The following is a 144179-nucleotide window of genomic DNA, read 5'->3' as shown; positions in this document are numbered from 1 at the left end:
ACGATTTTTTAAAATATCTCTTAATTTAATACTTAAAAATTTTTTTAATTATTTATTTAATTTAAATGCCAAGGCAATGGCCAAATGGCAAATGATGCAAAATAAAAAGAGTGAAAAGTACATATAAGAAAATAAACATGTTTACATAGATATTTTAACAATATTTGAATTATGGTTCAATAAGCAAAAAGCTTATTTTTATTTTACTTTGTCAAGATAATTAAGAAATTTTGTATTTTAAAGAGATAATCTGGATCCAAGAAAATTATTTTAAAGACAGCTAGTTGTTTTATTTCAACAATTTTTTGCCTTGAATTTTATCATCTTGACTTAAGAACATGTAGTACAGTCTGATGTCGATAATTCAGCCTGGACCAGTAACAACAAATGCCAATTTAATAATATTATATTATATCGGTTTGTTTGCTTGAAACACATGTAAAATGCACTAAAGGAGGTTATCAGACTACACAGAAAAAAAGATTTCTTGACTGGAGAATAAAATTCTTGGCTCAAGTAAATTTTCGGGTGCCCGAAGGAAGACCGAAGTTGTCTTGGCCGAAGTAAAAATTTTTCTTGAAATTCTATTCTTGGTGGAAGTAATTTTTCTTAATTCAAATTATTATAAATACTTGATACCATAAATTTTTATATTGGATCAAGATTTTTAGATACTTTAGGGAAGCAGCGCCACCTACTTCAGCTGAGAAAAAAATTTTCTCACCTTGAGAAAATTTTTCTCTTGAATATTTGATACCCATTTTAGATTATTTTAGCACGCAATTGTACATATTGAATGAAAGAAAATGGTTCAATATTATTTGATCTTTCCATTTGACAAGTTTGTCAATAAAAATATTAATGAAAATTTATTATCGAGATATTTAATTTTTTGGAGCAAGAGAAAAATTTTCTCAAGACAAGAAAATTTACTTCTGTTAAGAACTTAATTTTTTGGAGCAAGAGAAAAATTTTCTCAAAACAAGAAAATTTTCTTGATTCAAATAAATTATCTTGGATAAAGATACGTATTTCTTGAAGCAAGAGAATTAATTTTGTTGGGATAAGTAAAATTTCTTGTGTCAAAAAAAAATTTTTTCGCCCAAGAAAATAATTAGCAAGAAAAATATTTTCTTGGTCCAAGTGAACCATTCTTTCTCATTTTGTTCTTAAGCGCTCAAAACTATACATTACGTTTTTGAGCTCTTCAAGCTCAAAAATATTATTTTTGTATCAATTTGAGCTCTTCGAGCTCAAAACTCTAATAGCAGTTTAATAAAACACAATTTTTTGAATTTTCAAACGGCAATAACTTTTGAATGATTGAACCAATTTTCACGCGGTTAGCGGCATTCGACGCAGTTTTTGAAGCTCCATGAAAAATTTTCAAGTTCAAATCGATCGAGCCAGGAATTTTAAAGTAACTCCGAAAAAACACTTTTCTTGGTTTTCTTTCGACAACGATAACTCACGAACGAATCAACTGGTTTTGACCGGGCTTGCGGCGATTGACGTGGTTTTTTGATTTTAAGAGCTGATTAGATTTTGGAATTGATCGGTGAAGCCATTTAAAAGTAATTCCAAAAAAACCTCATTTCAAAAAATTTTTTTTTGTAGTTTTTTTTTAGATTTCTCAAAATCTACTGCTTTGAATCGGTCTAAATGGTATTCAAAATCTAAGTTTGGTCAAGCTCTTTCGAATGGCACCAACCGCGATGAAATCGGTCAAAAGTCGTTCAAAAGTTATGAGAGGTTTACATACGGCCATACACACACACACACACACACACACACACACACATACATACATACAGACACACGGACATCACCGCGGAAACATTCGGGGAGGCTTCCTAGGACCTCGAAACGTCAACATCCGTTGAAAACTCAATTTTCGAAAAACGGGGTAAAACCAATAACTTCTCGATTTTTGAAAATTTTCAATTTTCCTAGCGGGAAGTTAAAAATTAAACTAGATAATTTACTTTCGGCACTCTCTTACGGTCTACATCAAAATATAGCAAATGAAATTTTTTGTTGATAATTAGTTTTCTACCGTAGTCTAGCTGCATTTTAATAATTCTGTCTTATAAGTAATCTAAACTAAAATAAAGAATAACCAAAAAATTAAATCAATCTCTCCGATTATATTGGTTGTACATTTATTAGTAATTTCTTTATAGTAAAGTTTATTTAGTTGAATATGTGATAGGTCCTGAGATAAGGGAGTTTTATGCGCGAACACTACCTATTTATTTATCATTTAATTATTTTTTTTCAATGATTAAATTTAAAAATAAAAGAATCAATTTACGAAGGAATATTATTTACGTACTCCTGCCAAGTTTAATGATTTTTTATTCAATAATTACGTGGTCAAAAAGCGTCCTAGTATCTTGTTAAAAATTAAAATATTCTCTGTGCTACATGTTCTTAATAGAACAATGATAACAATCAAAGGTTTGAAGAATGTAATTAGCTAATTACAATCAATAAAAATGAGGTGAATGAGCATAAACAAGAATTTGTATGTTAAAAGTCAGACTTAAGTTTAGATTTAAAGCACTGCAGATAAAACCAATTTTAATGATTTAAATTATAATCAGTGATACCGAGTATCAAGTTCTCTTTAATAACAGCCGAGACCAGTGATTGCAGTTTCAATCGTCTTAGCGAAACGAATGGAAATTTTGAAAAAACGTTTTTAGAGATAATAGATAATTTAATAAACTATTTCACCACAAAGCGGTTTTTTCAAAAATTTAATTCGTTTCGTCAAATCAATCGAAACTGCAATTGCTCTGCTGTTAGGAGTGCGACAGAGATAGTTCCGTTAAACTCCGTGAGAGCAAAGCGAGAAAAAGATGGTCTCGCCTGTTAAGCTCAATTATTAAAAGCTAAGTAAATAAATTTTTAATAAAAAAATACTTTTTTTTTCGTTATTCTAACATTTTTTTAAATTAGTAATGTAATCTGTACATTAAAAATTTCTCAAAATTGTTAGCCTTTAAAGTTGAAAAATTTTTATTTTGTAAGACTTTATGATAATTTAAAAAATTGGTTGTTTTAAAAATTTTGTAAAATTTATTGCTTAAGAAATTTAGAATTTTTTGTAACGACTTAAAAGTCAAAAATGATTTTTTTAACAGTTAATCTTTTCTTTTTAGTAGACCGTTGAAACTTTTATTGAAATGATTCTATAAAATTAATAAGATTTTATAAAATTAAATAAAAAATACTTTTTGTGCTTATGATTATAATAATAAAACGTATCTATACAATTATTTAAAAATTTATACGACAAATAATTTATTAAATAATCATAATAATAAAAATTAGGAAAACGGTTGACCCTGAAGGCCATCCCTGCAACTTCCCGCTAATTCCATACTTAGGAGCTTAAAATTGCACCAATGGCGTTTTTGAGCTCTTCGAGCTCAAAAATACAATTTATGGGTTATTTTGAGCTCTCCGAGCTCAAAGAGATTGCTTTCCTATGCTTTAAAGCTCTTCGAGCTCAAAAGTCTGATAGAGATTTGATAAGACACCATTTTTTGAATTTTTAAACCGCAATAACTTTTGAATGAATAAACCGATTTTTACGCGGTTGGAAGCATTCGACGCAGTTTTTCAAGCCTCACAAAGAATCTTAAATTTTGAATTAATCGCGCTAGGAATTTTGGAGTTATTCCGAAAAAACACTTTTTTCGGTTTTCTTTCGTTCACGATATCTCTCGAACGAATCAACCGATTTTGACCGGACTGGTGGCGATCGACGTGGTTTTTCAAGGTTAAGAGCTGATTAGTTTTTGGAATTGAACCTTTAAGCCGTTTAAAAGTTATTCCAAAAAAACCACATTTGAAAAAAAATTTTTTTTTCAGTTTTTTGAAGATTTCTCAAAATCTATTGATCTGAATCGGTCCAAATAGTTCTCAAAATCTAAGTTTGGTCAAGTTCTTTCGAATGGCACCAACCGCGATGAAATCGGTCAAGCCGTTCAAAAGTTATAAGCGGTTCACATACTTTCACACACACACACACACACACACACACATACATACAGACGCCGTGACAACCTCGCGGGGATAGTCAGGGAAGCTTCCTGTGACCTTCAAACGTCGAGATCTGATGAAAACTCGATTTTTGCAAAACGGGGTGAAAACAATAACTTCCCGATTTTTGAAAATCTTCGATTTTCTTAGCGGGAAGTTAAAAATTAAATAGTCTTCAAATCGGATCGGGTACTTTAGCTAAAATAATAACAAACTCTTTATCAAATAATAATAATAATAATAATAATAATAATAATAATAATAATAACAATAATAATATAAAATAAATTTTATTAAATGTTATAAAATTCACTAGGTATGTAATGGAAAATTCCGATATTTAAATCATTAAAAATAAATCAATTAAAAAAATGAACTGAATAAATTTTCTCAATGGATCTTTATCATTTTATCACTATACATACCTGACAGATTGACACTCGACGTCGATACTGCATAAAGTTTTATCACACGTGATCTTAACATTACGGTTTAATGAATGATGATGTGATGATGATGATGTTAAATAAAATTAAAAGAGAAAGAAGTTAGTCTTAACATTATGTATTTCAAATATTAAACTTGTGACACGTTAGAATAAGAAGTTAAAATAGAATGAGAAAAATCTAGAACAGAGAAAATCGTCATTTCATGGATGCTTCATATTAGGCGGTGAAACGGCTGATCATTCATAATGATAAGATTAAATCTCATGTATTCGTGTTGTTCTTAGCATTTCTTCCTTTATTTATATACTTATTCATTATAAATGTAAATGTGTTAATCAAAATTTAATTTTAATTATTATTAATGGTGATATGTTTTTCAGCTAAAAAATTACCACCAGATGTTAATGCAAATGGAGTATTCGCCTGTAATGAATTGGATTTAAAAGAAGTTCAAGTTTATGGATTTGATTATGATTATACTTTAGCGTGTTATAAGCCGTCGATGGATTATTTATTGTATAATTTAGGTCGTGATATGTTGATTAAAAAACACAAGGTAATTTAATATTTATCTACCCAAAAAATAAAAATTAATTTGAATTAAGTCAAATTTTCCTGAACCAAAAAAAATTTACTAGTTTAAGAATTTTTCTACTCTGAATCAAAAAGATCAAGTTCTTCAAAATTTTTATTTTTTTAATTTTTTTAATTTGTTTTATAAGCCACATAAACTACTAAGATCATAAAATCATACACGGAAAAAAGTAAACTGTAATAAGGTAAAAGCCCCAATTATTGACGCTATAAGAGACAAAGTTATGATTTCATTTTTTAAGCAATCAAATATAAATATCGATGAATTTTGTTTGTGGTAATGTCTTCAGTAATGTTTTAACTAATCAATTTCTTTTTTAAAATGATAATCAGTGATATTTACTAATTAATTTTAAATAATTAATCATATGATCTGGATACACCAATTATTGACGGGTTAAAAACTGATTGATCTAATTATTGACGTACCGTAATCCAAATTATTGACGCCCCTACTGCACATGCGTCGAATCATTTGGTTATATTGTTATTTATCAAAATCTTGATATAAAGTAATCAATATTATTAAAGTTAATTAATAATAATTTCTATGAATGAATAATTATTATGAAAAATATAACAATTTATTTAAAAACTTATTTAACACTAAACCACGCCGAGTTATTTGACAGTTAAGAGCCTTGAATATAATCACGTATATAACGTATTTTATACTTAAAAAAAAGGCGTCATAGCGCTGTCGACTGGCTGTCAATATGGGATTCACCATAAAAATTATGAACTAGTTATTGACTCCCATTATTTAAATATCATAAAGCATACAATTAATTTCGATTATTTAATTTTATGAATATTTCATATATTGTTAATTAAAAAAAAAATAGATCATATAATTACATGAAAAAATTAATTTAAACTCGGCAATTAAAAAAAAATGCTTTTCTAACCAAAGTTGTTAAGAAAATAGACGCTCGTAAGCTGATTTGATGAACTGGTGCTAACTTTATTTTTTTTTAATGATCAATATTTAATATTTTGAACTGAATGTGATTTTTTTCAATTTTTAATTAATTAAAATTTAATAAAAATTTATTTGATCGTTATTCTTATTACAGATAATTTAATATATTTAAAAATAATTTAGGGTGTCAATATTTAGACCCCCGTCAATAATTGGGGCTTTAACCTTATTCACTCGGATTCCGGTTAATTTTATAGTTTCAAACAGTAAAGCGGACATCGGGGTGCCAAAAATATAAATATTACTGAACTTAATGTAGAAAATATAAAAGCCACCGTTTATAATTTAATATCTAAAATAAGTGATTAGTAGCTGTCACTATAGTAAATAACGACTCTTTCATCTTAAAAAATTACTGTTTCAAACAGTAAAAATTGCCATTTCAATATATAGTCGATATTATGAGGAGAAGGGGAACTCAGATGAAAGAGAAGGGGGTCTCACTTTGGGAGAATTTAACATTTGAAACAGTAAAAATTATACTTTTAAAATATACATTTTACCAGTCCAAGCAAGTCAATAATTACAGTTTGATTTTTAGCGTTGCGTTTAAAATTTACCAGATTTATAAGAAATTTACTAACTTTATTTTATACTTTTTACATATCATAAGATCATTTTTTAGGTACGAAATGATAAATATCAAAGTCTGAATTCTTAATTATTATACTTTAACATTTTAGACATTTACATAGCGAATATTATACTGTTTGAAATAGTATTTTCTTCCATGTAAAGAGTAAATTGTAACTTTTAAATGGTAAATATTATAAAGTGAATAGTAAAATCACGATTTTACTGTTTGAAATGATAATTTTTAGCAGTTGATCATTACTTATTATAAATCGACTGTTATTTATTACAGTTTACTTTTTTCCGTGTAACAAGAGCCGGGCCCAATAGGCTACTGGACACTCTTCTTCAAAATTATTTATTTGATTCAAGTTAATTTTTTTTTCTTTGTAATAAATTCATAATTTTATCTACAAAGGTAGTTCTATCTTTTAAATATAAAAAAAATTTTCAATAATAATAATAATATCAATAATAATAATTAAAAAAATAAATGAATAATCGTGCTAAAAATTACACCGATAAACAAAAAAAAAGTAGTTTGTACATTTGACTAGACCCATTCTAACGTTATCTATATATTTCGATGTGTTAATCCAAATTTCAGGTTAGTTTGGCTCGTAAATCCTTAAAATTTTAAGCAAATTGCAAAAAACCACTAAAAAGCGCGAAAAAATGGTTATACAAGTGAAAAAATTTATTTTTAACTAAATTATATATTAGGGTGTGCCAAAATTCAATTTCCGTGAAGAAACTTTTTAAAATTGGAATTTTGAGTTCCGCTTTTAACAGAAGCTGTGTTTAGGGATTTCCTGAGACAATTTGGGGTGAGACGATTTATTTGATTTTTATAGAATTTTTAACAGGAGCTTTATTTGGGCATTTCCGCTGTAGAAGTGCCCAAAAAGCTGAAAGTGTTCAAACAAAGCTCCTGTTAAAAATTCTATGAAAATCAAATAAATCGTCTTAACCCAAAATGTCTCAGGAAATCCCTAAACACAGCTCCTGTTAAAAGCGGAACTCAAAATTCCAATTTTAAAAAGTTTCTTCACGGAAATTGAATTTTGGCACACCCTATAATATATGTTTCTTATGTATTTCGATGAGCTAAATCCAAATTTAAAGTTTACTAAAGCTCCTTTAGCTAGAAATTCCCCGTTTAATCCTTATGAGATTTATTTTTGATTTTATTTAAAATTTATTTCTTCAATTTCATTTTCCTAGTTACTAACAATCCGTTCTGTCCCAAAAAAAAAATTTTTTTTTATTTAAAAAAAAAATAACAAAGTAAAGTTGCCGTAACTTGGATTTGAATACCGCCCAAAAAATTAAATCTTGGATGTAAATGTCTTTATAGCGTAAATTTAGCCGAAATTAAAATACTTTCTTTGAACTTTCGATATTTTCGTTAATAATTAAATTTAAATTCATTTTAAAATTAGCAACTATTTTAATAATTTATCTTTTATTGTGGAAAGTTTTGATAACACAATTTAATTTTTAGCTAAGAAAATAAATATTTTATAATAGCTTAAATAGAATATAGAAAAAAAATTTATTAATAAAAATGAAAAAATTGGGTGAATATAATTTCTAATAACATTATTTTATTTTATTTATGATGCAGTATCCAGAAAAAATTGCTCAATTAGAATATAAAGATGATTTCGCAGTCCGTGGTCTTCATTATGATATTGAAAAAGGTTTACTCTTGAAACTCGATAGTTTTCTGCAGATCCAACTTGGCACTGTTTATCGTGGACTTCATCCGGTTCCTGATGATGAGGTTCTCAGAATTTATAAAAACCGGATCATACCGATTGCTTACGTCGAGTCGCAACATAAACACTCTCAGGTGAGTATCAATCACACTACTTGTATTGAGACCTTATTGCCGTTTTTTCTATATGAGAGGAAGAATGAAACGCAAGAAATTCTTTAAGCGCAATAAAACTTTATAAAAACTCAAAGTTAAACAATTAGTGAGACTATAAATATTTAATTCGGATTAATAAAAGGTATCAATTATTAATATAAATATTCATATCACAGTTTGTTAATAATTAAAAATTGTGTAACAAATTTTTAAAAACTTACTAACAAATATTTGATATCCGTTTTACCCGAAGAGTTTATTGTGTTCCATTTATCCAAAGCATACTTATTACACTTATGAGTAATTTACTAACTTCCTGTATGTTTACTTGCATGTAATTGTTTATTCGTGCGATCGATTGTTATCAATAATGGAAAACAAGAAGAAGGTAAATTTTAATTTCTCTATCTAATTCACTAATTAATTAAAGTAATCTATAATAAATCAGTCACTTTTTAGGGGATTTTAAACATATGCTAAAAGAATTTAGTGCGGAATACTAAACTGATTTAGTAACAAAATTTTTAGTCATTATTTGGGAGAAAAAATATTTTCTACCCATTAATATTATTTGTTTCAGTTTAATAAATCATTTTTTTATTCTAAATAAATTATATTAATATAAATAAAGCCTTATTACATGGAAATAAATATTTTTTTCCACCAAATAATATTTAGTAGTAGGTACTAAATATTTCTTTGGTAATTATTGTCGGTAAATGGCTATGCTTTTATTCCAATGTGATACATGATCTATTTACTGACTTAGATTATTTAATTCAGCTCGATTTTGGGAGATTTATCTTCCCTTTGAAAACACACATCCTCCCAAATGGCTTATATGTAATTTCTCAGTGAAGTTTAGTTAAAATTTTTTAATTAGTCTATTATTGATATGTTAAAAACTAGTTTAATTTTAAATTTTATAAATGTCTCAAATAAAAAATTATAATTTAATGAGATTCTTTTCTTTATAATACCTTATATTTTTACTTAAAATTATTTATTTTAATTTATTTTGAGTAAAAAAGTAAGGTTGTACGCTAAAAATAGTTAAAAAATAAATTTCTTTAATACCAATAAACGATTTATTGCGTAGCAATAAATCATTTGTTAAATGCTACTAAATATTACTTTGGTGAAAATAAATGGGCTTTAATAAATTATTTAGTAATTATTACTAAATATTTGGTAATAAAAACTTTGTTCCTAAATCTTATCAAATGGAACTAAATCGTTCTATCATAAGGGCGCTTAAACTGATAGAAGGATTACTTAACTGATTTAGTACGAAGCACTTAACTGATTTAGTAAGAAAATTTTTAGTCCTTTATTTGGGAGAGAAAAATATTTTTTACTCATCAATATTATTAGTTTCAGTTTAATAAATCATTTTTTTATTCTAAATAAATTATATTAATATAAATAAAGCCTTATTACATGGAAATAAATATTTGTTTCCACCAAATAATATTTAGTAGTAGGTACTAAATATTTCTTTGGTAATTATTGTCGGTAAATGGCTATGCTTTTATTCCAATGTGATACATTATCTATTAACTGACTTAGATTATTTTATTCAGCTCGATTTTGGGAGATTTATCTTCCCTTTGAAAACACACATCCTCCCAAATGGCTTATATGTAATTTCTCAGTGGAGTTTAGTTAAAATTTTTCAATTAGTCTATTATTGATATGTTAAAAACTTGTTTAATTTTAAATTTTATAAATGTCTCAAATAAAAAATTATAATTTAATGAAATTCTTTTCTTTATAATATCTTATATTTTTACTTAAAATTATTTTTTTAATTATTTTGAGTAAAAAAGTAAGGTTGTACGCTAAAATTAATTAAAAAATAAATTTCTTTAATACCAATAAACGATTTATTGCGTAGCAATAAATCATTTGTTAAATACTACTAAATATTTATTTGGTGGAAATAAATGGGCTTTAATAAATTATTTAATAATTATTACTAAATATTTGGTAATTGAAGGTTTGTTACTAAACCATTTAGTAACGATTACTAAATTTTATTAAATAGAACTAAATCCTTCTATTAGTGACTCAGAAAAAGTCACTTAAAAATCACCGGTTTGGCATAGAGTACCTGATTTATTATATTTAGAACTAACAATTTAGTTAATTACAAATTTACTATATAAAAATAATAAATATACCAACAAATTTTTATATTTTACTTAGGATGGACCAAATCGACAAAAAATGGTACAATTAGCCGATTTATTTTCTGTCCCAGAAATGGGATTATTATGCAACGTTACGGAGTATTTTCTGCAAAACCAAATAGATTATCATCCAGAAATACTTTTCCGAGATGTAAAAGTAACTATCACCAAATCAATCAACTATTATTACAAATATAATATTAAATATAATGCCAGAACTATGAAAGTTGATAGTTTTGTTTAATTTAACAGAATTCTGTACAAAGTTGTCATCCGATTATGCATCAATTAGTCGCTAATAATGTTTCGGACTACCTTGAGCCAAACAAAGATCTCACGAAATTTTTTGTTCGACTCAAAGCAGCGAATAAAAAAATGTTTTTAGTAACAAACAGTCCGTTTCATTTTGTGTAAGTAAAAAATAATTTTTCTCCATAAGATTTTTTTAATTATTTAAAAGTTTATAATTGCACGCCAGTGGACGTATGTGGCAGGAAAATTGCTCGAAAAAATAATCCTAACCGGAATAATTTTTTTTTCATCATCTAAACGAACATATTAAGGACTTTCTCAATTAATATGACCGTTCAATTCACTGTCGTTTAATTATTATTTATAAAAAACTAAGATACGACTGTGTATTTGTATATCTATACACAGAAAAAAAGGTTTACTTGAGCCAAGAAAATATTTCTTTTCCTAATTATTTTCTTGAGCGAAAAAAAAAAAACATTTTTTTTGACACAAGAAATTTCACTTATTCCAACAAAATTAATTCTCTTGCTTTAAGAAATACGTATCTTGATCCAAGAAAATTTATTTAAGTCAAGAAAATCTTGTTGTTTTGAGAAAATTCAGCCTCTTGCTCCAAAAAATTAAATATAAAGATAGAAGTAAATTTTGATTATTATTTTTATTGATCAACAGACTCGATAGAGTCTGGCGCCAAGTTCCGTTCTCAAGCCAGACTACCGAGTGTGTATATACTGTAAGCAGAACGGTTTTTTGAGGTTACAAATATTTTTTCAAATTTATTTTGATTTTTTTTTTATATGATATTTTATAATAGTAGTTCATGCTTTTTATTACGCGTATTACTTGATTATTATCAATTATCTTTATAATCCACTTTTATAATTTAGATGAAAAATATGAAAATATATCATGTAAGCAAACTATTCGTAACGTGATTGGTCGAATATATCATAAGCATGAAAATATATGCAAACTCTATAGTCAGGTGCGCGCTTGCGCGCGCAAATTTAAATTCTAGTTTCTATTTAAAATTATTAAAAATAATCAGCACAAACTATAGCGACCCAGATTTTTAGATTTTAACTTTTTTCTTATGTAAAGAGCGGACGGCCAGAGACTAAATAATATAAGGATGCATGCTAATCTTATAATAGATGGGAAACTACAGTGAAAAAAAGATATTTTACAGCTTTCAATTACACACGCCAGGCGGCGCATGAATAACTTTTACATGAACTATAGCTTAAAGGGGATAGTTTGCCACCGGAAATGTATTAAATTAAAATTGTCAATTTTTATTATAATTACAAAAAATACTGAAATCCGAACAAAAACAGTTTCACTGTAAAAAAATCACGCCAAGTCCACGTTCATAAGACTATTAAGGAAAAAAAGTTTTATTTCTTTACAAAAAGATATAAAATAAAAAATTAAAAAATCCAAGTAACCGATATGCTTGTATATGATTTTCGGAAATTAAAAAAAATTTTGTTGTAAATTTAAAAATTAAAAGAAACAATTTTAAAACGTACTTGGTGTGCGTCATTGTGTACTTCAATTTTTTTTAAAAGTCCTAGTAGATAGATTTTAGGGATTTCATAAAAAGTGAAATTTTTCGTAACCATGCACACTAAATACGTTCCAAAATTGTTTCTTTTAATTTTTAAATTTACAACAAAATTTTTTTTAACTTCCGAAAATCATATACAACCATATCGGTTACTTGGATTTTTTAATTTTTTATTTTATATCTTTTTGTAAAGAAATAAAATTTTTTTTTCTTAATAGTCTTATGAACGTGGACTTGGCGTGATTTTTTTACAGTGAAACTGTTTTTGTTCGGATTAACATGTCAATTGGGAAGATCAAATAATATTTCATCATTTTTTTTTATTCAATATGTATAATTGCACGCTAAAATAATATAAAATAGGTATCAAACATTCAAGAGAAAAATTTTCTCAAGGTGAGAAAATTTTTTTCTTAGCAGAAGTAGGTGGCGCTGCTTCCCTAAAGTATCTAAAAATCTTGATCAAATATAAAAATTTATTGTATCAAGTATTTATGATAATTTGAATTAAGAAAAAATGACTTCCACCAAGAATAGAATTTAAAGAAAAATTTTTACTTCGGCCAACACAATTTTAGTCTTCCTTCAGGCACCCAAAAATTTTTTTGAGCCAAGAATTTTGCTCTCCAGTCAAGAAATTTTTTTTTCTGTGTATATAAATTTTGTTATAGTATTTTTTTTCCTCACCTTAGAATTTTTGCACCACTAAACCATAGCAGAGTTTTCTGTTTTTTATTATTTTATTTTAATCAATTTTATTGTGGAAAATAAGATTATGAGGCGTGCAATTTTGTATTTTCCAAAATTTTCTTTTTATTTTCTGTTCTTCAGGAATAAAGGCATGAAATTCTTAGTTGGGGATGATTGGAAATATTATTTTGATGTCGTAATAGTACAAGCTAGAAAGCCAAGATTTTTTACGGACGAATCTAGACCTTTGAGAGTTTACGATGAAATCCAACAAACGCAGCTTTGGGACCGAGTGACGAAGCTTGAAAAAGGGACTATATATCTCGAAGTAAAGTTAAAAAACTTTTTGCAATAATTATTTTGAGTTTATAAATTAAATTAAATTTTAAATTAAATTTTTAAGGGAACTGTTAAACAATTGCAAGATATGACAGGATGGAGAGGTCATCAGGTTCTTTATTTTGGAGATCATCCTTACAGCGATTTGGCGGATGTCACCTTGGAGCATGGCTGGAGAACAGGGGCAATCATACAAGAATTAACAGTACGTCTTTTATTATTATTATTATTGTTATTATGATTATGATTAGTGTTTGCTTGAGGAAATATAAGCTGTTATATATGTATAACGAGAATTATTAGGTGAAAGTGAGCATTAACGTCTAGTAAAAACATCTAGCTTCTATTAAAATATATATACGAATAAAGGCGGGGCATGTGCAGAATCTGGGTCACTAGATCAAACTGTACCAAAACATTCCATGTCGTGGGAAGTTTTTTCTTAATTCACGTAAAGAACTTTCATTTACATACAATGTGTCATTTTGCAGCAGCTCTTTTTATTAAGCTTTATAATATTAACTTTATTCACGTTTTAATTAAGAGTTTTTTCATTTTTGTCAATTATACTATTATACTGAAAGAAAAAATTTATTTTTTAAAAAATGAGCTATGTTATAATTTTAAAAAATTTTATTTCTGCTGAAGAAAAAAAAATAATTTTAGATAAAGTGATAACGAACTACAAAAATAAAAAAATGTTTATCAATTATAAATTTTTTTACTAATTTAATAAACTTGCTTAGAATTATGATTTTTGCCTGAAGAATATTCTTCGAATAAAATTACACTGATAGAAGGATTTGTTTATATTTAATAAGCATCATTAACTGTTAATAAATGATTTTTTAACATCATAGGATTTAATAAATATTTATTAACAGTTAATAAGTAATTTATTAAGTACAATTTATTAACTGTTAATGAATATTTATTAATGGTTAATGAATATTTGTTAATTTTAACAAATATTTATTTAAAATAAAAAGCAAAAATAGCATTTTTTTTTTACAATTTTTATAACTTTATAGCTGCAATACATGATAATAATTAAATTCGCTAAATAAATTAACGTTTTTAATATTTAAAAATATAAAAGATAATTATGAGCTGTGCTAGAATTTGGTATTTTACAAAAAAAGTTATTATAATGTAATATAATTAATGCAAATAATTTATAAAGATGATTTTTGTTTATAAGCAATCTTAATATCATATGACATTGCAAGCGAAACAAGTTCACTCAACAAAATATTTATTAACTGTTAATAAATGATTTTTTAACATCATAGGATTTAATAAATATTTATTAACAGTTATTAAATTATTTATTAAATGTTAATAAATATTTGTTAACAGTTAACAAATATTTATTAATAGTTAATGAGTAATTTATTAGGAACAATTTATTAACTGTTAATAAATATTTATTTAAAATAAAAAGCAAAAATAGCAATTTTCTTTTGACACTTTTTATAACTCTATAGTTGGAATACATGACAATTTAATTCACTAAATAATTGAACGTTTTTAATATTTAAAAATATAAAAGATAATTATGAGCTGGGATAGAATTTGCTATTTTACAATAAACGTTATTATAATGTAATATAATTAATGCAAGTAATTTATAAAGATGATTTTCGTTTATAAGCAATCTTTATATCATATGATATTGCAAGCGAAACAAATTCACTCAACAAAATATTTATTAACTGTTAATAAATATTTGTTAACTATTAATAAATACTTATTAACTATTAATAAATGTACTTTCCTCCAAAATAAATATTTATTGAATGTTAAAAAATATTTATTAACTGTTAATAAATTAAATAATTGTCTTCAAATAAATTAAATTATTAATAGTTAATAAATCCTTCCATCAGTGTAACTTTCAAACCATTATTATTATTATTTATTTTCTTAAGTACAGCTTTTACAAAAAAACTTTAATACTGTCCCATCCCATGCTACATTCAATTAACAATTATAAGTAAAACTTTAATAATTTGCTTCATTTTGGTTATTTGTAATTGCACTGTCTACCTGGACTCTTCTTCCCCATTCTTTGGCTTAGCTTCTGAAGTTCCGAATTTTATTCGGTCCAATACTTTTTCAAAGTACATGCACTTTGTACTTCCTTGATTGGCGGGCCTCTCAAAATGTCTTTAATAGCATACTCAAGGTCCACCTCAAACTTTCCGTCAACCAGCTGTCTCATATGCTACGCAACTTTGCTGTCACAAGCATTCATGGCCTCTCTGCATATAAATAGGTGCGGCAATGTCTCTGCTTCCCCTTTGCAAAGCCTACACGACCAGTCCTTGGAGAATCCTTTTTTCAAGTGCCTGCTGATGTTTCCGCACCTTAGCTTCGTCCAGATCTCCTTCATCCATGGTTTTATGCTCTGGTCCCTCCAGTATGGCTCGCTGCCTTCACAGGTTTTGATAAACTTGTAATGAGGGCTAAAGGTCGATGAACTGATCTTGCTGTAGTTATTATTCTCCTGCTTGTTTCTCATTATCAGCAGCCCTTCCTCCAGTCTCTGCTGCACTTCCTCTACCTCAGCTTCTTGCCATATCAGTCTCGGAATATCCTGACATTCCATCTCAGTGATGATGTACATCTCTTTGGACTGCAAGCAGAGACCAGAGGCCCATTCACTTACTTTCCAGCTCTCTTTGATCTCCTTTCTAACTTCTATCAGTTGCCCGCCGCTTGGTCTTCCGCTTGCTCCCAACTTTTTGACTGCTGCCTTAGACCACCAATTAAAATTCTTATTAAGCCTACCTTTAACACTCTCTTCTTGCTTCTCTGTCACCTATGTTTCCTGCAAGATGACAGTGTCCGACTTCTCGATGAATTCTCTTGCACTGATTGTTTTCCCTGCTCCTGCTATATTCCATAGGGTGATATTCGTATGGTCTTTACAGCGCTTAGTTGGTGACACGAAAGGGCACTAAGTCTCCTTCCACGTCATCCCACCTCCACCAGGCCTCGTCTATAGAGAGCTTCATTTACCTGCTGCAAACGTTCTTTCCTGCTTTTTGTTGCTCTTTTGCAAGGTTTTTTAACCATTTCTGCGTCTCAACCTGCCTAAGGTCATCATTAATCCAAATGTTGGAGCCTTTCAACTTGCTCTTTTGAGCCATTATTGCCTTTTTGGTGTTCAACAGGTCAAGAGTAATGAGGTAGCCTCTCTTGATTTGTCTAATCCTTCTTATTCCAGGCTCCACCATGAACATTTCTTTGATTTTTCTTCCTGCAGTCTCTGGTGATGCCCAGTCACCATCAAGGTCACCACTGATTACAATATTCTTCCTCCTATATCTTCTTTCTTGTATCTCATGTCTCAGCTCGCCTTGGCTCATCCTACCCGGCCTACTGATAGTTCCTGCAGTGGGAGCTACACTTGCATCTTCGACCGAGTGCTGCATATTACCTGTTGCAACTATCGAGCTACCTTTGTTGGCTGTCTGAGGTTCTTCCGTGCTTCTTGAGACGGAGTGTCTACTATCATACCTGTTTGAGCTTCCAGATCTCTTTCTCATGCTGTTAGCTTCTTGACTCTGTACCTTGGAGTCTGCCTGCCTCCCTGTGAGTTCGTTGAAGAGCCTCTGCCCATCGGGATTTAACTGCACAGGGTTGTTATCGTGTCTCTGGCTTACCTGTGCCTGCGTTTTATTTTTCTTGTTCTGCTTTTGGACTAATGCTGCCATAGCTGTGCGTAGCTCCGCGATTTCCTGCTGGAGCAAGCTGATAGCCTTTTCCTGCTTAACTCTGTTAAGTATATTTATCAACCCACAGGAACATTCACACACGTGAGGAGAGTTAAAAGTCTCTCCGGCCGAGATGATCGTAGCGTTTGCATCCTCTTCTATTTCCTCCTCATCGTATTCTTCTGAGTCTGTGCCAACATCCACCTGGTTGTCCTTTTTTCGTACTTTTTTTGATTAGCGAGGCGTACTTGTGGCTTTTGGAGCCACCTGAACATCACCTGTCGCCTCCGCTCCAGTAAGTTGCTGTAGTGAGCGACTGCGAGTCATGATTCCGTCATTGCTCATAGTCATATCCCTGTTGGGTGCAAGAAAGCTGAATATCGGTTGTGTGTTGTTATTGTTACTCCGTTGGAACCGTTCAGCGTTTGTTTTCCTGCCTCTTCGCTTTTGCACTTGTTCACCTGGATCTTCTGCTTGTCGATTCTTCGTCTTCGCGATTGCGGCCAGTGTTGCCCTCTGTGATTTAATTCTCATAGTTGCAGGCGGGCTCTTGAGAAAGGTAGCGTCCTTCCTTGGAGCTCGAAATCTCACTTAAATCTAACCTCAAAGATATTCTTAGATAATTATATGTTCAGGGAACTCCTGCCTCGATTTGCGCACTTTTCTATTTGCTATCTGTGATCAGGGCTTTTTTTAGCTTTCTAATTATTATTGTTTTGCGTCACTTTTATTTTTTAGATCTATGCTTTCAGTAAAAAACGTCACACCTGCCTATACACGCGTCCGTACACCTTCACGCCCCCTACCCGAATCTGTAACTTTCGAACCATTAAATTGGCATTTTAAACGCTCGGATAAATCTATAAAAAGTAATGATCCAATTTTTTATAAATTAATCATAAATTCGCGGCAAATCAATTACAACATTCAAAAAAACATTTTTTTTTGTTTTTACCGAAAGGATACACTTAATATATGAACATGAATACCTTTCCTTGAAATTCCGACATGAGACCAGCTACAATATCTAGATTCGTAATTAAGCCTACATCAAATTATATTATAAAGAAAAATGATCATTAAAAATTTTTTTAATGATGATTTAATTATAGTTACAACTTGTTTTATTTTAATAAAAAAAATTATCGTTATTATTATTATTTATTTATTTCAGCCTTGAGGGCCTAGAAATAGGACTGAGTACATATAACTTTACATAAACTTAATTCTATTAAAGTACATTTACTTACTTTAATTATTTTAACTTAATATAATGTGTAGAATTCTTTCTGTTACTTCTCTACATAAAGATATATTTTTCGTGATACATTTTGCACTTTATCGGTTCTTTCTATCTTGTTTTCTATTTTATAACTTTTTGGTATTTACACTGCCTGCCTTTATTTTATCCACATAATTAAAACATTGCAAAGTTGCTTCTTTTCTTTGTTATCCTTCCACTTTCTCCTTCACTTCCTTGGCTTACTTCCATATGTCACGTTTCTTCTTTTCTATTTCTTTCAACGAGATAGCTGCTTCTTTAAAAAAAATTATAGTTGCAACTTGTTTTATTTTAATAAAAAAAAAACAAATTTATTTTTCAGTATGAAATTGAAAATTTGAACAAGCCAGAGTTCAAAGAAAATGCAAATTGGCTTCAAATGCTAACAACGCTTATTGAAGAACATCAAGATTACGATGGAGAAGAAGTCCAAGAACAATTAGCAGAATGGATGCGTGAAAGAGACCAACTGCGTAACGCCATAAAACGTGTATTTAATAAACAATTCGGATCTGTATTTAGAACTTATCACAATCCGACGTATTTTTCACGAAGGCTCTTCCGATTTGCAGACATTTATATGAGTTCTATTACAAACTTACTTTATTACTCAAATACTCATACATTTTATCCACGACGTGGTGTAATGCCTCATGAATACATCAGTTATTTTGTGTAAAATTTTATTTTATTTGCAAATTATTTTTTTTTTTCGTTTCTAGTGACTTCGATTTAGTATTATCAATTATTTAGAATTATGAATGAAAATAAATTTAGCAGATATTTAATAATTTTTTTTAACAAAAAAATTATGGCAAAAAAAATTAACATGTAGGAATTTTAAAAAATTAAAAATGCAATTTTTTAAAAATAATTTTTTTGTTAAAAAAAATTAAAAAATTCTTTAGTGACTGCTAATTTTAATGTCATCAATTATAAGCTTAAAAGAAGAAATAACTGCCATTTTTTAGCTCTTTTTAATTGAAAAAAAAAAAAAAAAAAAAAAAAAAATAGTATTTTTAGTTGAGATTGTGTAAATATTTAAAATACATACTGTTGCATATTAAAGTTGTATTATTGATATAATAAGTGTATCATTGTTATTTAAATATTCAATTGACAACTATCGCGCAATTAAAATTTAAAGAGCTGCTTTATACAATATTATTAGATGCTATACTAGGATATTATTTACACAATAATAATTGTTATGATTATATGATTGTACTTTGTATTGAATGGTATAATTAAAATATCATTTAAAAAAATATAATATTCATTTTTTATTATTACTCATTCTAATTTAGTCCCAATTTATTATTAAATGTTAATATTTTACTAATTTGTAAAGAAAATTTTTTTTAATCAATACTAATTTTTAATTAGTTTTTTTTTATTATACTAAATAATTTATATTTAAATATACAAACAATAATGTTTCTAAGGTTGAAATAATATAAAAGTCTTTTTAATAGACAACTTGATGTAGACATTTTGTACTTGTCCCACCAGTCACCAATGCCTGTCCCACCAGTCACAATAAAAACAAATTTTTGATGTGAAACATCTATAGGCGGAGGGTAAACCTGATTTTTGGCGTGGCGATACAGGCCGTGGCGACGCTTCGCCACTCTATATTATGATGAAATATATATACTATACGTAGTCTATAGATAATAGCGTGTTAGACATGGCGCCGTGATGCCATGCGCAAGTGACTGTGCGCAATCTCTCTCGCCACACTGAGCTCACATACCTATAGTATATATAGTGTTACTAGAATTTAAATTGGCGCACGCAAGCCTATTGGCGCGCGCCTGACTATAGAGTTTGCATATATTTTCATGCTTATGATATATTTGACCAATCACGTTACAAATAGTTTGCTTACATGATATATTTTCATATTTTTCATCTAAATTATAAGAGTGGACTAGAATTTAATTTACGCGCGCAAGCGCGCGCCTCATATTTATTGTCATGATATATTTGTGTGTCGTTTATGTATATTATATTCACTTTCAACCAATCAGAATGAGAATAAATATTTTCAACCAATCACATCACGAATAGATTGGTTTCACATACATTTCATCTCAATTTTATTATGGGAATTTTATTATGGGACTAGAATTGGATTTGCGCGCGCAAGCGCGCGCCTCATATTTATTGTTATGATATATTTATGTGTCGTTTATGTATATTATATTCACTTTCAACCAATCAGAATGAGAATAAATATTTTCAACCAATCACATCACGAATAGATTGGTTTCACATACATTTCATCTCAATTTTATTATGGGATTTACTAAGTTACATAAGTGAAAGTAACCTGAATTTTACGTAAGAAATAATTTTTTTAACGAACGAATATGTCTGATAGCGATAATTCAGAAAGTGAATTGGCCAAACTTAGATTTTGAATACAATTTGGACCGATTCAGACCGATAGAGTTCGATAAATCTCAAAAAAACTGTAAAAAAAATTTTTTTTTCAAAGTGGTTTTTTTAGATAACTTTTAAACGGCTTTATCGATCATCTCCAAAAACTAATCAGCTCTTAACCTCGGAAAACCACGTTGATTGCCGCTAATCCGGTCAAAATCGGTTCATTCGTTCGAGAGATATCGTGCAGGAAAGAAAACTGAAAAAAAATGTTTTTTCGGAATTACTCCGAAATTCCTTGTTCGATCATTTCAAACTTTAAGATTCTTTATGAGGCTTAAAAATCTGCGTTGAATGCTATCAACCGCGTGGAAATCGGTTCATTCATTCGAAAGTTATTGCGATTTGAAAATTCAAAAAATAGTGTTTCATCAAACTTATATCAGACTTTTGAACTCGAAGAGCTCAAATGCATGGAAAAGCTATCTCTTTGAGCTCGGAGAGCTCAAAACAACACATAAATTGTATTTTTGAGCTCTAAGAGCTCAAAAACGGCCTAAGTGCAATTTTAAGCGTCCAGGTATGGAATTAGCGGGAAGTTTCAGGGATGGCCTTCAGGGTCAACCGTTTTCCTAATTTTTTTATCATGCCATATTTAGCTCCTGTCATAATCTGTACTTTTGTGTCTATTACTTGTACAAAATAATTTCGATGTTTCACATCTGCCAGGTGTCCCATGACGGCTCACAATTTTTTTTTTTTTAATTGTTTCTACGTAGGTAATCAGTCTAATTCTTCATAATATTGAAAGTTTGTAGGATAAATTTTGTATTGAGAGGGAAGTATTTTTTAAAAGTTTAGTGGTCGAACCGAAATTGGACTTTAAGTATACCTTTGGCAAGAGAGACGGATTTTTCTTAGTCCCACCAGTCACACTCAGTCAAATGATAATTACGAGAAACTTAAAAAGTAATCGAGATTTTTGACAAAAGGATATTGTTAATTAGTTAATTTGTTAATTAGTTATTCTTCTATATTATAAGTAAAATTTTAGTATAGTATAAGTTTCAGTCACATAATTAAAGCTTATAATTGATGCAATTCCAGAATCAAATGTCCCACCAGTCACTATAGAATGCCCTTTAAATTATAATTTTTTATTTTTCAACCCTGGATAGAAATAAAAACTTGAAATAGTTGACAATTTTTACACTTTATAAGAAAAGAAATTCCAAAGTATTAAAAAAAAATAAAAATTTTGTTACTTTCAATACTTTTTAATTCATTTTTATAATTTAAGAAATTTAAAAATTTTTAGGAACATTTTTAAATTAAAAAAAAAATATTCTAAAAAATATTTAAATTTATCTGTAGAGTAGAAAACTACTTATTGTTTATTAATTCTAATATAAATTTTATATTATTTTTCTCATTTATAATAAAAACAATAGACAATAGCTTCTTTCAATAACCAAAAAATATTTTCATTTCGGAAAGATGGATAAGGAATGTAATAACGAATGGGATCTTATAAAAGATAAAATTTCACTCCCAATATTTATCGTAATTACAGCGACTATTTTATTGATAAGTATTAAACATGCTAAATCAGTTGTGCGTAATTAAAGCGTAAGAAAATGAACGAAGATGAAAATGTAAGTTACAAAAAATATTTTTATTTACGAAATTTTATTTAAGTCATCACCCCAATTTTCCCGCAAAAAATGAAAAATATTTTTTAACGGCAATTGAAAATTTTTTTCATATACTTTGAATGCAATTAAAAAAAAGAAGACAATATATTAGGGTCCCAAAAACTCAGCATTTTCTTAAGTACCCTATTTTCCCCCTCCTTCCTTTGTATTATGACTGTTTAATACAATTTAATGTGACAAGATCGGGAATTTGATTTTAAAGCCATAATAGAGCATACTCTTCGTGCATTTACGCTTAAGGACGTTCATGCGCAAATATAGTAGATAAAAATTAATATTTTTAAGTTTTGACAAGTTTACTCGTGTACATATCTTCCCTAAAAAATTAAAAACTCTTTATCGATAATTTAAAAAAGTTATTAACGATTAAAATATGAAGTTTTAACATAGAGCTATATGAGAAAACACCCTTTTTTTATATTTAAATTATAATACTTATATTATTAAAGTAGATACCGTAATAAATAATTCTTTAAAATATTATCCTTACAATGCAGTTTAATTAATTGCATTCAAAACAATGGTGTTATCGACCGTTTAAATTAATTATTTATTATTTTACTTGGTATAATTAAAATTATTTTAGTAGATTTTTTACCTTACTGAAAACAACCACCTTTATACAGCTGATTGCATCGTTAGAAATTACTGAATTGTCTAATTTAATAAACAATAAATATGGACGTTAAATCAACGACTAATTTATATTTACTGATTTTTTAAAAAAGTTTGGAAAATCCAAAAGTGCACGCCTCATAACGCTCATTCATTTTTTAAGAAAACAATTAATTGTGTAATTGATTAAAAAAAAAAAAAAAAAAAAAAAATTATAATTAAGTAATTTCTTACAGAGTATTTTTTATTTTTTTTTTAAACATCGGCGCCCTTTTTTCTTGTCATATGCGCACGCAGTCTAAAAAAATCTAGCTTGATCAAGTGGCGCCATAGTTTTCACGTGACAAATAAGAAAAGTTCGTTTGGCTTTGTACGGTTGTATCGTAGTGAATTTTAATAAAAATTCAATTAAAAAAAAAATTAGGAAAACGGTTGACCCTGAAGGCCATCCCTGCAACTTCCCGCTAATTCCATACTTAGGCGCTTAAAATTGCACCAATGGCGTTTTTGAGCTCTTCGAGCTCAAAAATACAATTTATGGGTTATTTTGAGCTCTCCAAGCTCAAAGAGATTGCTTTCCTATGCTTTTGAGCTCTTCGAGCTCAAAAGTCTGATAGAGATTTGATAAGACACTATTTTTTGAATTTTTAAACCGCAATAACTTTTGAATGAATAAACCGATTTTCACGCAGTTGGCAGCATTCGACGCAGTTTTTCAAGCCTCACAAAGAATCTCAAATTTTGAATTGATCGCGCTAGGAATTTCGGAGTTATTCCAAAAACACTTTTTTCGGTTTTCTTTCGTTCACGATATCTCTCGAACGAATCAACTGATTTTGACCAGACTGGTGGCGATCGACGTGGTTTTTTGAGGTTAAGAGCTGATTAGTTTTTGGAATTGAACCATCAAGCCGTTTAAAAGTTATTCCAATAAAACCACATTTGAAAAAAATTTTTTTTTCAGTTTTTTGAAGATTTCTCAAAATCTATTGATCTGAACCGGTCCAAATAGTTTTCAAAATCTAAGTTTGGTCAAGCCCTTTCGAATGGCACCAACCGCGATGAAATCGGTCAAGCCGTTCAGAAGTTATAAGCGGTTCACATACTTTCACACACACACACACACACACACACACACACACACACATACATACAGACGCCGTGACAACCTCGCGGGGATAGTCAGGGAAGCTTCCTGTGACCTTCAAACGTCGAGATCTGATGAAAACTCGGTTTTTGCAAAACGGGGTGAAAACAATAACTTCCCGATTTTTGAAAATCTTCGATTTTCGTAGCGGGAAGTTAAAAATACGTAAACTAGGCCACTGATATGAAATACGGACCCAGTTCATCGAATTCTTAAACTAATAAAAAAGGTCCAGTCTTAAAATATCAATTTATTCGGGAGTAATCGTTGGTACATCCAAAATGCGGTGACATCCAGACGTCCACGTAAAAGTTTTTTCAAAACGTTTTTTTTTTTTTAAAATAGCAACTTAAAATGATTTTAGAAAGTAAAAGATGGTTTAATTTAAGTGTTTTTTCGGTGTACATCTACTTATATCATTGTATAAGTGTAGTATGCTTGTGATAGAGTCATTTAAAGATCACAAAATTGCTTGAACTTGACGAGTCGAGTATAAAGCACAACCTCACGCGCTTCGCGCTATGAGGCGTGCAATAGATCCCTAAAAAATATATTAGGTAAATAAAAAGAAAATTATAAATCATTATAAGATTATTGATATACTTTAAAATTTTTCTCAAGACCCCAATAAATTTCATTTAAAGTTAGTACTCATTTGACTTTAGCGTAGCGCATTAATTTAATGTTCCTAACAATATTATTAGCAAAATAATTTATTTTGTCCAAGGAAAAAAAAGTTAAATGGATGTCCGAGGAAGAAGAAGAAGAAGAAACTATGCCCGTCAGATCTTACAGTGATCAAAAGCGGAAATCTTCAATAGCTTTCAAGGAAATATTTTCAACAACTGATGAGCAATTGCGGGAAAAATTTGTCGATTTTGACGGACTTGACAGCGAAGTTGATACAGAAGAAAAATCTAGAGAAGAAATAGCTGTTAATTTATCAAAAAGTATAGAACAGCTCTCGAAGATAAGACTTGATCCTGAGAACTTGAAATCTAAGAGAGCCGTATCGTCTTCTGTGTCAATTCCACCGATAACTAAGAAGAAATCTTTCTCTTATTCTCACGAACCGTCTATTCAATCTTTACTTGAAATAACAAAAAGTTCTGAATTGATTAAAAATCGCGAGCGGGGAACTACGAGAAGAAGTTCTATTAATTTTAACGTCGGAACATTGGGAATTTTTTCGGCGAAAGAAATACGTCCGAGAGTTTCAGAAAATATTCCAGTAAGAAGTATGACCTTAGATGTTTTAATTAAAGATCAATTTGACGAGAAAATTGCAAATAATTTTGCGGATATTATTGAGCGGATGATTGATAAATTAGAAGTTATAAAGCATACTATTCCTGTACCTGTAATTGACTGGGATGAAAGCTTCAAAAGCTTGGAAGAATGTTACGGAGATATTAAGAGTGAAGAATGTGCACTTGTAAGTGAGAATGGAGAAGAAGATAATTTTTTTGGAAAATTTGGAGCGGAAAAATTACAACGAGACAGGTTGAATTTCTTTTGTAGTTACTGTACTGAAGTAAGTTAGTTAGTACCAAAGATACCATAAGTATCGTTAAAAGAGTTTATATATCGTTGCAAAGATCATTAGTTGACAAGATAGTAAGGTCATTTCTTAATTATTGACATTTTTTAAGATATAAGCTCATCCTGATGTTACGCTCATCGAGACCTTTCATTTGAGTACCCACATCAATTTTTCATATATTTTATATATTTATATATTTCACAAATACCAGATAAATAAAATATATAAAAAATGCCATGTGGATACTCTAATGAAAGCTCTAGATGAATGTAACATCGAGATTAGCTTATTTCTTTGAAAATGTCAATAATTAAGTAATGACCTTGTATCTTGTGAACTATTGACATTTTTTAAGATATAAGCTCATGCTGATGTTATGCTCATCGAGACCTTTCATTTGAATACCCACATAGCATTCATTTGAGTACGCACTCGATTTTGTTCATATATTTTATATATATATATATATATATATATATATATATATATATATATATATATATATATATATATGATGTTTCTCATATTTGTGGAATATATATAAAATATATAAAAAATACATGGGGGTACTTAAATGAAAAGTCTTGATAAGTATAACTTCAGGATGAGCTTATATAAGTAAAAATATCATCAGTAGACAATATACAATGTCATTCACTTATACTATTGACATTTTTTAAGATATAAGCTCATCCTGATGTTATGCTCATCGAGACCTTTCATTTGAATACCCACATGGCATTTTTTATATATTTTATATATATGGTATTTGTGAAATATATAAATATATAAAATATATGAAAAATTGATGTGGGTACTCAAATGAAAGGACTTGATAAGTGCGACTCCAGGATGAGCTTATATCGTTAAAAATATCATCAGTAGACAAAATACAATGTAATATTTTAATTATTGACATTTTTTAAGATATAAGCTCCTGATGCTATGCTCATCGAAACCTTTCATTTGAGTACCCACATCAATTTTTCATATATTTTATATATTTATATATTTCACAAATACCATATATATAAAATATATAAAAAATTCCATGTGGGTATTCAAATGAAAGGTCTCGATGATTGTAACTCCAGGATGAGCTTATATTGTTCAAAATTTCATTAGTAGACAAAATACAACGTCATTTCTTAATTATTGACATTTTCCGATGTTACGCTCAAAGTATGAACATTTTTTCAGGACTTATATTTCAAACGTGTTGAAGAAATTGACGGAAGAATTGAGAACGCAAAATACTTATGATTGTTTAAAAAAAGAAATCGATGATATCGTAAAAATTTCTGAAGATCAGCATAATTTAGAAGTATACTACGAAATTTGGAGTGAACAATTACAACAATTAAATGAATTGATAGAGATTGAAAAAGTTAATAATCAATTACAAATAAAAACTGCGCTTTCAGATACTGAACAAATTTCTGGAAAAATTCAAAATATAATTAATAATAGCGCTTTAAAATTAAGTAACTACTTTATAATTATCCTTTTATTTATTTATTTATTTATTTATTATTTTAAATAATTTTGTTAATTTTTCTATTTTATAGATTTCGTAGAAAAGTGGGAAGAGTCTCGATTGATGCAGCAAAAATTATTGCTTGAAATGAAAGAACAAAGCTTGAATGACAAATTAAGTGACTACACGAAGAAAGAAAAGGTCGATGAAATTATTTCCGGTGAACTGATAACTTTTTGCCAACACGAAATATCGCTGATGGAAAAGCAGATGGAAGATTGGAGGGATAAGTACAATACTGAGATAGACGAGTATCAACAAGAGATTGATGAAGAAAAGGGAAAAATTAATAATATTAAAGAAATTTTAGAAGAGAAAATCAAATTACGCGATGAACAACAAGTGGTTATCAATGAGTGTGAAGTGGAGCAGGAGAAGAAGATAGAATCAGAAGAATATTGGGCGGCTATTCATCGTGCGGCGACTATAATTCAAGGAGCTTGGCGGGGCATTATGGTCAGAAAACAATTAGGACATTTTAAAAATTTGTGGAAGGTTTTGAAAAAACGTAAAAAATTAGCTTTGAAAAGAAAGAAGAAAAGTAAAAAGTTAAAAAAGAAGAAATTATTGAAATCTTAAAATTGACTTATTGTAAAAATTATCAATGTAAATAATTTTTTTTTTTTAATTTTAAAGAGGCCTTTAAAAAAATATCTTTATTAGTTAGCAATTATAATTATAATTTTGGAAAAAAAATTCAAAATAATCCTTTTATTTTTATATAACTCTGAAATTTTTTTGCAGAATTTTTATAAAATTTATTTATATCTCTTAAATAAATTAGGAAAACGGTTTGTCCTAAAGGCCATCCATGAGACTTCCCGCTGATTCCGTTAATACCTGGCAGCTTTTTTTGAGCTCTTCGAGCTAAATGATACAATCTGTGTGTTGTTTTGAGCTTTCCGAGCTCAAAAAGATACCTTTTCTATGCTTTTGAGCTCTTTGAGCTCAAAAGTCTGATAGAAGTTTCATAGAACACTATTTTTTGAATGTTCATACCGCAATAACTTTTGAATGAATGAACCGATTTTTACGCGGTTGGTGGCATTCTACGCAGTTTTTTAAGCCTCATAAAGAATTTTTAAGTTTCAATTGGTCAAACTAGAAATTTCGGAGTAACTCTGAAAAAACACTTTTTTCGGTTTTCTTTCGTTCACGATATCTCTCGAACGAATCAACCGATTTTGACCGGATTGGCGGCGATCGACGTGGTTATTCAAGGTTGAGAGCTGATTAGTTTTTGGAATCGATCGGTTGAGCCGTTTAAAAGTTATCCCAAAAAAACCACTTCAGAAAAAATTTTTTTTCCTATTTTTTTTTAGATTTCTCCAAATTTCTCAAAATCTATCGGTCCAAATCGGTTCAAATTAACAGGAAATCTAGGTTTGGCGAAGCCCTTTCGAATGGCACCAACCGGGATGAAATCAGTTCAACCGTTCAAAAGTTATAAGAGATTTACATACTTACACACACACACACACACACACACACACATACAGACATAGTGACACCCTCACGGAAATAGTCAGGAAAGCTTCCTAGGACCTCAAAACGTCGAGATCTGATGAAAACTCGATTTTCGAAAAACGGGCTAAAACCAATAACTTCCCGATTTTTGAAAATTTTCAATTTTCTTAGCCGGAAGTTAAAAAATTTTAAGGCATTCCGTGCAAAATGGAAAAATGGCTAAAATTTCTCTAATTTAGTCCTAATTTATTATTAAAAGTTTATACATTACTAATTTGTAAAGAAAAATTTTTTTTAATAATAAGAAAATCGATTTTTCTCTCCCAGTAACTTTTCAGCCGTACTAACTTGTATCCCAGTCAAATGTTGTTTTAATAGTTTTAACAACAAATTCATTTAATGTTTGTTATTAACTAACATATTTATTATTATAGTTTTAAGAACAAATTTTTTTATGTTCGTTATTAATTAACACCTAAGTTTGTCAAGATCGTGTTGTCAGCATGCTAAATCCTTTATTTGTGTTTTTTAATTAGTTTTTTTTAATTATCCTAAATAATTTATAGTTAAATACATAAACAATAATGTTTCTAAGGTTGAAATAATATAAAAGTCTTTTTAATAAACAACTTTATGTAGACATTTTGTACTTGTCCCACCAGTCACAAATGCCTGTCCCACCAGTCACAATAAAAAAAATTTTTTTAATTGTTTCTACGTAGGTAATCAGTCTAATTCTTCATAATATTGAATGTTTGTAGGATAAATTTTGTATTGAGAGGGAAGTATTTTTTAAAAGTTTAGTGATCGAACTGAAATTGGACTTTAAGTATACCTTTGGTAAGAGAGAAGGATTTTTCTTAGTCCCACCAGTCACACTCAGTCAAATGATAATTACGAGAAACTTAAAAAGTAATGGAGGTTTTTGACAAAGGGATGTTGTTAATTAGTTATTCTTCTGTATTATAAGATAAATTTTACTATAGTATACACTTCAGTTACATAATTATAGCTTATAATTAATAGAATTCTAGAGTAAAATGTCCCACCAGTCACTATGGAATGCCTCTTTACAGAAATTACAAGTAAATAATTATTTAGTAATGTTTGATGTTTTAAATATATCATAATTTTTTCTTAGAAAATTTTAATTTATTTTTATCAAGAAAAGATATGAAAAATTGAACAATATAATATTTTTTGAACATATTATCGATACTTGTATATACTAAATTTTCATTTACGACATTAATTTACAAATAACAACAATGAAGCGACAAATACTGTAACGTATAAATTGTTATAATAATTATAAAATACACTGGAATAATAATAATAATAATAATAATAATAACAATAATCCGAATAATAATAATAATAACAATAATCCAAGATCATAGACAAAAGAGATTACAATTACTAATAACTCATTTTTATTTTTTCTGTGAAAACTAATTAGAAATTCTAACAAAAATTCATTAATTATGATTATAAAAAATGTATGAATAAAAATTTTAATCGAAAATTAATTATAATTGAAAATTATTATTAAATAATTAATTAAATTTTTCAATAGTATAACTGTATAGTTTAAAAATCATAAACAGCTACATTAATTCATTTTAACTTTATACTTTGATCGAGCATAAAGCTCAAGTTAAGTATAACTCATCTCGATAAGTGTAACTCCAGGATGAGCTAATATCGTTTAAAATATCATTAGTGAACAAAATACAACGTCATTTCTTTATAATTGACATTTTTTTATGTTAGCTCATCCTGATGTTACACTCATCAAGAGCTTTCATTTGAGTACCCACATGGCATTTTTGATATATTTTATATATATGGTATTTGTGAAATATATAAATATATAAAATATATGAAAATAATCGTGTTTGTATTCAAATGATAAGTCTTTTTAAGTGTAACTCCAGGATGAGCTTATATTGTTAAAAATATCATCAGTGGACAAAATACAACGGCATTTCTTAATTATTGACATTTTTGAAGATATAAACTCATCCTGATGTTACACTCATCAATACCTTCCATTTGAGTACGCACACGATATTTTTCATATATTTTATATTTTTCATATATTTTATATATGATATTTCTCATATTTATGAAATATATAAAATATATGAAAAAAATCGTGTGGGTATTCAAATGAAAGGTCTTTTTAAGCATAACTCCAGGATGAGCTTATATCGTTCAAAATATTATTAGTAGACAAAATACAATGTCATTTCTTAATTATTGACATTTTTGAAGATATAAGCTCATACTGATGTTACACTCATCGTGACCTTTCATTTGAGTACCCACATGCATTTTGATATATTTTTCATATATACATATATATATATATATATATATATATATATATATATATATATATATATATATACTGCTATATATATATATATATAAATATATGAAAAATTGATGTGGGTACTCAAATGAAAGGTCTCGATGAGCGTAACATCGGAATGGGCTTATATCTTCAAAAATGTCAATAGTTCACGAGATACAACGTCATTTCTTAATTATTGACATTTTTTTATACAAGCTCATCCTGATATTACACTCATCAAGACCTTTCATTTAAGTACCCACATGCATTTTGATATATTTTTCATACATACATACATATATAAAATATATAAATATATGAAAAATTGATGTGGGTACTCAAATGAAAGGTCTCGATGAGCGTAACACCAGGATGAGCTTATATCGTTCAAAATATCATTAGTAGACAAAATACAACGTAATTTCTTAATTGTTAACATTTTTTACGATATAAGCTCATCCTGATTACGCTCAAAATATCCAAATTTTTTCAGGACTTATTTTCCAAACATGTTAAAGAATTTTTTTATTACAAAATAACTCATTCTTTTCTAATAAATTTTTTCTCAGTGTACTTATGAATTTTCAATTTATTAATCAAAGAACATTATAAAAAAAAAATACTTAAAAAAATGAGTAATATTACTGATAGTTAGATTTTTCAAGATAAAAGCTTTCCTTCCCAAATTTATTAACAGAAGAAATTTTAATCCCCAATAATAAAGCAGCCTTCCTCATAGCCTCTTCAAGCAAAGGATCAATTCCATCCGGCAATGGCTGTCTCATAACATCCTTATTACTTACAAAACTATTGCAAAATTCCGTAGCGATTTTTTTGTACTCTTCATTTTTAGTTTCAAGTTTCAATTTTTCAATGCCTAAACAATTACACCACATATCTTTTTCTATCTTCAAACTTTTCCGCTGTAATTTATCAGCAATGCCTATTTCTTTCATTATTTCTTCATTGTGTGGGCTCATTTCCAATGCGAGGTTTAATTTTTCTAACGCTTCTTCGTACTGGCCCATCTTAATAAGCGCGCGTCCATGATGAAAATAAGTCTTGGCTGTTTTATTAGTCACATTATTACAAGCGATACAAGCTTTGCGTGGCATATCCTCTTTATTGTAGCAAAGCGCTAAATTTTGGTAAGAACGCGACCGCAATAAATTGCAACGCTCTTCTTCTTCGTCATCATTGAACTTGCACTCTTCCAAGCGGTCAATTACGCGTATGTAATCACGAATCGCTTTTTTAGTCTGTTTATTTTTGTAATTATCAGCACCGACTGCTAATAAATTTTCGACGAATTTTTCTATTTTACAAAATATTTTACGCTCTTCTGGTTCAAGTGACTCGTAATCCGCGGCGGCAATTGTCTCAGCGTGGTTCAATAAGTGGACTATGAACATTACTTCGGAATTGCCGGGGATGTTGGGCCAACATCCTATTTCGCCGTAAGCTAAAGTTGGGTCGATTAAAAAAATTGAGACTTCGTTTTTTTGCATACTTTGAAGAGAAAAATCTAAGCCCGATATTAATTCTCCGCGACTCAAGCGATAGCGATCGACACTGTGACGTTGGTAGCTTGAATCGAATGGATTGTCCTGACCTTCTAAATATCCGGAATATTTTATCGTTACTTGAGCGTTAGAGGGAACTATTTCTCCGACACCCTTTTGAAGGACTAATTTTTTTATCTGCAAGGAAATTGTTTTTTTTGTTATACAATAACTCGCGTTACTAATGCCAGAAGGGCGCATATCAATATCTACGCCCTTCTGGCTCTGCAAAGCCAGAAGGGCGTGTAGAAAAATTTAATTTTTTTTCCTCCAATCGACCTAAAAATGTTTATAACATTTAGATCTGTAAAAAAAGGGAATAAAAAAAATTTTTTTTATATACTCCCTATTGGCTCTAAGACAAAAAAATTTTAAAGCCATAAAAGCGTATAATTTTTTTTAATCATAATTAATAATTAGCCTTAAAAAAAAAAATTTATAACATCGGTAAAAATAATAACTTTTTAACTCATTTTATTCAAAAAGAATATCGATTTGAATTTTAAAAAAACCAAAATAACAGTAACATTCTATTTGAAGAAAAATGTATTTGACTCAATTACAAAATTTTAATTTCTATTGACAATAATCATGTCTCCACTGATAAAGTGTAATGAATTATGTTCAATTTTCCAAATTACAAAATCATATATATATATATATATATATATATATATATATATATATATATATATATATATATATATATATATATATATATATATGATTATTCCAAGAAAATACCATCGATATTATAAAAATCTGTGCTTTGATGATGGTAAAAACTGATGAATTTGTTTTAAGATTAAGGTATTTTTTCAAAGTTTAGATTTACAAGCAATAAGGTAAAAGCCCCAATTATTGACGCTATAAGAGACAAAGTTATGATTTCATTTTTTTTAAGCAATCAAATATAAATATCGATGAATTTTGTTTGCGGTAATGTCTTCAGTAATGTTTTAACTAATCAATTTCTTTTTTTAAAATGATAATCAGTGATATTTACTAATTAATTTGAAATAATTAAATATATGATCTGGATACACCAATTATTGACGGGTTAAAAAACTGATTGATCTAATTATTGACGTACCGTAACCCCAATTATTGACGCCCCTACTGCACATGCGTCGAATCATTTGGTTATATTGTTATTTATCAAAATCTTGATATAAAGTAATCAATATTATTAAAGTTAATTAATAATAATTTCTATGAATGAATAATTATTATGAAAAATATAACAATTTATTTAAAAACTTATTTAACACTAAAACACGCCGAGTTATTTGACAGTTAAAAGCCTTGAATATAATCGCGTATATAACGTAGATAGATAAGGGTTTTATTTGTATCACAATTATGTGTTTTACAAAGTTTTTAACAATAATGTTAAATTAAATAATTTTTAGAATATAAATTATTTTATATTTTGATTCTTAAACATATTTTTCCTTATAAGCTACAACTTTAAGACCACTTTATATTATTATTATTATTACTATTTCCATCTTTGGTATTAGTCTTTGTTAACAAATCATATTTTTTAAAATGATTTTTCTGCCTGACCAGCATTTTTGTTAATTTCCCCCCCCCCCTTTTTTTTTGCTTTCTTTCACTATTTATCCCCACTGCTCTCTTTTATTTTTATATTCCAAACTGACTCTCACACTCACCGATCTCATCCCCTCCTTTTAGCTTCTTTTCCATCTCTCTTATTACACTACATAGCTTTTTACATATTTTTCCCTTCAGTGCCCGTACTATTTTTTCCCTCACACTATCTCCCTCGCTCATTTCTATCCATCCCTCTAATTCATTTTTTACTTCCGCGCTTAAACTGTCCTTCATCACTTCACAACTCATTATATGCTCGATGGTTTCATTTTCTTTTTTACACATTCTGCATTTTCATTCTTCCATACCAGCTTTCCCTGCTCTTGTCAGGTTTCCGCACCTGAACCTTGCCCATACTTCTTTCATTCCCCCGCTGATTTCTTTTTCATTCCAATATTCACTTCCCTCTTCCAGTAAAATTTCCTTGTACAATTCATTATATCTTGATTTGTTGATTTTTTCTACTTCTACTTCTCTCAGCTTTGCTCTATAACATTCTAGTCCAGTCTTGATTTTTTCTTCTATCTCTTCTGTCTCCTTTCTGTCGTATATCATTTTTATTATTTCTTCGCACTCCATTTCCTCTGCCAAACTATTATTTATGTCGTTCCACTGTAGCTCATCATTGTTTTCTCTTCGTCTTTGCCATTCTTCATACGCCGCCTCCGCATAGTCCATCACATTGTCTTTTTTCCACACTAATCTTTCCTCCTCTAATTTTCTCAGCCCCTTACACTTGTCTTTATTCTCTTCCACTCCCACATTAAAATTATTTTTTCTCTTCAGCTCCAATACTATTGGTAAATGATCTGATTCTATTCTCTTCAATATTTTCAAGCTTTTAACCCCGTCATCCCCGCGATCTAGTGTTAGCACTACGTCCAATACCGAGCAGCAATTTTCACTTTTTCCCCCAATAAATGTTATTTCCCCCTCTTCATCTCCCTTTTTTACTCCATTTAGAATTTTCATACCCAATTCTTCACATAAACTCAGTAGTTTTATTCCCTCTGCGTTGAGCTTTTTGTCTTTCGACTTTCTTTGCTTTTCACTCGCGTTAAAAATTTTAGTCACATCGCTTTCACCAATCCTTGCATTCATGTCGCCCAAAACTATTATTTTTTCTATTATATTCTCCATTTCTCTAACTTCTTTTTTTATTTTTTTTTCTATCGCATCCATCCCCACATTATTATATACTGTTACCAGCATTTCACTCTCTTTTTTATTTATCAATTTAAAACCATAATCCCACTCGACCACTTTCCAGTCCTCACTCAACTCCTTTTTTATCCCAATCATATGTCCCCCACTCGCCCTTCCGTTTTTACTTTGTTTCTTTCTTTCTGCCACCTTTGTATACCACACCTTTTTTTCACTCATTTTTTCCAATATTGCCTTTTTATTTTTTTCTTCTACCCACGTTTCTAGTAGCGACACTATATCATAATCTTCTATTATATTGTTTAGTTCTGCATAATCTTTCATCCCCGCAATTTTCCAGCAAAAAGCTTTACAATTTATGTTATTTATATTTTTGCTTTTGATTTTATTTTTATTTTTATTTTTATTTTATTTTTTTTTTATTTTTATTTTTATTTTTATTTTTATTTTTATTTTTATTTTAATTTTTATTTTTATTTTTATTTAAATTTAAGTTTAAATTTAAATTAAAATTTTTATTTTTATTTTTGTTTATTTCTAAATTTTTATTTTTATTTTTATTTATGTTTTTATTTATATTTTTATTTTTATATGTGTGTTTATCCACATCTTTTTCACCTTTATTTTTTTCGGCTTCCTCATCACTCTCCATCCTGTCTATTTGCTCATCACTGTCATCATTTTCACTTTTTCCCCTTATCTCCCCACTCTTTTCTCCGCTGATGTTTTCTGCCTCACTGCTTTTGTTGATTTTTCCCCGCCCTACTTTGTTACGTCTGTGTTCGCTCCATTATTGATTCCCTCTTCTCACCTCCACCAGGCCTCTCATGTCATCCCAATACCACCATTTATCATTTATACTAATTTTCAAATAGCCCTTTTTTACTATCGCTCCTCTTTCTTTCTCTTTTTTTCCGCGCATTCTTATCCAGCTCTCTACCTCTTTCTCTCTCTCCGTGTAGTCATCATCTAGGTATATCTCCGTCCCTTTCAGCATACACCTATTCCTCATTAAATTTAACTTACTTTCCTTGTCAACCATGTTTATCAGTACCTGTCCCTTTATGGCTTTTATTTGCTTTTTGTTGTCTAAATCCACTTTCATCTTATCTTCTAAAATCGCTAGCGCCTCTGCGTTGCTTTTACATTTGTGTGTTATATAAACATTGTATTTTTTTTCTTTTCTCCTCTTGTGTTCATCTCTTAGTTCCTCTTCGCTCAGCTTTCTCGGTCCATCAATTTCCCATCTACTTTCCGGCCTTTCGTTCACCCACTCCTTTCTAAATCCGAAACGCTCTCTGTCTTCAAAAGCGCCACTTGTTGCACCTCTTGCTAGCTCATTTGTTACCTCCTTAGTTACATAACTTGCATTATCGAATCTCGGTTGATTTTCTGTCTTCTTTTTCATCTCACTCATTCTTATTTTTTCTTCCGCCTTCATACATCGGTCCAACAGCTTCTCTTTCTCGTTGTCCCACTTTCTTTTGTCAGCTCTATATTTTTCTCTAATTGTTATTTCTCTTTCTTTTATATTTTTACACATCTCGCATGGTTTTTCATTGTACTCTCCAACTTTTTGGTTTATTTTGTCGCATATTTCCTTTTTTGCTATTTCGATGCTTCTCTTCATTGTCTCTCCGATTTCATCCATCGCGCGACTTAGCATACCCTCCCATCCTACCTCTCTTCTTCTGTTTTCGTCATAAATTTTCTGGCTCACTCTCTCCGCAATCGTTTCTATCTGCCAGTCGTCGAGTTTCATTCCGTCCGCTCCACCTATCGAAAAACTCTCTGAACTAACTGATGTAGTTTTGCGCGACGCGCTGCTCTGCTGCGTTTTCGTAGTATCCCCGCTATTTTTCTCGTCCGCCATCTTCTCCATGATTTGCGATCCCGCCAAAATCTTTTCATTTCGCGCCAATTTTAGCGTCTGATCCAATTCACTTTCAAAGCCCCCATTCTCATTTTCTTCATTTCCCTCGTTTTTTTTGTTTTTGTCGTCATCCATACCTATTTTGTTAATTATGCTTAACGTAAAATCCCTTATGTCTTGTTGACTTTTGCTTCTTGTGTAATAGCCGGGTTTTTTTGTCTTACCGGCGTCCACTTTCTCCGACATAACCTCAAAATTATTTCACTGCCTTTTCTTACCCTTCAGCTTTTAATATCACTCTTTCCCCACAATATTTTTTGTTATTCCGATTTATTTTTTTCTCCGCTTTATTTATTTCGCCCACACTTAATTATTTATTTCGTTATTTTAATCAAAAACTTATTAAATTCACACGCGACTGTAATTTTGCGTCTTTACGCTGCGCCACCTGCTTATTATTCTTCAAATAAAAAATATATTACTACAAATTATCAAATTGTTGCTCATTCGTTCTAGTATAACAAAGCTTTAGATTTTTATTTCTTTCAGTTTACGATCAAGTATTGTTATCAATAGTCACATACTTAGTTTTTATCAACAGTTTGTTTTTTAAACTAGATATTTCTTTAGACACCGGTATTCTCCCCAGTGGCGCCACGTATATAACGTATTTTATACTTAAAAAAAAAAGGCGTCATAGCGCTGTCGACTGGCTGTCAATATGGGATTCACCATAAAAATTATGAACTAGTTATTGACTCCCATTATTTAAATATCATAAAGCATACAATTAATTTCGATTATTTAATTTTATAAATATTTCATATATTGTTAATTAAAAAAAAAATAGATCATATAATTACATGAAAAAATTAATTTAAACTCGGCAGTTAAAAAAATGCTTTTCTAACCAAAGTTGTTAAGAAAATAGACGCGAGTAAGCTGATTTGATGAACTGGTGCTAACTTTATTTTTTTTTAATAATTAATATTTAATATTTTGAACTGAATGTGATTTTTTTCAATTTTTTAATTAATTAGAATTTAATAAAAATTTATTTGATCGTTATTCTTATTACAGATAATTTAATATATTTAAAAATAATTTAGGGTGTCAATATTTAGACCCCCGTCAATAATTGGGGCTTTTACCTTATATATTTATTATTTTTTACTTTTAGAAGCAGACGATAATGATAATGGAGACGGCATCGGAGTAGTGCCTAGCTAAACTGATATTTTTGTTTCTTTAATAAAATACTTATTCTTTTGAAATAATTATATAAATATAAATGTAAATATAAATATTTATTCTCTTCAAATAAAATGAGTAGAGGAGTCTATATAACTGTTATAACTTTTCTTTTTTTTTAAGGCTAATAATTAATTATGATTAAAAAAAAAATGATGCGCCCTTATGGCTTTAGAATTTTTTTGTCTTAAAGCCAAAAGGGCGTAAACAAAAAAAAATTTTTATTCACTTCCCTTACAGATCTATATGTTATAAACATTTTTAGGCTAATTGGAGTAAAAAAATTTTTTTTATACGCCCTTCTGGCATTAGTAACGCGAACTAATTGTTTTTAAAATAGCAGATATCTGAGAATTCTTTCACTAAAAATTGCATAAAGAATTATAAAAAATTTATATCAACGTTCTAATTAGCAAATTGTCTAACTCCATTTGAGAGAATCTTCGATTTGTACAAAAAAAAAACAATTAGTTCAAAATTTATTATCACTTTAAAAAATAATTTAATATCTAAAAAAGGCATAATATGTTGGTTTGAATCATTCAAAAAATTTATAATTGGACTATTGCTCCGTTAAAAAGTTAAAAATCACCCTATAAAAAACAAGGAGTTAGACCGATTGCTAATTAGACCATTGATATAATTAAGAGAATAAGGAAAATTTTGTTTTTGGTGTATTTATATGATAAAATAAGTTTTTTAAATTAAATTTAATATCTTTGGAAAGGTCAAGACCGGAATTGGTGCATTTTCAATGTTTTATATGCTTAAGAATAGTTAATTTATTACTAGCAACCTTGCAGTCACTACGTAACTGCCGTGACTTGTGAACTATGAATAAATAGAATTTTGCTTTATTAAATAATGACTTTTGTTAAATTGCACTGTACTTTCTTAACTATTGACGTTTTTCAAGATATAAACTCATCTGGATGTTACACTCATCAAGAGCTTTCATTTGAGTACCCACATGCATTTTTATATATTTTTCATATATACATATATATAATATATATAAATATATGAAAAAATGATGTGGGTACTCAAATGAAAGGTCTCGATGAATAATATATCGGGGTGAGCTTATATCTTTAAAAATGTCAATAGTTCACAAGATATTTGTTAAAATGCCCTGTACTTTCTTAAATATTGACGTTTTTAAAGATATAAGCTCATCTTGATGTTACACTCATCAAGAGCTTTCATTTGAGTACCCACATGCATTTTGATATATTTTTTATATATATACATATTTATAATATATATAAATATATAAAATACTAGCTGATACCCGCCCGCTTCGCTGGGCATACAATAAAATTTTATGTTGTAACCTAGATGAAAAATATAAACAAAATGATTAATTTCAAAAAGATAATTAATATAAATTTTGAATTAGAGAAAAGTGATTGTTTATGATAACCGGTGTTAGCGAGTATTAAATATATGAGAAAAGTATTTTATTATTAATAATCAATCAATCAATGGGTCAGTTAGTCAGTAAATCTGTCATTAGACAGATTTCCGCATCACCCATGACGTACTGTGTAGTGAGATGCGTTCCCATTATAATAATGTTATCCTAAACATTTAGTCTAGACCGGATAGGTCAAATGGTAGAGTAGCCGACATGTCACCGGAAGGTTCTGGGTTCGAATCCCTGTCCGAGCTATCTGAATTTTTTCTCGCATATTCTGTAAACTCTTATTAAGAAGGTCCTTCCTATTTCTTTCTCAATCTCTTCCTCCTCCAATTATTCTGTTACGTGAATGTTGGAACGATTCACGTAATAATTATCCGTAACTCCTATTCTTTTCCGCTTCATAGTATTATTTAATTTTAAAAAATGTCAATAATTTTTTTAATTTTAAAAAAATGTTAATAATAAAATACTTTTCTCATATATTTAATACTCGCTAACACCGGTCATCACAAACAATCACTTTTCTCTAATTCAAAATTTATATTCATTATCTTTTTGAAATTAACCATTTTGTTTATATTTTTCATCTTTGTTACACCATAAAAATTTATTGTATTCCTATCGAAGCGGGCGGGTATCAGCTAGTTATTAATAAATTCATAACAAATTAAGTGGTATTAAAAAATATATTTATTATTACTCATTTTATTAGAAATTATCTTAAATCGACCGTTTTTTATAATAATTTAACGATATCGTTGTAAAATTTTAGAGAAGACGCATCAGACACAATTTACCATTTTAATTTTAATCATTAAAATCAGTATAATCATTTAACAATATCAACTTGATAATATTTATGTTTAATTTATCTGTGTTATGATATAATCGAGTTCATCCTTCATGATTATTCCAATACATATAAGTTATTTCAGTTATTAATGATTTAGCTATTCTTTCTTAAAAAACGTATGATTATGAATTCCTACTGTCCCAACAGTCAATCGATAAAATTTAAAATCAATCATTTTGACAGTTATTATAGCAACGGTAACCATGATAACGGTAACCATGGTAACGGCAACCATGGTAACGGTAACCATGGCAACGGTAACCACGGCAACGGTAACCATAGCAACGGTAACCATGGCAACGATAACCATGACAATGGTAACCATGGCAACGGTTGATTAGCGTGGGTGGTTGTAGGGGGGTTGAGTTCGATAATTTACGGGTGCCACTGATGGTTTCTTAGATTAGAGGGTCAAAATGATATTTCGCTCCCAAAAAAAGAGAGATATAGGGAAGGGGAAAGATTATAGGGCACGGGAGGGAGTGAGAAGAATGAGAGGAGGGGAGGGAGGGCATATGTGATGGTAGACGAAAAATTCATTTTGGCTAGGAATTGCGTAAAAATCCGTTCTTAGTGAGCGTCTACATCACTAATGGAGTAACAATGCTAAATTTCAAGTCAATCGGGCCGATAGTTTCGGAGATCTGGTGATGAGTGAGTGGTATTTCGCTTATATATATATAGATAACCACGGCAACGGTAACCATAGCAACGGTAACCATGGCAACGATAACCATGACAATGGTAACCATGGCAACGGTTGATTAGCGTGGGTGGTTGTAGGGGGGTTGAGTTCGATAATTTACGGGTGCCACTGATGGTTTCTTAGATTAGAGGGTCAAAATGATATTTCGCTCCCAAAAAAGAGAGAGATATAGGGAAGGGGAAAGATTATAGGGCACGGGAGGGAGGAGAAGAATGAGAGGGAGGGGAGGGAGGGCATATGTGATGGTAGACGAAAATTCATTTTGGCTAGAATTGCGTAAAATCCGTTCTTAGTGAGCGTCTACATCACGAATGGAGTAACTATGCTAAATTTCAAGTCAATCGGGCGAATAGTTTCGGAGATCTCGTGATGAGTGAGTGGTATTTCGCTTATATATATATAGATTATCTTAAATCGACCGTTTTTTATAATAATTTAACGATATCGTTGTAAAATTTTAGAGAAGACGCATCAGACACAATTTACCATTTTAATTTTAATCATTAAAAATCAGTATAATCATTTAACAATATCAACTTGATAATATTTATGTTTAATTTATCTGTGTTATGATATAATCGAGTTCATCCTTCATGATTATTCCAATACATATAAGTTATTTCAGTTATTAATGATTTAGCTATTCTTTCTTAAAAAACGTATGATTATGAATTCCTACTGTCCCAACAGTCAATCGATAAAATTTAAAATCAATCATTTTGACAGTTATTATAGCAACGGTAACCATGATAACGGTAACCATGGTAACGGCAACCATGGTAACGGTAACCATGGCAACGGTAACCACGGCAACGGTAACCATAGCAACGGTAACCATGGCAACGATAACCATGACAATGGTAACCATGGCAAAGGTTGATTAGCGTGGGTGGTTGTAGGGGGGTTGAGTTCGATAATTTACGGGTGCCACTGATGGTTTCTTAGATTAGAGGGTCAAAATGATATTTCGCTCCCAAAAAAAGAGAGAGATATAGGGAAGGGGAAAGATTATAGGGCACGGGAGGGGAGGAGAAGAATGAGAGGGAGGGGAGGGGAGGGCATATGTGATGGTAGACGAAAAATTCATTTTGGCTAGGAATTGCGTAAAATCCGTTCTTAGTGAGCGTCTACATCACGAATGGAGTAACTATGCTAAATTTCAAGTCAATCGGGCGAATAGTTTCGGAGATCTCGTGATGAGTGAGTGGTATTTCGCTTATATATATATAGATATGAAAAATTGATGTGGGTACTCAAATGAAAGGTCTCGATGAGTGTAATATCGGGATGAGCTTATATCTTTAAAAATGTCAATAGTTCATGAGATACCAGGTCATTTCTTAATTATCTATCTAGAGAGTATTTTTAAATGCAGCCTAAATATTTATAATCATAAATTAACTATTGGTGAGAATGATATGAAACCATGAAAAGGCACAACTCTAGGTCAAGACTTTTCCAACGATACCAAATTTAACCATAAAAACCTATCTTATAATATAAATACACTGGCCACAAAATTTTGCTTACTCTGTTAATAATTATTATAATATAGATGATAAATTTCCAAAGTAATTATAAATAGACTTGAATTTAAGGATAAAAAAAAATTTGTTTCTGTTAAATTTATTATTAAATAATTATAAAGATATTATTTAGTCAAATAAAATAAAACGAAGTTATTTTTACACAAAAATTAGTTAATTTATCAACAGAAAACGATTGTTTAAATTATTCGGATTATTTAAAATATTGTAATTATTTGAAATATTCGAATACTCGATTCGATTCGAACACAATTCGCACAACCCTATTATAAATATAAAAAAATTCATTAAGAATTTGAAAAAAGTAGAAGAAAACTAAGAAACTTACCTTTCCATCATCTCGCAGGTTAACCATTTTCGCTTTAATTTTGTCAAAATTAAATCCTGGTGACATGGGAACTTTACTATCATCATTTTTGCCATCATGATCTGATATTTCAAGATCTATAAATTTAAGAAGTTCATCTTCTACAAAACTCATGTTCGGATCAAATTGAAAACGAGCATCCTCATTTGCATCAAATTCGCTGCCGAAATTGAACATCATACCGTCATCCGACATCAAATCTCTTTAATAAAAATTAAAAATAAAAAAATAATCTTATTATCAAGAATACAAAAATTTCCAAAACTTAATAAATAATTTGTTATTAAAATTAAATTGTTACAGATTCAAATCTAAGTGTTTTAAAAATATCAATTTTATAATTTTTGGACTAAAAAAAAAATTGATTTTTTTTTTTCAATCAACAGATTCGATAGAGTCTGGCGCCAAGTTCCGTTCTCAAGCCAAACTACCGAGTGTGTACATACCGTAAGCAGAACGGTTTTTTGAGGTTACAAATTTTTTTTTAAATTTATTTTGATTTTTTTTTTTATATAATATTTTATAATAGTAGTTCATGCTTTTTATTACGCGTATTACTTGATTATTATCAATTATCTTTATAATTTCTATTTAAAATTATTAAAAATAATCAGCACAAACTATAGCGACCCAGATTTTTAGATTTTAACTTTTTTCTTATGTAAAAAGCAGACGGCCAGAGACTAAATAATATAAGGATGCATGCTAATCTTATAATAGATGGGAAACTACAGTGAAAAAAAGATATTTGACAGCTTGCAATTACACACGCCAGGCGGCGCATGAATAATTTTTACATGAACTATAGCTTAAAGGGGATAGTTTGCCATCGGAAATGTATTAAATTAAAATTGTCAATTTTTATTATAATTACAAAAAATACTGAAATTCGAATAAAAACAGTTTCACTGTAAAAAAAAGGAGTAATATTGAGGCTATTACCACTTCTGAGTAGTGAAAATTGAAGCTTATTAAAAGACCTTTACGATGCATTTTACCGAATTTTAATATCTTGTCAAGTTCAGTAATTATACCAAGTTGCAGTAGTAAAAAAAGGCCATTCGGCAGCCTAAATGGAAGTAGATTTCACATAAAGCAAATTTTAATTATAAATATTAATAATTTATTTATTTATTAATTATATATAATAATAACATAATTCATTTATTCATTTATTGGAGTAATAGAATAATATTATTATGAAATATTAAATTTTTTTATGTAGATTTTTTATGAGACATATTGGACAAAATAATTGAAAAACGACTGCAAAAGTAAAATTTCATTAAAAACCTACAGACGAATAGGTTATTTTAAGTTTAGGTAAATAAAATGACATGAAAATTGAAGCTTGTTTAATGGGCTTTAAAATGAAATTTACAAAAATTCGATAAGTTATTTCATTCAAAAGTTATGCGTGAAAGAATCTGCCAAAAAATGAATTTTTAGGATTTTGAAAATTTTGAAACTCTGTAATTTCTGAACTACTTGACCGATTAAGCTCATCTTTGAACTTGGCCTTGGTAATCGTCTAAAAATGAAGTATGTTGAGTTTGAAACGGATCCATTATGAATTAGAGACGCTATCGTCCGGATAAGCCGCGTTATATTGTATATATATATATCTATATATATATATATATATATATATATATATATATATATATATATAAATACATACATATATAAACTTTTGAACTAATGGCATTTTCTGAACCAGCTTGACGAACTGAGTCAGGAAATAGCAAAATTTTTCAAAAGTTGCGTCATGAGGACAAATGCAATAGTTAGATTTCTATGAAATCTACTAAAACAGCAATTTTTACGATTTTCAAAATTTCAAAATCCTGTAATTTTCAAATTACTCGCCCGATTAAGCTCATCTTAGAACTTAACCTTGGTTTTGATCGATAGATAAAGCATGTTGAGTTTGAGAAGAATCGGTTATAAATTGAAAACGCTTTCGTGCTGACAAAGCCGCGTTATATCGTATATATGAGCAGCAGCAGCATGCAGCATATATATATATGCTGTATATATATAGCAGCATATATATATATATATATGCTATATGTTGCCATACATATATAGCATATATATATATATATATATATATATATATATATATATATATATATAAATACATACATATATAAACTTTTGAACTATATGTATTTTCTGACTCAGCTCGACAAACTGAGTCAGAAAATGGCTAAATTTTTTAAAAGTTGCGCCATGAGGACGGCTGCAATAGTTAGATTTTTATAAAATCTACTAAAAATCACGCCAAGTCCACGTTCATAAGACTATTAACCCTTTTAGAGTCTGACCTTGAAACCCCACTCTTAAGTCCACGGATTTGCGTTTCCCCACTACTCTCACGTGTAGACGTTTCAAGATCCTCTGACTCTAAAGGGTTAAGAAAAAAAATTTTATTTCTTTACAAAGATATAAAATAAAAATTAAAAAATCAAGTAACCGATATGGTTGTATATGATTTTCGGAAATTAAAAAAAATTTTGTTGTAAATTTAAAAATTAAAAGAAACAATTTTAGAACGTACTTGGTGTGCGTCATTGTGTACTTCAATTTTTTTTAAAAGTCCTAGTAGATAGATTTCAGGAATTTCATAAAAAGTGAAATTTTTCGTAACTACGCACACTAAATACGTTCCAAAATTGTTTCTTTTAATTTTTAAATTTACAACAAAATTTTTTTTAATTTCCGAAAATCATATACAACCATATCAGTTACTTGGATTTTTTTATTTTTTATTTTATATCTTTTTGTAAAGAAATAAAATTTTTTTTTCTTAATAGTCTTAGAACGTGGACTTGGCGTGATTTTTTTACAGTGAAACTGTTTTTGTTCAGATTCTATTTTTAGTAAATTTCATAACCTTACTTATTTATCACAAAGTTTTGCTACAAGACAATGTACTAGAAAATTAAAAACACAAATTAATTAATAAAATAGATATAAAAATAATTTCTCATTTTTATCGAAAAAAAAATTTAACATATAATTTAATTTTATAAAACTATATTAATTTACCTGAGACTAACTCCAGAAACCGGGTCTACATATTTGGCCATGATTACAATCAAAAAAGTAAACAAGTTACTTGTCAACTTATTTAGTGAAAAAATTATAGTGAATAATTAAATAATTAATTCAATTATTTATTAAACAGCGATTTGCTGAGAACAAAGTGTGAAAGAAAAATTCCAAAGAGATCTTGATAATGTTTGGAATATGATCCAGCATCCAGATCTTATTTCCAAAACACAATGCGGCGACCACCGGCGTCTCGGATAGCGTCAAGATCAGTGGTTATCAATCAAGGGGAATAATTTTAACTCGAATTCTCGCTGGAGGTGGCGCGCAGTTCTGCTACCATATTTGCGAGAAATTACAAGCAAAAATGAGTTAAAATAATAAAAAATTAATCAAAATTAATTTAATATATTTTTAATAATTTTAAGAATTTTATAACAAATAAATTATGGTAAAAAAAAATTTTTAAAAAATTAAAAAATGCAATTTTAAAAAAATAATTTTTCTAAACAAATTTTTTTGTTAAATTAAATTGAAAAAATTTTAAGTGACTGCTAACTTCAATGTTATAAAAAATTTATGATGTTGAAATTGAAAGACATTTCATAATTTTTTTAACAAATAAATTATAGCAAGAAAAATTTATTTTTTAGAAATTCTAAAAAATAATTTTCTAGACTTATGACATTAAGCAAGTCATCAGTCACTTGACCATTTTTTAATTTTATTTAAAAATCAAATTTTTGTTTTGAAAAATTATTTTTAAAAAATTGTATTTTTTATTTTTTAAAATTTCTACATTTTAATTTTTTTTTGCAGTAATTTACTTTTTTAAAAAAAATATCAAATATTTGCTACTTTAATTTTCGTAAAGCTACTTAAATTTTCATCGAAATTACGAAAAAAGTTTAATAAAAAAATTTTACACACAATGCGAATTTAAAAAAAATTTTTTTATTTTTTATAATTAATTCTGAATAAAAATCAAAAACATTTTCGAATGCCTGTTCATTTTAGTATCATATTTAAGTGTCATAAAAAATAAAGGAGTACTACTAAAGGTTAAAATAATTTTTTATTCTCTTAATAATTTGTTACAATTATATAATGCTCATATACTTAAGAATGATAAAAAATTAAAGAATAATAAGACATAATTAAAATTTCATGAAATTAAATAAAATTTTACCTTATTTTTTTTTTAATTATTTCTTATTTCATCTTTGTATTAATGATTTTATCTACCCTAACAACACTTTAAATATATGTAGATTTAAAACTGCACAAAATAATCATAAAATTTCAAGCATATTTTCCTCATTGCCATTTGGCCTTGACTTTGACATAATTATAAATAAACTAAACTAAACTAAACTATCAATTATTTTACTGTAAAACTGCTGGAAAAAGAAGTAAGATTAGACGGGAAGAAGTTAAAAGTCATCGATAATCAAACAGTTGAGAAGTTGAGATGTATAAGTGATTTGAGATGTAAGAAATTTAACTATAAAAGAAGATTTAAGGTAGTACCCTCGCCAAAGTCGTTTTCTTAGGATTTTTTTTTAATTTTGGCAGATTAATGTTCATATAATTCTGCGTCGATTGGCGCAATTTGAGAATTTTTGACCATCTAGTTTCCGAGATATTTAATTTCAAAGTTTGAGTTTTGAACGCTCTTATACATTACAGTATACGGGATATCGAAAAATTTACCTACAAACATTTTTATATCTTAGAAATTTTTCTTAGGATCTTTTTAAAAAACTAGAGTAACGTTAACTAACAACTAAACAATTAAAAAAAAAAAATTCATTGATAATTACCACACAGTTTCAGAGATATTTATTAATAAGTAATGAAAAATTTACCAGACTTTAACCGAGGAGGGGATACGTTAATAAAGCTGTGGCAACAGCGCAAGTTTTGTGAGCCGCGAAAGAAGTATGAGACGCGCATGCGCTGACAAATTTGAAAAGTTTAATTTACGTTAGGTGTAATATTATAGTTATTAATTTTATTTATTTAAAAAAAAAAACTATGATTATTTTATGAAAATAAGTATTTTTTTATGATACTAAAGTTAGTCGACATTTTTAATTTTTTGATTTTTTTTTTAATAATTAAATAATTTTTTAATAATTAAATAATTAAATAATAATAATTAATAATTAAATAATAAATTTCTAAAAATTTTTAAATGTCGGCTGAATTAACTTTAATTTTTTTTTATATTTATTAAAAATTAAAAAAGTTAACAATTTTAATATAATAATATATATTAATCTTTCATAAGTTATAAAAATAATAGTCAGATGAAATAATAAAAAATACTTAAATTTAAAATTAGTTAATACATATAAACACAAAAATTTAATTACTTATTTTTCTGAAAAAACAAAACAATATTGTCAATTATTTTTTTTCTATTTGTTATTTGTATAGTTATTTGCATATGTGCTAGAGATTTCTGTCGTTTTTCAAGGACTTTTTTTCATGAATCGTCTTTTATAAGTCGATTTTTCAGACATTGTTACTATATTTCCAAATAAATGTATGTAAATAAATAAATAAACGCATGTATCAAAACAGAGGTTAGTCTACAGCTAGTCCAAAACACTACAGTATAACCACAATAAAATATCTTAATGCTCACGCAGTGTTGCCAGACTTTTCAAACGATCAGTTTCTCGTTCGTGATTGGCTGAAATAAGTACATAAACAGCAAAAAGTTTTAGGCTTGTCAATAATGACTATCCGGTATGTGTACCGTATACTCTAGCATAAACTTTTGACGACGGAAGTCGCGAGGGTAATACCTTAAGATTAGGGATAGGAAAGTCGACTCTGACTTTAGTCAAAAATCGACTTTTATCTGAAAATAATCGACTTTTCAGAATCGAGTTGAGCCTCTCTTGAATCAATTAGAATCGACTTTTACTTGATGATTTTTTTTCGTCTTTTTTACAGACTTTTAAAAATTAACAACGAAAGTAAAATTAAGTGCAATCTATGTGATAGAGATTTTTCCTTATCTATGGAGTGTAGCTAAAAAGTACTTGCCAATAGTTGCAACTTCTGTACCCTGCGAACGGTTATTTTCACATGCAGGTCTAATTGCAAACCAGTTGAGAAGTCGGTTATGACCTCAGTATTTAAATGAGCTTATATTCTTACGATCGATCGATCGATGAAGAAATGTGGTTTTCTTAATTATTTGATTTTATTTTTTTAGTTAAAAATGCAATTTTATTATTCAATGTCAAACTGTATGCAATTTGATCATAAAATATTTTCTATAACATGTGAAAAACTCAAAAAGTATGTTGGTACGATCATAATTTAATAAAATATAAATATATCTAACAATTTATGCAAGAATTACTAAATTTCTAAAAAGTCGACTCAAGTCACAAAAGTCAACTATCAGAGATCATTAATCGACTTCAAGAATCGAAAAACTTGAAGTCGATTCCAAAGTCAAAAATCGATTTTTCGCGCGCTTTTTCCATCCCTACTTAAGATGCGTAAATACTCATAAGTTCTTCAGCAGATAAGAACCAGCATCATGATTTTCAAATTAGTGATTGCTTTGATGGTTTTTTCTCTTCCAAATAGTAAGTAACCATTCAGTAATTTTTTTCTTTTGAAGGACTTTCATTAGCAAATACCATAAAAAAAATTAACAAAAAAGTTATACGGTGAGAAAAAAATTTGTTTCTTCAGTTAAGAAATAAAATTCTTTAGGGAGATCCAGGTAAATAGTCAAATTTTTAAAACTTCCTGAAAATTTGTAAATTCAATCTACGTAGCCTAATAATTAATAAAATAATTAAAAAAAACAGTAGGCTTCCAGGATATTTAAATAAATAATTTGGTTTGAAAATTGTAATTTTTACATGAAGGTAAATGGAGATTCCACCAGCCGTGTATTTGGTTAAGAATTTAATGCAATTAACGATTAAAAAAAAATTTTATTTTCATTAAATTTGATTGAAAAAATAATAAGCTTTCGATTAAAACAATAAAAAAAGTATCTTTCCGAACGTATTACGGAGATATTTTATATTTTTTATGAAAAATCACTCGGAACTTGCGTTGTTTAAAGTCTTGTATTTGACTTGGAAACGCCGCTTGCGCAGTTACCCAAAGCATACACTGATAGAAGGATTTGTTTATAGTTAAAAATATTTGTTAATATTTAACAAATCATTTATTAGAGACCACTTTTTAGTCCTTAACAAATATTTCTTAGTATTTAAAAAGATTTATTAATATTTAATAAATGAATATCTGATTTATTAAATACAAACAAATCATTTTAAATACTAAGAAATATTTGTTTGATACTAAAAAATGGTCTCTAATAAATGATTTGTTAACTATTAACAAATATTTTTTTAATACAAATAAATCCTTCTATCAGTGTAAGTAACCGCGGTTTTTTAAGTACTAGAAGATCTTAGTCATTTTAGTCAGACAGTAAACATAAATAAATTTTAAGATTAGGGAACCCTTTCGGTGTTGTCAAGTGTAAACCGGTAATTTAGAGTGCTATATTTTTTATTAGTCAATTAAATGTTAATAATTATTTAATGAGTAAATTTTTCGGAAATTTCCTCAAAAATGTTATTAATTAATTTAAAAATTAATTTTAAGATGCATAACAAAAGTATTTTTACGTATTATTTTTTTATAGACATTCTTGACACTAGGAGGGTACTTGGATCTCCTTAAAATTTTAAATAAATTAATTCCTTACTACTCATAACATTACTCATTGTTTTAAAAATATTTTTTTTTCTTTATAATATTTGTTCATAAAAATAAATTTTCAGTATCGTCGACTCGAGTTAATTCAACAAAAGATTCAATCAGTATAGATGAAGATCCATATTCCCGATTAAAAGAAGCGCCTTGGCTTGTTAGTATCAGAATCAATGGTGTTCATTACTGCACTGGAGCGATAGTTAGTAATAGTTGGGTTGTCACATCATCCCAATGTATTTTTAATATCCGAGATATGATACCAATGGTTACAATACAAACTTGTGACCTGAATCTTTATATAGTGACTGAGACTTCTTTACACAGTCCGTACAGCATAAATATAAGGCCGGAATTGGAAATCGCAATGATTAAAATACTTGGAATTTTTCAATCTGACGGATCTTGTCCCGTACAACGTATACAAATAGATAATTCGCATACAATGTGATTTGATGAAGATTACTATATTACTAGTTGGGAACAAAATTTTGTTGGAAATAAAATTAGATCAAATTCAAAAACTAGCCGTTGGTTAACACTGAAACCTCAAGAGTGTCTTCAAAATTATTCTTTAAATATTGATCTTTTAAAGTCACAAAATATATTTTGCGCCATTATACATGCAAGAAATTTTTACAATTCGTCGTGTGTTTTGGGAGATCTTGGCAGCCCAGTATATTTAAATGGTTATTTAATAGGGATAAAATCACAGAAAATGGGTTGTGAGCCAGTCCCTTTCGCTCGATCACTATTGACTAATGTTAAATTGTATGTAGATTGGATTGAAAGTAAAATTAATACGGATCTATAAACAATAACTAACCACCTCGACTAATTGTTCTTCGTTGACGCAAACTTTTAACTAGAGATTTTGTTAATAATCTACGTGGAAATAAATAAATTTCATTAGTTATATTCACTGAGAGAAAGAATTTCTTTTGAAAAAAATTCGCAAGTTGTCTAAAATTGTTTTTTTCGTCTGTTGGTTTCAGTATCATAGCCCAATTGGTGAGAAATAGCCTAATTTGATGACACTGAAATTAGCAGACACTTGACAATTTTTTAAATTTTTTTTTAAAATAAACTAGGTCTATAAAATAATTTTTAAAAAATTACATTTATGATTTTTTAGAGCTTTTAAAGATGGAGTTTTTTGAATAAATTATTTTCGCTATAATTCAATTGTTAAAAAAATTCTAAAAACTATTAAATGTATTTCAATTTCATAACATTTAAATTAGCAGTCACTTGACCATTTTTTAATTTCATTTAACAAACAAATTTGTTCCAAAAAATTAATTTTAAAAAATTGCATTTATAGTTATTCAAGTTTTTTGCAAATAAAAATTTTTTTTTATTTTTTTGTAATAATTTTTTCAAAAAAAAAATTGTAAAAATTTACCGATATCAGCTAATTTAATATTTCTTGTCATCCCTCAATTGGACAACACTGTCCAGATCCTGTACTGAGCAATACTTGGATGCCGAAGAGATGTCACCCCCGCACTTCTTCTTTTACGAAGTAAAAATATTCAGGACATAGTAATATTCGAAAAATAATGAAACTATCGAGGATAGAAGTATACTTTTACTCTCTATACACTACAGTTAATCGACGTTTTTGATGTTTTAATTTTTTTTTTTTTTTATTTATTAAATTGGAACAAAAAAATATTTTTTAAAAATTGCACTTACAGTTTTTCAAGTTTTTTACAAATCAAATTTTTTTTTATTTTTTTGCAATAATTTTTTCAATAAAATAAAATTCTCAAAATTCTTAGATGACGGGTAACTTAATTTTCATAAAAAAATAGAAAAACTGAGAGACATTTTATAATTTTTATAATTGTTTTCATAAATAAATTATAGCAAGAAAAGTTTATAAGAAAAAATCAATCTTTAGAAGTTCTAAAAAATAATTTTCTAGACTTATGACATTAATTTAAGCAAGTCAGCAGTCACTTGACCATTTTTTTATTTTATTTAACAATCAAATTTATTTTTAAAAAATTGCATTTTTAATTTTTTTATAAAAATTTTTAATCAAATCGATTAATTTCTTATCATGAAATACTTAGTTAATTTTTTTCACTATAATAATTTAAAATGATAGAGTTAGAATCTAAAATTTTTATTATATCGAATTATTTCTTATCGTTAAATACTCTGCATAAACTTCTGTCGCCTGTTATGAATTAAAATTATTCAGTTAAGATTAAAAATTTTTAATCATGTATAAACATTTTAAATCATGAAACATGCAGTAATTTTCTGTAATCTGAAATTATTTAAAATGATTAAGTAAGGATTAAAAATTTTTAATCATGCCGAATTGATTAGATATAAGAATAATAGAATAACTAAGAAGTAAGATTAAACGTGAAGAAGATAAAATTCATGGATAATCACAGTTGAAGAGTTAATTAAATCAAGTACTATTTATTCAGTGATAAATTTAACTATAAAAGAGGATTTAAGATGTGTGAGCAATCATTGGTTCTTCAACAAAACAAGCATCATGTTTTTCAAATTAGTGATTGCTTTGATGGTTTTTTTTCTTTCAAATAGTAAGTAACCATTCAGTAATTTTATTCTTTTAATTGACTTTCGTTAGTATATACTGCAAAAAAAAATTAGGAAAACGGTTGACCCTAAAGGCCATCCCTGCAACTTCCCGCTAATTCCATATCTAAGCGCTCAAAATTGCACTTATTAGGTTTTTGAGCTCTTCGAGCTCAAAAGTCTGATAGAAGTTTGATAAAACACTAATTTTTGAATTTTCAAACCGCAATAAGTTTTTAATGAATGAACCGATTTTCACGAAGTTTCATTCGACGTCGTTTTTTAAGCTTCAAAAAAAAATCTTCACTTTTGAATTGAACTTGGTTCGGAGTGATTTCGAAAAAACACTTTTTTCGGTTTTCTTTTGTCAACGATAACTCACACTGTAAAAAATTTTACGTCATTGCGTCAAAAAATTTTGGGTTAAAAATTTTTATGTTAAACATTTAACACTTTTTTGTATTGATTTAACACTTTTTGGTGTTGATTTAACACTTTTTGGTGTTGACTTAACACATTAAATAAACCTCTCATAACTTTTGAACGGCTTGACCGATTTCATCGCGGTTGGTGCCATTAGAAAGGGCTTAATCAACCTTAGATTTCGACTATAATTTGGACCGATTTAAACCAGTAGATTTTGAGAAATCTCAAAAAAACTTCAAAAAAAAATTTTTCCAAATGTGATTTTTTTTGGAATAACTTTCAAACGGCTTCACTGATCGATTCTAAAAACTAATCAGCTCTTAACATCAAAAAACCACGTCGATTGCCACCAGCCCGGTCGAAATCGGTTAATTCGTTCGTGAGTTATCATTAACGAAAAAAATCGAAAAAATCATTTTTTCGGAATTACTTCGAAATTACTTGTTAAATCAATTAAAACTTAATGGTTCTTAATGAGGCTTTAAAAACTGCGTTGAATGCCACCAACCACGTAAAAATCGGTTCATCCATTCAAAAGTTATTGCGGTTTAAAAATTCGAAAAATAGTGTTTCATTCAACTTCTAGCAGATTTTTGAGCTCGGAGAGCTCAAAATGATACGAAAATTATATTTTTGAGCTCGAACAGCTCAAAAACGTAATAAATGCGGTTTTGTTGCGGAAAGTTGCAGGGATGGCCTTTATAGAGTCAACCGTTTTCCTAATTTTTTTTAACTTCCCGCTAAGAAAATTGCAAATTTTCAAAAATCGGGAAGTTATTAGTTTTACCCCGTTTTTTGAAAATCGAGTTTTCATCAGATCTCGACGTTTTGAGGTCCTAGGAAGCTTCCCTGACTATTTCCGTGAGGGTGTCACTATGTCTGTATTTATGTGTGCGCGCGCGTGTGTGTGTGTGTGTATGTAAACCTCTTATAACTTTTGAACGGTTAAACCGAATTTATCGCGGTCGGTGCCATTCGAAAGGGTTTCTCCAAGCTTAGATTTCCTGAACATTTAAACCGATTCGGACTGATAGATTTTGAAAAATTTGGAGAAATCTCAAATAAAATAGGAAAAAAATTTTTTTCAGAAGTGGTTTTTTTGGAATAACTTTTAAACGGCTTCACCGATCAATTCCAAAAACTAATCAGCTCTCAACCTCAAAAAACCACGTTGATCGTTGCCAATCCGGTCAAAATCGGTTGATTCGTTCGAGATATATCGTTAACGAAAGAAAACCGAAAAAAGTGTTTTTTCGGAGTTGCTCCGAAATTTCTAGTTTGACCAATTTAAACTTAGAAATTCTTTATGAGGCTTAAAAAACTGCGTAGAATGCCGCTAACCGCGTAAAAATCTGTTCACTTATTCAAAAGTTGTTGCGGTTTGAAAATTCAAAAAATAGTGTTCTATGAAACTTCTATCAGACTTTTGAGCTCAAAGAGCTCAAAAGCATAGAAAAGGTATTTTTTTGAGCTCGGAAAACTCAAAACAACACACAGATTGTATTTTTGAGCTCGAAGAGCTCAAAAAAACGGCCATGTATTAACGGAATCAGCGGGAAGTTGCAGGGATGGCCTTTAGGATCAATCGTTTTCCTAATTTTTCTTTATAATATTTTTCCATAAAAATAAATTTTCAGTATCGTCGATTCGAGCTTATTCAACAAAAAATTCAATCAGTATAGATGAAGATCAAACTTCCCAATTGAAAGAAACACCTTGGCTTGTTAGCATCCGAATCAATGGCGTTCATTATTGCAGTGGAGCGATAGTTAGTAATAGTTGGGTTGTCACATCATCCCAATGTATTTTTAATATCCAAGAAATGATACCAATGGTTACAATACAAACTTGTGACCTGAATATTTATATAGTGACTGAGACTTCTTTACACAGTCTGCACAGCTTAATGAATAGTACGTGGCCAAAATTGGGAATCGCAATGATTAGAATATTTGGCACTTTTAGTTCTGACGGACCTTGTTACGTAGAACATTTATCAGTAAGTCGTTATTGGCAGACACCGTCATCTGAGAAAGAGTTTTCTATTGCTAGTTGGGAACAAAATGTTGTTGGAAATAAAATTACATTCGATTCAAAAACCAGCCGTTGGTCACCACAGAAAACTCAAGATTGTTATCAATATTATCCTTTAAATAGTGATCTTTTACATTCAGAAAATATATTTTGCGCGGTTTTAAATGAAAATAATTTAAAAAATTCGTCGTGTATTTTGGGGGATCTTGGCAGCCCAGTAGTTTCATATAGTTATTTAACGGGGATAAAATCACAGAAAATGGATTGTGAGTTATTCCCTCACTCTCGATCGCTTTTTACTAATGTTAAATTGTATGCAGATTGGATTGAAAGTAAAATTAATTCGGATTATTAAACAATAACTTACCACCTCGACTAATTGTTCTTTGTTGACGCAAACTTTTAACTAGAGATTTTGTTAATAATCTATGTGCAAATAAATAAATTTCATTGGTTATATACACTGAGAAAAAGAATTTCTTTTGAAAAAAATTCCCAAGGTGTCTAAAATTGTTTTCTTTTGTCTGTTGGTTTCAGTATCATAGTCCAATTGGCAAGAAATAGCCCAATTTGATGACACTGAAATTAGCAGACACTTGACAATTTTTTATATTTTTCTTTAAAAATAAACTATAGTTTGTAAAATACTTTTTAAAAAATTACATTTATGATTTTTTAGAGCTTTTAAAGATGTAATTTTTTAAACAAATTATTTTTGGTATAATTCATTTGTTAAAAAAATTCTAAAAACTATCAAATGTCTTTCAATTCCTTAACATTAAAATTAGTAGTTACTTGACAATTTTCAATTTTATTTAACAAACAAATTTGTTCTAAAAAATTATTTATAAAAAAATTGCATTTTTAATTTTTTAAAATTTCTACATGTTAATTTTTATTTCTATTTTTTTTGCAGTAATTTATTTCTTTAAAAAATTCTAAACGTTATCAAATAAGTATCTGTTACTTGAATTATTATCGAAAATATGAAAAAATTTTCATAAAAAAATTCTACACACAAAAATAAAAAAAAATAACAAGTGCAAATTTTAAAAAAATTTTTATTTTCTTATAAGTAACTAGAAAATATGTATTCTTATACTTCTGTGACTCCATACGCGCATCCATACGCTCATAAAGATAACATAGATGTTTAATCTAATCATGTATGATTCTACTCCGCACACATACGTAAAACTTCATAGCTTTCGCACGATCTGACTGGACAAAGTATCATATTCAAGCATCATACAAATCAAGGAGTGCTGCTAAAGGTAAAAATAATTTTTTATTTTCTTAATAATTTATTACAATTATCCAAAGATCATACTTAAAAAAAATAGAAAATTAAAAAATAATAAGACAATTTAAATTTGATGACATTGAATAAAATTTTATTAAATAAATAAATAGTTAATATTATTTCAGAATACAATATTATACTATTAATTATTTCACCATAACTACTGGAAAAGGAAGTAAGATTAGACGTGAAGAAGTTTTAATAAAAGTCATTGATAATCAAACAGTAGAAAAGTTGAGTTGATTAATCACCATGTAAGTGATAAATTTAATTATAGAAGAAGATTTAAGGTAGTTGGGTCGTACAAGGCATATTTCAAGAAAATTATGAAATTTTTTCTATTTAAAGATATTCTATACCTCTACGTGTAAAAGATGCAATTTCGAAAATTAATTACTCCAAAATAGTGCGGGGAATTGATCGGAAATTTTGGTGGTGAATTAGGCCTAGTAATATTAGCCTATTAATATAGCGTGCCAAATGCCAAAAGGGCGTATAATTTTTTTTTGGTGCCAATCGTTTTGTAAAAATGTTCTAAGCTTAAAAATGAAAAAAAATTTTCCAAAGCCAAAAGGGCGTATGTTTCGAGTTATGCGCCCTTTTGGCTTTAGAACACTAAAAATTTAGTGATCTAAAACCAAAAGGGCGTATAATTTTTAACTGCCTGCTTATAAAATTAAAAAATTTTCTAAAATTCGGATTATATGGGTTTTACCCCATCTTTTGAAAATAGAGTTTTCATCAGATCTATATTCAGCTATACTCAGCTCAAAAAATTTTTTAACGATTAGTTAATAATTTTTTACTTATAATAAGGTGTTTTTCATTCTATATATACATATTATGGATTTTAACTACAATTTTACGTAACGAAAAAGAAGGAAATTTTTAAAAAAATATGAAAATTTTAGTACGCGAAAAAATTTTTAATTCGTATGCTTTTTTAATCACTGGACTGTCCAAAATGATGAAAATTTAAATTTACTACTATCGAAAATGTTGACTTTTTCAAAATTTTTTTTTTCACAAACTTTCTCCAGACAATTTTGAAGACTGTTGTTCAAAATTATGAAAAATCCTGATTTTTTTTTATGCATCCTTTTGGCTTTATAACGATAATTTCCTAAAGCCAAAAGGACGTATATCTTAAGATACGCCCTTTTGGCGTTAGTACGTCAAAAATTTTTTTTCTGCAGATCTTTACGTTTCGAGCGATTCTAATGGTAAAGAATGGTAAGAAAAAATTTTTTTATACGCCCTTTTGGCATGGAACCCTATCTAACTGCTGTAATACGCCCTTTTGGTATTAGGCACGCGATATATTTATCCTTCGAATCATAATGCAGCAGCCCAACAATCCCCGAATTAAGGTGATTAGATGGCAGCCAAAAAAGAAGACACCCACACTGATAGAAGGATTTGTTTATAGTTAAAAATATTTGTTAATTTTTAACAAATCATTTATTAGAGACCACTTTTTAGTCCTTAACAAATATTTCTTAGTATTTAAAAAGATTTATTAATATTTAATAAATGAATATCTGATTTATTAAATACAAACAAATCATTTTAAATACTAAGAAATATTTGTTTGATACTAAAAAATGGTCTCTAATAAATGATTTGTTAACTATTAACAAATATTTTTTTAATACAAATAAATCCTTCTATCAGTGCAGTGCAGTAAATTTGTTATTCATAATTGCTTCAAAGAGGCTATGTTAAATTCCTCGAATTTTAGCCAACAAGTGCCATAAAAGTTCGTTTGTAGAGTCTTTAATGTAATGTAATTTAATTTAACCTGAAATAATCCAAAAATTTCCAAATTTTTAAGCTAGTAAAAAGTGATATTATCGATAACATAAAATGAAGTACATGTATTTAAGTAAATGTAGTGCTAGAACAGAGCTTTAAGTACTTACTAAGATGCAGAATTAATTTAAGATACTGTGATGAAAAAATTGTAAAAAGCAGTTCTTACTGTTGTACAATGCTAAATAAATATCTTATCTATATTTATTAGGGTGGCGCAAAAAAACCGACTATTTTTTTTTTTTTTAGTCTCGAGTGAAAAAATGTTAGTTTTTGATGTTTTGAGAGCTCTCTCCAAAGGACAGCTTAAAAAAAATTTTTTAAGATGTCGCTCCAAATTTTTTTAAATTTCAAAAATCATCAAAACTCGAATTTTTTTTTTTTATTTTTTTTCTCGTTACGGTATAATTTTTTAGACTAAAAAAAAATAAGTTTCTGAAAATTTCAGTTCAAAATTTGAATTTTGAAAGGTCGCTCATAATTTTTTTTCAATTTATTAGTGCATTAGTTTAGATGTTTTCGAGCGACCTTTTATTATTCAAATTAAAATTCCATGCATTTTTTTTTTTTATTTAGTACAATAATCGATAAAAATACATCATGAGATGAACTAAAAATCAAGCACAACATAGAAAATATAATTTTTTTTTTAATTTAATAATTTTATTTAATCAACTGCCAGGCGTGGGTTCGAATCCCAAGCTGGTCTTAGAAACCAGCTTGGTTGAGATTTGACCTTGCCGCGTAGGTTAAGATTTTTTCAAATCAAAAAGACCCCAACGTACCACTCCCAACACTTAAAGCCGGCGATATGACTAATTAAAGAAAAAAAAAAAAAATTATGAGCAACCTTTCAAAATTTAAATTTTGAACTGAAACTTTCAGAAACTTATTTTTTTTTGGTCTATAAAATTATACCGTAATGAGAAAAAAAATTAAAAAAAAAAAAAATTCAACTTTTGACGATTTTTGAAATTTTAAAAAATTTGGAGTGACTTCTTAAAATTTTTTTTTTAAGCTGTCCTTTGGTGAGGGCTCTGAAAACATCAAAAACTAACATTTTTTCACTCGAGACTTAAAAAAAAAAAATAGTCGGTTTTTTTGCGCCACCCTAATATTTATCCTTCGATAAAAAAAAATTCATAATTTTCTTGAAATATGCTTTGCATGACCCAACTGCCTTAAGATGCGTCAACACTCATATATAAGTTCTTCAGCAGAACCAGCATCATGTTTTTCAAATTAGTCATTGCGTTGATGGTTTTTTTTCTTTCAAATAGTAAGTAACCATTCACTAATTTTTTTCTTTTGATTGACTATCATTAGTTTACTATAAAAAAAAATTAGCAAGAAAGTTACGGTGAGAAAAAATTTTATTTCTTCAGCTAAGAAATAAAATTCTTTAAAATTTTAAACAAATTAATTTCTTACTGCTTATAACATTATTTATTTTATTTATTTATTTATTGTAATTTAAATGCCAAGGCATAAAGCCAAATATCAAGAAATAAAATACATAGAATTTTGTTTTACATAAGTAATAAAATAAAGATTAGAAGTATTTGCTTATTTACATTACTCATTGTTTTAAAAATAATTTTTTTTCTTTGTAATATTTTTTCGTAAAAATAAATTTTCAGTATCGTCGATTCGAGCTGATTCAACACAAGATTCAATCAATATAGATGAAGATCAAAATTCCCGATTGAATGAAACGCCTTGGCTTGTTAGTATCAGAATCAATGGTGTTCATTATTGCAGTGGAGCGATAGTTAGTAATAGTTGGGTTATCACATCATCCCAATGTATTTTTAATATCCAAGAAATGATACCAATGGTTACAATACAAACTTGTGACCTGAATCTTTATACACTGACTGAGACTTCTGTACACAGTCTGCCCAACTTAATGAATAGTGTGTGGCCAAAATCAGGAATTGCAATGATAAAAATATTTGGCACTTTTCGTTCTGACAGATCTTGTTCCATAAAACATTTACAAATAGGTGGTTCGTATGCAATATCATCTGGTGAAGAATTTTCTATTGCTAGTTGGGAACAAAATGTTGTTGGAAATAAAATTAGGTCAAATTCAAAAACTAGCCGTTGGTTATCACTGAAACCTCAAGATTGTCTTCAATATTATTCTTTAAATAGTGATCTTGTAAATTCACAAAATATATTTTGCGCTATTTTAAATAATAATAATTTGAAAAATTCGTCGTGTATTTTGGGGGATCTTGGCAGTCCAATAATTGAAGATAATTTTTCCGATTATATAATCGGGATAAAATCACAGAAAATGGATTGTAAGCTATTCCCTCACTCTCGATCGCTTTTTACTAACGTTCAATCGTATGAAAATTGGATTTTCAGTCAAATTAATACAGAATAATCTATAAAAATAAATAATAGTTTAAAAAAACTAAAAACACGCTTTTTATGTAAAACCAAACTAAAAAATAGAAAATAAATTTAAATTAAGAATAGTGTTAAAAATTTCAATAAATATAAATTAATAATAGTGTAAATAAAAAAAATGTATTTTATTTTAAAAAAAGCGTGAGGTGCATGGTGTCAATAGTTATAAATATTTTATTGACAGATATGAGTAGAGTGATTATCATTTTGATAATATCTTAAAAAGCACCCCACGCTTTTTTTAAAATAAAATACATTTTTTTATTTACACTATTATTAATTTATATTTATTGAAATTTTTAACACTATTCTTAATTTAAATTTATTTTCTATTTTTTAGTTTGGTTTTCTATAAAAAGCGTGTTTTTAATTTTTTTAAACTATTATTTATTTTTTACTTTTTAGTTTGGTTTATTTATAAAAGCGTGATTTTTTAGTTTTTTTAAACTATTATTTGTTGATTATCAAAAATATTCAGGCGCGCAAATTACCCACGGAGAGTTACATACTGACATACTGACATACTGACATACAAGTGAAGCTAATAAAAAATAATTATTTATAAATATTATAAATACGGGGAATCAGAGTTCGATTTCGGAGAGCGAGCCTGAGAAACGGCTACCAGAACCAAGGAAGGCCGCAGGCGCGCAGATTACCCACGGAGAGTTACTGACATACTGACAAACTGACATACAAACTGACAAACAAACTGACATACAAGTGAAGCTAATATAAAGCGTGTAATAAACAATAACTTAACACCTCGACTAATCGTTCTTTGCTAACGAAACTTTTAACTAGAGATTTTGTTAATAATCTACGTGCATATAAATAAATTTCATTACTTATAATCACTGAGAGAAAGAATTTCTTTTGAAAAAATTCACAAGTTGTCTAAAATTGTTTTTTTCTTCTGTTGGTTTCAATATCATAGCCTAATTGGCGAGAAATAGTCCAATTTAATGACACTGAAATTAACAGACATTTGACAATCTTTTAATTTTTCTTTGAAAATAAACTAGGTCTATAAAATAATTTTTAAAAACGAAGTAATAATTATCAGGATGTAGTAATATTCGAGAAAATAATAAAACTCAAATAAAAGGTCTTGATGAGAGTAACATCGGGATGAGCTTATATCTTAAAAATTTCAATAGTTCACAAGATACAAGGTCATTTCTTAATTATGTATCTAGAGATGGGGCATTTTCAAATGCAGCCTTAAAACTTATTAATTTTTTGTAAAGCAGGAAGCTGAAAAAAATATAGTTAAAATAAAACAACAGTAGTTTCTTATAAATTAACACACAATTTATTTAATTCAATTCTTAATTACTAACTCCATGAATACAAGACACTCTGATTTTATAAATAAAAGTAATAATGTTACAATAAGTTATCGGTAGTAACCCAATATTTACAATAATATGGTTTAATACTAAGGTAATCATTTATTTACTATTTCGTATTATTTACTACAAATACAATTATTTGGTTTTGTTTACAAAAGTAAATATATTATAAATAAAAAGCCTGAATAAAATTTTTAAAGTCTTGATGATTAAAATATTCAACTATCATTATTACCAATTCATGTAGTAAAGGGATAGCTTTATGGAGATTTTTTAATTTTTTTAATGCTTCCAACTGCTCAAGTCTTCTTGAAAATTTTTCTATTCTAATCGAAATTTGTTTCCGGAAGAAAAAATAATCAGCTTCCAAAGATTCCATAGAATAAGAAGGAAAATTACACTGATAGAAGGATTTCTTAGTATTTAAAAAGATTTCTTTGTATTTAAGAAATTATTTCTTAAACATCATTTCTTAGTATTTAAAAAATATTTCTTAAATACAAAGAAATATTTCTTAAATATTAAGAAATATAACTACTAAGAAATATTTCTTAAATACAAAGAAATATTTCTTAAATACTAAGAAATATTTTTTAAATGCTAAGAAATGATGTTTAAGAAATGATTTCTTTAATACAAAGGTATTACCCTCGCGACTTCCGTCGTCAAAAGTTTATGCTAGAGTGTATGGTACACATACTGGATGGTCATTATTGACAAGCTTAAAACTTTTTGCTGTTTATGTACTTATTTCAGCCAATCACGAACGAGAAACTGATCGTTTGAAAAGTCTGGCAACACTGCGTGAGCGTTGAGACATTTTATAGTGGTTATACTGTAGTGTTGTGGACTAACTGTAGACTAACCTCTGTTTTGACACATGCGTTTATTTATTTATTTACATACATTTATTCAGAAATATAATTACAATGTCTGAAAAATTGACTTATAAAGGACGATTCATAAAAAAAGTTCTTGAAAAACGACAGAAATCTCTAACAAATATGAAAATAACTATGCAAATAACAAATAGAAAAAAAATAATTGATAATAATGTTTTGTTTTTTCAGAAAAATCAGTAACTAATTTTTTTATGTTGATGTATTAACTGATTTTTAATTTTAGTATTTTTTTTATTTTTTCATGTGGCTATTATTTTTATAACTTATGAAAGATTAATAAATATTATTATATTAAAATTGATAACTTTTTGAATTTTTATAAATATAGAAAAATACTTATTTTCATAAAATAATCATTGTTATTTTTTTTAAATAAATAAAATTAATAACTATAATATTAGACCTAACGTAAATTAAACTTTTCAAATTTGTCAGCGCATGCGCATCTCATACTTCTTTCGCGGCTCACAAAACTTGCCCTGTTGCCACAGCTTTATTAACGTATCCCCTCCTCGGTTAAAGTCTGGTAAATTTTTCATTACTTATTAATAAATATCTCTGAAACTGTGTGGTAATTATCAATGAATTTTTTTTTTTTAAATTGTTTAGTTGTTAGTTAACATTACTCTAGTTTTTTAAAAAGATCCTAAGAAAAGTTTCTAAGATATAAAAATGTTTGTAGGTAAACTTTTCGATATCCCGTATACCGTAATGTATAAGAGCGTTCAAAACTCAAACTTTGAAATTAAATATCTCGGAAACTAGATGGTCAAAAATTCTCAAATTGCGCCAATCGATACAGAATTATATAAATATCAACCTGCCAAAGTTTAAAAAAAATCCTAAGAAAACGACTCTGGCGAAGGTAATACCTTAAATGCTAAGAAATCTTTCTATCAGTGTAGGGTTATTAAAAAATTCCTTAGAGAAAGAAGGCATACTAGGGTTCGGGAAGGTATTCTCGAACGCGTCTATTAAGGATTTATTTTTCACTATCAAACGTAACTGTTTATCATCAAAACATGACATTATGTTAGGTCATAATGTGATACTTTTATCATCATACTTAAGCACTTTTGTTTTTAACTCTCCTTGAATAATATTTTGTTCGTAGGTGTGTGCTAGCTCCCTGAAATATATGTCTTCAGCAATTAAATTGTCCATCAATATTTTTTAATCTTCAGGAACGAATAAACCAAACGTACGTCTGTAAATAAGGTCTTTTAGAATCAATTTGATTCTTGTCCTTTTTTTATCAATACTGAATTCTGTCCGTGGAATTTTAAGTGGACGTAATATGTAATGCAAAGCCGTTGATTGTGAAGTATTGTCATGATATGGCAACAATTTATCCAGTGTAAGTGGAAAATGAATGCGAGCCGCTAAATTGATTAATAGAGTATTTGGATCATCATTTATGGTTGCGTTAACGTCAGCACCGGCATCAAGTAAATCGCGAATCAAAATAGCGCTATTCAAATCATCCAACAATTCGCGGCCATTATCAAAGTATCGATCATTTTCTAAATTTTTTGGATGTAATCTATAGTGGGTAGCAGAATAACCATCACTGTCACGGGCGTTTATCCATTCCTGATCTTGTACTTTTTCTATAAGTAAAGATGCGCGTCCGTTCTCCTGACTTTCAATGACATACATCAACAGTGTTTTATTTTTTAGACTCTTAACTTTATAATTTGCTTTGCCTTTGATCAATGATATCACAAGCGAATAATGATGACCATATAGGATTGAAAAAGTTAATAAAGGCATCTTATCCCCAAATCGTTGCGCCACCTGTCACTTTTAATGTATTTTGTAAAAAGTTTTTGTCCTATTTCAGCATCAACGTTGGCACCAGCTCAATAAAATCTTTATAAGCATCTCACATTTGAATAAACACGCACAGTGAATAGGTTCCCAGTCAGCATCCAAGTCAGAAAGATTTCAGTATGAAGTCTTTTGAAAAACTTCTTATAGAAGTCCTAATGTGACGTCTTAAGGAGCTCTTTTTTACGAGGTCAGAACTAAGAGCTCTTAATGAACTCATAAGTTTGGAGTCAATTTTCTGACATCTAACTGAGTCCCTTTTTTGGACTTCTTTTTGAGTTGCGTATAATGAGCTTATAGACATTATAAACAAAAACACAAATTTCTTTTTAATATAAAGCTGTCAAAATCTTATTCATTTTTCATTTATTACTTTCCTGATTGAGAAATTAAATTGAAAATGATTAAAAATAATTCGAATTAAATGATTTAAAACAATTTGAATAGATTAATTTATAGATATACACTTGGCATAGGTTAACTCATTTCTCTTAATCCAGGTTAATTAAATTTTTCAAAAATTTTAAATTATATTATGAAGTAATAGGCAATAATGTTAAAATCTGGTTCGTAATCAAACTAATTTAGATAAAATAATAAAATTGGATTCTAATCTGAAAAAATTATGTGAACTTTCTACATTTAAGGAGTACTTTGCATGCATCAATTTTAAACATTTTATTCGAATTTAACGATATCTTATAACTATATACTTATTAATTATTGTTGAATTTTTAATATTCATTAATTTATCTATTAGATTTTATATTGTGAAAAGTAAACAAAATTTATATAGACTATTTAAAAAAATATTACAGGTAGACTTTTGAATATTTTTTAGTATATAAATATTCGTAAAAGTTACTTTTTCTCTATCGATACACAGTATCAAATAGAATAAATAATATAGACAATGATCGCAACATTTCATCACTACATGAACTTAGCTTATAAGAATCATTATTCTTACATCTCATTAGATGTGTAACGACGTATCGTTTGAACAGCGTAGGGGGTTAGGTATCGATCTAGCACGCGCGCGACTCGGGTTCGAATCTTAGTTACGGCAATTGCGATTTTCACTTTCTCTCTTTAAACCGACAATATATTAGGTCTAACTAAAATAATAAACATTCGAAATCAGCATCGGTGCTTCATGAAACTTTGAATTATTTTTTTCATAATTTACTTTTATTATTATTATTATTGTTATTATTAATATTATTTTTGTTGTGTTCTTATTATTGTTATCATTATAATAGCGTATAGAGATAAAAAATCATTCATTTGTGCGAGTTCAGAAAAAGAGCTCTTTAAGAGCTCGTTTTGATGAGTTCTTAGTCTACAATAAGCGGCGCATTCGACCTCTTCAGAAGGTCTTAAAGACGTCTTTTAGACGTAGACTCTGACGTCCAAATCAGAAATCTGAGCTCATTCGGAATAACTTAATACGTCATTTTGCTATCTGGATTAAGATCCATCGTCAGCAACAGCATTTAAATTTGCATGGTAGTTTTGAACTAATATTTCTACCAATTCTCTATCGCTATCCATACAAGCTATATGCAATGCTGTGTATCCAGCAAAAGGTCCAGTTGTTTCTATAGGTTCATTTTTAATTATTTTATCTTCAAGAAATGAGCTAATACGTCCGATTAGATGATTTGAAATAGCTTCATACACTGCTAAGCTATAGTTATAAATTGCAGCATGCATATATTATGTTCATCTACTTCCAGCCCCTTCTTATGCCCCGTTATCTTTAAGACCGTTCTATAATTCATTCTTTACAATTACTATTTTTTTTAATTATTGTAATAACTAAAGAGTGAGAGTCATTATTTACTATATAGTAACCAATAAAAATCACTTTATTCAATAATGAATTATAAATTTTTGATTTTTTACAATTTTTACAATTTTAGTTTAAAATTGTACTTCAAGTTTTTATCAAACGAAATTTTATTTTTTTATAATAATTTTTTCAATAAAAAAAAATTCTCAACGGTTGAGGTTTTACCTCATCCATTATTTATTTACAATAAAATAAATTAATGACAAAAAAAAATTTGTTTTTTATTTTATCTAGTATAAATAAATCACTTAAACTTTTTGTCAAACTATTTTTTATTAATTTTTTTGATTAAAATTATCGAATGAATATTAAAAGTACTATTGCATTTAAATAATGAATTAAATTAAATTTACAAATGATATTTAAATTGATCCCGCGTTAATATACTCTCTCACATTACTCACGAGATGGCAGCGTTATCAGTCTAAAGATTAGAATTTTATTTTGCCGGGTCATAAAAAACTCTGTGCCATCGGGATCCTAGGTAATCAGGATTCTAGTCTGTGATGCACCTAGTGCATCCAACAGGTGACGCTACCTGTTATTAGAGCGCTATCTATTATGAGAGCGTGAATTCAAACGAAATATTCAAATTAGTAAATATTAAATGATTAAAATCAGTTAAATTTTATATTCGAAGTAAATATTCAAATCATTTATTTCATGCTTTTACTCTTACCAGTTGTAATAAACATCTTTTGGTTAACTCTGTTTTATTTACAAAAGAAAATAAAATAAAATAAGGGAAAAACATATTTCGGTACAAAACCCGTGCAAAAAAAAATTTGTTTCATTATGAATTTCATTGTGAATTTGATAATGAAATTCAGATTTTGAAACAAATATGAGTTTGATAATGAATTAGCTATAAAAATCCTCTAATTTTCTATTGCAGCTGAATCTAACAGCTAACCAACAGCTGAAATCTAATAATTTAATGGGTTATTTTTAAAAACTTACTTGTCAGTTTAAACAAGTGATAAGTACATTATAAAAATCGTATATTTCCAGCTTTGAAGAAGATTCAAAATTTTTGAATCTAAAGAAATTAAGACAACGAAGAGGAGTAATTCATGATGAATTTGATGATAATAAATCTATTTAAAAAAAAATTATTTGTGACTCTTATGTAAGCGTTAACAAGATTTAAAATTTATTTTTAAAAATATATATCTATTGTTTACAGTTCGTTGTTTGTGCTATTACAAAAAAAAATTTATTTATTGAATAATTTAAAAAGAAATAAACTAAAAATATATTTCATTTTGTATTATTAAATTAAGTTTATTTATTTATTTATTTATTTATGATAATTATTTATGATTTATAATAAACTTATTATGAATCAAGTATTAAGGTAAGATCAAATTAATATAAAATTTATAACCTTTTTATGATAAATTTATTATGAATCAAGTATTAATTTTATATGGTTCCATGATTTTTGTTGATTACTGTTAAATTAGTAATACATTTCCTCTAAGTTAAATAAAATAGTTTTTTTTTTTTTTTTTGAAATTTCGGGGGTAAAAACAAAAAATACAATTATAAAATAAAACATATTTATCTTATAATTAATTCAATATGACTCTCGTACTAAATTGATAATCATTATCATCAAATTCATCATGAATTACTCCTCTTCGTTGTCTTAATTTCTTTAGATTCAACAATTTTGAATCTTTTTCAAAGCTGGAAATATACGATTTTTATAATGTACTTATCACTTGTTTAAAGTGAAAAGTAAGTTTTTAAAAATAACCCATTAAATTATTAGATTTCAGCTGTTGGTTAGCTGTTACACTGATAGAAGGATTTATTTGTATTAAAAAAATATTTGTTAATAGTTAACAAATCATTTATTAGAGACCATTTTTTAGTATCAAACAAATATTTCTTAGTATTTAAAATGATTTGTTTGTATTTAATAAATCAGATATTCATTTATTAAATATTAATAAATCTTTTTAAATACTAAGAAATATTTGTTAAGGACTAAAAAGTGGTCTCTAATAAATGATTTGTTAAATATTAACAAATATTTTTAACTATAAACAAATCCTTCTATCAGTGTAGATTCAGCTGCAATAGAAAATTAGAAGATTTTTATAGCTAATTCATTATCAAACTCATATTTGTTTCAAAATCTTAATTTCATTATCAAATTCACAATGAAATTCATAACGAAACAAATTTTTTTTTGCACGGGAAGGACATTGTAACCGAATTTTCAGAACCCATAAAAGGTACTTGAGTAATTCAAGGACTATTTCTCGCCACATGGAATTTAAAACCCTATGAGGAAAAGTCGTAAAAGACACGTGTGAAACTCAATAAACCCTTGTTCTAAAAGTAACAAAGAATAATAAAAAACCATATATAACTAAACAAAAATAATATTGTTAAATAACATTTACTGTTAAAATCTAACTTTATATAATATTGTAGTCAAGCAAAATTAAGTTAAAATAGTTAATAATTATAATCTTGTATTTAATTTATAATTAATAATTATTATTTAATTAATTTACTATTAATTTATTATTGAATCATTATTTAATTATTATTTAATTTATAATTAAACGATAATGTCTATTCTTTTATACATGATAATAATTAAATTGACTTATAATTTTATTAGAAAATCCGATTGTAAAATAATAGAAATAATATTTAATTCAAGTTATTAATTAGTCAAACTCAAACATTAATCCAACATATTATAAACAATATAATATATATATTTTCATGTTATAGTTTATTATAATTTTTATTGTAATTTAATTTCAAGTTAATTATAAGTTAATTTTTATTATAAATATATTTTAAAAAGGGTCTGTTAAATTAATAAAAATAGTTGAATAAACATAATGACTGTATTGCTAAAAGTGTATATTAGTGAAGTCTAACTTTCAGGCCGATAGGCTGAAATAAATATATATAGATATAGAGAAAATACATGTTAGTATATAAGGATCATTTATATGTAGTAGAAAATGTGTGTGCTTATGTATTCCTTAGAGTGGATGTATGTATGGAAGTTATGGTGGGAGAAGAACGGAGTTTGAAGCTCTTCGGAAAAACTATGTAACGAAACTTCTCACCGAGAGTTTAGATTGCTAAGATCACGTCATTGTAAACCTCAATTTTATATTTTGAAGCTTTTTAATATTTTGTCAACTTGAATAATAAATTGAAACCAATTAAATAATTTTGATCAAAATTAAATAATGTCTAAATAGAACTCTTTTATTTAAAATGATTCCTTTCCCGCGCTGAAACCGAGTATTTTAATACTCCCGGGCGAAAGAACTACAGTAAGTAAAGTTTTCAATAAATAAAAATAACATCCACTAGATGGAAGCATAACAATTTTTACATAAACTGTAGTTTCAAGGGGATAGTTTGCTATAAAAAATGCAACCAACGCGAGATTTAATTAAGTTGGTACCAATTGTAAATTTTTATTATAATTACAAAAAATACTAAAATCCGAACAAAAACAGTTTCACTGTAAAAAAATCGCGCCAAGTCCACGTTCATAAGACTATTAAGAAAAAAAAATTTGTTTTTTTCTTTACAAAAATAAAAAAATTAAAAAATCCAAGTAACCGATATGATTGTTTATGATTTTCGGAAATTAAAAAAAATTTTGTTATAAATTTAAAAATTAAGAAAAAAATTTTGGAACATACTGGTGTCCCGTACAAAAAAAAATTTGGTTCATGATGAATTTCTGGATGAACTTCAGATTGTGAAACAAATATGAATTTCATAATGAATTTGAAATAAATCGTATATGAAACTTAATTTTTTTAATCTGTAAAAAAATATTCGCAGTCAATTGGAATTTTTAGTTTTATTTATACTGACTCAATATTTACGATTTTTGAACTTATATTTGAATAAATTTTTTGAAGTAAAAGTAGACAATATGCAAAATTAAATTTCGACCATGAAATTCAGCTGGAATTTACCCTGTAATTTATGATGAATTTCGGAATATTATTTTGCATATTGTGTTCTTTTACTCCAAAAAATTTATCCAAATAGAAGTTATAGAATCATAAATTTTGTCAGTATAAATAAAACTAATAATTCCAATGTAATTGACTCCGAATATTTTTTTATATATTAGAAAAATTAAATTGTACATATGATTTCTTTCAAATTCATCATGAAATTCAGCTGGAATTCGCCCTGAAATTCGTGATGAATTTCGAAATATTATTTTTCATATTGTGTTCTTCCTCTTCAAAAAATTAATCTAAATAGAAGTTATAGAATCGTAAATGTTGAGTCAGTATAAATAAAACTAAAAATTTCAATATAATTGACTGCGAATATTTTTTTTCAGATTAAAAAAATTAAGTTTCATAGACGATTTGTTTCAAATTCATCATGAAATTCAGCTGGAATTTACGATGAAATTCATTATGAAATTCATCATGAACTTCATCTGAAATTCAAGATGAAATTTATCATGAAATTCATATTTGTTTCACAATCTGAAGTTCATCCGGAAATTCATCATGAACCAAAATTTTTTTTGTACGGTGCGTCATTGTGTATTTAAATTTTTTTAAATTTTGCAACCGCGCACACTAAATACGTTCCAAACTTTTTTTTAAATTTTTAAATTTGTAACAAAATTTTTTTTAATTTCCGAAAATCATAAACAATCATATCGGTTACTTGGATTTTTTAATTTTTTTATTTTATATATTTTTGTAAAGAAAAAAACAAATTTTTTTTTCTTAATAGTCTTATGAACGCGGACTTGGCGCGATTTTTTTACAGTGAAACTGTTTTTGTTCGGATAAAATATATTACAATAGCCCCCTGTAGTTCAAACGTACCGTGGCGCTGAAGTTATGCACAGAGCGAATTCCTATACCGTTCGGACTCCTTATATCTATACTTCGTGTGAAAAATACTCAAATATATAAGTACGTGTTGTGAAAGTTATGAACGTTGGTGAACGTTTTTATAACCTACAATTTTTAACTTAGATACATAAATCACTATATAAATATAATTTATATAATAAAATAAACAAACCATGGCAGCCGGGCCTATCGCTGAAAGAAATCAAGGTGATTTAATCAATTTATAAATTTTTTATTAGCATAATTAATAAATAATTTAACGAATTAATTTTATTTTATAGATGCTACGATATACGTCGGCGGTCTTGATGACAAAGTTACAGAATCTCTTATGTGGGAATTATTTGTTCAATCAGGACCCGTAGGTAAGTTTAGAAAAGAAAAATAATATATTAATTTTTTTTTTAATTAAAATAAAGTCCTATAAGTTACTTTTTTTTTTTTTTTTTATTAGTAAATGTTCACATGCCGAAAGACCGGGTCACTCAAATGCATCAAGGTTATGGTTTTGTTGAGTTCATGGGAGAAGAGGATGCCGACTACGCGATTAAAATCATGAACATGATTAAATTGTACGGAAAGCCCATAAGAGTTAACAAAGCAAGTGCACATCAGAAAAATCTTGACGTCGGGGCTAATATATTCATTGGTAATCTTGATCCAGAAGTCGATGAAAAATTGTTGTATGATACTTTCAGTGCTTTTGGAGTCATTCTTCAGACACCTAAGGTAATTATTTTTTTGCTGAATATTTAATATTAAAATTAGCTTCCACTACCCATTTTTTTTTACTTTATTTAACAAGCAAATTTATTCTGAAAAATAAATTTTAAAAAATTGCATTTTTAATTGATTTAAATTTCTACGTCAATTTTTTTTTGCCATAATTTATTTATTGAAAAAATGATCGAAAATCTGCTAAATTAATTTTAATCTAAATATATATATATATTTATATATATAATATATATAGCATATATATATATATATATATATATATATATATATATATATATATATATATCTATATATATATATATCTATATATATCTATATATATATCTATATCTATATATATATATATATATATATATATATATATATATGTATATATATATGTATATATATATATATATATATATATATATATGTATATATATATATATATATATATATATATATATATATATATATATATATATATATATATATATATATATATATATATATAAATGTACTTTTAAAATTAATTAGTAAACATTTAAAAAATTAATAGTTTAAGCTTGAAAAATTAAAATTTGTAATAATTAATTAGGCATAAATAATTAGCAAAACTGAAGTTTTATAAAATACGTGGAGAAACTTTTAAAAATTAATATTTTTTTAACAAATTGTTGTACAGAAAATTTAAAAACAAAATTCTACGGGTAGAAATTCTGAAAAATTATGAATATAATTTTTTTTCAAATTAGTACAATTTTTTTTTTTTTTTTTTTTTTTTCAAGTAATATCGAAAAATTATCAAATGTCTTTTAATTTTTATTATTTTTGAAATTTTTTTTTTCTATAAGATTAATCTTAGGAATAATGAATACAAAAAAATAATAAAAACTTAAATATTGATGATACAGAATTTAGCAGCCATCTAAAAATTTTTTAGATTTTTATAACAATTAAATTATAATGAAAAAATTAAAAAAAAAAAATTCCACAAGAAAAAATTAAAAAAAAAAATTTTTTTTTAGCAATAATTGATCTGTTATAAAAATTTTTAAAAATATTAGCTATCTGCTAATTTCAGTATCATAAATATTGAAGGAATAAAACGGAGTTATTCTAAAGAATTGATTATTTTTATTATTTTTACGTCCAAATTACGTGTTTCAAAAGCAGATATAAATTTTTCACAATAATAATGATAATTTTTCGGTGCCCGAAAAAAAGTTTTACTAAGTAAAAAAATATAACATCTTTGCTTAATCTTAATTAAAATAAAAATTTTTAATTGTTAGATATATTCACCCGAGGATGGTATGAGTGTTCATACCGACAATAATGTGGTGAAAATAGTTAATAAATAAAAATAAAAATTTAATGAAAACTAAAAAATTTAGTCTACCGTCAATTTGGATCGGGAAAGTTGGCTTTGAATTACTGAACTCTTCAATTAGTGAAATCACCGATCTTCGGAATAAATAGAAATAATGATGATAATAATATTTACTACCAGTAAAAAAAAAAAAAACAGATACATAGAATAATAAATAAAAAACAATAAATGTACGCATTAATATCTGTCCTATAGAGATGTTTTACATCTGTACATACATGTAAAAAAGAAAAATGTAAAAATTACATTATAAATAGTAATAAGCGTCGCTTTGAATAAAAAACTAGAAAAATTGCAGTTTCAAATAACATTTTTGTAAATTCAAACTTTGAATGTTAATTTTCAGAGCTTTTAATGTAATATTTACATTTTAAAATGTAATTCTTACAAAATCTGTAATAATTACAATCTGAAACTGTAATTTTTCCAGTTTTCTACATGGAGCGTAACGTTATACAATGTAATTTTTCCCTTTTTCTTCTTTCCTCGTAGGACTGGAACAGTATTATAAATCCAAGAAAGCGTATAAGTCAATTTCAAACAGAGAATATAATTGATGTTTATTCGAAGATCATAAATGGTTTGACATTATATATTAATTTGTATTATCCATTTTTTTAAATTAATTTTTAATTGACTTTTTGCTACCATTAAAATTTTTAAGGTCATATGGTAGTTTGTTGTAGTACTTGATAGCAATCTAATCAGAGCTTTTACTAGATACAATTATAAACTTAAGGAAGTCCTTTCGCTCCAGTTGAGACATAACAACTGTAGTAGTAAATTTTCAATAAATTAAAATACAAAACCCATAAAAATTCCTAAAATTAAAAAATAAATAGTATATGAGGCATTAATCGTTGAAATTTTGAAAATTAAAAAAAAAAATAGTTAAATACAAAAATTAATTTGACTGTTGTAAATCAGCTGTTAGTAACCTGTCCGTGATTTGGCAACGCTTTATTTCGGTTGTTTAGATTTTTATTTGCACAATATAACCTTAACCGTGTTTAACTTTTTGCAGTCAGTGTAAATAAATAAATTAATTAAAAATGTTTAGTCACAAAACCATAACATTCTAATATCTCATGGCAGGAATGCTAGTATTTTTTAATTATTGTTTTATTTTTCAATTATAAATTATGAAAATTTGTTAACAATAAATTAACTAATAAGTATGCATGAAAAACATAAGCGCGTTAAAGTTTAGTTTGAATTTATTGAATGGTCTGAAGCTCGCGCGCTACGCAACGTTGCCAAATCTTTTGACTTTATTTTATAGTAGGTAACTTGAGAATTTTTTGTGATTTTTAAATATTAATTTCTCAATAAATATCTCGGTAACTGATATATTTTATTGCAAAAAAAGAAACCTGAATATTTCGAAAATCTGATTTTTAGTTTTTTTTTACTTCATCTAATCCATGACTGATAGTATAATTCGAGAAATACTGCAAACGTCTGATTTTCTCGTAAGACTCTGAACAAATACTAACATTTAAAAATTTTATTTTTTCAAAAATTTGTCCGGTAAAGTATAATTTAAACCTCACTATAAGATAAATAAGGACCTTAACTATTAGAAAAAAATTAAATTTACTCATAATCTAATATTTTTAACTTCCCGCTACGAAAATCGAAGATTTTCAAAAATCGGGAAGTTATTGTTTTCACCCCGTTTTGCAAAAACCGAGTTTTCATCAGATCTCGACGTTTGAAGGTCACAGGAAGCTTCCCTGACTATCCCCGCGAGGTTGTCATGGCGTCTGTATGTGTGTGTGTGTGTGTGTGTGTGTGTGTGTGTGTGTGTGTGAAAGTATGTGAACCGCTTATAACTTTTGAACGGCTTGACCGATTTCATCGTGGTTGGTGCCATTCGAAAGGGCTTCACCAAACTTAGATTTTGAAAACTATTTGGACCGATTCAGATCAATAGATTTTTAGAAATCTTCAAAAAACTGAAAAAAAAAATTTTTTCAAATGTGGTTTTTTTGGAATAACTTTTAAACGGCTTAATAGTTCAATTCCAAAAACTAATCAGCTCTTAACCTCAAAAAACCACGTCGATCGCCACCAGTCCGGTCAAAATCGGTTGATTCGTTCGAGAGATATCGTGAACGAAAGAAAACCGAAAAAAGTGTTATTTCGGAATAACACCAAAATTCCTAGCGCGAAGTTTTGAGATTCTTTCGAAATTTAAGATTCTTTGTGAGGCTTGAAAAACTGCGTCGAATGCTTCCAACCGCGTAAAAATCGGTTTATTCATTCAAAAGTTATTGCGGTTTAAAAATTCAAAAAATAGTGTCACCAAATCCCTATCAGACTTTTGAGCTCGAAGAGCTCAAAAGCATAGGAAAGCAATCTCTTTGAGCTTGGAGAGCTCAAAATAACCCATAAATTGTATTTTTGAGCTCGAAGAGCTCAAAAACGCCATTGGTGCAATTTTAAGCGCCTAAGTATGGAATTAGCGGGAAGTTGCAGGGATGGCCTTCAGCGTCAACCGTTTTCCTAATTTTTTATTTTACATTGGCGGCGAAAGGACCACCTTTTAAGTAAATTAATTAAAATCTTTATTCTTCACCAGATAATGAGAGATCCTGAGACTGGAAATTCAAAAGGATTTGCATTTATAAACTTCGCCTCCTTCGATGCCTCAGACGCCAGCATAGAAGCAATGAACGGTCAATATCTATGCAACCGCCCAATATCAGTGTCATACGCGTTCAAACGCGATGCCAAGGGTGAGCGCCACGGAAGTGCAGCGGAGCGATTGCTAGCAGCCCAAAACCCGTTGAGTCAAGCAGACCGTCCTCATCAACTCTTCGCAGACGCTCCACCGATAGCACCGATGCCTATGGGCGGCCAACATCATCACCCACCACACCATGTGATGCACCACGGAATGGTAGTTCCACCACCGCCTCCACCTGTGACACCACTGACAGCGATGGGTCATCATCCTCCAGCACCTCCACCAGTCCCCGCTCCGCCAGGTGGTGGATTTAATCCAGCTAATATTCCAGCGCCTCCTTTGCCACCAATGGGAATGTCCGCTCATCCTCCACTCCCACCTGGAATGCCGCCTCCACTGCCTCCAATGCCGATCCCAACATCTCAAGGCCAAGGACACAGAATGATTGCGCCTCCACCGCCCCCACCGCCGCCGTCTCACTGGCCACCTCATCAAGGTCAATTCGGTCAAGCGCCTGGTATGCCCTCCAATGTCGCCGTTAATCAATTCGGACAATTTCAACCTCCTCCACCTAGACCTCCACCTCCTACTTGGCGGCATCCTCCTCCTCCTGTGTCACAAAATGCTCCGATGCCTAATGTGCAACCTCCGCAATTTCGGCCACCTTTTCCTCCTCGTGGTCCTCCACCACCACCTCCTCCTCATGATCAACAGTACTAAATATTTATTTTTATTTATTTTATTTACATTAAAACTTGAAGTCAATTCAATTTTTGTATCCATTTTTAGAAAAGTTTGACTCTAATAAATATTTCATTCTATAAATTTGAAATAAAAAAATTATTATATAGTCATTAGAAATAAAAAGTTTGGAAAATCCAAAAGTAGGGGAAGAGGGGGTCAATTGAACCAAAAAAAGTTTAGCAATTTTTTATTATTTGAATTAAAACTAAATGATAATTTTTAACTTCCCGCTAAGAAAATCGAAGATTTTCAAAATTCGGGAAGTTATTGGTTTCACCCCGTGTTGCGAAAATTGAGTATTCATCAGATCTCGACGTTTTAAGGTCACAGGAAGCTTTCCTGACTATTCCCGCGATGGTGAAAATCACGTCGATCGCTACCAAGAACATGAAAATTGGTTGATTGGTTCGTGAGTTATCGTTGTCGAAAAAATTCGGAAAAAGTGAATTTTTAAAATTTCTCTAAAATTTTCGGTTCGATCAGTTTGTGTTCAAAAGTATATAATAGATTTCAAAAAAGTGCGTGGAATACTGCTAACCACGTGAAAATCGATTCATTCATTTAGAAATTATTGCAGTTTGAAAATTCAAAAAATACTGTTTTATTAAACTCCTATCAGCCTTTTGTGCTCAAAAGCTATTTCTTTGAGCTCGGAGAGCTCAAAATAACACACAAATTGTCTTTTTGAGCTCGAAGAGCTCAGAAACGCCATTGGTGCAATTTTAAGCGCCTAAGTATGGAATTAGCGGGAAGTTTCAGAGATGGCCTTTAGGGTCAACCGTTTTCCAGATTTTTTTTTCTTGGAATGGTACTTTATTAAGTCTACGATCATTGTCAATACATAAATTAGTCAATAAACAATGTGAATTTTTAAAAATTAGTTATTTATCCAAACGCGTCGGGAGCAATTGAACCAATAATATTTAACACTTAAACCCTAACTTTTAATAAATAATATATTAATTGTTACTTGCCAATATTACTATTGCAGATTTTTAATGCACAGATATTATATTAAATAAATTAAAAATCAATTTAAAAATAATTTTCAGTATAAATTTAGTTCATCAAATTGTTAGGTATCATTTGAGTACCCACATCAATTTTTCATATATTTTATATATTGTATACATACGTATACATGAAAAATATATCAAAATGCATGTGGGTACTCAAATAAAAGCTCTTGGTGAGAGTAACATCAGGATGAGCTTATATCTTAAAAAATGTCAATAGTTTAGGAATGATCTTGTATCTTGTGAATTATTAACATTTTTAAAGATATAAGCTCACCCCGACATTAACGGGATCGAGACCTTTCATTTGAGTACGCATATCAATTTTTCATATATTTATATATATGTACATATAAAAAATATATCAAAATACATGTGGGCACTCAAATAAAAGCTCTTGATGAGTGTAACGTCAGGATGAGCTTATATCTTTAAAAACGTCAATAGTTAAGAAAGTACAGTGCAATTTAACTAATATTCTGTGAACTATTGGCATTTTTAAAGATATAAGCTCACCCCGAGATTACAATCATCGAGACCTTTCATTTGAGTACCTACATCAATTTTTCATATATTTTATATATTTACAGATATGAATATATATAAAATATATCAAAATGCATGTGGGTACTCAAATGAAAGCTCTTGATGAGTGTAACATCAGAAAAAGCTTATATCTTAAAAAATGTCAATAGTTAAGGAATGATCTTGTATCTTGTGAATTATTAACATTTTTAAAGATATAAGCTCACCCCGACATTAACGGGATCGAGACCTTTCATTTGAGTACGCATATCAATTTTTCATATATTTATATATGTGTACATATAAAAAATATATCAAAATACATGTGGGTACTCAAATAAAAGCTCTTGATGAGTGTAACGTCAGGATGAGCTTATATCTTTAAAAACGTCAATAGTTAAGAAAGTACAGTGCAATTTAACTAATATTCTGTGAACTATTAGCATTTTTAAAGATATAAGCTCACCCCGAGATTACAATCATCGAGACCTTTCATTTGAGTACCTACATCAATTTTTCATATATTTTATATATTTACAGATATGAATATATATAAAATATATCAAAATGCATGTGGGTACTCAAATGAAAGCTCTTGATGAGTGTAACATCAGAAAAAGCTTACATCTTAAAAAATGTCAATAGTTAAGGAATGATCTTGTATCTTGTGAATTATTAACATTTTTAAAGATATAAGCTCACCCCGACATTAACGGGATCGAGACCTTTCATTTGAGTACGCATATCAATTTTTCATATATTTATATATGTGTACATATAAAAAATATATCAAAATACATGTGGGTACTCAAATAAAAGCTCTTGATGAGTGTAACGTCAGGATGAGCTTATATCTTTAAAAATGTCAATAGTTAAGAAAGTACAGTGCAATTTAACTAATATTCTGTGAACTATTAGCATTTTTAAAGATATAAGCTCACCCCGAGATTACAATCATCGAGACCTTTCATTTGAGTACCTACATCAATTTTTCATATATTTTATATATTTACAGATATGAATATATGTAAAATATATCAAAATGCATGTGGGTACTCAAATAAAAGCTCTTGATGAGAGTAACATCAGGATGAACTTATATCTTTAAAAACATTCAAGGTCAACCGTTTTCCTAATATATTTGCTAAATTTGTTAGAGCCTTTATTTTTTATCAAAAACCAAGGAAATAAATTATTAAGTAAGAAAGAGTATCGATTTATTCAGTTGAGTGCAAATAATCAATAGATTGATCTTATTTAGAACTCGTTATTTATTTATCTAAATTCATTATTCAGAACTAGTATATACTTTGGTCTTCAGTATATTTATTTTTACAAAAAATAAAATAATTTCAAAAAAATTGTGAAAATCAAAAAAATTTTTTAAGTTTGCTTTTTTTTCTCCATTACACTTGAGTTTATTGAACCATTATAATTTAAAGATTCTAGCTTTAAAAATAAAAACAGTAAGTTAATTAATTTTACTAATTTAAAAATTTTAAGTTTAAGAATATTATTACTGATATATCATTTTTTTTTTTTTTTTTTAAGAATAGAATAAAAAATAAATTTTGAGCTTTTATCCTAGAAGAAAAAAAACTTCTAACTGTATAGGATAAAAGTAGAGAATGAAAACATAGTCTTATATTGATTGAACTGGTGTAAATAAATGGTTGAACAGGTTATTGATTGTTATACCAGGTAAACTATGAAGCAGATAACGTCTATTTTATTCTACTCGCGATCACAGTGGTGCTAGCTACGACCCAGTAACTAGTTCAGTTTTCTTCTCAAGCTGAAGAAATCTAAAATAGTTAATTTAAAAAATGACTATTAGTTAAAAAAAAAATTCCAAAAATTAAAAAAAAAATTTTTTTAAAAACATAAAAAGAAAAAATAAAAATGGCACGGTTTGCTTACGAATGTAATGATGATATAAAGTTAAATGATACAAATTATGAATCAAACATACGAACATATATGTGTCCAGCTGAAAAATCTTATTGTCTGTATTGCTGTTGCAATCCACAGTGTTGTCTTTTGATACAGAGACGTCCTCCGAAACATTTTTGGGAAGCTTGGTACTTCTGGCTTGGTATAGCTTTACTTATTTTCCTAATTTTATCATCTGTAAGATCTTATACTACATTTATTATTATTATTATTATTATTATTATTATTATTAACAACCTTGCAGTCACTATGTGACTGCCGTGATTTGTGAACTATAAAAAAATAAAATTATGCTTTATTAAATAATGACTTTTGTTAAATTGCACTGTACTTTCTTAAATATTGACGTTTTTGAAGATATAAGCTCATTTTGATTTTACACTCATCAAGAGCTTTCATTTGAGTACCCACATGCATTTTTGATATATTTTTCATATATACATATATATAATACATATAAATATATAAAATATATGAAAAATTGATGTGGATACTTAAATGAAAGGTCTTGATGAGTGTAATGTAAAGATGAGCTTATATTTTCAAAAAGATCATTAGTTGACAAGATAGTAAGGTCAGTTCTTAATTATTGACATTTTTAAAGATATAAGCTCATCCCGATGTTACACTCATCAACAGCTTTCATTTGAGTACCCACATGCATTTTGATATATTTTTCATATATACATATATATAATATATATAAATATATGAAAAATTGATGTTGGTACTTAAATGAAAGGTTTTGATGAGTGTAATATAGGGATAAGCTTATATCTTTAAAAATGTCAATAATTCACAAGATACACGGTCATTTCTTAATTATTGACATTTTTAAAGATATAAGCTCATCCCAATGTTACACTCATCAAGAGCTTTCATTTGAGTACCCACATGCATTTTGATATATTTTTCATGTATACATATATATAATATATATAAATATATGAAAAATTGATGTTGGTACTTAAATGAAAGGTCTTGATGAGTGGAACATAGGGATAAGCTTATATCTTTAAAAATGTCAATAATTCACAAGATACACGGTCATTTCTTAATTATTGACATTTTTAAAGATATAAGCTCATCCCAATGTTACACTCATCAAGAGTCTCCATTTGAGTACCCACATTCATTTTGATATATTTTTCATGTATACATATATATACATATATATATAATATATATAAATATATGAAAAATTGATGAGGGTACTCAAATGAAAGGTCTCGCTGAGTGTAATGTCGGGGTGAGCTTATATCTTTAAAAATGTCAATCGTGCACAAAATACAAGGTCATTTCTTAATTATTGACATTGTTTAAGATATAAACTCATTTTGATGTTACACTCATCAAGAGCTTTCATTTGAGTACCTACATGGCATTTTCTATATATTTCATATATATGGTATTTGTGAAATATATAAATATATAAAATGTATGAAAAATTGATGTGGGTACTCAAATGAAAGGTCTCGATGAGCGTAACATCAGAATGAGCTTATATCTTAAAAAATATCAATAGTTCACAAGACACAAGGTCATTTCTTAGTTATGTATCTAGAGACAGAGAATTTTTGAATGCAGCCTAATACTTTTCATAATAAATTGACTATCGGTGAGAATGATATGAAACCTTGAAAAGGCATAAATTCAAATCAAGACCTTTGCAATGACACTAAATTTCACTAAAAAAAGCCAATTTTATCACATGACTATTCTGGACACAAGATTTTATTCATTCTCTTAATAATATAGATTATTATTATTATTATTATTATTATTATATAATTTACTGGAATTAATTATTACAAAAAAAATCTAAAATAAAATTAGAATTAATGATGGTAAATTTTTAATTATATTTTTTCACAGATTAGCACTTACATAGTCAGTAATTGTCGTTATGGTTTTAATTTAAGGACAACTAGTAATAATTTACAAGTACCTTCACTAAGCGGGGGTACTAGAATTAATGATGAATTGAATGAAATATCAATTCATGTTATACCGACAACGGATATTCTATTGTCAACGTCTCATATAAAAATGCAATTGGCCGCTCCACAGCCAAATGCTATGCACATGAGTAAGTCTTTTAAGTATTCATACATACAATTTTTTTTTTTACCCATTATTTTTTTTTCATTTTTTATTCAAGTTGCGGTAAAAAAAAATGTTTTAATTTTTTTTTTTTTTTTTTTTTTTTTGTTTAAAATCAAATAATTCAATGATGTATGAGTGAAAATTTTTAATACAAAGTATGCTAACGATAATTTTTAATTTCAAAATAAATGTGATGATTTGGTCAATTTTTAGATATTTCAGCGAAAATATTCAATCTTATCAAAAAATGTTTTAAATAAAAATTATTAAAAATTAAATTTTATAAAAAAAATTTTTCTTGAAATTTTTGCAGAATTAAAAAATGAAGATTTTTATAATTAGCAATAATTTAAATTTTTAAATTGTGGCTTTTTTTTATTGATCTTAAAAAAAATTGTAAGAATTTTTTTTTTATAAAATTTTTAACAACTTTTTTTTTAAGAATAACGTTAATTACTATTTTACTGTTTTTAATTATAATAAATTTTTTTATAAAAAAGTTGTTAAAAATTTAATTTTATAAAAAAAAAAATAAATTTTAAAATTGAAATGTTTACTAATTACAAAAATCTTTATTTTTAAATTCGGAAAAAAATATTAGAAAATTTTTTTTTATAAAATTAAATTTTTAACTTTTTCATAAAAAATTTATTTCAAACATAAACAGTAAAATAGTAATTAATATTATATTGATAAAAAAATTTTTTATAAGTTGTTAAAAATTTAATTTTATAAAAAAAATTTCTCCTATAATTTTTTCAGAATTAGATAAAATTTTAATTTTGAAATTACGACAAATTGATCTTAAAAAAAAAAGTTGTAAGAAATTTTTTTTATAAAATTAAATTTTAACTTTTTCATAAAAAATTTTGATAATTATTTACAAGTGGGGTCCACAATTTTAATTTTGATTTTTTTTAACAAAATTTCTATTTGATTTTCTTAACATATTTTTTTTTTTAAAATACATTAAAAAATAAATTAAAAAAAAAAAAAAAGAAAGTTTATCACAATGTTAACAAATTTTCAAAAAAATGTATAAATTTTTTGGAAAATTGTGAAATTAAACTTTTTTTTAAATTTATTTTTTTATGTACTTTTCAAAAAAAAATATATCAAAAACATCAAAAAAATATAAAATAGAAATTTTATCCAAAAACAAGAGCCAAAATTTTTTCCAATTTTTTAAATCAAAAATATTGAAATTTTTATTTTCTTTCCCGAAATTTATTGTTTTAAATTCCGTAAAAAAAGTAGAATAAAAAAAAATAAAAAAATGTTAATTTTTCACCAAGATACCCGGAAAAAACAAGACGACACTGGATATCATCCCAGATTATACTCAGTGATATTTGTGGTGAAAAAAAAATTTAAGGTAATATTTAAAACAATATTTGACCGTCCTAATATCTAAAATTCATAATAGATATGATAGTGCTAAGTGCGCAGGTGCTAGAAAAAAAAAACAGCGGAGATATCACTGGGTATAATCCGAGATTCTACAGAGTATAATCCAAATTATACAAGATACTATCTCTGATTATATCTAGTGTAATCTTACGCGGCATAATCATAGATATTACTGGGTGAAATCGGAAATTACAATGAGTAAAATCCAGATATCACTCAGTATAATCTGAGATGGTATCCAGTACCATCTTGTTCTTTCCGTGTAAGGCCAAAAATATTGTAGACCCGGCTTGTAAATTATTACCAAAATTTTTTTATAAGATCAATTACTACTTTACTGTTTATAATTAAAATAATTTTTTTTTTCTCATTTAAATTTACTAGAAAAAAAATTAATATTTTTTTACCGCATAAAACATCAATTAAAGTTATTAATATTTATTCCTTATTTTTACAGCCCCAATTGTAGCTTAAAAACAAATGGACAATCTCGTCTTTCCAATAAATTTCAATGATTTTTCTATTGTTTATTTAAAAAAATAGATTTTGGGACGTATTTTTCTTTTTATATATAAAGATGATGGATAAAGAAAAAAAAATTCTTGCATCACAGATTAAAACGAATCGGCGCGAAAGTTATTAACTGGATAATAAATCACGTTATAAAAAACTATATTTTTAACAAGTCAATAAAGACATTTTAATATTATAATGTTTATTTATTATCCTGCTCACCATATTTTTTAAATAATTACTCCCAAGATTTTTAATTAAATTTTACGAATAAATTTCGCTAAAAGATTTAACGTAAGCATCGTGTAATTTCATCATAAAATCCGGATCATTTTTAAGAAGATAATTAAACGCTTGGAGTAGTTGATTTCGAGTAAGAGGTTCAATAATTGGTCGAGATGACTCAGAGGGACTGGTAGCAGAAAACATCACGGGAGGCATCAACGCCGGAGCATTTGAACCAAATCCACGAATTCCAACTTGAGCTTCCTCAGATTCAATTGACTTGTCGTCTAAATCTAGTGAAGAAAATCCTAATGGCAATGTTGAAATATCCGTCACAGTTTTTCCAGCACTTGGCTCTTCATTTTTAATTACTTTATTACAATCAAGCGGAGTGTCCATTGAGAAAATTGAATGTCTGTAATTTTGTCCTGGAGTATGGTGATTTATTATTGAATTATTCGTTGGACCTGTCAAAGGTGATTGTATTCTATGGAAACTTTTAGCGACTATCACGTCATTGCTTGCACTTGATTTTGGATGTTGAAGCATTTGGGACGATGCTGCTGGTCCAGAGTTGTTGGAACATGCGTGCTTTTTCGTTTTACTTGATGGAGTTCCATTCTTCATTAAGTTCACTGTAATTGGCACTGTCGCTGGTGGGACTATCGAAGGAATTCCCGTAGATTGGGGCGTGATGGAACGCTGCTGTTTTTCTATGTGCTCTAGAGTGTGGGCCGCTGGGTGAGACATTAGGTGAGATAAGGATATAGGCTTTTCTACGGTGACGTGAACGTTTCCTGGAGGCTGTTGGTGCTCCGGTTTGAAATGGCCCGTATTTACCTGGAATAAGAATTTTTTTTAATTATAAGTAAGGAAAAATTTACAATTAATAAGAAAAATTGTAAAAATTTTTAACATAATTAAGAGATGACCTTGCATCTTGTGAATTATTGACATTTTTAAAGATATAAGCTCACTCCGACATTACACTCATCGAGACCTTTCATTTGAGTACCCACATCAATTTTTCATATATATTTTATATATTTATATATTTCGCAAATACTATATATATAAAATATATAAAAAATATCATGTGGGTACTCAAATGAAAGCTCTTGATGAGTGGAACATCAAGACGAGCTTATATCTAAAAAAATGTCAATAATTAAGAGATGACCTTGTATCTTGTGAATTATTGACATTTTTAAAGATATAAGCTCACTCCGACATTACACTCATCGAGACCTTTCATTTGAGTACCCACATCAATTTTTCATATATTTTATATATTTATATATTTCACAAATACCATATATATATATATATATATATATATATATATATATATATATATATATATATAGCATAAAATATATAAAAAATGCCATGTGGGTACGCAAATAAAAGATCTCCATGAGTGTAACGTCAAGATGAGCTTATATCTTTAAAAATATCAATAATTAAGAAATTACTTTGTATCTTGTCAAATAAAGATATTTTTAAAGATATAAGCTCATCTCAATGTTACACTTATCGAGACCTTTCATTTGAGTACCCACATAAATTTTTCATATATTTTATATATTTATATGGGTGATTCTTTGTAAGGATGTCTTAAATCTGTACAAAATTGTCCAACCAAATTATTTTTGATTTTATTAGAAAAAAAATTAACAAGGGCTACAAAACTATCAGCTTAATCATAATAAATAAACAGCCGAATTCATTTTTGCTTTTTCGATATTTGTGTATCTTTTGCCATATAACATCACAGGGGACTGTTTTTTTTTATCAAATTGAGAAAAATCAAGCAAACTATTTCAATGCATTCAACTTTTCAAGTTTTCAATGAATGTTTACATTAATTAAAATAATATTAAGACTTATGGATCCAATTTTATAAATAAATTATAAATAAAAATAGCTGCCAGGAGACTGAGTTTTGAAGTGGCCCAGACACATATTTCCAGCACAAACGGTGCTTTGACACTAAATCAAATGCCGATAAAGCGCTAACAGCCCTAAGAAGATTGTTAGTTAACTAATTAAGTTTATAAATATTATGGACCAAATTATATATTGTTGACGAATAACTTAAAATTTAATCTTAAGGTTTAATTTTGGGAATGGGACAGCTCAGGGGACTGATATTTTGGTGGTTTAGGAATTTATAGCAAAAAAACCAAAATTTATTTCATTTTAGTTTTCAATGCGCTCCAAAAAGAAATGTTTTTTTACTATCGTAATAAATTTTTTTTAGTGACAAAATAAAGTCATTTCTTAATTATGTTAAGAATTTTTACAATTTTTCTTATTATTTTGCATTTTGATATATTTTTCATATATATATATATATATATATATATATATATATATATATATATATATATATATATATGAAAAATTGATGTGGGTAGTCAAATGAAAGGTCTTGATGAGTGTAACACCGGGATGAGCTTATATCTTTAAAAATGTCAATAGTTCACAAGATACAAGGACATTTCTTAATTATGTATCTAGAGCTAGAGCATTTTCATATGCAATCATAATACTCATCATCATAAATTGACCATAAAAACTATAAAAGCCCATGTTATTATATAAATATACTGGCCAAAGAATTTTTCTTACTCTTTTAAAAATATAGATTATTACACCTGATATTATTGGTGCTTCCAGTATTGAAGTCTTTAGTACCCAATTGTTTGATTATTTAATGGAGCTAGAGACTTACGTTAAGTTCCTTATTATTTTCCTCTGTATGAATATTTATAACATGGTTATCATCATTGACTGTATATCTACAGTTATTATATCAATTCATCTACTCTAGTTAAACGATATTAAAATTAAATTTAAATCATATTATTATTAATTATAAGTCTCTTTATTGTTATCTTCATTATATTCTAAATTTTATATTATTGTATCCACTATTGCAAAAATTATTTTGTAAAATTTGGCATTTGGCAACGGCCTTGATATTATTAAATAAATAAATAAATTAATTAATTAATTATAAGACTATATTGAGTTTACTGAATGACCATAAGCTAAATATGAAAATGAAAAATAGTAAATAATATTACCTTGGCTTTGGCAAAGAAATCAACAACACTTTGAGAAGTTCCATCAAACATTCCACCAGTTGTGATAGTTCCTGAATGAGAAAAAGTATTGATATCATCAGAAATTCCATCAGAATTCAAATTAATATCATGATTACCATTGCTCTCTCTGGAAGTATTGAAATTTTCTTGAGCTTTGCTGAGCATGCTAAATATATCAACGTTATTGAAAGAGTCACTGGCTTTATTAATGACTTGTTTTTTATTCTTTAAACTTGTATTAACTTTCTTTAAGCTTTCGTCAGAATGCTTTACAAGCTGTTTTAAAATAGCCGCAATACGTATGCACTCGTCCTTGTCGTAAAACCAAATACCGTAAATGTTACATTTTGAATTTCTGTAGAGTAAAAATGGTTCTTGCAGCTCGAGATCAAGCCTCTGTGTAACAGGTTCCACTAAATTATTGGTATTTAGTCTGTAATAGATCAAATAAAATTCATTAGTTAATTACATGCATTTATTTATTTTTAAATTATTTTTATTCCGTAAAAATTCAACTATTTTTTACTATGATTTATTTGTTACAAAAATTATTAAATATTGGTTAAATTAATTTTTATAAGTAATAATAGACATTTAAAAATTTGAAGAGTTTTTTTAAAAAACAAATTTGGACAAAAGAATTGTCAAAAAAAATCCATGTGTAAAAAATATAAATAAAAAATACAATTTTTTTGAATTATTCGTTATAAAAATTTTTTCTTTAAATAAAATTAAAAATTAGACATGTTTGTGGTTAAAAATTGTACTAAACAACAATTAACTATTTAAATAATTAAAATACTGAAATTAAGAATTTTTTATCAATAAAAGGTTTAAGTGAAAAAATACTTGATATAAATTGCAATTACGATTTTTTAAAATTTTCTTCATGTCAAATTTTTTCTTAATATTTTTTTTTCAATAAAATATTTTTCTTTGTAAAGGTCTTGTATTTTCATTGTAAAGGTCTTGACTTAAATTTGTTCCTTTTCAAAGTTTCATATCATTATCACCGATAGTTAATTTATTATGATAAGTTCTTAGGCTGCATTAGAAAATGCTTGATCTCTAGATACATAATTAAGAAATTACCTTGCATCTTATGAACTACTGACATTTTTAGAGATATAAGCTCATCCCGATGTTACACTCATCAAGACCTTTCATTTAAGTACCTACATCAATTTTTCATATATTTTATTTATTTATATATATGTATATATGAAAAATATATCAAAATACATGTGGATACTCAAATGAAAGCTCTCGATGAGCGTAACATCAGGATGAGCTTATATCTTAAAAAATGTCAATAACTATAAAATGACGCTGTATTTCGTCCACTGATGATATTTTAAACGATATAAGCTCATCCTGATATTACGCTCATTGAGACCTTTCATTTGAATACCCACATCAATTTTTCATATATTTTGTATATTTATATATTTCACAAATACCATATATATAAAATATATAAAAAATATCATGTGGGTACTCAAATGAAACCTCTCAAAGAGTGTAAAATCAGGATGAGCTTGTATCTTTAAAAATATCTATAATTAAGAAATGACCTTGTATCTTGTGAACTATTGACATTTTTAAAGATATAAGCTCATCCCGATATTACACTCATCGAGAGCTTTCATTTGAGTACCCACATCAATTTTTCATATATTTTGTATATTTATATATTTCACAAATATCATATATATAAAATATATAAAAAATGCCATGTGGGTACTCAAATAAAAGGTCTCGATGAGTGTAACATAGAAATGAGTTTATATCCTAAAAAATGTCAATAATTAAGAAATGACATTGCATCTTGTGAACTATTGACATTTTTAAAGATATAAGCTCATCCCGATATTACATTCATCGAGAGCTTTCATTTGAGTACCCACATCAATTTTTCATATATTTTGTATATTTATATATTTCACAAATACCATATATATAAAATATATAAAAAATGTCATGTGGGTACTCAAATAAAAGGTCTCGATGGGTGTAACATCGAAAAGAGTTTATATCTTTAAAAATATCAATAATTAAGAAATTACATTGTATCTTGTCAACTAATGATACTTTTAAAAATATAAGCTTATTTCGTTGTTACACTTATCGAGACCTTTCATTTGAGTACCCACATCAATTTTTCATATATTTGTATATATTATATATATGCATATATGAAAAATATATAAAAATGCATGTAGGTACTCAAATGAAAGCTCTTGATGAGTGTAACATCGGGATGAGCTTATATCTTTAAAAATATCAATAATTAAGAAATGATCTTGTATCTTGAGAAATATTGACATTTTTAAAGATATAAGCTCATTCTTATGTTACACTCATCAAGACCTTTCATTTGAGTACCCACATCAATTTTTTATATATTTATATTTTTCACAAATACTATTTATATAAAATATATAAAAAATGCCATGTGGGTACTCAGATGAATGCTCTTGATGAGTGTAACACAAGAATGAGCTTATATTTTTAAAAACTTCAATATTTAAGAAAGTACAGTGCAATTTAACAAAATTCATTATTTAATAAAGCAAAATTTTATTTATTTATAGTTTACGTCAATGCAGTCACATAGTGACTGCAAGGTTGCTAGTTAAATTTAATAAAAATGTGGTTCTCATACATACCGATTCATAATAAGGATACTATTGTAGGGTTCGCCGTTTCTCGAATAAACAAACAATGCACCCTCGATATCAGTCTTCTCCCATTCATTGTTCTCCGCATTAAATTTATAAAGAGCCACATGCGTTGCTGTCTCTAAAATATCCTTGATATAGGGATCAACGCGTTTCAAAGCTGCCATATTCATCTTTATTTCTGTCAAGTCTCCCATTATTGTGGTTAAATAAATTTAATTCCAACTTTACTCTCAACAGTCGTAAATGCGCGTTTGATTTATTAGATACTTTTCAGTGGACCAAAACCGAAGTTTATAGTTGATAATTATCTGATAATTAAATAAAATTTATTTAACCAAGAACATAAATAACACGTATAACGTATGATAAGGCGTTATATCATTTTTATTTTAAAAACACGTGTATTAATTAATAATTGCGGTAGCTTCGAGGTATATCAACATTCACTAAAGTCCAAGACGCCTTGAGTAATAAATACCCACCATTTTGGCCGTGAAATCAGTTTTGAGAGCTCGGCTAACTTCGGATTGATTCGAGTTATCCAAAGTTTGTTTTTGTTAGAAAGTTATTACAGCGCCATCTGTTAAGCATTAATAATTCAAATTTCAGTGTACTTTATTTGTTTTTAATGGTAAATGATTTATCAATTTAAACATTTTTTTATTTTTTTTAAAGGTAAAAATTTGTAATTTATATTATTAAGAGAATAAGAAAAATTTTCTCTCTGGGATAGTTTTATAATAAAATCGGTTTTCTGAGTGAAATTTAGTGTCATTGCAAAGGTCTTGATTTGAATATGTGCCTTTTCAATATTTCATATTATTTTTATAGATAGTCAATTTATTATAATGAGTATTTAGGATGCATTCGAAATTTCTGTATCTCTAGATAGATAATTAAGTAATGACCTTGTATCTTGTGAACTATTGAGATTTTTAAAGATATAAACTCATCCTGATGTTACGGTCATCGAGACCTTTCATTTGAGTACCCACATCAATTTTTCATATATTTTATATATTTATATATTTCACAAATACTATAAATATAAAATATATAAAAAATATCATGTGGGTACTCAAATGAAAGCTCTTGATGAGTGGAACATCAAGACGAGCTTATATCTAAAAAAATGTCAATAATTAAGAGATGACCTTGTATCTTGTGAATTATTGACATTTTTAAAGATATAAGCTCACTCCGACATTGCACTCATCGAGACCTTTCATTTGAGTACCCACATCAATTTTCCATATATTTTATATATTTATATATTTCACAAATACTACATATATAAAATATATAAAAAATATCATGTGGGTACTCAAATGAAAGCTCTTGATGAGTGGAACATCAAGACGAGCTTATATCTAGAAAAATGTTAATAATTAAGAGATGACCTTGTATCTTGTAAATTATTGACATTTTTAAAGATATAAGCTCACTCCGACATTACACTCATCGAGACCTTTCATTTGAGTACCCACATCAATTTTTCATATATTTTATATATTTATATATTTCACAAATATCATATATATAAAATATATAAAAAATGTCATGTGGGTACTCAAATGAAAGGTCTTGATGAGTGGAACATCAAAATGAGTTTATTATATCTTTAAAAATGTCAATAACTAAGAAATGACCTCGTATCTTGTGAACTATTTACATTTTTAAAGATATAAGCTCATTTCGATGTTACACTTATCGAGACCTTTCATTTGAGTACCCACATCAATTTTTCATATATTTATATATTTTATATATATGTATATATGAAAAATATATCGAAATGCATGTGGGTACTCAAATGAAAGCTCTAGATGAGTGTAACATCGGGATGAGCTTATATTATTAAAAATGTCAATATTTAAGAAAGTACAGTGCAATTTAACAAAAGTCATTATTTAATGAAGCAAAAGTTTATTTATTAATAGTTCAGAATTTACTGCAGTCACATAGTGACTGCAAAGTTGCTGGTAATTGAATTAACAATTTTTTAGATTTTTATAAAAATTCAATTATTATAAAAAAAATATAATATTAAAATTTGCAGTTACTTGACGATTTTTTATTTTTTTTAGCAATTAAATTTGTTTCGAAAAATTATTATTTTTAAAAAATTGCATTATTAATTTATTTAAATTTCCGAATGTCAATTTTTTTTGTCATAATTTAATTGTTTAAAAAATTCTTAAAATGATCATGATATTAAATTTAGCTATCACAATTTTTGTATTTTCTTTTAAATATCGATTGTGTTTAAAAAAAATTATTTTCAACGAATTGCAATTTTAGTTTATCAAAATTTCTAATTTCCAATCTTTTTTGCTGTTATTTTTATTTGTTAAAATTATTATTAAAATTATAAAATTATATTTTATAAAATATCTGCTAAATTAATTTTCATTTCAAAAATTTCATGATACTCAAATCACCTCTGAGACCTGAGATTTTTTTTCATTTTTCTTACAAATCATTAATTAAATAATTATATAATTAAAAAAAAAAAATAAATATCATAACAATTCATAAAAATTAAGTTAGCTAAAATTAAAAATTATTTTGAATTAAAAAAATTATTACAAAAAAAAAAAAATTTTTATTTGTAAAAAACTAAAAAAACTATTAGTACAATTAAAAAAAAAAAAATATTTTTTATTACTAATTTAATAATAGAAACAAAATTAAAAAAGTCGGCTAACTTTATTACAATTCCCAATTAAATTACTGATAATTTTAATCAATGAACGCCATATTGATCAAACATGAACCAATGACTAGCTTGGTTTACTGGTAACTTAGCAACATCGGATGTTGGTAGTAAAATATATTCCTTAGTAAGTTCCGTGTTATTCCGCTTGTCTCCAGTTCTATCTAGACGAATTAGACAATACCAAAACTGAAAACCTCGCCGTCCGCCATTGAAATATAAGTGACGCCATCAATTCGCTCTTCATTAATTCTCAGTCCATTTGCAATAATTACCACGTTTATACATCTGTAAAAATCAGTTTTATTAATTCTACAAAAAATGAGTGACATTGAGGTAAGATTTTTTTTTTTTACAAGTCTTTTAATAAATAAATTACAAAATTAAAATTAGCTAACCATAAAATAAAAAATTTTTCATTTCCTCACAGCAAAACTATTGATTCTCTAATGTATGCTCATATTTTATTTTTAGTTTTCAATTATCATTTATTTCTATCCTTACAAATTAAAAATCAATTATTTTTTTAATAAAAAAATTTTTTTTTAATTATTTAAAATTTTTTTTTTAATTATTTAATTAAAAAAATTTTTTTTAATTTTTTAGCCAAAATAGTTTTTTATAATAATTTATTTCTATCTTTACAAATTCTAAAAATTAATTTTTTTTTTAATAAAAAAAAAATTATTTTATTTATTTTTTTTTAAAATTCTTTAATTGAAAAATTTTTTTAAATTTTTTAGCCAAAATAGTTTTTTATTATAATTTATTTCTATCTTTACAAATTCTAAAAATTAATTTTTTTTTTATTAAAAAAAAAAATTATTTTATTTATTTTTTTTTTAATTTTTTAATTAAAAAAATTTTTTTTTAATTTTTTAGCCAAAATAGTTTTCAATTATAATTTATTTCTATCTTTACAAAGTCAAAAAAATTACTTTTTTTTATTAAAAAAAAAATTATTTTATTTATTTTTTTTTATTAAAAAAAAAATTATTTTATTTATTTTTTTTTAAATTCTTTAATTGAAAAAATTTTTTTTAATTTTTTAGCCAAAATAGTTTTTTATTATAATTTATTTCTATCTTTACAAATTCTAAAAATTAATTTTTTTTTTATTAAAAAAAAAATTATTATTTTATTTATTTTTTTTTAAATTCTTTAATTAAAAAAATTTTTTTTAATTTTTTAGCCTAAATAGTTTTCAATTATAATTTATTTCTATCTTTACAAAGTCAAAAAAATTATTTTCTTTTATTAAAAAAAAAATTACTTTTTTTTATTAAAAAAAAAAATTATTATTTTTTTATTAAAAAAAAATTATTATTTTTTTATTAAAAAAAAAAATTATTTTTTTATTAAAAAAAAAAATTAATTTTTTTTAAATTCTTTAATTAAAAATTTTTTTTTTAATTTTTTAGCCAAAATTAGAAATTTATTTTTATTTATAATTTATATTTTATATTTACAGCACAGTGGGAGTCGTAGCGCTAGTCCTCGCCGACCCCGAACAGCAGATGGAGGTATTCGTGATTCCCGATCACGATCCAGATCGCGTAAGTCAAGGGAGCGGAAAGAACGACCGGTTAAGGAGTACTCGCGGTCACGAAGTCGCTCTGTATCACGTGGACGTAAACCATATCGCAATACCAAATATGCAGCCGGAAGAAGTCGCAGTCGCAGCCGATCACCCTACCGTGGAGGTGACGGACGGTATTCTCGCAGTCGATCACGCTCTTACTCAAGATCGCGCTATTCCCGTGAACGAGATCGCAATATTTACCGGTCACACTCACGCAGCCCCATGTCTTCGAGACGCCGACACGTCGGCAATCGCGACAATCCTTGTCCTTCACGCTGTCTAGGAGTTTTTGGGCTGTCTATTTACACTACTGAGCTGCAAATTCATCATATTTTTTCTAAGTATGGACCAGTTGAACGGGTTGAAGTTGTTATCGATGCTAAGGTTAGTTATTTTTTATTTTTATTAATTATTCTAAAGTTAGCCGATATTTTTAATTTTTTTATTTATTAAATTATAACTAAAAATATTGTAATTATAGTTTTTCAAGTTTTTTAGTAATTTTTCAATGTCGGCTAACTTAATTTTCATTTATTTATAATACTAAATAATTTATTTACTAAAATAAATAATAAATTAATACTAAATAATTTATTTTCAATACTAAAGTTAGTTGATGTTTTTAATTTTTTTATTTATTAAATTTTAACTAAAAAATATTTTTTTTTAATTTCACTTATAGTTTTTCAAGTTTTTTAATAATGAAAAATTTTTTTTTATTATTCTTTAACAATTTTGTCATTAAAAAAAAATTCTAAGGATTTTTAGATGTCGACTAACTAATTTTCATTTTTATTTAACTTGGTCTATATTTAATAATACTAAAGTTAGCTCACGATTAAAATTTTTTTTTATTTATTAAATTATAACCAAAAAATATTTTTAAAAAATTGCACATAGTTTTTTTAATTTTTAATTAATGAAAATTTTTTTTTTATTATTTTTTAATAATTTTGTCATTAAAAAAAAATTCTAAGGATTTTTAGATGTCGACTATCTAATTTTCATTTTTATTTAACTTGGTCTTTATTTATTAGTTATCTTTTGCATTGTTTAATTTCAGAGTAAGTAAATATTTTTTTTAAAAAATTGTAGAAAATTTTAAAAATTATCCATGTATTTTTATAATTGTAATTTAATTGTTAAAAAAAAATCAAAAATTGTTGAATTTAATCGTCAGCTCATTTCAGTATTATAAATTATAAGTACAAATTAAAAAAAATATTTTTTTCACAATAATTGATCTGTTATAACAATTTTGAGTTTGATGTTTGTTAATTAAAATATCATAAAAATTATTTATAGTACTTCAAAATTAGTAGAGATACTGAAATTAACAGACATTTCATGATTTTGACACATAAAATTAATTATTTGACAAAAATTTTGCAAGTTGAGAATTAATTTGATTTTATTTAAAAAATAAATATAAAATAGTTTAAAAAATGGCACGCATGATTTTTTATAATTCCTACGTGCGGAATTATTAAAAAAAAAAAATTTATTTTTTATTATAATTAACTCGGCAAATAATTTCTAAATATTATCAAAGGTTTGTTAATTTCATCGTAGTAAATTATAAAAAAAATTATATTTAAGTTAACAGAAATTTGACAACTTTTTAGGAATTAAAAAAAAAAAAAATGATCTAAAATACTAAAATCTTTTAAAAATATTTTTCACATGATAATCATATAATTTTTTGTTAACAATGTTCATAATTAAAATTTAATTACAATTTGTGTCCTATTCTTCATAAAAAAATTAAGTTAAAAAATTTTCAAATTAAAATTAGCTTAAAACTTTTAGTATTTTATTCCTGAAAATTATATCTGGCAATTTTTTTAATTTACAAAAACTTTTAAAAAATAATTTTAATTGTTAATTCATTTATTTACTTATTTAATTTGTAAGTCGCTTTAGGACTACTAGGTTATTGGCGACTTTGGTTTTACAAAAAATTAAAGCATTTTATAACATAGAAAGAAAAAAAAATTGTTAATTTAGTTAGACTTAAAATAAAAAATTAGAAAAACGGTAGACCCTGAAGGCCATCCGTGCAACTTCCCGCTAATTCCATACCTAAGTGCATAGAACTGCACTAATGACGTTTTTGAGCTCTTCGAGCTCAAAAAAACAATTTATGTGTTATTTTGAGCTCTTTGAGCTCAAAAGTCTGATAGAAGTATCATAGAACAATATTTTTAAAATTTTCAAACCGCACTAACTTTTAAATGAATCAACCGATTTTCACGCGGTTGGCAGTATTTGACGAAATTTTTTTAGTTTCATGAAGAATCTTCAAGTTTGAATTGATAAAACTAGAAAATTTGGAGTAATTCCAAAAAAAACACTTTTTTTGGTTTTCTTTCGTTCATGATATTTCTTGAACGAATTGACCAATTTTGACCGGCTTGACGGCGATCGACGTAATTATTTCATGCTAATAGCTGATTAGTTTTTGAAATCGATCAGTGCAGTCGTTTAAAAGTTATTCCAAAAAATGTCGGAGTTATGTTAAAAAAACACTTGTTTCCAAATATTTTATCGAGGATATCTCTCAAACCAATCAACCAATTTCCACGTTTTTGGCGGCGCGGTTTTTTAAGCTCTGAAATTATTCTATATCATCAAAAACGATCCGAGAAGAAATGACGGTTATGTCAAAAAAACACTTTTCGGTTTTCTTTCGTTCACGATATCTCTCGAACGAATCAACCGATTTTGACCGGATTAGCGACGATCTGCGTGGTTTTTCAAGCTTAAGGGCGGATTAGTTTTTGAAGTTGATCGATAGAGCCGTTTAAAAGATATTCCAAAAAAATCACTTTCAAAAATGATTTTTTTTGAGATTTTTCAAAATTTATCGGTCCGAATCGGTTCAAATTCTCAGGAAATCTATGTTTGAGGAAACTCTTTAGAACGCCGTTTGGTACGTTCCGATCGGTTCAGTCGTTCAAAAGTTATAAGCGAGTCACATAGTCACACACACGCACACGCGAAGTTAAAAATTAATTAGATAAAATTTGAATGATAAAAATACAAGAGCCATTGAAATTTTATCTAAGTTTTTCTATTATTATTCCAGCATTTTCTTTAGTCTGGTACATAAAATCGCTAAAGATTTAGAACAAGTACTCATACAGCTTATGTACTATGTTAAAGGCCTTTAGCAACATTCAAATTTATTTTAACCAAATTAATTATAAATCTAAATAGAAAAAAAAAAAATTTATATAAATTTTAAAACAATTTTGTATAATTACAGACTGGCCGATCACGAGGATTCTGTTTTGTATATTTCAAATCAAGTGAAGACGCAAAAGTGGCAAAAGAGCAATGTTCTGGAATGGAGATAGACGGCCGACGAATAAGAGTTGACTTTTCAATTACACAACGAGCACACACCCCCACACCCGGAATTTACATGGGAAAACCTACATACTTGCATGACAGAGGTTGGAATGGACCTCGACGCCGAGAGTAAGTTCAAATTTTATAACTAATAGAATAAAATTTTATTTATTGGCATTTTGAATTTTAAACAATTAAAATGTTCAATAATTGAAACAAATTTTATCACGTCAGAAGTTCTAACCACAGAAGCAGTTACCGTCGCTCGCCGAGTCCATACTACAACCGCCGGAGACCACGTTATGATCGTTCACGGTCACGCTCCTACTCACCACGTAAGTCTGATCATTCCATGTTTCCAAAATCACCTTATCGCATGTAGATATATGGTCTACAAAATCCTGAGAGCTCGGATTCTAATACCGGATTTATAATTATTATTTTAATTAAATCTTGTATGATTATTATTAAATTATTAATTTGTTAAAAAAAAATTATAAATTTAAATGTCAATACAGGCCATATGTCTACGTAATTTCGGAGCATATAATTATCCTGGTAATTTAAGATTAAAAAATGAGAGAGTAAATGTTAAAAATGGTCTCAGTAATTATTTTTTAGCGGTAGAAAAATTAAAGTCCTATTACGAGAGTGTACGGGTATTCAAAAACAATCACAGTTTTTTTGTTGCTTAATTAATTTCAGGTCGATATTAAAGTGAGTCGAGTTGCGATGCGAGTGGGCCAGGTGTATCGGAAGCCATTTATCTGTCTTGAGCCTTTGACCCTTCTTATTTCTTCTATACTAGCGGGAGGGTCAAAATGACTTAATAAAAAAAAAAAATAAATGAATAACAATATTCAATAAACAAAGATAATTAATATAAAAAATATTAAATAAAATATTGCATTATGTTTTTATATCTGACTAAGCTCGAATTATTATTGTGGGCTTTTAAATTAATCTGTCAGAAAATTTACCTTTTCATTTTTCTATTACGAAAAATATATATATATATATATATATATATATATATATATATATATATATATATATATATATATATATATATATATATATATTTTAAAGATTGTTTTAATGTGTATCGTGTTACTTACAATTAGGACGTCAATAAAAAAAATATAATTATTTAGTAGCAACCCTGCAGTCACTATGTGACTTGTGTAACTTGTAAACTATAAAAACTTAAAATTTTGGTTTATTATATAATGAATTTTGTTAAATTGCACTGTACTTTCTTAAACATTGACGTTTTTAAAAATATAAGCTCATACCGATGTTACACTCGTCAAGAGCTTTCGTTTGAGTACCCACATGCATTTTTGATATATTTTTCATATATACATATATGTAATATATATAAATATATGAAATATATGAAAAATCGATGTGGGTACTGAAATGAAAGGTCTCGATGAGTGTAATGTTGGAGTGAGCTTATATATTTGAAAATATCAATAGTTGACAAGATACAAGGTCATTTTTTAATTATCGACATTTTTAAAAACATAAGCTCATTTTGATGTTACACTCATCGAGACCTTTTATTTGAGTACCCACATGGCATTTTTTATGTATTTTGTATATATGCTACTATGAAATATATAAATATATAAAATATATGAAAAATTGATGTGGGTACTCAAATGAAAGGTCTCAATGAGTGTAATATCAGGATGAACTTATATCTTTAAAAATGTCAGTAGTTGACGAAATGCAAGGTCATTTTTTAATTATTGATATTTTTAAAGATGTAAGCTCATCCTGATGTTACGTTTATCAAGAGCTTTCATTTGAGTACTTACACACATTTTGATATATTTTTCATATATTTATATATATTTGTCAATATATGAAATATATGAAAAATTTATGCGGGTACTCAAATAAAAGGTCTTGATAAGTACAACATCGGGATTAGCTTATATCTTTAAAAATCTCAATAGTTGACAAAATACAAGGTCGTTTTTTAGTTATTAACATTTTTAAAAATATAAGCTCATTTCGATGTTACAATCATCGAGACCTTTCATTTGAGTACCTACATGGCTTTTTTTATATATTTTATATATATGGTATTTGTGAAATATATAAATATACAAAATATATGAAAAATTGATGTGGGTACTCAAATGAAAGGTCTCGGTGAGTTTAACATCGGGATGAGCTTATATTTTAAAAATGTCAATATTTCACAAGATACAAAGTATTTTCTTAATTATCGACATTTTTAAAGATATAAACTCATTTTGAAGTTACACTCATCGAGACCTTTCATTTGAGTACCTACATGGCTTTTTTTATATATTTTATATATATGGTATTTGTGAAATATATAAATATACAAAATATATGAAAAATTGATGTGGGTACTCAAATGAAAGGTCTCAATGAGTGTAATATCAGGATGAACTTATATCTTTAAAAATGTCAGTAGTTGACGAAATGCAAGGTCATTTTTTAATTATGTATCTTAAGATAGAGCCTATCAAAATTTTTATTACTGTGTTTCATTAAAAAAAAATTTGTAAATTTATTATTTACAATTAGTCATGGCAATATTTAATTTTCTATTATTTAATCTTCGTTAAAAACGTCCTTATTGTATTAGCGCGATATAAATCCAAATCTTAAGACTTGTAATTGTTTTTTTTGTTCATATGTTTAGATTTGGTAATTAAAATTTTCTGATTAATATAAATTATTTAATAAGACCAATTCACCTTCGTTTTTATAAGGGGAGGGTAATAAGGTAAATAAATGTGGTATTTTTAAATAGTTTATAAAAAATAAGTCAACAAAATTAATCTTTTAATTTAATAAAAAATAATAATATTAATATTAATACTAGTAATAATAATTATTATTAAAAGAATAAATAAAAATAAATAAAAAACTAAGAGCGAATGTAAGTTCTCTAACATGTTTGTTTGTTTATAAGGTTTTGAATCAAGAGGTATTGGATGATAGAGGGAAGTTTGAAGTTAAGAAAAAAAAAGGTAGTGAAAAAAATAACAGAGATTTGAAAAGAGAAAGAGACCGAAGAAACTTGTTTATAAATTAAATATATATGTCAATATATATATATCAATATATAAATGAAAAAAAATAATAAAAAAATTGATGAAGAATGTTTACTCGGAAAAAACTCTTACTCAAATTTTCAAGATCTCAAGGGGTTTAATCTCGCGCTGACAAAGAATATGATCCAATCCCGTTCACTTAAAGAACAACTAAGAACTGCGAAGGGTGTCTCGAGGCTTTACTTGAAAAACGAAGAGTCCACGGGATTGTTAGTGGTCAATCATCAAGATAAAATACAAACGGAAAATACGCATCAAGCTCCCCAGATCCAAGAATATAATAATACTGGAGACTTTGAATAATTATTTTGAATAAAGTTTTTTACGAAAGAAAATCGGATAAAATAGTTAAGGGGCCGTACCGGGGATATTTTGTTCAAGCAAAAAATTATTTTATTATCAAGATTATCAAATCATCGGATAGAAATGTTTCGTTTTAATTACATCTTTAAAGTCATTAATTGATCATATTCTTTATCAATATTTCATTAAATTTATCCTCGATAGAAAAATATTTAAAATAAAATTTACAATTTTAAATTAGCTTTTATTATTATTAATCTCTTCTGTCCCTCCACCATCCTAACACCTCCTTTCCTGTGTAAATTTTTTTTTTATTGCTTTCACAGGAACTTTTTTATGACACTGAAGTTTACTGACATTTTTTAGTAATCTTTTAAAAATTTAATTATTAAAAAAAATTTTACTGAAAATTTTACATTTGAAAATTATAAAAAAATTTTTTTATTGTAATTTTTTATAAAAATTAAAAATTGTCAGCTGACTAGAATTATATCATGACACTGAAGTTAATTTATGTAAAAGATTTTTTATAAAAATAAAAAAAAATTTTTTCAAAAATTTCACATGTGAAAATTATAAAAAATTATTTGTGGAAATTTTAGAATTTTTTTTATTGTAATTTAATTTTTTATAAAAATTAAAAATTTTCAGTGTTATTATAAAACACTGGTTAAAATTGATGTAAAAAATTACTTATAAACATAAAATTATTATATAAATTATTTTATTTAAAAGTTTCACATGTGAAAATTGAAAAGAATTTTTTTTTATTGCAATTGATTTTTTATAAATATGAAGAAAAATTGACTTCAGTACGTTTATATGTAAACACTTAGATTAATTAACATTACAAATTTTTTAATAATTTTATAAAAATTAAATCACTATAACTTCAATGTAATTAAAAACTTCCATTTATGAAAATTAAAATTAGTTTTAAAATTAAAATTTAGTTTTATTTATAATAGCCATTATTGAATAAATAAATTAATAATTATTTAATTGTTTAATGTATACTTCCTTGTTTTAGTTTATTTAATTTTCTTCTTTGTTTTTTTTTTTTTATTATTAATTATTAATAACATAAATTATTGTAAATTGTAATAATTTTAATAATCTTAAAATTTGTATACAAAAATATTTGAATAAATTAGTTCATTAAAGAGGGCGCCACTTGACAGTTTCATTTTTCATCCGTAGATGTGTAGATATATTTATACGTCAATAAATGACAGTCTTCGGCTATACTTTGGCTATTTTCTGTTTTCACTCTAAATCTATTTTTTACGTAAATAAAACTATTAATTTTAATAATCTATTCAAATTATATTTGGAGTTTTTTACTGTCATATGTATAAATATATTTACCTGTAACAAACTTAAATTTAAGATAGGTTAAAAATCTCATAATGTTGTCAAGCATTGTTAAAGAGCACCAAAATAAACAAGCTGCTAAGAAAGAATCACAAGGTATAAATTATTAATTATTAATTATTATTAATAAATAATAAAATTATTAATGAAAATTAATTCAGCAAATATTTGATAATTTTAAGAATTGTAACAAATAAATTATGGCAAAAAAAAATGAAAAAATTTGACATGTAGAAATTTTAAAAAATTATAAAAGCAATTTTTAAAAAACAATTTTTTGTTAAATAAAATTAAAAAAATTATTAAGTGATTGCTAACTTAAATTTCAATTATTAATGAAAATTAATTTAGCAAATATTTAATAACTTTTGCAACAAATGAATTATGGCAAAAAAAAATAAAATTGACATGTAGAAATTTTCAAAAATTAAAAATGCAATTTTTTAAAATAATTTTTCTAAAGAAATATTTTTTTTTGTTAAACAAAATTAAAAAATTATCAAATTGTTGCTAGTTCAATTTTATAATTATTATGATACTGAAATTGAGAGACATCTTATAATTTTTAGAACTTTTATAATAAGAACAATTTATTTTTAAAATTGTTTATTATAAAATTGTAAATACAATTTTTAAAAAATAATTTATAGACCTGGTTTATTTTTAAGGAAAAAATGAAAAAATTAACAAGTGTCTGCTAATTTCAGTATCATAGATAATTATTGAATTAATTTTAATAATTCGCGTTACTAATGCCAGAAGGTCGCATCTCAACATCTACGCCCTTCTCGCTCTGCAGAGCCAAAAGGGCATGATAATAAAGTTAGCAGATATTTAATAATTTTAAGATTTTTTTTTAACAAATAAATTATGGCAAAAAAAAATATTTAAAAAATTGACATGTAGAAATTTTAAAAAATTAGAATCGCAATTTTTTTAAAATAATTTTTTAGAATTAATTCAATTGTTCAAATAAAACTAAAAATTAATCAAGTGACAGCTATCTTTAATGTCATCAAAAGGGCGTATAAAAAAATTTTTTTTCACTTCAACTAACCTAAAAATGTTTATAACATTTAGATCTGTAAGAAAAGTGAATAAAAAATTTTTTTTTGTATGCGCTATTTTGGCTCTAAGACAAAAAAATTCTAAAGCCATAAGGGCGTATCATTTTTTTTAATCATAATTAATTATTAGCCTTTACAAAAAAAGAAAAGTTATAACACTAGTTAAAAAAAACAAAAATATCAATTTAGCTCGGCACGACTCCGGTGCCGTCTCCATTATCATTATCTTCTGCTTCTAAAAGTAAAAAAATTAGGAAAACGGTTGACCCTGAAGGCCATCCCTGCAACTTCCCGCCAATTCCATACTTAGGCGCTTAAAATTGCACCAATGACGTTTTTGAGCTCTTCGAGCTCAAAAATACAATTTATGGGTTATTTTGAGCTCTCCGAGCTCAAAGAGATTGCTTTCCTATGCTTAAAAGCTCTTCGAGCTCAAAAGTCTGATAGGGATTTGGTGACACTATTTTTTGAATTTTTAAACCGCAATAACTTTTGAATGAATAAACCGATTTTCACGCGGTTGGCAGCATTTGACGCAGTTTTTCAAGCCTCACAAAGAATCTTAAATTTTGAATTGATCGCGCTAGGAATTTTGGAGTTATTCCGAAATAACACTTTTTTCGGTTTTCTTTCGTTCACGATATCTCTCGAACGAATCAACCGATTTTGACCGGACTGGTGGCGATCGACGTAGTTTTTTGAGGTTAAGAGCTGATTAGTTTTTGGAATTGAACCTTTAAGCCGTTTAAAAGTTATTCCAAAAAAACCACATTTGAAAAAATTTTTTTTTTCAGTTTTTTGAAGATTTCTCAAAATCTATTGATCTGAATCGGTCCGAATAGTTTTCAAAATCTAAGTTTAGTCAAGCCCTTTCGAATGGCACCAACTTCGATGAAATCAGTCAAGCTGTTCAAAAGTTATAAGCGGTTCACATACTTTCACACACACACACACACACACACATACAGACACCGTGACAACCTCGCGGGGATAGTCAGGGAAGCTTTCTGTGACCTTCAAACGTCGAGATCTGATGAAAACTCGATTTTTGCAAAACGGGGTGAAAACAATAACTTCCCGATTTTTGAAAATCTTCGATTTTCTTAGCGGGAAGTTAAAATAATAAATATGGGGCATTCCATGCCAAATTGACCACTTTTAAACCTGACCCTTTTCGATTTTTTTGAAATTTTGGTATCTTTCTTTACCCTACTGAAAACAATTTTCAAAATTTTTTCAAATTTTTTTACCCAACCAAAAAAAAGTTACGAGTTATTTAAAACAGAAAGCTTTTTTTTTTTTAAATAACCATAACTTTTTTGAAATTTAACTTATTAGGATGATTTTTTTTTGAAATGTTTCTTTTTAAATGTACTTTTTAGAAAAAAAAAAAAAAATAAAAATAATAATTCGCATTCATATTCAACGTTTTTTTTGAAAATTTTGGGAAAAAACGAAAATTTCGGGATGATTGACATTTTTGATTTTCGATTTTTTTCTCATTTTTCGATTTTCGATTTTTATCCAAACAGAATGTTATTGTTATTTTGGTTTTTTTAAAATTCAAATCCATATTTTTTTTGAATAAAATCAGTTGAAAAGTTATTATTTTTACCGGTGTTATAACTTTTTTTTTTTAAGGCTAATAATTAATTATGATTAAAAAAAATTATACGCCCTTTTGGCTTTAAAATTTTTTTGTCTTAGAGCCAAAAGGGCGTATACAAAAAAAAATTTTTAACTTCCCGCTAAGAAAATCTCAGATTTTCAAAAATCGCCATTCGAAAGGGCTTGTCCAAACTTAGATTTCGAGAAATCTAAAAAAAACTGTAAAAAAAAGTTTTTTCAAAAGTGGTTTTTTTGGAATAACTTTCGAACGGCTTTATCGATTAACTCCAAAAACTACTCAGCTCTTAACCTTGAAAAACCACGTCGATCGCCGCCAATTCAGTCAAAATCGATTGATTCATTCGAGAGATATCGTGCAGGAAAGAAAACTTAAAAAAGTGTTTTTTCGGAATTACTCCGAAATTTCTAGTTTGATCAATTTAAACTTAAAAATTTTTTAAAAGGTTTAAAAAAACTGCGTCGAATGCCGCCAACCGCGTAAAAATCGGTTCATTCATTCAAAAGTTATTGCGGTTTGAAAACTCAAAAAATAGTGTTTTATCAATGTTAAAAAAACAATAGCTGGAGAGTCAGTTTTATAGGTTAATTTTATTGACAATTATTACAAAATTAACAATAAGTTTAAGTTAGAGAACACACAATCTTTTAGATCACAGTTTCGTTTTATGAAATCAATGAGTCACTCAAATGGTTAAAATAGTGGTTAGACACCGTAAACCCAAAGGAGAAGAGGTGCTGGATCTGTTGATTAGGAATAGACTTCTAGAAGGTGTTCAAGGGGAGCCTGCAGGTGCACCTTACAAGGTGATGACCAGCCGGGCCAGCAGGTACGATGATTTTCTCTGAGGGTACCACAAGGAAGATTGTAGGTCACCTAACAGGGTGAAAAGAAGTACCCAGCCTTGAACACGATGATTTTCTTGTCTAGAAGTCGCCAAAGAAGATGCTTTTCGATTAGGTTATAAACACGCTGACTTAGATGATTTTCTCACACTCAGAATAACAAGATTTTACTTGTAGACAAGTTCGTTGCAGTGAAAGACTTTTATCTTAGCTTGATATCACGATGTGAATAGTAAGCGTTTGAAATGAAGACTGACTCGCAGCGCCGGATGGACTGGCTTATATACTTGACTGGCGGGATTCTCGAATTTTCAGCTGAAATTCTCTCGATTGAGTTGGAGAGAACTCTTTTTGATAAATTCACTTTCCAGATTAACAAAAATGAATGATTTTGATACAAAATGAATTTTTACTTTATTTTAACTCTTTTGATTATTAATTAATCGATTTTTAATTAATATTTAGCCAAATTAAGAATTTTGATCTAGACTTTTCTTTTACGAGATGTTTCTAGGCGCAGACGCGAGTAAGGCTCAGGCGCGAGCGCGAGCTAAGCGACAGCGCCAATGTTGTTGTTTAGAGTACTCATAACGATCAATAGGTGGCGCCACATATTTAATAATTTTGAATTATAACCAACAATTTTGAATTATATCTTTATTTTTAAACATTTTCCGCCCGCCTTTGTTAAATTGATTTAACAAACTATTGTTAATGAATTGGTAAGATTCTTAATTTAGTGACAGGTCTTTCAAAGGTACTCGTAGCCGTTTTTACAGTAACTACTCGAACGTGGCCATCCTTACCGGGGTGAACCTTGATGATACGTCCTAGAGGCCATTTTGTTGGTGGATATCTTTCATCCGTAATGAGAACTAGTGACCCTGGTTTGATTTCAGGCATTGGTTGATTCCATTTGTAAATCGGTTGATACTTTTGAAGATATTCTTTAGACCACTTAGTCCAAAAATCATCAGTCATGCGTCGCAGAAGCTGCCATCGAGAAAGACGAGATATTTGAATATCTTCTAAAGAAGGTTCAGGTACAATATTTAGTGGTCCCTCCTATAAGAAAATGACCAGGAGTTAGCACGGAAAGATCATCAGGATCTTCAGTGAGCGAACATAGAGGCCTTGAGTTCAAAACAGCTTCAACTTGAGTCAGGAAGGTACTCATTTCTTCATAAGTTAGTTGTTGTTCTCCTATTACTCTACAAAGATGGTGTTTTGTTGATCTCACTCCAGATTCCCACTTTCCACCGAAATGAGGAGCAGAAGGAGGATTAAACAACCATTGAGTACCGTCATTGGCGAGGAGTGAAGCTAGCTTACCAAGCTGTTTTGATGTTGAAGAAAAGAGGTTTCGAAGTTCCGAGTCCGCTCCTCTGAGATTGGTTCCACAATCGCTTCTCAATGTTGCACAAATCCCACGTCTGGCAGTAAACCGTTTATAAGCTGCTATAAAGGCATTAGTTGTATAATCGGTGACAAGTTCTAGATGAATAGCTGACGTAGATTCACAGACAAATAAGGCAATGTATGCTTTATATTCACGAGCATTGCGTCCTCTCCAAGTTTTTAGCATGAATGGTCCAGCATAGTCAACACCGGTATGCAAAAAGGGACGAGAAGGAGTAACTCGATGAATTGGTAATTGACCCATTAGTTGTTGGCTCTTGATTTGTCGGAATCTTGCACATCTTACACAGTTCCAGATTGCTGATTTGACTGAAGTTCTTCCTCAATAATCCAGAATTCATCTAGAATAAAGGATAAAAGTCTTTTGGATTCCTCCATGAAGAGTTTTTTGATGAGCTTTATCAATGATCATCTTAGTCAGTGGAGAATTTCGTGGAAGAATAGCTGGATGTTTGGCACCAAATGGCAAGTGAGATGACTCTAATCTTCCTCCTACTCGAAGAATCCCTTGTGAATCGATAAAAGGTGTTAATCTTACTAGAGGATTAGAGTTGGACAGATGTTCTCCTCTGGATAGTTGTTTGATTTCTTGATTGAAGGCATGTTGTTGCGTTATCTTGACCCAGTAGAATTTAGCGTCGTTTAATTCTTGTACAGTGATTGGCTCAGTTTTAAGATTTGCTGCTTTCTTCCGTAATCTTAGAATGAATCTTCTACAAAGGGCAGTGATACGAAGTAGTCGAGTTAAATTATGATAAATGCGATTTAGTTGATCAAATGGTTTCGGTGTTGTTCTCCGAAGAAACTCTTCAATTGACATAGGTATAAGTTTGGTTGTCATTACTTTAATTGGACGTTCTTCCAGATTATCGTTGATCGTTGGAATTGTTGAACCATTAGGCCATGATGATGATGACTGCTTTAACCATTCAGGACCAAACCACCAAATAGAATGCTTGAATAACTGAGTTGGAGTTAATCCACGTGTAGCGCAGTCAGCAGGATTTTCTTTACCTGGTACAAAATGCCATTTTGCTGCGGGAAGAGTTTCTTGGATAAAGCAAACTCTGTTATGAATAAATTCTTTCCAACGAGATGGATGATTATTTATCCAAGTATGTGTGATTGCGGAATCCGTCCAAAGATGAACTTGAGGTTTCTTTATTTCAAACTTTTGAAGAACGTGATGAACTAATTTTGTTAGTAGTACAGCAGCTGATAGTTCTAGTCGAGGGATCGTTAGCCTCTTGATAGGAGCTACCTTGGTCTTCGAGCACAATAACACAGTCTGAGTTTTTTCATTTGGATCTTTTGATAAGACGTAAATGACAGCAGCGAGAGCTTGCTGAGATGCATCACAAAATCCATGAATTTCACAAGGATTACTGCGTGATGTTTGAAGCCAGCGAGGAATTGACATCTGATTCATCTCTTGGAAACTCTGAATCAAATCTTTCCATTGATTTGAAAGAACTGCAGATAGTGGATCATCCCAGTCCAGCTGATTCGTCCAGAGTAGTTGAATAAAGATCTTTGCCGTGATTACTACCGGAGCCAGAAGTCCAAGTGGGTCGAAGAATCTAGCAATGGTTGATAGGATTGTCCGTTTTGTAATTTTTGAATAAGCAGGAATATTCCATGTAAACTGGAACTTATCAGTAATCGGACTCCAATTCATGCCAAGAGCATGTACAACTGTACTTTTATCAATTGTTACTGAAGAAGCCAGAAGTTGATCCGCAGATGAGATTGATTGAAGAGTTGAAGGTTCATTGCTTATCCATTTCTTAAGAGGGAAACCGCCCGCCATGCAGAGATTGTTTACTTGTTTCACCGTTTCTTGTGCTTCTTGAATGGAATCTTCACCACCGAAAACATCGTCAACGTATCGGCCTTTTGTTAGAGTTGATATAGCCAGAGGGTACTTTTGTCCTTCATCTTCAACTAGTTGCTGCATAACTCGTAAAGCTAGAAAGGGAGCACAAAGCCATCCCATAAGTGACAGTCATTAGTTGATAAATAATTAATTCATCCTTTTCGTTTTTCCACAAAATTCTCTGGAGATCCCAATCATTTGGATGGACCATGATTTGTCTGTACATCTTCTCAATATCCGAGACGAAGACATATTTAAAGAACCGGAATCGTAAGAGTACATCGATTAGTTCAGTTTGTAGCTTAGGTCCAGTGTGAAGAATGTCATTTAAAGATAACCCACTTGAAGTCTTACAAGATGCATTGAAGACCACTCGCAATTTAGTTGTTAGACTTTGTTCTCGTATTACTCCGTGATGAGGTAAGTAATAGCTGTGCTTAGGCTCAGCAGTAGACTTAGATACCAATCTCATATGTTGTAGTCGTTGATATTCATCCATGAATCCATGATAAGCTATCCGCAATGATGAGTCTTTCAGGAATCGCTTAGATAAAGTAAATAACATACGATGTGCTGCACTCTTTGATTCTCCAAGAGATTCGACCGGCTTTTTAAATGGTAATCTGACGATATAGCGGCCAGTATTATCTCGAGAATGTGTTTCCTTGAAATGATCTTCACATTCTTGGTCATTTGGGGTTAAAGAAGATTTATTGCTTACAGGAATATCATCGAGCTTCCAAAATCTTTGTATAAGTTCGTAGAGTTCTTCATCAACAGAAGTGTGAAAACACTGTATTGAAGAAGTAGAAGAATTTCCAGTGGGACCAAAAAGGATCCATCCGAAGATCGTTGATTGAGCCGTAGGAGAGTTATTTGGTCCCTTTCGTAGTCCTTCAAGACAAATTTGACCATAATAATCTGCTCCAATGATAACATCAATTTTACCAGGTTGATTGTAGCTAGGGTCGGCTAGTTGAAGTTGTTGAAAATGACTCCAATTTGCAGATGACGTAGCTTGAATCCTTGCTGTTAACTTAGGAAGAACATGAGCTTGAATATTTACTTGTTGAGATGACTTGAAGTGAGGTCGTAATGTAACTGATACCAGACCTTGAGTTCTTCCGGCATTTACCGCGCCGATTCCATGTAATTCGAATATTACTGGTTTCCTTTTAAGATGAAGCTGCTGAACTAATCTTTTAGATATAAAAGATACTTGAGACCCAGGATCAATCAATGCTCTTGCTTGGACTTGATATCCTTGTTCCGAAACGACTGCGACTTGAGCAGTGGCGAGCAGAGTTTGATTAGCTGTTGAAGTTGAATAAGATGTTAAATTGGCTTGAACATTTGGTGTTGAATCTGCTTCATCTCTATGGATAGCTGTATGATGTCTTTTTCCGCAATTCATACACCTTCTTGTCGAAGTACACTTGTTGACTAGATGATTTCTCAAGCAATTATAACATAACTTCTTGTCTTTGATAATTGCCAATTTTTCTCAAGTGGTTTATTAGCAAACTCTGGACATTTAGCTGTATAATGATCTGCGGAGCAAATTGAACATTTTTTGAAATTACTTGGATCTCCAGATGCATGATGAACCGTAGTTACTCTTGGATTATGCTGAGACCCAGGCTTTCTTGATTTTTCGACTGCTTGGAGAGTTAGTAATCGACTCATCAGAAACTCTATGAACTGTTTCCAAGTTGGAGGATCTTTGGTAGAACCTAGATGGAGTTCCCATGCCTTGACAGATTCTGAATCCAGACGTTGAACCGTAATAAACACCAAGAAATCATCCCAAGTGTTAACTGGTCGTCCAAGTGTCTCTAAAGTTCGATAGATTTGTGTAATTGTAGAATAGAGACCTTCCATTTCCACAGCTGATTCTTTTGTCATCCTCTTCATGGTAATTAATGATTGAAGCGCTGAATTTACCAACAACCGCTTATTTTCGTAGAATGAAACTAGCGCATCCCATGCTTTTTGAAAATTATCAGTTGTTAAGGCTGTATTCTTTAAAAAATCCGCTGCTGGACCAGTAAGACTCTGCTTGAGATAATGAAGCTTCCATATGATGGATAAAGAATTATTGTTGAGAACCATGGAGGTGAACAGATCCTTGAATTGCAGCCATTCAGATGGATTACCATTAAACTTTGGTAGATCAAGATTTGGTAGACGAGGACCGAAATGATGAACCGGTAATTCCGTATTCGTGACTGACGATGCTCTGCTCTCAGCCTGTCGTAGCTGATAATACAAGGTGTTCATCTTTTCCAATGCTTCTAGGTATGCATCATAGGTAATTCGGTAGAGATTGTCCTGGAGATAAGGGAGCCTTAATACCTTTCGCTTCTTATGATCACTTAACTTTCTCATAGCAATTTTAATTGCATCATGAGTAGCTGAGAATTTGTTCCAGGTGTCACGCAAAGCAGTTTTCCTAGCCTCCACACGTTGAAGCGAAATATTTTCTTCCCCGACACGAGTTAAGTTTGTGGTGGCCTCGTTGATGATTTTGATGAGCTCCATCTGCTCATCAATATGATTCTTGATATGACTGACTCTCATCTTGACACTGTTTCACTTGAAACCACGCTCTGCTACCAAAAAATGTTAAAAAACAATAGCTGGAGAGTCAGTTTTATAGGTTAATTTTATTGACAATTATTACAAAATTAACAATAAGTTTAAGTTAGAGAACACACAATCTTTTAGATCACAGTTTCGTTTTATGAAATCAATGAGTCACTCAAATGGTTAAAATAGTGGTTAGACACCGTAAACCCAAAGGAGAAGAGGTGCTGGATCTGTTGATTAGGAATAGACTTCTAGAAGGTGTTCAAGGGAGCCTGCAGGTGCACCTTACAAGGTGATGACCAGCCGGGCCTTGGGTACGATGATTTTCTCTGAGGGGTACCACAAGGAAGCTTGTAGGTCACCTAACAGGGTGAAAAGAAGTACCGAGCCTTGAACACGATGATTTTCTTGTCTAGAAGTCGCCAAAGAAGATGCTTTTCGATTAGGTTATAAACACGCTGACTTAGATGATTTTCTCACACTCAGAATAACAAGATTTTACTTGTAGACAAGTTCGTTGCAGTGAAAGACTTTTATCTTAGCTTGATATCACGATGTGAATAGTAAGCGTTTGAAATGAAGACTGACTCGCAGCGCCGGATGGACTGGCTTATATACTTGACTGGCGGGATTCTCGAATTTTCAGCTGAAATTCTCTCGATTGAGTTGGAGAGAACTCTTTTTGATAAATTCACTTTCCAGATTAACAAAATGAATGATTTTGATACAAAATGAATTTTACTTTATTTTAACTCTTTTGATTATTAATTAATCGATTTTTAATTAATATTTAGCCAAATTAAGAATTTTGATCTAGACTTTTCTTTTACGAGATGTTTCTAGGCGCAGACGCGAGTAAAGGCGCAGGCGCGAGCGCGAGCTAAGCGACAGCGCCAATGTTGTTGTTTAGAGTACTCATAACGATCAATAGGTGGCGCCACATATTTAATAATTTTGAATTATAACCAACAATTTTGAATTATATCTTTATTTTTAAACAATCAAACTTTTATTAGACTTCTAAGCTCGAAGAGCTCAAAAGCATAGAAATGTTATCTGTTTGAGCTCGGAGAGCTCAAAACAACACATAAGCTGTATTTTTGAGCTCGAAGAGCGCTCAAAAACGGCATAAGTGCAATTTTAAGCATCCAGGTATGGAATTAGCGGGAAGTTGCAGGGATGGCCTTCAGGTTCAACCGTTTTCCTAATTTTTTTATTCACTTTTCTTACAGATCTGAATGTTATAAACATTTTTAGGCCGGTTGGAGGAAAAAAATTTTTTTATACGCCTTTTTGGCTCTGCAGAGCCAGAAGGGCGTAGATGTTGAGATGCGCCCTTCTGGCATTAGTAACGCGTATTATCTTTAAATATTAGAACAAAAACGCAAAGAAGCGGTTCGAGCAGCTAATAACTTAACACAAGCATTGGTTGATCATCTGAATGTTCGGTAATTATTTATGAAACTTAGATTAATGTTAATTTAATTAAATTATTTAATTGATATTGACTGAAAATGTATTTTATTGATTAGTGTTGCACAGGCATATTTAAACCAGCGAAAATTAGATGCCGAAGCTAAACAACTGCAACAATCAGCAACGGCATTTGCAAAACAAACACATTTATGGTTGAATTTAGTCGAATCATTTTCAAGTGCACTGAAAGAAATTGGTGATGCAGAAAATTGGGCACAGAGTATTGAAGGTGATATGAGAACGATAGCTACCGCTTTGGAGTACTCTTACAAAGGTTAATTTAATCATTTTTAACCATTTTTTAATATTATTCAACAATCAATACTGATGAACATTTCTTAAATAGTAGTTAGGTCCCGCAATTCATGTGTTACCAATAAATTTATGAATAAGGTAAAAGACCCAATACCGGAACGATTTGAAAATTATTATTTTATATTTTATCTCGTACTCAATCAAATTAAACAAACTTTTCTTTATTAGAAACCTCAATCTTTTTTTTACATAATAAAATATGAATGAAACTTTAAATTATATTGGAAATATTGAAAAAAAATGTTAATGATGTCAATAGTCTTAGATTTCTGACTTATCAAGGTCTCTTAATGGTTTTGCTAAGAAATCACTCGATGATCTTAAGCTCATAGAAACCTAATGGAAATACTTTTCACTAAAATTTTTTTTTATGTATTAATACAAATAATAAGAATTCGATGCAATTAATTGATAATACAAAATAGACCCTATTGTTATTTAAAATTTACTGTTCGTCTATTGGTACACCCGAAATGAGCTAATACCCAGTATCGGAACAGTCAGCCATATTGATATTATTTATTGACATTTACGATATATACTGTGTTGATTGTTTACATCAAGCACAACAACAAAAGTTTTTGGGTAATAACATTTAAAACAAAAAGTAATTTTATTATAAAAATTGTTTCAAATATTCGTAAATTTTAACTTGAAGAACAGAAGCAAATTTCTGTTTTGAAATTTTCTTTTTTACATAAGTGTCGTCAAGTATAACCACGAATCGTTTATTTTTTTTTTTTTGATTTTTAGTAAAAATTTATTTGATTTTTTAATATTAAATAATTATTGTTAGTTTCACTATGCATACATGTCATTTGAGTTCTGAATTAACTGCTTAATTTTTTATAGGTAGTAGTAGGATTGTAACGTCCACGTTTTCAAAATTATAAATATCAATAACTAATTTGTCCCCGGCTCGAAATTTGCTCGCCGGAGTCCAGGGTCATAAACGGGGATCACATTATCAATAACAAAATATAAACAAAACACTTCATTTTAAATAAATCAAAGAAAAAGGAAACCTCTTTATTGGCCTGATCATGTTAATAAACGATATAAACAATATAATCAAATTAAACAATATAAACAATACATTAGAACACTCTTTTCACATATATTCGCGGTTCAAAATCAAGAAACAATATAAGCAGTGCCGTCAAATTATCGGATCTTCTGAAAAATTATCGTACGCACAAAAAAAAATTTTAAACTTAAGTTCTTGACTAAATTTACATAGTTTAAATTTTTTTTATGCCAAAATATTTTCATTTAAAATTCGGACATAAATTTACTCTTGAAAAATATTTACAAAAAAAATGTTTCTTCATGAAATGAAATCAAATAAAAAAATAATCAATTTTATATATTGATTCATATTAATTTATTAAACATTAGCATAACAAAATAAACTGTGTAGGGCGATAGTAGGGCACCCGCGGGGTGCTGCATACTTCGAGCAGGTAATAAATGAAAGTTAACCCGCATGGATAAGAATGAAAATCAAACATATCGAAAATTATCGTACAATTACCGTACAAGACTCATTTTATCGTAACTTTTCGTCACATAATCAAAGTCGGATGTACGATCGTATAATGCTTCAAATTATGTGACGTTTACGATAATTATGTGACGGATGGGAACACTGCGGGGAGTAGCACTTTCATCCGGTCGGTTCACGATACTTACCTGGGCCTTGGTCAGACTCCAGGTAGAGTATCATCCTCTAGAATTACTTGGTGAAGAATATTCGCCCGAGTAATTCTCCCGAGAAAGAATTGCTTCCTTATCAAGCCAAATTTTGGCGTTTATCATTTTTCCCCCAACTCTCTTGTAACGAACCGGAATGGTCGTTTTAGACACCTGTCCGGTGTCCTCGAACTAGCATTCAAAAATAATTATTTATTATTTTAATCGCAATTTCCTTCATTTTCTATCCATTCGTCTCGCCAAATTCTAAGTTTTTATTTTCGAAACTCAATTCTTTATTATTTTAATCGTAATTTCCTTCATTTTCTATCCATTCGTTTCGTCAAATTCACAATTCTTTATTATTTTAATCGCAATTTCCTTCATTATATATCCATTCGTTGATTTTCCATACTAAATTGTCCTCGGGACTTATAAAATCTTCGCTTACCTAAATTATTTCTTACAAAATAATAATCGTCATTTCTTTCATTTTATATCCATTCATCGCTTTCCCATACTAAATCTTGTTCGGAACTTAGAATAATTTTCCCAGTCTTTTAATTTCTTTTACAATTAATTCGCTCGGCTTCGTAATAATTTCTCACACGCTTAATTTCTTAATTTTAATCATACCTTCGGTAACAATAATATAAAATTATTAACTAAATAAATACAATAATTAAATAATAATCGCCGCACTAATAACAATAATTGTTTCCATTAATTTTTAAGTAATTAATAAAAAATAAACTAAAATACTCAAATACAAAAAGTAAAATTTGGGTCATAGGATGCCGAAAGTTAAGTCGAAGATAACATTTTATAAATTAGTTTTATAAATTCAGAAAAATTCACATAAAGTATTATGATTTGTTAATTAATTATTTAATTAATCCAGCTTACGAAAAGCGGACTCTTTAGATTAAAAAAATTAGTTTTATTTATCGTTCCGGTATTGGGTCAACCATATTCCGGTATTGGGACTAGGCATTTAAGGTGTTCCGATACTGGGTCTTTTAGACTTTTTCAAAAAACATGTTTGTTTTTTAAATTAAATTCGACAAAATTGATAAATTTAATTATTTTCGTGTAACTACATGTTTATTCTATATGATTGGATGAATTATTATTACTAATGAACCATTTGAATATTTTCTAAGTAATAAAAACGTTTTGTACCCTTCGTCGTTTCGGTATTGAGTCTTTTACCTTAATATCTTTCAATTTTTTTTTTTTTAGCCAGCCAAGATGCCCATGGATCGAATGTTAATTGATTAAAATATATTTATTATAAAAAAAGAATTGTATATATTATAAATTAATGATTAATTAAATAACTTCTCGATTTTTTGAAAATCATTGATATTTTCATAGCAAGAAGTTAAAAAAAATATAATAAATTATGTCATAAATATTGTTCAATTGATTGTTTTAACGCCCTTGACCCATTGATTTAAACCAAAAATCTTTTTTTTTTATTCATTTAATTAACTCCATCCGAAATTAATAATAGTTTTGATTTAGAATAATAATAATGTTCATTATGGTGATCATTACGGCGAATGCATTGGTAATAGAAAAAATTTTTTTAAATAAAAGTTGTTCAAAATATTTAATTTTATAAAAAAAATATCTCTTATAATTTCCTCTTAGAACAAATCAGAAAGCCGTAATTTTAAAATTGACATTTTTATAATTAGAAAAAATTTGAAGGTTGTATAAAAAAATCATAAGGGACATTTTTTTTAGAAAATTAAATTTTGAAAAATTTTCTTCTAAGACCAATATTTTCGCCAAAATATAAGAATTTAAACCATTCATTTCGAAAAGGCAAAAATCTTGGCCTTGATTATAAGTAAAAAAGAAGTACAGAGTTTAAAAAATCAGTACTGATAATAATTTATAATTTTTAAAAATCGATAAAAAATAGTAATTATGTACGGACCTTTACCGGACCGGGCTTAAAAGTTGAAGAAAGGATAGAAGTTAAAAATAGCAAATTTTCAAAAAAATCGACGGATGCACACATTTTGGAAAACACGATTAAAAACTTGAAATTAATAAATAATAGTTTAAAAAAACTAAAAACACGCTTTTTATAGAAAACCAAACTAAAAAATAGAAAATAAATTTAAATTAAGAATAGTGTTAAAAATTTCAATAAATATAAATTAATAATAGTGTAAATAAAAAAATGTATTTTATTTAAAAAAGCGTGAGGTGCATGGTGTCAATAGTTATAAATATTTTATTGACAGATATGAGTAGAGTGATTATCATTTTGATAATATCTTAAAAAGCACCCCACGCTTTTTTTAAAATAAAATACATTTTTTTTATTTACACTATTATTAATTTATATTTATTGAAATTTTTAACACTATTCTTAATTTAAATTTATTTTCTATTTTTTAGTTTAGTTTTCTATAAAAGCGTGTTTTAGTTTTTTAAACTATTATTTATTTTTACTTTAGTTTGGTTTATTTATAAAAGCGTGATTTTTTAGTTTTTTTAAACTATTATTTGTTGATTATCAAAAATATTCAGGCGCGCAAATTACCCACGGAGAGTTACATACTGACATACTGACATACTGACATACAAGTGAAGCTAATAAAAAATAATTATTTATAAATATTATAAATACGGGGAATCAGAGTTCGATTTCGGAGAGCGAGCCTGAGAAACGGCTACCAGAACCAAGGAAGGCCGCAGGCGCGCAGATTACCCACGGAGAGTTACTGACATACTGACAAACTGACATACAAGTGAAGCTAATATAAAGCGTGTAAAAAATCTTAATGAAAAATAATTTGAATATTTTTTTTATATTTTTTTGTGAAAAGGTGAAATTATTATTAATAATAGGTATTTTAGTGTATAAATTTTTCCTATTATAATTTATTTGCTTCTCAATTTCTTCTCAAGAAAATTAATTTTTATTTTTTATCATTTATTTATCAATAGTGAATTATACACTATAGAAAAAAAATATAACATTTTTATTAGTGAGAGATATTTTTTTCACATTATTTAAAACTAGAATTTCAAATTTACCATTTTTTTTTTTCAAAAATTTTTTTAATTAAAATTATTTTTCCGAGATGACACCACTTATAGTAATGTTCTTGATATTATTACCCAAGTATTACCTATCGCCTAACAGATGGCACACCCAGTAATTTCTGAGAGACTTTTAAATATTCAATATTTGAATTTTTGCTAAAAATTAAGTAATTTTTTATTTATTTTAACTATTATAAGATAATAAAAAATTCAAAAATTTTCAAGCAACATTTTTTATTTAGTTAATGAAAAATAAAGACTCGAAAAATAATTGGCTCAATAAAATTCTTCATATTCAATTTCAATATTAATTTTTTATATTTAAGTAGTAAAATTTTTTAAACTTACTAAAAATCTTTAAAAATAATTATTTTTGCATTTAAAAATAAACCATAAAAAGTTGTTAGAAATGATGAAATTTTTTTTATAGACTCTCGAGTAAACAAAATGCTATTTAAAGTTACTAAATTACGAAATAATATCGCAGTTCTTACTAAGAAGAAAACATGTAAAATTATTAATTCAAAATTGGCAATCAATACATCATTAATTACTCATTAATTAAATTTACGAAGTTACGCCTTTCACAATTCTTACCACAAAATTAGAAATTATTTATTTTTTTTTTTTTTTTTTTTTTTTTTTTGTAAGTAATAGATATATCTACTAGAAAAAAAATTGACAATTTAAAGAAAAATTTCTTTGAATTTTAAAAAACCAAAAATTTGTTTTTGTTGTAAAAAAAATTAAAGAAAAGCCAAAAATATAAATTTTTTAAACTATTTATCCAAACAGTTATCATTCGTCAAGGTGAAAAAAAAATTTTTTTTTTATTAAAAAAAGTGGTTTGAAAATAAAAAAAAAAATTTTTTTACACATAAATTCATTTCGCGAAAATTTCTATCGAATGATCTACATTTAAAAATTTTTCTTTTAAATTGGCAATTTTTTTCTGGTAGATAAATCTCTTACTTGCAAAAAAATAAAACAATACAAAAATATTAAATTTGTGCGTTTTTTTTTTTTTTTTTGCATCAATAATTAATAACTCAGCAAAAAATGGTCGTAGAAATTTGAAAAAAAAATTAATTTTCTTCATTATCAAATCCTAACTGTAATCTGATCAATTTGTCTCGAAAACTTTTTATTTAATTAGTTTCCAAAATATTTTCTTTATATTGAAACCCAAGAGCTTTAAGGCCAATAAAAAGGTTACAAAAAGATAAAAAGATATATTAGTTAATCTGAATACAGCATTGGTTGTATATAAGTATATCTGGCAACTCTTAAGATTGCCCTCAGCACAATTTAGGAGTTTTTGCAATTCGTTAAATTTACACTCATCATAATTCAACATAACAGTACTCCAGCATTCGTAAGCTACTATTCGGAGCTACTATAGATTTTTATGTTTATACATAACAGTCTTCGCAAAATTACTAACTGTATCACGTAATCATAAAAGTAGGCTAATTTTCTTTCCTAACTTTAGAGGCATAAGTCGAATTGTCATTAAAAATAATATGATAATCAATAATAAACTCCAAGTATTGTGATTGCTTATTATATTTGATATTAATTTAATTGATTACTAAATTGCATGCTTGGAGATTAATTTTATATTTTATTACCTTTATTTATTTATTTATTTATTTATTAAAATTTAAATGCTAAGGCATAGAGCCAAATAGCAAAAAGTAAAATACATATAATTTAGTTTCACATAAGTAATAAAATGAGATTTGAAGTATTGGTTACATATAAAATTTTGTAATATTTATAAACAATATAATTTAAATTAGAAGTATTTCGTAGCTAAACGTAATATTTAAGTGCATTCAGAAAGAGTACCCGTGTAAAAAAAATTTGTTCCTAAGGGATGCCTCAAGAATCCCGCATCAGGAACGTCCCGCTCGTGAGACGGACAGGAACTATGAACGGAAGATTGACGGGACATATTAAAATATTGAAAGTAGCCGAACGAGTCTTGAAAACCTGAAAATGATCTACGAGAAAATTCAGAGTAGTTTCAGGTGTTTTTTCGGAATATAAAAAATTATAAAAGTGCCGCGGAAATTCCTGCAAATAACCTGAGGCTAAGTTTAGGATAGTTTTAAGTATTTTTGCGGAATACAAAAGTAATAATAGCACCACCGAAATCCCTATAAATGGCCTAAGGGCTAATTCAAGTCCTGCAAATGGTGTTTCAGGTTCTTTTTCAGAATATAAAAAATTATAGAAGTGCCGCTGAAATTCCTACAAATAACTCTAAGTAAAATTGAGGATAGTTACCGGTTCATCTCTGGTATAAATAAAAATAACTTAAGTTATAATTTTAGCGACACTTTTATAATTTTTTATAGTCCGAAGAAAAACCCGAAACTCCTTTAAATTATCCCACAGGTCATTTCCAGGTTTTTCAATGGTACTTTTATCATTTTTGTATCCCGCAAAAGAACCTGAAACTCCCCTAAATTATCCCCGAGATCATCTGCAAGAATGGTAGCGGTACTTTACTTATTTTTTTTATACTACAGATGAACCGGCAACTATCCTGAATTTTTCTTCAGGTCATTTACAGGACTTTCAGCGGTACTTCTATAATTTCTTATATTCCGAAGAAGAACCTGAAACTTCCTTTTATTATTCCACAGGTCATTTGCAGGACTTTAAGCGGTACTTTTATCGTTTTTGTATCTCGCAAAAGAACCTGAAACTACCTCGAATTAGTCCTTTGGTCATTTACAGGGATTTCAGCGGTGCTATTATTAATTTTGTATTCTGCAAAATTATTTGAAACTATCCTAAACTCAACCTCAGGTTATTTGCAGGAATTTCCGCGGCACTTTTATAATTTTTTATATTTTGAAGAAAAACCTGAAACTACCCTGAATTATCTCGTAGATCATTTTCAGGTTTTCAAGGCTTTTTCGGCTACTTCCGATATTTTAATATGTCCCGTCAATCGTCTGCTCATAGTTCCTGTCCGTCTCACGAGCGGGACGTTCCTGATGCGGGATTCCTGAGGCATTCCTTAGGAACAAATTTTTTTTACACGGGTAGCATGATTACAGTTTTTAGTATCTTAATATACACAATTTTTACTTTACTAGTATAGTACAATAATTGTAAATAGAAATCTAGCTTATATAAACTTAAAAGAAAATCAAATTGTTTCGATTTAAATGATTCTAAGCTAAGAGAGTTTGGGATTTCAGGTGGCAAATCTTGCCAGAACCTGATAGTAGAAACAACAAAAGAATATTCATAAATGGTGCTCGAAAATTTGGGAAGTTTGAACATGACGTTATTTTTTGCTGCTAATCTGTCTGATCGTCTAATTTCAGGGTCTTCATCAACAAATAGGCTTCTTTATCATATACTTATAACCATAAATTTTTTTTTATAATTTAAATTTTTTAATTTTCTTCTAACCACTTACTTATCAACCCTTATTTTCATTTAACACTTATAAAAAAAAGCAGTTATTTTCCAAAATGTTTTGAAAGCAAATTTCTGTGAAGATAATTGTACTTTTTTTAATATTATATATCTGATAAAAAATTTATTACAAAATTTTTTTAATTATAAAAATCATAATCTATATTATTAAGAGAATAAGCAAAATTTTGTAGCCAGTGTATTTATATAATAATAAAATGGGTTTTTATGGTTAAATTTGGTATCGTTGAAAAAGTCTTGACCTAAAGTTGTGCTTTTTCAATGTTTCATATTTTTTTCAACAATAATTAATTTATAATGATAAATCGCGTGCCTAAAGGTAAAAGGGATTATAACAATTTATGCGCCCTTTTACCTTTGCAAAGGTAAAAAGGCGCATATTTTTTTTTTTTATTGCCAATCGAGTAATAGTAGACACATTCTGCGCTTAAAATTGAAAAAAAAAATAAAGGTAAAAGGGCGTATGTCTTTAAGGGAGTATTCTACTGTAGAGGCATGAATTTCGCCCGGTTTTAGAATATGATTTCGTTTATTTTGCAAGTTTAGTCTACAAAAGTTTGATTTTTTTTTTTTATAAAATTCAGTATTTTATTTTGTATATTTTCTTGTAATTATACCATTATGTTGTTAAATATATAATAAGTTAATTTTTTAAGGAAATGTATACAAAAATGATTAAATTTAATAAATAAATTTTAAACTTACAATGAAAAGTCATAAAATTACCTTTTATAAATAATAAATTTCCGTCGTTAGTCTCGATACTTAATTTAAAAGTTCAATAACAATCTTAAAGTAAAAAAATATTTGTCTTAATAAAAATACAAATTATTTCCCGAAACTTAATTCCGATCGGTTCTAAATTTAAATCGCAAAGTAAATCTTAAGCATAAAAAATAAGATACCGTGAATTAAGGCTGTTGTTAATCAGTATCAGCAAATTTCAACACGTGCCAGTAAAACATTGAGTCGTTAATACATTATGTAAGTCCATATATATATTTACACAAACACATCCGCATATGTGCTTGTTATTTATTATTTACTGAATAGAATTATTGGTGAAAAAAAATAATGAGTATTTTTTTTTCACCTTAGAATAGAATTGTGATAGGCGGAGGTGCCATGAATAGTGTGCTTCACCAGGGGCCGATACACCTATTGGCATGTGGCCTTGGTTAAACATGACCTTGCTTTATTTCAGGCACCCCTCGGCTCGTATGTAATGACGTCGCTTAGCTATACATGGACGTGAACTGTTTGTATATTTGTATATATATATATATATATATATATATATATATATATATATATATATATATATATATATATATATATATATATGTGTATGATAGACACATATGAGTGTGATTCAACGACTAATAGACTTGACAGTGGCCTCTAATACAACCGATACCTTGAACTCATCACAATACAAGCTCACAAAGCCAGGCTTTATTAATAACTAGTTACTGATCTTTTTCTAGAAAAACTTTGCATATTTTTATAACTTCCATCAGTTAAGTTGTTTTATTTGCTGATGATATTAATCAGATATTCTTTATTGACTTGAAAGTCATTGTGGAAAAAGTTTAGAATTATTTTAATTTTTATTGTAATTAAAACTATATACACTGAGAAAAAAAATTTATTTAAAAAAAAAATCAGCGATATTTTTTATAGCAAAATCTATGGTCTAATTATGATGATAATTTTGGATTTTTTGAAAGTGTCTTTAAAGAAAATTTTTAAAAAAATTTATTAAAGCGAGTTTTTTTTTTCTAGCAAAAAAAAAAATTTTCAATAGACAACTTGTGAATCTTCGTTTAAAATTGCACAGAAAAAAAGGTTCATTTGAGCCAAGAAAATATTTTTCCTAATTATTTTCTTGAGTGAAAAAAAAAATTTTTTTTGACAAGAAATTTCACTTATTCCAACAAAATTAATTCTCTTATTTTAAGAAATACGTATCTTGATCCAAGAAAATTTATTTAAGTCAAGAAAATCTTGTTGTTTTGAGAAAATTCAGCTGCTTGCTCCAAAAAATTTAGTTCTTGATAGAAGTTAATTATCTTGTCTTGAGAAAATTTCTCTCTTGCTCTAAGAAATTAAATATAAAAATAGAAGTAAATTTTCATTAATATTTTTATTGATTAACATGTCAAATAAGAAGATCAAATAATATTTCATCATTTTTTTTCATTCAATATGTATAATTGCACGCTAAAATAATATAAAATGGGTATCAAATATTCTCGAGAAAAATTTTCTCAAGGTGAGAAAATTTTTTTCTCAGCTGAAGTAGGTGGCGCTGCTTCCTTAAAGTATCTAAAAATTTCGATCAAATATAAAAATTTATTGTATCAAGTATTTATGATAATTTGAATTAAGAAAAAATGACTTCCACCAAGAATAGAATTTCAAGAAAATATTTTTCTTTCTAATTATTTTTTTGAGCAAAAAAAAATTTTTTTTTGACACAAGAAATTTCACTAATTCCAACAAAATAAATTCTCTTACTTTAAGAAATACGTATCTTGATCCAAGAAAATTTATTTAAGTCAAGAAAATCTTGTTGTTTTGAGAAAATTCAGCTGCTTGCTCCAAAAAATTTAGTTCTTGATAGAAGATAATTTTCTTGTCTTGAGAAAATTTCTCTCTTGCTCCAAAAAATTAAATATAAAAATAGAAGTAAATTTTTATTAATTTTTTTATTGATTAACATGTCAAATGAAAAGATCAAATAATATTTCATCATTTTTTTTCATTCAATATGTATAATTGCACGCTAAAATAATATAAAATGGGTATCAAACATTCAAGAGAAAAATTTTCTCAAGGTGAGAAAATTTTTTTCTCAGCTGAAGTAGGTGGCGCTGCTTCCTTAAAGTATCTAAAAATCTTGATCAAATATAAAAATTTATTGTATCATGTATTTATGATAATTTGAATTAAGAAAAAATGGCTTCTACCAAGAATAGAATTAAAAGAAAAATTTTACCTCGGCCAACACAACTTCGGTCTTCCTTCGGACACTCGAAAATTTTCTTGAGCCAAAAATTTTGTTTTCCAGTCAAAAAATTTTTCTTTCTGTGTTTTTTTCAAAGCAAGAAAAAATTTTTTTTAGTAATTATTTACAAATGGGGTCAACCCATGCTAGTCCCTGTTAATTTTTTTTTTTTTTATTAATCTGATCAATTTTGTTTTTTTAATTGTTCGTTTTCTTATGTACTTTAAAAAAAAAATATATGTATATATCAAAAACATAAAAAAAAGTTACTGTGAGTTTCTTATTTCTTCAGTTAAGCAATAAAATTGTCAACAAATTAATTTCTTGTCATAATAATACCCATTTTTTTAAAAATAAATTTTTTCTTTCTGTTTACGGTTAAAAAATGACAATTGTTAGTGGCACAATACACTGGCAAAAAACATTTATTTAAAAAAAAGAGCAATGATGTGATAAGAAATTAATTTGTTTAAAATTTCATGTAAACAACTTGCGGTTTTTTAAAATAAATTTTTCCTCTTAGTGTATGAGTATATATTATTGTGTGAAGAATTTTAACCAATTATACAATAACTAAAACCAAGGCTATTTGATTAGTGATAAATTTTCCATGTCCTGTTACATTAAAAGAGCAAGTTCAACGAAACCAATACCAGATTTACCCGGAACATTCTTTTACCCGAAAGATTAACTTGTTTATTCCTACTATTTTTCCGAGAATGGTTTCTCCTTGTCCGAGTTTGCGTCACGCACATAGCAGTAAATCTTTGCTTCTTTACTGAAAAATCATGTCTGCTTATATTATGTAATTTACCGTATTATAGAAACTGAACTGGAATATTTGTTCGAGTGTATTATGGTTTTCGCTAAATTGTAATATTCATTAAATTTATTTTATTTAGAAACATGTAATATTTTATAAATTTTGGCTCTATATAGTCTATTTTTCTTGATTTGATTTTTATGTTTTCAATGAACGATCATATTTTTTACATAAAAAAATTCAATTTCACGGCGGAATTATGATACAAATAATAAAAATTATGAAAATTAAATATTTTGGTGATTTTTTTTCATTTGGAGTTAAAAAATTTACGATTTAAAAAATTTTCAAAATATGATATTCTGAATTTTTTTTTCTAATTTATTCTATTTTTATCGCTCTTTAAAAGAAAAAATATTTCAATAACCGGATAATATAGCATCGTCATCATTTCATTGAAAAACACCTAAAATCGTAAATTTTGAACTTCATTAAAAAAAAAAAAACATCAAAATATTTAATTTTCATACTTTTTATAATTTTTACCATAAATCCGTGAAGAAGAACAATTTGAAAGAAAAAATATCCAAAAAGATCAATTTTTCGATTTTTTACATTAAAAAATAGGCGGAGCCCCACTTTTACATAATTACCAAAAATTATCAAGAAAGGTTACTAAATTTTTATAGTAATAGTTTTAAATTTAAAAAAGTTTGGAAAATCCAAAAGTGCACGCCTCATAACGCTCATTCATTTTTTAAGAAAAAATAAACTGTGTAACTGATAAAAAAAAAGAAGATTATAATTAAGTAATTTCTTACAGAGTATTTTTTTTTTTAAATATCAGCGCCCTTTTTTCTTGTTATATGCGCACGCAGTCTAAAAAAATCTAGCTTTATCAAGTGGCGCCATAGTTTTCACGTGACAAATAAGAAAAATTCGTTTGTCTTTGTACGGTTATACCGTAATAAATTTTAATAAAATTTCAATTTAAAAAAAAAATACGTAAACTAGGCTACTGATACGAAATACGGACCCAGTTCATCGCATTCGTTAACTAATAAAAAAGGTCCGGTCTTGAAAAATCAATTTGTTCGGGAGTAATCATTGGTACATCCAAAATGGGGTGACATCCGGACGTCCACGTAAAATTTTTTTCAAAACGTTTTTTTTTTTTCAAAATAGCTACATGAAATGATTTCAGAAAGTAAAATATGGTTTAATTGAAGTGTTTTCTCCGTGTACATCTACTTATATTATTGTATAAGTGTAATATGGTTGTGATAGAGACATTTAAAGATCACAAAATTGCTTGACCTTGACGAGTCGAGTATAAAGCACAACCTCACGCACTTCGCGCTATGAGGCGTGCAATTGCTAACGTTAATTTTTACTAAGTGAAATAGTAAATTTTAACCGCAACGATAAAAACAAAATTATAATTATTGCCTCAGTAATTTTCACTGTTTGAAACTATTATTTTTAACAAGTTACAGTTTGATATTTATATTAATAGAAGGATTTATTAACTATTAATAATATAATTCATTTGAAGACAATTATTTAATTTATTAAATTTTAATAAATATTTTTTAACATTCAATAAATATTTATTTGGGAGGAAAGTACATTTATTAATAGTTAATAAGTATTTATTAATAGTTAAAAAATATTTATTAACAGTTAATAAATATTTTGTTGAGTGAATTTGTTTCGCTTGCAATTTCATATGATATAAAGATTGCTTATAAACAAAAATCATCTTTATAAATTATTTGCATTAATTATATTACATTACATAATTATCTTTTATATTTTTAAATATTAAAAACGTTAATTTATTTAGTGAATTTAATTATTATCATGTACTCCAGCTATATAGTTATAAAAAGTGTCAAAAGAAAATTGCTATTTTTGCTTTTTATTTTAAATAAATATTTGTTAACAGTTAACAAATATTCATTAACCATTAATAAATATTTATTAACAGTTAATAAATTGTACTTAATAAATTACTTATTAACTGTTAATAAATATTTGTTAACTGTTAACAAATATTTATTAACATATAATAAATGGTATTTAATAAATAATTTATTAATTAAATATAAACAAATCCTTCTATCAGTGTACTATATAGTAACCACTCCAAAACACTTTTTTCAATATTAAATTATAAATTTTGGCTTTTATACTTTTCAAAATTTTGTATCGTAATATTTAATGTTATGTCGAGTAAATTTTAACTATTTAACTATTATTTAAAAAAAAAGCTCTACTTCTGAATAATTACCAAAAAAATTCTTAAACTAATAAATTTTTCAAGTAAATTTAACTTGATTCAAAACAATAAAATGTTTCAAAATTATTTTCTTATTTCAAAAATTTTTCAATTCAATTTAATTTTTCTTCTGTATAAATAGCAGCAACAAGATTTCATAAAATTTGATTATAATTAGTGACAATTGAGTTGTTAACACAAAAGCGGAAGTGACTTGTCAGCGGAGATAAATTTTGAAGTATTGAATTATTTTATCAATGTGCAACACTGTCCGCCTACCTATCTTTATCTTCATAGCTGATATAAACTATCCTTCTCGCACCTATTAGCTGCTACCGAGTGCACAGTGTACTTACACATCTTTAGTCTGATATACCCACACAGACCCAATAAATACGTATAAATGGCAGTAGTTGTGTTTTTTATAGCGTTATTGTGCACTCTGATGCAACTGCGTAGCGTCGGGACGCCGCGGTCAATGTCAAGGCCAAGGTTGCAGTGCTAAGTCCACCGTTTGCTTGCAATAAGGAATTCGCGGTTACTTTCGATATCGCATTTACTGACAGATAAGAATGAGGCATAATTACGCGCGTCATATAACTTATTGTAATGCTGAGTTTAAAAAAATAAAGTTAACTAGAAAATTTCAAGGATGCACATAACTATTAATTGTCACACAATGTTATCTTTTTTATCGTGTAATTAGACCTCCGCAAACAATCGTGTAATAGAATTATAGATTATACGATTAAAATGTATTTATTTTTATCTATTTCTACAAATGACATATTTCTGGGCATGACTAACTCTATGTACGCATATTTAACACTAATGGATTGTGTGGATCATTTATAATTTTGTATAATATTTAAGTTAAGTATTTATTTACGTTTATATCTTTCAATGTCATTAAATATATGAGAATCTAGCAGAGGGTCTATTGAAGGTCAGAACTCTTGGAACTAGAATAAATGTCAAATGAATATATAATCTGATCTTATATGTAAATAGAAGTTTATTTTCTTCGTGAATCAAAGAAACGATGCCAATTATTTATTCAATTTAAAAGGTGTTAGTATAATTTTATTAACTCTACATTGAGATAAAAAAAAATTTTGGCAATTTTGTAAAAAAAATTTATTTTTTTTATTTATTTAATAATTTTTTGATTAAAAAATTTCAAAAATTAATTGTATTTACACTGAGAAAAAAAAATTATTTTTTAAAAAATTCAGTAATTTTGTAATAAAAAATTTATTTAATAATTTTTTGATTAAAAAAATTTCAAAAACTAATTGTATTAATATTACATTAGATAAAAAAATTATTTTAAAAAAAATTAGCAATTTTGTAATAAAAAATTTATTTAATAATTTTTTGATTAAAAAATTAAAAAAATTAATTGTATTAAAATGACACTGAGATAAAAAAAATTATTTAAGAAAAAATTTAGCAATTTTTTAATAAAAAATTTATTTTTTTAATAAAAAATTTATTTTTTTAATTTAATTAATAATCTTTTGATTGAAAAATTTAAAATATTAATTTTATTAACACTACACTGAGATGAAAAATTTATTTAAAAAATAATTCAACAATTTTGTAATACAAAAAATTTATACAAACAATTTTAATACAATTTTAATATTAATACAAATAATTTTGGAATAAAAAATTTATTTAATAATTTTTTAATTAGAAAATTTCAAAAATTAATTGTATTAACATTACACTGAAACAAAAAAAATATTTAAGAAAAAATTCAGCAATTTTATAATGAAAAATTTATTTAATAATTTTTTGGTTAAAAAATTTTAAAAATTAATTGCATTAAATACACTGAGAAAAAAATTATTAAAAAAAAAAAATTCAGTAATTTTTGGAATGAAAAATTTCAAAAATTAATTGTATTAACACTACACTAAGCCAAAAGAATAATTTTTTTTTTAATTTAGCAATTTTTTAATAAAAAATTTATTTTTTAAAGTTATTTAATAATTTTTTGATTACCAAATTTCAAAAATTAATTTCATTAACACTACACTAAGATGAAAAATGTATTTAAAAAAAAATTCAGCGATTTTGTTATAAAAAATTTATTTAAGAAAAAATTCAACAATATTTTTAATAAAAAATTTATTCAATAATTTTTTAATTAAAAAATTTTAATACACTAAACTTGTTAATTAATCTATAAAGTTTTGTAGTACTTTAATATATTACTAAATTAAAAAAAAAATTACACAAATTATTTAAGTCTATATATAATCTACTAACAGGACTTCTTTTTGTTTATTAGAAAAAAATTTTTTTCATATATAATATTGAAATTTTAAATGAAAAAATTGCAATTTCAAAGAAAAAAATTTCCGATACCGGGAATCGAACCCGGATCTTCTGGGTGAAAGCCAGATATGCTAACCAGTACACCATATCGGAGTTGTTGGCGGAGAGTCTTTCAATAGAGTATAGAAATAGAAAGACGTTTGGGTTCTGTACAGTTCATATATATTTATCGTGTAAAGAAGATCGGCGATAAAATAAATACTAGTAAATATTCTTTGAATTGTATATAGTTGAGTCATTTCAATAAAAATTCTGAAAGTAATAATATTTTTTTTTTTATCATTAAAACTTCTTTTTAATATCCTCAATTTAATTCTTAAAAAATTTCGTTTATATAGTGTTAAAGAAAAAAAAAACTATGAGGCTTAAAATTAGTTTTTCCAGCTTAATTGTCGATGAGAATTTTATTTTTTTATTTCCTCGGGAAATAATTACTCCAATTTTCCCGCAAAAAATGAAAAATATTTTTTAACAGCAATTGAAAATTTGTTTCATTTACTTTTAACGCATTAAAAAAAAAGAATCCAATATATTAGAGTCTCAAAAACTTATCATTTTCTTAAGTACCCAATTTTCCCCCTCCTTCCTCTCTATTATGACTGTTTAATACAATTTAATGTGACAAGATCGGGAATTTGATTTTAAAGCCATAATAGAGCATACTCTTCGTGCATTTACGCTTAAGGACGTTCATGCGTAAATATAATAGATAAAAATTAATATTTTTAAGTTTTGACAAGTTTACTCGTCTACATATCTTCCCTAAAAAATTAAAAACTCTTTATCGATAATTTAAAAAAGTTATTAACGATAAAAAAATAAAGTTTTAACATAGAGCTATATGATGAAACACCCTTTTTTATATTTAAAATTATAATACTTATATTATTAAAGTAGACACCATAATAAATAATTCTTTAAAATATTATCCGAACAATGCAGTTTAATTAATTGCATTAAAAACCAATGGTGTTATCGACCGTTTAAATTAATTATTTATTATTTTGCTTGGTATAATTAAAATTATTATAGTTGATTTTTGACCGTACTGAAAACAACCACCTTTATACAGCTGATTGCATCGTTAGAAATTACTGAATTGTCTAATTTAATAAACAATAAAGATGGACGTTAAATCAACGACTAATTTATATTTTCTGATTTTTTAAAATAGATCCCTAAAAAATATTTCAGGTAAATAAAAAGAAAATTATAAATCATTATAAGATTATTGATATACTTTAAAATTTTTCTCAAGACCCCAGCTTACTCGTGTACATATCTTCCTTAAAAAATTAAAAACTTTATCAATAACACCGGCACACAAAAAAAAAAAAGTTGTCTGTACTTGGGACGCGCCACATATATTCCCATGTAATTTGACCCGCTGAACCCGAATTTGAGGTCCGTTTGGCCCCTACACCCTAGGATTTTGAGAAAACTGTAAAAAACCGAAAAAAAACGGGAAAATTGGGGGTTTTGGTGATTGAAAAATTTTTTTAGATTCTAACTATGCATGATTTTCATGTATTTCGATCTGCTTTATACTTATCTGAAGTGTACTCAGACCAGCAGCCATTAAAAGTCTAAGTACATCCCGAACAACCCATGAAAATTGCGAAAAAAACAAAAATTCCCAATATTGTGATAAAAAATGTATTGAGCTAAATATATGATGATTTTCATGTAGGTTTATCGACGACATATAAATCTCCAACTTTTATAACTCAGACGTCTCGAAAACATCAAACAAATGTGCAAAAACCCCGAAAATAGGAACAAAATCAAATGTAATATAATATAAATCGAGTCATTATTCAAAATAAATAAAAAATCATATCATTCGATCCGAGGTGCATCCAGAAAAAGCATTTCGGCTTAAGACGTAAGACAAATTAATTTTTTCGGAAAATATCATCAAAACCCTTTGGATTTGAATTTTAATTCGTTCTCCGCTTATATCTCACCCTTTTATCTTCAAACGTCCTGCATAAAGGGTTTCTCTTTCGTTTCCTCTCTTCTTCGGGTAAATCTCTCTTCAGAGTCCAACAATGATCTACCATCATATTGACATCCACTCATGTTTTGATGGAATGTTTCTTCTCTTTCTTCACTGAAATTACCAAGATTTTCAGGAAAGTGTGAAAGATGAGATTGTAAATAGTGCAATTTTGTATTCACATTCCCTACAAAATTTCGAGATACTTCCTTAAAACTTCCCCAAGCTGCTCTCTCAATCTTGTGCATCTCATACTCAAGATTAGCATCCTGGAATTGAGTCCGAATTTGGGGTACATAAAAAATTCCTTCTTTCAATTTATTGTCACTTATAGCTGGAAATTTTTCGTCCAAGTACTTAACACAGTTGCCATTTTTATCGAGAGCTTTGACAAAATGCTTCATAAGGTCAAGCTTGATATAAAGTGGTGGCAGCAAGTACTTGTAAGGATTAATGAGAGATTCTCGCATAACGTTGTGAGAACCATGATTCAAATTCTTTCTTGTTGGCCGTTCTTTTCTACTGTAGGGAATTTTCCGATCGTGACTATCCTACAAACATACAAGAAGGGATATATTGTGAACCAGATTGTTGGCTTAACTAGTGTAGCAATTTTCAGATCACCACAAACTTTTCAATGATTTTTGGTCAAATGAGCTACTGGAGTCGGTGCTTTGAGACTTCGCTTAGACAAAGCAATGAAAAACTTTCACTCCTCGTCCTGAAAGTGTTCGGCTTTAACTCATCAATCAAACTTCTTACATCTGAACAGTCCACTAATGAATTTTCGCCGTTTTAAAAATGTTATCAGATTTGTATTTCCCTATCACGATAAAAATAAGCTGTTGTATTTTTAGTTAATAAATTTTTTTTCTTTTAAGTGGATGTTTCAGGGTTTTCACTTCTAGGAACTTTTGGGCTCAGAATCGATTTCTTGCTTAAATGCTTGTGCCTGTAACCAGGGCACCTCCACGTGGTGACGGCGGGCAACAGGACCGTCTGGCATAGTCCCTGGGTTAACGGCTTGAATGCCGTCATGGCAGGCACAAGTAATAAGTGTTTTACGATGCAGGGACCCGGAATCCCAGTATCGGCGTCTGGTCAGAGTGAGAAAGCAGGCTCGCAGGCGTCGTCATCAAGTGACTGCAGCTCTTCATTAGTGGGTGACTTGGCTTCTGAAGCGTTTAATATGACAAGAAGTGTCTCTCACATATGTAACAAAAACTCCAATTGCTTCTGTTACATATGTGGAGAATTTGAAGTAACGAAAAGTCGTAGATCTTTTTCAAACAAATTGAAAAATGTCTACGAAACCTGCTTCGGTATCCAGATTACGAACTGGGAAGCAACTTGGGTACCACATTCACTTTGCAATCGGTGTCACACGATGCTTACTCGTTGGGAGCAGACGAAAAGTAAACAGTGCTTGAAATTTTCAAAACCTGTGATTTGGTCTGCACCAACGAGTCAAAAACTGCTATTTTTGCACGACGGAAGTTTCAGGTTTTTCTTCGACAACCAAACATAAAATTCAATATGCCAACGTAACATCAGTTGTGCCAGCAGAAAAAGTTTTGAATGTCGAAGAACCTGCAGCTCCTGAACCAGTGAATGAACATGAAGAGATGGAAGTTGAAGATAACTTTGAAGAAATCGATCCTGAACCCGAAGAGATCCATTCTGAGGATGAAGAATACATCCCGAGTGGTGTTCCTAGAAGTAAAGACCCTGAAGTCTTCGATCAACTTGAATTGAATGACCTTGTACGAGACTTAGGACTATCTAAGGTAAAAGCTGAACATTTAGCCTCAGCTTTAAGGAAAAATTTATTAGCTAAAAATACAACAGCTTATTTTTATCGTGATAGGGAAAAAGAGTTCCGGAAGTATTTTACAAAAGACAGCGAAAATTCATTTGTGTACTGTTCAGATGTAAAAGGACTGATCGATGAGTTGAAGCCAAACACTTACAAAGACGAAGAATGGAGGCTTTTTATTGACTCCTCTAGGCGAAGTCTTAAAGCTGTGCTTCTTCATAATGGAAACTTATTGGCACCGATTCCAGTAGCTCATTCGACTAAACTAAAGGAGACTTATGACAATTTACAGGTTGTATTAGATAAAATAAACTATTCAGAACATCAATGGAAGGTTTGTGGTGATCTGAAAATTGCAACAATATTGCTAGGCCAACAATCAGGGGTTCACAAAGTACCCCTGCTTCTTATGTTTGTGGGATAGCCGAGACCGAAAGAATCATTACATTCAAAAAGAATGGCCAACAAGAACAAATTTGAATCCTGGTTCTCACAATGTTACGCGACAATCTCTAATTGATCCTTCCAAGTACTTGCTGCCCCCACTTCATATCAAGCTTGGCCTTATGAAGCAATTTGTCAACGCTCTGGATAAAGATGGAAACTGTTTTAAGTACTTGGGCGAAAAATTTCCAGCTATAAGTGACGCTAAATTAAAAGAAGGAATTTTTGATGGACCCCAAATTCGGACTCTATTCCAGGATGCTAATCTTGAATATGAGATGAACGAGATTGAGAGAGCAGCTTGGGGAAGTTTTAAGGAAGTATCACAGCAATTTTTAGGGAATACGAAAAGTGATAACTACGCAACTTTAGTTGACGAGTTGTTATACAACTATAATACTTTAGGTTGCTTAATGAATACAAAATTGCACTATTTACATTCTCATCTTTCACACTTTCCTGAAAATCTTGGTGATTTTAGTGAAGAGCAAGGTGAGAGATTCCATCAAGACATTAGTGTGATGGAAAAACGATATCAAGGAACGTGGGATGTAAATATGATGGCAGATCATTGTTGGACTCTGAAGAGAGATTTACCCGAAGAAGAGAGGAAACAAAAGAGAAACCCTTTATGCAGGACGTTTGAAGATAAAAGGGTGAGATATAAGCGGAGAACGAATTAAAATTCAAATCCAAAGGGTTTTGATGATATTTTCCGAAAAAATTAATTTTTTTTAAGTCTTAGGACGAAATACTTTTTATGCACCACAGATCGAATGATATGATTTTTTTATTTATTTTAAATAATAACTTGATTTTTATCATATTACATTTGATTTTTTCCAATTTTCGGGGTTTTTGCACATTTGTTTGATGTTTTCGAGACGTCTGAGTTATAAAAGTTGGAGATTTATATGTCGTCGATAAACCTACATGAAAATCATCATATATTTAGCTCAATACATTTTTTTATCACAATATTGGGAATTTTTGTTTTTTTTCGCAATTTTCATGGGTTTTCGGGATTTACTTAGACTTTTAATGGCTGCTGGTCTGAGTACACTTCAGATAAGTATAAAGCAGATCGAAATACATGAAAATCATGCATAGTTAGAATCTAAAAAAATTTTTCAATCACCAAAACCCCCAATTTTCCCGTTTTTTTTCGGTTTTTTACAGTTTTCTCAAAATCCTAGGGTGTAGGGGCCAAACGGACCTCAAATTCGGGTTCAGCGGGTCAAATTACATGGGAATATATGTGGCGCGTCCCAAGTACAGACAACTTTTTTTTTTTTGTGTGCCGGTGTAATTTAAAAAAGTTATTAACGATTAAAAAATAAAGTTTTAACATAGAGCTATATGAGAGAACACCCTTTTTTATATTTAAAATTATAATACTTATATTATTAAAGTAGACACCATAATAAATAATTCTTTAAAATATTATCCGAACAATGCAGTTTAATTAATTGCATTAAAAAACAATGGTGTTATCGACCGTTTAAATTAATTATTTATTATTTTGCTTGGTATAATTAAAATTATTTTAGTTGATTTTTGACCGTGCTGAAAACAACCACCTTTATACAGCTGATTGCATCGTTAGAAATTACTGAATTGTCTAATTTAATAAACAATAAAGATGGACGTTAAATCAACGACTAATTTATATTTTCTGATTTTTTAAAATAGATCCCTAAAAAATATTTCAGGTAAAGAAAAAGAAAATTATAAATCATTATAAGATTATTGATATACTTTAAAATTTTTCTCAAGGCCCCAATAAATTTTATTAAAAGTTACTACTCATTTGACTGTACCTCCTCTAGATTTTTAAAGATGATCAGCGTTAGCTGATCATCAAAAAATCTATACTTCTTTTAATCGATCTAGTTATTAAACAATAGGCTTATCAATTACTTATTAACAGTTTGACAAGTAATTATCGAGCTCTATTATTAATTGAATGCAATATAACTATATGTAATATCCTGTTATATCAAACTCAACTATCGATGACCTCGACCCTCGAGCACTTCGTAGAGGAGAGCAGACAATCTGAACGGAGCGAGATATGCACCTGCACTACCTCAATAACAGAGTGATTCCTTCTCTGTTCAATTATATATCATTAGCTTCCTCTTCTAGTGTACATGTAGCTACTGCGTAGCTGTAGCTTGCCCGTGACCGAAAGGGACCTTGGCCATGGCTCGGGAGCAGGCGTCGCGACGCAGGCGTCGAAACGCGCGCATCTCGCTCAATTCGAGACTCGACTTGTGTTGAACCTAGTGAGCATGTGTACATCTATACACACTTTTGTCTGTCCATGTGTTTTTACGTCAACAATACGCTCTCTAGGTCCTCAGCCTTGACCTTATTTTCTCTTGCTCTCGCTGGCTGCAGGCTCCTTATGCACTTGGTATTGGCCCGGTCGAAGGTCGACGTGCACTTGAAACTATCAATTTAAACTCGTCGATGAACTTCCAACTTATGTTCGATTATTTGTTATAATGTCTGAATTCTCTCTTTATTTACTAAATTTTTTATTTATCCAATTTTTATATTTTATTTATCCAATTTTTATAATTTTATTTATCCAATTTTTATAATTATATTTATCCAATATTAATTTTAATAATAGCAGGACTTGTCTAATTCGTGAATATAAATTAGTATCGCTACCATTGAAGATATAAGAAAATTTTTCAAATTTAAAAAGTGTAGAAATTGTAACGGGTTGCGTTTAATTAATTAAATTTAAGAAAATTAACAAATGTTTAGATTATTAAATAGTAAATTGATTCTAAATTTTTAATATTTTTTATTTTTTGATACTTGATTAATTAAAAAAAAAAAAATTTTATTTGACACTGCATACCTTCTTCTTAATTAATATGAAAATAGTTTGAAATTTTTATTAAAAAATTTGTATTATTGAAATTTCTTCTATACTAAGAAGATGATAGGCGATATCACCCAAAAAAAAAATTAATTTAAATCAAGAGAAAATTTTTGAATCAAAATAGTAATTTTGAAGGATTTCATAGTTTCGAATCAAGAAAATTAAGTTTTTCAAAATTACTTGACTCGAGTAAATTTTTTTTCTGTGCACTAATTAAATATTACTCGCAATAAACTAAACTATAATAGATAATAATCGATTTATAATAAATACTATATGAAACAATAATATAAAAACGCTTTGCGCACTTCTGTTACAATGTTTATTATTGACAATTCAATTAATCAATATTTTTACAAATTTTACTCATCAACTTTTTAATAAAGGATAGTATGATATGGAAAAATTATCAAAAAAGACTACACGGAGAAAAAAATATGGAAATCATTCCTATAATTTTAATGAAATGTTTTTCTATACCATTTTAGGAGCGATTACTTAAATTATGGGCATTGTACCTAATTGTACATAATTTTTGGGAAATCTTACTATAATTATGGGAATGGTTCCTATAATTATAGGAACGATACCTATAATTATAACTGTAATATCGGCATGATTCCCATAATATATATAGGAATAGTTCCCATAATGTATAGGAATATTTTCTATAATATTATAGGAACCATTCCCATAATATTATAGTGATGATGCTTAATAATATTGAGATATTTATTATTACAATTCAAGTTATTTGTGACTTCGATGACCACTTTGAAGCATTTGAAATTATTAATAATTTCGATAATTTTACTTGCTTCCCAATAACATCATTTGAAATATGAATAAATAATAGTTTAAAAAAACTAAAAACACGCTTTTTATAGAAAACCAAACTAAAAAATAGAAAATAAATTCAAATTAAGAATAGTGTTAAAAATTTCAATAAATATAAATTAATAATAGTGTAAATAAAAAAAATGTATTTTATTTTAAAAAAAGCGTGAGGTGCATGGTGTCAATAGTTATAAATATTTTATTGACAGATATGAGTAGAGTGATTATCATTTTGATAATATCTTAAAAAGCACCCCACGCTTTTTTTAAAATAAAATACATTTTTTTATTTACACTATTATTAATTTATATTTATTGAAATTTTTAACACTATTCTTAATTTAAATTTATTTTCCATTTTTAGTTTGGTTTTCTATAAAAGCGTATTTTTAGTTTTTAAACTATTATTTATTTTTACTTTTTAGTTTGGTTTATTTATAAAAGCGTGATTTTTTAGTTTTTTTAAACTATTATTTGTTGATTATCAAAAATATTCAGGCGCGCAAATTACCCACGGAGAGTTACATACTGACATACTGACATACAAGTGAAGCTAATAAAAAATAATTATTTATAAATATTATAAATACGGGGAATCAGAGTTCGATTTCGGAGAGCGAGCCTGAGAAACGGCTACCAGAACCAAGGAAGGCCGCAGGCGCGCAGATTACCCACGGAGAGTTACTGACATACTGACAAACTGACATACAAGTGAAGCTAATATAAAGCGTGTATAAAAATAAGTAATATTGTTCATATAAATAATAAAAAGTTTGGAAAATCCAAAAGTGCACGCCTCATAACGCTCAATCATTTTTTAAGAAAAAAATTAATTGTGTAATTGATTAAAAAAAAAAAATTATAATTAAGTAATTTCTTACAGAGTATTTTTTATTTTTTTTCTAAATATCGGCGCCCTTTTTTCTTGTCATATGCGCACGCAGTCTAAATAAATCTAGCTTGATCAAGTGGCGCCATAGTTTTCACGTGACAAATAAGAAAAGTTCGTTTGGCTTTGTATGGTTGTATCCGTGAATTTTAATAAAAATTCAATTTAAAAAAAAATACATAAGCTAGGCCACTGATATGAAATACGGACCCAGTTCATCGAATTCTTAAACTAATAAAAAAGGTCCGGTCTTGAAATATCAATTTGTTCGGGAGTAATCGTTGGTACATCCAAAATGGGGTGACATCCGGACGTCCACGTAAAATTTTTTTCAAAACGTTTTTTTTTTCAAAATAGCAACATGAAATGATTTTAGAAAGTAAAAGATGGTTTAATTTAAGTGTTTTTCGGTGTACATCGACTTATATTATTGAATTAGGGTAATATGGTTGTGATAGAGGCATTTAAAGATCACAAAATTGCTTGATCTTGACGAGTCGAGTATAAAGCACAACCTCACGCGCTTCGCGCTGTGAGGCGTGCAAAAGTTACATACCCAAAAGGTGGATTTAATAAATATTCAACGTATGTATTGTAAATAAATAATTTGTTTTAAAAATAAAATGAAATTGTAAAAATAAACAATAAATGTCCATATCTACCTTGTTCCTCTAATTGTATAGTGAGAAAATATCCCTTTTATTAGAGAAACTTTAGAATTGCTAAAATATTTTTCAATATTATCTAACACAATAATAACTGAGTTGGAATAAACAATCTAAGATTAAGTACACACCTGAATAAAAATTATGAAACAGAAATTTTTTCACTCTAGTGAAAGATCAATTTTTATTTGCAAAAAAAAATTTATTAGCAAAAAAATATATAATAATTGGTTTATATTTTTGATGTGATTGCTCCATTATTATGAACATAAACATTTTTCTATTATTATGTGTGTCATTTCCATAATATTATAGGAACCATTCCTATAATATTATAGGAACCATTCCTTCAATAATATAGAGACCATTCTTATAATATTATAGGAACTATTCCCATAATATATTGACGCTATTCCATTATTGTATAGGAATGTTTCCAATAAATTATGGGTATGGTTCCCATAATGAGCATAGGATTGATACCTACACGGAGAAAAATTAATTATACTACCAACTATACAAAAATAGTTACTCCTACTATCTAAAATGGTAATAAAATTAATTAGTAAGAAAATAATAGGTGGTATCATTGAAAATTGTAATAGTTACTATTAATAATGGTAATGATTACTATCAAAAATAATAATTGTAATTATTATAAATTACCCGAGTCAGAATAATGAACCTACATAAGCCTACATGAACCTACATGAGCCTACAGGACAATTTTTAATTGTTTTGATCGATATTTTTATCTTTAATTGTTTTGATTGATCAATATAACCTCGCAAAGTATACTTATAGCAATATTAAATAGTATAATACAAATAAATTTAAATAGTAACTAAAAATTTATTGATAAAAAAACTTAAAAATTCAATTTATAAATTGAATAATATCGATCAAAACAATTGAAAATTATTCTGTAGGCTCATGTAGGTTCATGTAGGCTCATATAGGTTCATTATTCTGACTCGGGTATAGCTGTTACAATCGAAGATGGTAACTGTAACCATCTCAGATTGTAAAAATTCTGAAAAAAAAATAATATAATTTTACATAATTAAATCCTTTACTTAGATCTATATTTTAGCTAATGTACATTTTTTTCCTTGAAATATTAAAATATTTTAAATTCTCTTCAAATTTATTTTTGAAAATTTGATTTTTTTGAAGATTTAAAATATTTTTTTAATATTAATTTGAATTTTATTGAAAATTTCGATTTTTTTGGAAATTTCAAATTAAAAAAAAAATGCATCTACGGTAACGCAGATTCTTAATTTTTTTAATATTTTTTACTAGCTTAGATAGTAGTTATTATTATTACTGATGGTAACTACAACCATCAGGTTATATTAGGAATTACGATTTTGATAATAGTACACTGATAGAAGGATTTCTTAGCATTTAAGAAGATTTTTTTGTATTTAAGAAATCATTTCTTAAACATCATTTCATAGCATTTAAGAAATATTTCTTAGTATTTAAGAAATATTTCTTTGTATTTAAGAAATATTTCTTAGTAGTTATATTTCTTAATATTTAAGAAATATTTCTTTGTATTTAAGAAATATTTTTTAAATACTAAGAAATGATGTTTAAGAAATGATTTCTTAAATACAAAGAAATCTTTTTAAATACTAAGAAATCCTTCTATCAGTGTAGTAGCTAATCAAAATAATAACAGTTATTATTACTGATTATCATTATAATAATAGTAGTTACCATCAGGATGGTAAATACTACAATTCAGATGGTTTACTTAATTATTTAAATAATATTTACTACTATCGAATTCAGTTAATAGATTTTAACATAACTAGATAATAAACTCTACTATAAAATTTTCTCCGTGTATAATGATCATTTTATTATAGGAATCATTCCCATAATTTTTGAAAAGGTTCCTATAAATTTCTCTCCATGTACTAAATTTTTATAGTGAGTTTTGAATTTAAAATTGCCAACGTTAATTTTTACACGGAAAGAAGAAAACTCGAAAAATTACAGTATATAATGGCAACGTGGCGCTTCGTGATGAAAACTGGAAAAATTACAGTTTCAGATTGTAATTATTACAGATTTTATATGAATTATATTGTAAAATGTAATATTTACATTGAAAGTGCTGAAAATTAAATTCAAAAATTGAATTTAGAAAAATGTTATTTCAAACTGTAATTTTTCTAGTTTTGATTCCGACGGGACCGATTTTACATTTTATACTGTAATTATTCCTGTTTTATTTTTTCCGTGTATTAAGTTAAATTAAACTGTAATTAATTGTCTCAATACTTTTTTTTATTACTTGACGCTATATATATAGTTTATAATTATAA

General features: G+C 27.8%; 8 protein-coding genes, 1 long non-coding RNA gene and 1 other non-coding gene across 19 annotated transcripts in view; 7 read left to right on the top strand and 3 right to left on the bottom strand.

Moving 5' to 3' along the window:
- The window catches only part of LOC123270574 (5'-nucleotidase domain-containing protein 3), a 20130-nt gene extending 867 nt beyond the window's left edge, over positions 1–19263 (top strand). Inside the window, exons 2-9 of one of the 3 annotated variants that reach the window (XM_044736697.1) lie at positions 4883–5058; positions 8279–8506; positions 8913–8915; positions 10736–10876; positions 10972–11129; positions 13376–13562; positions 13638–13778; positions 18900–19263. In XM_044736697.1, coding sequence (XP_044592632.1) covers positions 4883–5058; positions 8279–8506; positions 8913–8915; positions 10736–10876; positions 10972–11129; positions 13376–13562; positions 13638–13778; positions 18900–19256 — 1391 coding nt within the window. In that variant the 3' untranslated portion in view covers positions 19257–19263. Of the gene's footprint in view, positions 1–4882; positions 5059–8278; positions 8507–8909; positions 8916–10735; positions 10877–10971; positions 11130–13375; positions 13563–13637; positions 13779–18899 lie in introns of all 3 variants that reach the window. The other 2 variants (XM_044736696.1, XM_044736698.1) reach the window with 2 other exon arrangements.
- A 12703-nt stretch (positions 19264–31966) lies between these two features.
- LOC123270655 (inactive peptidyl-prolyl cis-trans isomerase shutdown-like) lies at positions 31967–47025 on the bottom strand. Its single transcript, XM_044736798.1, has 3 exons — positions 46766–47025; positions 43673–43913; positions 31967–33048 (listed from the first exon to the last, which is right to left on the bottom strand). Exons 1-3 carry the CDS (start codon positions 46804–46806, stop codon positions 31990–31992), a joined length of 1341 nt encoding a protein of 446 aa, XP_044592733.1. The 5' UTR covers positions 46807–47025; the 3' UTR covers positions 31967–31989.
- Positions 47026–50288: 3263 nt separating this feature from the next.
- LOC123270846 (probable threonine protease PRSS50) lies at positions 50289–51983 on the top strand. Its single transcript, XM_044736990.1, has 2 exons — positions 50289–50292; positions 51604–51983. The coding sequence occupies exons 1-2, from the start codon at positions 50289–50291 to the stop codon at positions 51981–51983; spliced, it is 384 nt and encodes a 127-aa protein (XP_044592925.1).
- Positions 51984–57727: 5744 nt separating this feature from the next.
- On the top strand, positions 57728–61774 carry LOC123270351. Its single transcript, XR_006510579.1, has 3 exons — positions 57728–57831; positions 57986–58114; positions 61313–61774. It is a non-coding gene; the product is annotated as an uncharacterized LOC123270351 (long non-coding RNA).
- Positions 61775–72993: 11219 nt separating this feature from the next.
- LOC123270640 (splicing factor 3B subunit 4) lies at positions 72994–78514 on the top strand. Its single transcript, XM_044736771.1, has 4 exons — positions 72994–73131; positions 73206–73289; positions 73379–73653; positions 77619–78514. Exons 1-4 carry the CDS (start codon positions 73098–73100, stop codon positions 78444–78446), a joined length of 1221 nt encoding a protein of 406 aa, XP_044592706.1. The 5' UTR covers positions 72994–73097; the 3' UTR covers positions 78447–78514.
- A 3077-nt stretch (positions 78515–81591) lies between these two features.
- On the top strand, positions 81592–86189 carry LOC123270531. Its single transcript, XM_044736629.1, has 3 exons — positions 81592–82141; positions 83840–84053; positions 85938–86189. The coding sequence occupies exons 1-3, from the start codon at positions 81914–81916 to the stop codon at positions 85952–85954; spliced, it is 459 nt and encodes a 152-aa protein (XP_044592564.1). The 5' UTR covers positions 81592–81913; the 3' UTR covers positions 85955–86189.
- A 34-nt stretch (positions 86190–86223) lies between these two features.
- LOC123270529 (mRNA-decapping enzyme 1A) lies at positions 86224–92515 on the bottom strand. 2 transcript variants are annotated; one of them, XM_044736628.1, is made up of 4 exons: positions 92001–92514; positions 89448–89764; positions 89311–89381; positions 86224–87058 (listed from the first exon to the last, which is right to left on the bottom strand). In XM_044736628.1, the coding sequence occupies exons 1-4, from the start codon at positions 92207–92209 to the stop codon at positions 86258–86260; spliced, it is 1398 nt and encodes a 465-aa protein (XP_044592563.1). In that variant the 5' UTR covers positions 92210–92514; the 3' UTR covers positions 86224–86257. The 2 variants fall into 2 exon arrangements, with proteins under 2 accessions (XP_044592563.1, XP_044592562.1); XM_044736627.1 differs by having other exon boundaries at positions 89311–89764; positions 92001–92515.
- A 2368-nt stretch (positions 92516–94883) lies between these two features.
- On the top strand, positions 94884–102951 carry LOC123270523 (transformer-2 protein homolog alpha). Of its 6 annotated transcripts, none has more exons than XM_044736621.1 (5): positions 94885–95067; positions 96203–96697; positions 99582–99796; positions 99917–100002; positions 102630–102951. In XM_044736621.1, exons 1-5 carry the CDS (start codon positions 95053–95055, stop codon positions 102653–102655), a joined length of 837 nt encoding a protein of 278 aa, XP_044592556.1. In that variant the 5' UTR covers positions 94885–95052; the 3' UTR covers positions 102656–102951. The 6 variants fall into 6 exon arrangements, with proteins under 6 accessions (XP_044592553.1, XP_044592556.1, XP_044592552.1 ...); XM_044736619.1 differs by having other exon boundaries at positions 94886–95067; positions 99902–100002; XM_044736622.1 differs by lacking the exon at positions 102630–102951 and adding an exon at positions 100373–100579 and having other exon boundaries at positions 94886–95067.
- Positions 102952–104302: 1351 nt separating this feature from the next.
- On the top strand, positions 104303–118718 carry LOC123270598 (biogenesis of lysosome-related organelles complex 1 subunit 1). Of its 2 annotated transcripts, none has more exons than XM_044736723.1 (4): positions 104303–104544; positions 115247–115319; positions 115404–115621; positions 118597–118718. In XM_044736723.1, the coding sequence occupies exons 1-4, from the start codon at positions 104484–104486 to the stop codon at positions 118629–118631; spliced, it is 387 nt and encodes a 128-aa protein (XP_044592658.1). In that variant the 5' UTR covers positions 104303–104483; the 3' UTR covers positions 118632–118718. The 2 variants fall into 2 exon arrangements, with proteins under 2 accessions (XP_044592658.1, XP_044592659.1); XM_044736724.1 differs by having other exon boundaries at positions 104470–104544; positions 118601–118657.
- Positions 118719–132306: 13588 nt separating this feature from the next.
- Trnae-uuc lies at positions 132307–132378 on the bottom strand. Its single transcript has one exon. It is a non-coding gene; the product is annotated as a tRNA-Glu (tRNA).
- Between the last annotated feature and the right edge of the window lie 11801 nt (positions 132379–144179).

This window comes from Cotesia glomerata, linkage group LG8, assembly GCF_020080835.1.
Source record: "Cotesia glomerata isolate CgM1 linkage group LG8, MPM_Cglom_v2.3, whole genome shotgun sequence".
In the NCBI taxonomy this organism is placed as follows: domain Eukaryota; kingdom Metazoa; phylum Arthropoda; class Insecta; order Hymenoptera; family Braconidae; genus Cotesia; species Cotesia glomerata.
This window is presented reverse-complemented; position numbering and strand designations above follow the sequence as displayed.

Bases quoted from the DNA above. Each gene is read 5' to 3' on its own strand.
- LOC123270529 (XM_044736627.1), bottom strand. From the start codon at position 92,209: ATGGGAGACTTGACAGAAATAAAGATGAATATGGCAGCTTTGAAACGC. The intron at 89,765-92,000 runs GTATGTATGAGA...GATCTATTACAG, and splicing joins AGTATCCTTATTATGAATCG to ACTAAATACCAATAATTTAG. The intron at 87,059-89,310 runs GTAATATTATTT...TTCTTATTCCAG, and splicing joins ATTTCTTTGCCAAAGCCAAG to GTAAATACGGGCCATTTCAA.
- LOC123270640 (XM_044736771.1), top strand. From the start codon at position 73,098: ATGGCAGCCGGGCCTATCGCTGAAAGAAATCAAG. The intron at 73,132-73,205 runs GTGATTTAATCA...TTTATTTTATAG, and splicing joins TATCGCTGAAAGAAATCAAG to ATGCTACGATATACGTCGGC. The intron at 73,654-77,618 runs GTAATTATTTTT...ATTCTTCACCAG, and splicing joins TCATTCTTCAGACACCTAAG to ATAATGAGAGATCCTGAGAC.
- LOC123270598 (XM_044736723.1), top strand. From the start codon at position 104,484: ATGTTGTCAAGCATTGTTAAAGAGCACCAAAATAAACAAGCTGCTAAG. The intron at 104,545-115,246 runs GTATAAATTATT...TTTAAATATTAG, and splicing joins TGCTAAGAAAGAATCACAAG to AACAAAAACGCAAAGAAGCG. The intron at 115,622-118,596 runs GTTAATTTAATC...TTTTTTTTTTAG, and splicing joins TTTGGAGTACTCTTACAAAG to CCAGCCAAGATGCCCATGGA.
- LOC123270523 (XM_044736617.1), top strand. The intron at 96,698-99,581 runs GTTAGTTATTTT...GTATAATTACAG, and splicing joins AAGTTGTTATCGATGCTAAG to ACTGGCCGATCACGAGGATT. The intron at 99,797-99,901 runs GTAAGTTCAAAT...TTATCACGTCAG, and splicing joins AATGGACCTCGACGCCGAGA to AAGTTCTAACCACAGAAGCA.
- LOC123270531 (XM_044736629.1), top strand. From the start codon at position 81,914: ATGGCACGGTTTGCTTACGAATGTAATGATGATATAAAGTTAAATGAT. The intron at 82,142-83,839 runs GTAAGATCTTAT...ATTTTTTCACAG, and splicing joins TTTTCCTAATTTTATCATCT to ATTAGCACTTACATAGTCAG.
- LOC123270655 (XM_044736798.1), bottom strand. From the start codon at position 46,806: ATGGCCAAATATGTAGACCCGGTTTCTGGAGTTAGTCTCAG. The intron at 43,914-46,765 runs GTAAATTAATAT...TTTTTATTAAAG, and splicing joins GTTTCTGGAGTTAGTCTCAG to AGATTTGATGTCGGATGACG. The intron at 33,049-43,672 runs GTAAGTTTCTTA...ATTTCCTTGCAG, and splicing joins ACCTGCGAGATGATGGAAAG to ATAAAAAAATTAGTCCTTCA.